Source organism: Serinus canaria, chromosome 2 (genome assembly GCF_022539315.1).
Source record: "Serinus canaria isolate serCan28SL12 chromosome 2, serCan2020, whole genome shotgun sequence".
Classification (NCBI taxonomy): domain Eukaryota; kingdom Metazoa; phylum Chordata; class Aves; order Passeriformes; family Fringillidae; genus Serinus; species Serinus canaria.
In genome coordinates this window covers 21,844,451-21,988,629 of record NC_066315.1, presented here as the reverse complement: position 1 = coordinate 21,988,629, position 144,179 = coordinate 21,844,451, and the positions used below count along the sequence as shown (strand labels likewise).

Here is a 144,179-nt window from a genome sequence, read left to right as displayed (position 1 = left end):
CAGCATGAATTTTAACTTTTATCCAATGCCTGATTTGTTTTAATGCTGAATGATTCATGATGCAGCATAATTTTGTGTCAGGAAAGCAGGACTCTTTTATTGCTGTGACTTGATAACTTAACCAGGATAAGCTAGGATAGTTTTAGTGTGTTTGTTGTTTTGGGTTTTTTCCCCTGCTGTTCTAAATGAAAATCTGATATCAATAATTTGAATATAGGAAGTATTTAATTTTAAATACTGAACATCAATGAATAATTTTTAAGCTAGTTATCCTTCTGCACTACAAGGTGCCCATGCAGTATTGTTTTGCTTTAGGATCATTGATATCTAAAGCTGTCTGTAAGCTGGAACAGAAAACAGATTGGCATACTTTTACATATAAAAAAACCAATCCATCTTTTATGCTGGTTTCACAGATTAGCACAGTTTAGTAATGTAGAGCAAAAACCATCTTTACAGGAAAAAAATATATTTCTCAATTGGTAGCTGTCATATCCTAAATCCATGGCTTTACAGTGATGCCAACCAGATCCTATAAACCAGTTTGGAATAAAATGTTTTCCATAGCCTTTTTTTCATTGCAGTACTTACTTAAACAGCAAAAGTGACTTAGCTCTACAGGCATCAGTCAACAGCTTTCCAGTTGCAGCATTTATATTCTCAGAATAAATTGTAGCCTGTAGTTTTAAAGTGACTTCATTGTTTCAAGGACCTCATCTTGCTGCACATGCACAAATATCTGTTTTGAAAACCTCTAGGTCAAGAGGTTAATTATGCAAGACAGCAATTTGTAAAAAATATTAGAGTATAATGCTACTTAATAGTTGGAAAAAATGCCTAAGCTTGCCAGTCTTTCCAGTCCAAGGGGCTAGATATGGCAGGGTGAGATTTGTCTTGTGTACACTAGCTGTCTCAACAAAGCCACACAGACTTCTTAAAATAGAGAGGGATAAATACCCTCACAAGGTGATTCCTTCTATTTGCATTTTTAGTGGAAACATAGACTTTAGGGAGCTAAAGCTGGATCAGAGTCATCTCATTAACAAGTAGATGACAGAACTGGAATTATGTAGTCACAACTTCAATTTACCTAAAAATTCACTCTCTCCCCCTCCTCTGTCTACAATAATACCTGTTTGTAATGGATATCCCTGTAAAATGGAATATATTCTTTTCTCATTAGAATCTAGACCAGTACAGACACTTCTTTCCTTCCCTAAACAGGAAAAGTCTGCAACATTTTATTACCTGCAGACAGGTTTGTATTCTGGATCATGTGAAGTATGAGGCAGAACAATTTTTGCTGAAGTAACTTTGTTGTTGGGCAGAGGTTCTTTTTGAAATTATAGAAAAAACCTGACAATGACTACATCCACACAGAGGTGAAGGCATGACCAGGAGAATACATTTTCTAGTCTATTGTTCAGAGAGCAAAGACATTAGAGGCCACCAGTGGTGAGTCAGGTTTTTCTAGGGACACTGAGTGCAACATGCTCACCAAAATGAACCCAAAGCCTTCCTCTCCCACTGACTGAGCTGCTACCTGCCCACCCTCCACATGCTTCTGCTGATGTGGACAACCTCTGAGGATGAAGATGATATCAGCACCTTTCCAAGGAAAACCCTTCCTATGCCTGTACATGCGATGGCATCACCAAGGCTGATTTACAGTGTCCTCCTGAGACATATTAAACAGCTCCCAAGATCAGCCAGCACAGTAAACATGAAGAGGGTAAATTACAGGCAGCATTCTTTCATTTCTCATTGATGACTGAGGAAGAGTTAATATGCAACCATTGCTTGAAGAGATAGATGAAAATTCAGGCAATATTTTCTCTAAGCATCTTGCATAAACAGGTCAATCTCCAAGTCAGTCTGAATTTAGAGCAAAGTAGCATCATTGCTTGCTTATTCACTCCAAGATGGACATTTTAATCTAGCATTCTAAATCCTTTCAGGATGCACGTATTCTATCTGTTGGTTCTAGGCCATCACCAAATAGTTGTTTTGCATCAACACAGGGTTTTTTGGTTTTTTTTCTGGAAATGGAAATTCTTTGCTCATCTGCAAAGGGATGAAGAAAAATAACAGACTCATTTCCTTTTGCAAAACATTGACAAATAATTTTTTTTTTCTCAGTTAATAAAACCTTTCCAGCTTCTTCTAGAATAAATTCTAGTATAAAAGTCTCTATGGATATTTGGTGCTTCTGCCCAGGGTGCTTCTGCATGCAGCAGTTAACCTAAAGATGAATAACCCCATTAAAAAAACCTTTAAAAATGCAGGCTTATTTCTGTACTATACTAGTTCTGATTTTATACAGAAATTATGTCTAGAGAATTGCATGACAAAAGCACAGAACACCATGGTCTTCACCATGGTGTGGTCAATTGCTATGTGTTGGAAGTTCTCAGGGGACATTGCTGGGGACAGAGACCATTGCTTCATGCTTGTCTTGAAGTTACCTGTTGTCTTGCTGGGATTGCTGTTGGCCAGATACCAATTCCTCTGGCAGGAGTAATTTGGGAATTGACCTACCAGTAAAAGAGATGTTAAGGGACTGTTGCTAAAGACTGTTTAAATACTAATAAAGAACACACACAAAAGCCTATCCATCTTCTGGCCTTTAAAATAAGCAATATGGGATAGACTTTGCTGATATATTTCTCTAAGTCCACTGCATTGACATTTTGCTTTTGGAAATTATCTTCAGATTCTATTAATGCACTTAAACTGAGGTTCAGGGTTCAATGGCTGGATGGCCACTGATCGGTCTGGATCAAACCTGGGGTGAGGAGTCTGCCAATGATTAACTGTATAAGCGATTAAGGCTCTTGTTTGTCCTTTGGTTTGCTGGTTCACCACCACCAATTTAGCCCAGGGAAACTGGGCAGAACCATGGCCTTTTGAAACCAGTCTTGAGAAGCCTTGCAGGCTTATGTTACACATGCAACACATGGAGTTTCACATCTAGTAGGACATGCAAGGTATATTAATGTTCTTTGTGAAGAGTCAAAGTCATTGACAAATACTACACTGGAACTAAACATTCTCATAGTCTGGACTGCTTTTGTCTCCTTGGAAACAGCTATATTCTTCCTCACTTATGATCTAAAGGCCAGACAGTTATCAGAGATGTTACTTACTTAGAGGAGAATTGAAACACATTTTAATAAGTCATCTCCTAAAGTGATACAACTATCATTCCATTTCTTCAGCACCAACTTCAAAACTACAGTGCAGGTGCACAGATGTGGACACAGCCACACATTGGACAAAAACCCCATCTATTTCACAAAGTCAGAACCTCTTTGATGATTCTCTAGTTCCTGCAGCTGGTTATCCACTGCTGATAACCTCAGAGAGGACTGTGAAGTTATCAGCAGTGTGTAGCAGAAGTAAATAGGAATGTCCAAGCTGTTCAAGGCCAGAAGTCTACACTGTTTTATACACTTCTCAAAGACAGACCACTCCGTCCTCACAACTTAGTCTGAAACACCTTCTGTGATTGCTGAGAAATTCCCAGAGCAAAAAAGCCCTCTTACAGCAGCTTTCCCTTCACTCAGTGTTTGCTAACACTCATTTGAATGCAAAGTGACTATTCAGTTCAACCGTGTTTACAACTCTTATGATTCTTTATTTATGAGCATTCATACAAACAGGTTTTTGTTCACACAAATGCTTGCTGAAGGGCTATTTTTCATATGAATACCTGCACTCAGAAAGAAACAAAAGGTGTTCTCTGAGAGCAAAAACAATTACTACCTGTTGCCATTTTCTTGTTCTTACATATTGTAAAAGCTGCCACCATGCATTTTAAAAAACAGTATCTGGAAATTAGATGGCCAGTCACATGGAAAACCAAAATGTCAGTGGATTCTGGCACTTCTGCTTTGGCTGAGTAATATCTCATGACCAGCTCTGTTGACTACAGTGGAACAATTCAAAATGAGGAATTACTCCACCAGGTTAAGCCACAGAACCTAGCCTAAACCAGAAAATAACTGTAGACTGCATGCAAACAGCAGCAACTCATGCTCTGTATAAAATACCTGAGGACAGGGATGTTTGGGGGTTTGGTCTGTTGTTTTGGTTTGTTTTATTCCCAGAATAATGATAATTCCTTCTCCTTTTCAAAGCATTTTCAATGAAGCAGCAAAGCTTTGTACATTCACAAAAAAATTTGTCTGCCATAAATAACATCACAAGCTCTGTTATCCTGCCTTTTTCTTCCCCAAGGGTCAACAATCCTTAAAACACCAATGTCACCTTCTGCCAACCTAAAGTTTGTTTAACAACATGCTTTCAGTTTCATTCAAAGGATGCAAGTGAGTAAATTATAGGTTTTGAGAAGTGACCTGTTGAAAAATCTCATTCTATGGTGAAAGAAATCCAGAGTCTGATGCTGTAAATGAGTAAGGCATCTGCAACCCCTTACTTCAGCATTTGCTCCCTACACAACATCCCCACTGTAAAGGCTACAGACTGCTTTTTCTTACAGATCAAATAGTTTGCATATAAAAAAGCTAGGGTTAAGGAAAAGTCAGTTTGCACTTTGGGAATATTTTTCACTTTATAACTTGGAGCCAAGTAAATCAAATTTTATTACCAATCTTGTTTTTCTGGTACTGGAGAAGATTATAAACTCCTTTTCTCAGTGCCTGCCTTCCTGTCCCTTAGCCTTCTGGTCCTCTTGCTGCCTCACTTTCCAGTCCTATTCACCTCCAGCTGCTCCTGCTTGCAGCCAGTGAGCAGACAGTGACTGCACATGAGGAGCTACACCTACTCATCCCTACAGCTCAAGAATCCATTCTGTCATTTCTTCCCACACAGATTTCCTGTTTTTCCTTTCTAGAGCCTTTCTCAGTGCTCAGTGGAGTGAGTCACTTCACAAGACACTTCCTGCCCTTCCTCCCAGTGCTCCCCACCCTGGAGGTCTCCTACACCCTGCCTGTGCCTTGGGGGTACCCAGGCTTGTCTGTACCTTACAATAGGATATGTCATGTGGAGACATACAGAAGATTATAAGATAATTCCAACACAGTCACAAAAGCATGGAAAACTAAGAGTTAGAGTTCTGCTGATTCCTCTAAAATTGTAAAATATAATCAGTTTTTAAAGCTATGCTTTATCACATTCCCCACATGGTCATAATTAAATGGATGGACATGCCTGTGTTTGATACAGAAGATAAAGTTTAATTATTGTTTTGTGCTAAGAAAAACATTGGGGGTGGGGGACAGACAATATGTGCAAGTATGGTAGTGAATTTCAACCTTCTAAAAGCATAATTCTAGCCCCCTGCAGTGTCCAGATAACATTTCTGAAGTTGTGGAGATATTAAAAGGGTGGCAGTTCATTATGAAGCCATTTATATTTTGTCAGACTGTTAACAAGATTTGTGTTATCTGTACTATGCAACAGGAAGGCTGATGCAGAATCCATATTAACTTCTTGCTATGCATGCCAAATTGTTGGTGCAATTGGCAAAGAGAGGAAAGGAATCAGAAGATTACATTAGTAACAGCCTACATGAGTTGAGAGCCAAGTTAGGCAACCCTCTTTGTGCTGTTGCTTGATTAAATTCATCCTACATCATTAACCCATCAAATATTCAAATTATCACATACTTCAATATTATACTAAATTCTTGGAGTTAACAGAAGTCAAGGTACATGTACTTCTGATTCTAAACATGAAATTGTATTTTTTTCACTGCATTTAGTACACTTTGATCTACATATATTTAATCAACAATTCCTTGCATGACAATGAAAAGATATTAAAAATTACAATCTACTAATACTACTGTCTATACCTACACATGCACTGGTTTATATAGTGCCATCTCAAGAATAACTGTTTTTGCCATTCTTCTCTTGCTCCTTTCTCTGCAATATAGCTTCTGAAAGACATCATTTGTCACCAACTTCCACTGTCTGCAGTCATTATTTGAAGTGTTAAGTGCATCACAGTGAGACCCTTCAGAAGGTGATAGTATATTAACAGGGAGGGAATATATTGATAGTCAGAGAAATTGAAACTTAAAGCTAAATAGAGCTGACAAGCCCTTGCTAAAATTATTTAACTCTTTTTGAAACAGGGATCTTGTGAAGCTGATATCCTGACACTGAGCACTATCACCATAAAGGCACTTAGAGAAAAGTTGTGTTTCTTATACATCTTTTACTTTCAAAGTGCCATCCTTTAGGATTTTAAAAGCCATACTAAATATGGCTTAGAATACTCAGCACTTCTCAAAATTTACCTCATAGAAGGTAAGTTAATGTTGTCTTAGATATCACTCATTCTAGCATTATCATAGCACAAGGTTTTTCTATTATCAGAGCTTCATACCTTCTTGATGTTCCTCACAGGCAGCTCCTCAATGCACTGACTGTTCCAGGTCCTTCTAGTAATAATCTGACTCCTCTCACTCCTCTTTCCTTACTCTTGTATATCACTAGTTCTCATTGATTACAGGTGTAGCCTGTCAAGATCAGGCCTGCCTCCAGTCTTCAGCAACTGGTCCAGCTGCAGCTCATTGGGGGACAAGATCACCCTCTACAAGTTAAAAACTTTGCATGCTAACTTTTCAATTTAATGGTACAAATTGAGTTAACCAAGAAAGAGAGGGAGGCACAGAACATAACATAGGTACAAATGAATTTTCCAGAATTAAATGTAACAATAATCAGTCAGATTATGCATGAGGGCTTCATTTACAATTCCCAAGAAAAAAAGTAAGGCGATATGATTAAAGGATGAAAGTTACTAACTTAGAGGTAAGTCTACATTTTTGAATGTGGAGGCCATCCATCCCCCCTAGACATTCTGTTCTAGACAAAGGAGACCACATTGAGCTAGAGCAAGCTACAGCTAGAGATTTTCACCTCCAGCAAGAGGTGTGATATCTCCAAAAGGACTGAAAGAAATGCCAGATCCACCCCACTCATGCCTATGCTGAGCAGATTTAATAGCTTGGAATTGATTCCAGATAGATTGTGTCATTAACATAAATGTGACTAGTAGCCAAGACAGGGGGACACAGGCACTATGGCACAGCTGCACACAGGCTGGAAGAACCTCTTGGAGGCAGCAACACTTTGTGGCAGGACAGGTGACAGTCATATGATATAATCTGAAGAAGAGCATCCTGAGCACACCAGTCCTTCTGTGCTCTTCAGGCTGTCAGTCATTGCCATCTACTGGTTTGTAGTTAGACAGCTTTTCCACAGAGACTCCAAGTTTTGGAAAATCAACTACTTTACTGCCAACTTGATCTCCAGTCTCATCAGACCCTTAGTGCTCCTGAGGATCTGATTTTTATACATTCAGCATGCACAGAATTGACCAAAGATCATCATTGCTCTTCCCTGTATCTGCCATGCCATTCCACTAGCTTAAGAGCCCCTTCTGAATTTCCACCAACTACTCCTAAGGAAGCATTTTTAATTTTTGGAGGTTTGCAACACACAGATCAACAACAAAAAACAAATTTGGGGTTTGCAACAAAAATAATCACTTAATTATAGTTGGGCTATTTGTTAATTCCCAGTTTCACACAGAAGGTTTTTTTAAAACATAGTATTGACACTCACTGTGATAAAGAGAATGGAGATATTAAAAAAAGTTTTCCTAGCATTTAAAAAGTATGTCATATATTCCAAAACCCAGCAATCAAACTCTCACATGTACATAAAGAAGGATTTGTCTAATAAATCCCCAACATCTTGCCTCAAAATCTAACTAGAAACAGCAATTAAGTAGCTGTCCACATCACCACTCAATATGACACTGCCACAGTGGCATTTGAAGATTTAGTAGAAACATGTACATTCTATAATTATTGTTGACTTTCTGAATACAGTCTTGATCAAAATCTTGATATGAATTATATATTGAAGGCAGTGAGTAGCCCAATGTCAAAGCTAAATGGAGATTCTGTTTTTAGGCTTTGGTCAAGTCTTCTTTTTACAACTCAGATTAGAGTTATAAATTCCTATAAATACTGAAAATGAACATACCATTGTATGCTTGACCCAGAGGTCCTTGTTCCTTTTAAAGATGTAAGTATGTTGCTTTTTCAGCAATCTGGATTGATGTAGTTGTATTGGAGTTTCCCAGAAATTTTCACATGCTGCAAAATACCTTTGGGAGGTTCTTTTCTTTCCCTGGCAAAGGGCTAGAGAAAGTTTCAAAGAAAAACGTTCTTCCTACCCATCTTTATGCATTCACACTCAAAAGTTTGGAACCTAATTAATTTTTTTTCTTCTGCTAGTCTTCATTTATATGAAGCTTAGATAACTTATTAAAAAATTCAGATCTGCTTGAGAAAATTGTAATTTAAATTTAAATCACTAAGAAGTTTTTAGTAATTTCTTTTTTCTGGTACAGCTGTAGGAATACAGCTTAGTCTTTCATACCAGTTAGTTATGTTCATATAAAGTATATATTAGGATATTGTTTTCATATGTGAGGGTAGAAAGTGCCTAAACCAATTATCTGTGGACGTCACTGGTTACCTGTGCTGGTAGAAGCCATACACAACCCAAATCTAACACTAGCATGCTGCTGAAACTCTCAACTTTCAGTAAAGACCAATTATTTTTATTATTGAGAGGCAAAAAATATAATAAAAAAGGGTTGAAACCCTCTAGAAGGATTGTGTTACTCAATACTTTCTGGCACAGCAACTATGGACTTTGAGTAAAATTATTACAGTAACTTTAAAAATATTGATCACATATCCACAACTTTCTCTAACATGTGCTAGGCTCAGAGGATAACCTAGCCAGGGTGAAGAATGAAAGTAGTTCCAGAAATTTCTCACTTCTCTTAAATGAGATTATTCCCTACCCAATATTAGTACATAAAAATATTTCCCCCATCCAGTAGCCTGCCCAACTTTAAACACTGCTTCTCAAGAAAAATAACTACCTTCATCTCAGCAATCTGCCAAAGAACTAGTTGCAATGTCCAAAAGTTGCACATAGAAGAGTTGGCTTGTCTAGGTGACATCTCCAGGTGTTTGTTGCTTTAAATGGTAAGTGGAAATGCAGCCATTGAGAATATCTGACTATTTACACACCAAAAGGCAAACTGGAAAGCAATCATGGAAAAGAAGAATGAAAAAGTAGGTATAAAAATGACAAAACAAAGTACTAGTAAGAGCTGTGGGAAGTTACTAAAGACTATCAACACCAGTGTTCTGTTAAACAGTTTCTAACCAATAACTCCTGCAAAGTAGGTGTCTTGATGCCCTGCTTAAAGCAGGATCAAAATTTTACTTGTGATTTTATATATACCTGTCTGTCCATCCATCCATCTATCTATCTATCTATCTATCTATCTATCTATCTATCTATCTATCTATCTATCTATCTATCTATCTATCTATCTATCATCTCCATGAATACAAAGCTGTCCAGGCTCCAAGCTGGGTTTGAGTAGGCCATGCCTAAGGTGGAAGCCAGATCACAGTATTACTCAGTAGCTTTAAGCCCAACTAAATAAAGTGCTTTTGGAAAAAGAGCTCAGGATGCAGGTCTGTTCCATAGAAGTCATGTAGAAATTGAATAAATCAGGAGATCTTTATCAACTTCAGTAGACACTTAGAATCAAGTTCATAAGACAAATTGCTGTATATTTCATAAGGTTTGCTGTTCTGTTTTGTTGTGTTTGTAGATTCTGTTCTGTGAAGGATATCATTGTCTAAGAAAACTTGATACAAACCCTAGATGCCTAAGTTTTTGACTGGGCATCCAGTACAACAGAAATTTTCCTCTTTAATTAAAGGAGGTTTCTCTTAGTTTGTAACTGGAAGGTAATTTTAAAAGCTCATGTTTTCAAAAAGGAAGAAAAGTGTAAATGGTAGTTATCAATGAATAATGGAGACTTGAGACTCAAATGCATTCTCCAAAATAAAAAGGACAAACTAATTATCCTGTGCATTTTCTTTAAATACTGCTGGTAGATTTCCTGTAGCTGAGTGTGTACAATAACATTTAAATTCCTCATTCCATATCCACATAAGCAGACTTTCCCATTTAAGAAATCCTGACTTGATTAGTGAGAATGGTGTGAATTTAATGGTGTGTTTTTCAAAAGCATTTTTCATGGTCACTATTCAAACCTACAGATTTTTCAGGACTGCTGACAACGGCCTGCAAAGAAAGTATTCCTAAGGATTTAGATTATATACACTACTTATAATGAAAAAATAGAGGAAGAAAGCTACCACAAATACCTGCCAGCCCATCTATTCACATGCCTTCAGCAGTCATTTATTACACGTTCCGTGCCTTATCAGGTGCCCATTTGTAAATGATACAGAATTCTGAATACAGTACTGTCTAGATCTTGTGTGTATATTTTATTGCTCCTTCATTAAAGAACAAGATGGATGGGAGTGAATCCATAGACTGTGCTCCTATCTACTCTTAGCATTTGTGTTTTGACAGATGAATGAGGTGTAAAGGTTGTGAAATGGAAGGAACACTCCTCAGTAATCCATTAACACGCAGGGATTATGCCTTCCCCAAGCAAGGGAAATGACAAGTGTGCACTTATTTTACTCACTGACAAGAAATAGAGCTGACAAACTGACATGGGCTATGTTCCCTCCTTCATGTTTTTCCTATTCCAAGACAAGTAGAGTGGACTGATATTTGGTATATTAACCAAAAATCAGGTTCAATTGCTTTAGGTACCCAAAGTGTATGTAATAATCGTGTTTATCTTCTTCAACAACCTGACATCTGTGATCATTCTTGATTACTGCAATACCAGCTTGAATGTCATTCACTGTGAAATGCACATTAACAAAATAATACTTTGTTGTTTAAAAAAATTAAGTAGAAAGTGCTGAGCATGTCAGTGTTAAATTTCCTCTGTTGTGAAAATCTAGAAAATTGACTCTGGTTTTACAACTTCTCTGCAAATGTGTAATTTAAAAATATAGTTGGGAAATCTTTGGATACAAATTGAAGTAGAAAATTATTTCATCACACTTTTGGCACTCTTACCGAGGCTATAGCTTGAGTATTTTCCAGTACAATTTTAACTGAGAGAAAAAATTGGAATATATATATCATAATCATGCCAGAAGTTTTGAAAACAAGGACAACGTGTGGTTGAGGGGCTAGGAAGGCAAATGCCTTCCATCTCTGGAAGTATAACTGAAGATTCAAAGTCTGCTGCTCAACCTCAAATGAGTAGTCTGTATTTGGAGGAGGAAGACAAGCTTTTGACAAACAAGTAGCTCTGGCAAGAGAGCTCTGGGTGGGGGGGGGAAAGGTGAAGCTAGGGGTAAATTTCCTTCATTTCTTTCACAGGTTTGATCAGGCAAATTCTGCCACCTGTAAAGAAACTCCACAATCATTTCCTAATAGACATAATAAATAGGTAGGGCTGATGAGGACTACTGGACTAGACATTTATAGACTCACCACACCCAGTGTGTCTTTGCTGGACAATTCCCAGCCACATGGGGTTGGTCTCCTTGGAGTGGGCTGACCTTTGACGTTGCTGAGTTGGCAGCTTCCTATTCTTAGGTTTTTTTCTTAGGATTTTATGCCTTTTCATGTCAACATTTTTCCTCTTGAATCTCTGAACTGATGCCTATCCCCACCTCAACAACCTCTCTTATCTCACATGGCTGCAGGCTACGTGCTTTCTCTCAGATCTCTCACAACCTAGCAGTCTGCTTAGGAGTATACACCAAGTTTATGCAGCTGTGCTGAATCAAATGGGCCTTGGTTCATAGGCAGCTCAATCCAAAGAGGAGAGTGACAATAGCCAGAGAACTCTAAGAATTTGTGCACATTTAATTTGGAATTCTTTGAGTATGAAGCAAGCAGAATATTAGGACATTAGAAAAAGTAAAAGAAAGAGGAAAAATATTCCCCGTGGATCTCGGCACAGGGGCTGTATTTTCAAGGATCTTTCCCTTGCTCTCTTATGCTTGGTTTCTTTCCCCAAGCTAAACCCACAGAGCAATGACATGAGAATGCGAAGAAATCACAGGAGTAGAAGGCCTGTCTAGCCCTGAAACTGAACTCTGCTATGTGACAATAACATCAGCTAATGGTCCAGTTACCACATGTTTCCCAGAGCATGTTTGACCAAACTAGACCAACACATCTCCCACATAGCCATATAGTGGAGCTGCGAGGACAAAGAAGGGCCCCTTTCTGCAGTTACCTTCCCTACCACCCCAGAATTACCATTGTTTTGTCTTTGGTGTTTACAAGATATGCACTGAGAAAAGGGTTTGGTCCTTTGAAGAATAGTACTCACTAGGTACCCTCAGATGCAAGATCTGATTCTCCCTTGCAGTGGGGCCACCACATCTCATGTTTTGAGTGACAGTTTCACTCTTTGGTGCTGGCACAGAGCCAAGAAAAGGCAAAGCAAGAATAAGATACAACATGCCCTGTTGATCCTCCCACTGTGGAGACATGCAGTCCTGGCACACTGACACTTACCAAAAAAAAAAGGGCTAAAAATTTATGCTAATTTACCCTCATTGCCAGGAGGCAGTAATCAGCAGACACATTCAGACTGCTGTGATAAACCCTTCTTATTTATTCAAAACACACACAGGATGTATGTGCTGCTGTGGTAGAGTCACAGCAGCAGCACTAGGTCACCAAGAAGTTCTCTGCCTTGAGGAAATTTGAGAGTTAAAGGATCCTTCTGGAGAGTGGATATGGCTTTTGGACCATGGATTATCCTCCTGCCACACTGGCACTTTACCATATTTGACCAGGAGCTGTTGAATTGCTTTATACTTTAATGCATAAGAAAATTTTATGCTCTTTCTTAAATTACCATTTACAGCATCATTATTTTAAAAGATAACTTTGTGCTAATAATGTCTTCCATAGAAGAAACTTAATAATAAATAAGGTCTCTTCTATTTTTCTCATGCACTAATTGTTTTTTTCATTTCTACATAATCAAAGTCCTCTCATTTATCCTCATTAGGACAGATTTTTAATTATAGTTGCATGCAAATACAGTTGCATGCACCCACCACATTATAAATTTCACCCTAGGAACTTAAACTCTTTCATTATTTATGTAAGCAAGCTTTTATTTAAGTTCTAGAAAACTAATTACATTTTTAATTATGAATATCAATATTTTGTTTTTCCATATGAATATAGTTGAATTTCATCCAGTTATAAAATCTTCAAGCTTCAATTAACACATGTATTTATTTCCAAAAATAAAGCTGGATGTGTTCCAGATTTTGCACAAGTTATAAAAGCTGACGTTCTGGACTAAGAAATTAGACTGCACTGCATTAATTATTTAGTTTACTGATTTGCATTTCACAAGTAAAAATAGGTTCTTTCACTTTCTTCTCTCTTACCAGCTGTAGGTGTTCTACTCAGATCTAGTGCCTCCCCTTACTAGTGAATAAAGTAAAATGAAAAACTCAGGAAGTATGGTAATGGAACAAAACTTTACTTAAGTACCTCATAATTTTACAGAGCAACAACAATATAAACAACATTGCCATTCTTGCTCTCCTTTTTCTCAAGGTTAAACTCATATGTCAGATTTCTTTGATTACTCAAAAAGGAGCATTACACATCAGCACCCAAATATAAAACAAAGGGCACTGGTCATGCTTCAGCTGGAGAACCTGTTGATAGAAGTTTGTTTTATATCTTACTGCTTTCCTTCTATGTTTACCTTTTAGAAATAACATGTAACTCTGAAACCACAGTGAAGTAAAACATTAAGAATAATAACCATGGAATCATGAGATGATGCAAGGAATTCCAGAATGTTCTTTTTTTCTCCAAAGTCCTTGTGACTGTGACTCACTCCCAGTCAGAACCAGACAAAAAAAGACAGCCTTCTGCCTAAGGTGAAGAGAGATACTTAATTGTCTCACTGCCAAAAAACGTACCTATACTTAAAAGGCAGATTCTTAAAATTCTGACTCAGTTGATTCACATCCCTGTTGCCTGTAATTGTGGAATGTTAGCCATGTTTTCACTACAGTTTCCTGACTGTCTTGAAACATGATCCTCATAGGACACAATGCCTTCAGTTGAAACAGCAGAATTAGGAGATAGGTATCAAAGTAGTGACTCATGAACTGGATTTTAAACACTCTGTCATGACATGAAGCTTCCCTCCATCACCTGTTCAGCCCACAGAACTGTATCCAAGCCTTCACTGAATATTTGAGACAGGCCTAAAGACAGCCTGAGAACCCCTCACTTCAAGCTCTGCTCTGCTGTGAGCCAAAATCATGTGGAACCCTACAACTGCTCTGGAAAGTTGGGATCTTTAATGCCCTTCAGAAGATATATACTTTGCTCTGCAAATTTTTTACTGACAAGAAAAATGTCTTTTCTGGGGGTGGAATATGTCATCCAGACTGATCTTCTTAGTTTTGTTCAAGATCTGCAATAGTACAAGACTCATAATTTTGTATTGAGCTATGCCTAGAGTTTAGCACATTTTAAACATCCTTTGAATTTTACTTTCTCTATATAGATTAACTCAGGTAAAAAAACTTAACATAAAGGCAACTTATGAGATATGGTATTAGATTGTGGTTCATTCAGTCTGTGCAGAAAAGTGAGGCAAGTCTAATTTATTATATGTTGATGAAGGAAAGAACCAGGGTAATGGCTTTCTTTAGAATTTTGAGTTCAGGAAAATGCAACAGTCATATTTAGAAAATCAGAGTTTGAGACCTAAAGATCTGCCAGTCTGATAGTATTTGCATTAATCTCTTCACTGACTTCTAATTTTTCTTGTTCCAAAAATATGTGCAGGTATAAAAATGTAAATGTGGAGATTCCTGACAAACACCATACTACAAAATGCCAATTAAAAAAGAAATTAAATTGTACATGAAGCAGAAGAAAATTCCTTGTGACATTATACTGGAGGGAATGATAAAAGAGCTATAATCACACTAGAAAGAGATGTAAGTTTTCTATTTTAAATGGGATGAGAATTAGACATTAAAACCTCAGAGATGGATGACACAAAACAGAAAATAAAATTAGGTGTACTCTAACATAACGTTGAACTCTGTTGTTGTAGTATGACTATAGTATTGCATACAAAAACTGAAGTGATCAAAATGTAAGTAAAGTATGATTTACATGATTTACTGATTCAGTCTGTGTCCTTGGACAATTTGTTTAAGAAGCAGTCTTCAAAAAGGTTGAACATGTAAATGTGAGCATGTTCTTCTGCTTGCACATGTAACACAGCATGGAGAGTAAATTTTCATAGGAAAATGGCCAGTCATTCCCCCAAGTTCAGTGAGAGTCCACTTGAATCAAAAGTGAGCAAAAACCCAGGATTTTTCATCCTACCTATTTGGCAGAAAAATCTAATCACACGGGCAGACTGTGGCAATGAATACATTTAGTCAGCTTTCATTTGAAATGTTTCCATTTTACGTGGACTGTCATGAATCCTCCCTGATTAGGTATTCCACAGTTCTTCCTTCTATTAAAAATAGCTGAGTATCTGATTATTCTTTTACCAGTTCTTCCTGTGATCCAAGTTTTTTCTATATATAGAGAGAAAGAAACCCATAGATAGCCAGAATAACACCTGTGTGCAGCAGAACTTGGTATCAAAATAGATTAGGCTGACGATATCATGCCTAAAGAAAGGAAAAAAATTGATGATATGTGAGGTATTTCCCTGTCTTTTAAAAGTCTAAATACAAAGTATTATATAGGTCTGCAGCTTCAGTTGTGGTAGATTATACTTTTTAAAAGGCCTTTAGACCCAATACAGGACTTTGAATGACAGAAACAACATAAATATTTTATTCTACAGGGGACAAGTAAAGCTGAATATATTCACACTATTGCAAAATTGCTGGAGCTAATAATACAGAAACGGTGGCAGCAAGATTTCTTTTCATCAGTTTGAAGCTAATGATGTCCATGAGTCACACCAGATGTACTGAGCCGTGTCAGTCCAGTAGTTATAAAGTTTTTACTGACTCAAATGATAACTGAGAAGGGTTGGTAACCCCCATGGTGTCATTACTTGAAAAGCATCCCTGTAAGAATTCGGAGTTCACCCTTAGAAACTCTCTAGGTTTGTATTACATATTTGCATATTTTATTTGCCATACTGTTAATCTTATGGCAAAATGCTGTAGTCTATTTTCTTTAACAAACTCTACCTCTGGGAGTAAGCTGGTGTTAACTCTAAGCCCATGAGCATCTTTCACTTCTGTGTCTACTGTCATGATACGATACAGTCCAGCAGAGCTAATTTGGGGCTGGACAGTGATAAGATATGTCAGCACCTACCAGAATGTGATTTGGAGCACTGGAGCTGTTCTGGGCCCAGTGGAATTCAGGCTCAAATGCTAATTCTGACATGGATATACGTGAACAGTCACTAATGCTGATATGGAGGTACGTGAATTGATTTTGACCACATATTTCATGTGTCAATACATTCTTCTATATCAGCTAATTATATTCTTTTTTTTTCTGTGATTAAAGCACTGAACTTAGAAACAGCAAATACAGATTAAGGTCCAGAGTGTGAAAGATGGCGTTTGAAAAAAATTAATTGAAAGGTGAAGGCAAAAGGTTCTTAAAGATCCATTGTTAAACTAGACCCAGGGGTAGTCATTAGGGAATCTTCCTCTTTGTCCAAATATTAATCAGTTATTAGGAAGGAAGTTTAGTGGCAGCAGAAGCAGAAAACATTAAAAAAAAGTAATGAGTTTACAAGTTTACATTTGATGTGAAGAGCAATAGGTTCCACTGCAGGCTTACGTTAATATATGACCGTGCACAGTTCCTCCCAGCCTCTGCTGCTGCAAGTGTGGTGGGCTTGGATTAATGAACAGAAAGTCATTTGTTGCAATCATTAATACAGTTGTGATATTTTGATGGGTTGATAGGTAGAATTTGCATCAAAGCTGGGAACATCTCAACCTTTTTACACAGATGCATAAAAATTTATGGCATTTTATATGTGGCACCATCTGCTTTTCATAGGTTTTGTCTTTTCTGGATGTTGTTGTTTTAATTTATTCTCCATGGGGAATTAATTTCTTTAATGTTGAGCTTGTTAATAATAAGAAAAAATATCACTATATATATAATACAAATGAATCATACAGCCAATTGTATAATACAGTTGAATGAGTGGATTTTGTTTCTATTGAGAAAGTAAATATAAATCTGAAGCAACCTGATTTTCAGAAGCACCAAACACCCAAATGCCACTGTCTAGTGAGGAAACTTTGGGCAGCTCCAAGGATCATTTTCTTCCTTGTAATAATCTGAGGGGAGATTATTGTCCTTATTGACATCATTCACCTTCTCTTTCAGCTCAGAGTACACTTCCAACCTCACAATCAATTTCTCTCTCATATTTCTGCCCACAGCAGCAGGCATTATTGCCTGATGGGAACATTGTAATCAAACTACACCAATGTCCTCCAAACCTTGAACCTGTGCCCAGGCTGTGAGTCTGGTGCCTCCACTAATTAACTATTCTAAATTTAGCTGTCAAGTTTAATTAGGAAATCCATTGTCTCCAAATATGTGACCTGATAAAAGGAGACATGAGAAATATCTAGGATCAGGACAGTGTGGAGCATCAGCTATGGGGTTTTCATAAGATTCAGCCTCATATCTGTGAAAATTAACCATGCCCAGTCCCAAGTGGGATAGGGTGCAACAGTGCCTTCCCACTTTTTCAGAGCTTAAATCCTGACTTCTGCCAAGTCCCTTTCTATTATCTCACCCTGTGAGTCTGCAGGAGGGAAAATTGAGAGGAAGGATGTGTGCAGTCATCTCTGACCTTTCTGTTAACCATCCTGAGAAGCTGGCTGCCCAAGGTGTGTGCTCACACTGGGATCTGAGAGAACCACTACACTCATTAAATCTAAACTAACCATAGTTAGTTTAGATTTAATGAGCATAGCATAGCATAGCACCATAGCTTGGGCAGCATGTGCTCCACAGCTGGATGCAAATGGTGCCTAAGATCCCAAGTCCCTGTGTTCTTTCCCACCCCAGCTGCGCCACCATCAGTTCTTGAGCAGCCAACAGCACGCTAAATCAGGCTGAGCTGTTATCAGATGCTGCTCCAGTTTCACTCTAGGACAATGTACCCTCACTGACTTCATTCAAAAGGATGGAAGCATCTTGGAAACACTGATCTTGGAAACAGAATTTTCAATATAAATATATTTATATTATATATATTTTCAATATAAATACAATTTAAAATGTAACACAATGAAATTTTGTACGTGGTTACTGCTGGGGAGATACAATGAAATTATGTCACAACACAACAGGTACACCCAAATGTACATGAGTATCAGGTAATTCTGCAGTGTCCTAAATAAAAAATGATTGATTGTGAAGATCACTGGGACATTTCTCAACTGATCAACTGGTCATTTATTTAAATGTGTGCTTTCTAGGTAGAATGATTAGATGTTTTCTATATAGTAGGCAGAAAAAAATCCTGCCAAATTCTGTTTCTCAACTGTGAAAAATAAATTTTCCATTAAGCTCTGCAATAATTAGGCTTATACTACTAGTTGACATATAATCCTAAATAAATTTATTTGGCAGTCAAAACAATGGAAGTCAGAGAGGACCTTAGGTCTATAAATAGTGAAAAAGTAATTGAACTAATAGGAAATTCATTTTAACTTAAGCATAAAATAGTATATGTAGAGGGATGTTAATTTGTTTTGATATGTCAATAGGCATTAGGGTAAAACATGATCTTTCCCCTTGCAGAGGTAGCTTTAAGTGAGAGCTCATTGCCAATGATCTCTAAAACACACGAGACAGATGAAAGCAGCTCACAGCCTAAGCACCCATTATGCTTGCAAACAAGCTTTGTTGAGACAACCTCTCTCTGAGCTCCATCCCAGCCTTTTCCTCTCCCTGCTTCCCTTTCCATTCATTTCTGTTGCTCCCAGTTAGCAAGGACTTCAGCAGCAGAAGCCAGTAATGTTTGAACACACTTTTCTGTCTCATAACATGCTCCTCTTGTCCTGCTCTTAGGGTAGCTTACAAATGTTTGAGACAAAGGAGCAGAAAGTAATTAATGTATTTACTAGTTCAGTGTGCAAGGTCAGCTGTCTGGTATGATCTTCCTCAAATTACTTTGCATGTACCATGTGGTTTGCTGGTAGTCAGTAGTTTTCATCACCTATTTCCCATCAATTGCTCAGAAATATGTCCTTACCTGGGGTAACTGCAAGGTCTTTTGAACTGACCCCTACACTCATATCTACTTGTATATAAAACAGAGAGGGTTTAGAATATTTTGCTAGTTGACACAACTTAGATTCAAGCTGTGTTTAATTCTGATAAATGCAATGGATTTTTTTCATGGATACTCATTTATCTTCATCAATACATTCACATAATGGATTCCCACTGAAATAATTCTTCCCAGTGTATTTACAAAGGCTCTTCTCTATTCTCTATCTCTTTATGATGCCTGTAGCAATTAGATTTTCTTTCTCAAGGGAAAATAAAAGTGTAGCTGATTTCCTTACACTTTTGCAGGGAATTTCCTTCCTTGCTTACCACCAAAGTCATTTCACTCAAGTACACCAGAAATACAGTTGTCATTCCTTGAGTTCAGAGGTGAAAAGAACAATTAAACTGCAATTGTATGCTCACCTTGTTGCTGAGAGTGAGTCTTCTTATCTGGGACAATGGCTATTAAGAAAACGGTTCCTAGTGTTCAGTCACTGGGAGTTTTGACTTGGTGACAATAAGAGTGAAAGGAAAAAATAATAAGACAGCAACTGATGTAACACCTTTGCAACTTCCCCCTCATCTAGAATTTACACAAGTGTTCCTGTAATTTATCTTCATTACTCTAACCTACTTACAACACACTTCATATATTTTGACTTTTCGTCTACATGACATTTTTTTAATGATCTGTTTTTCAAGTCTGCATTGAGGTTTAAGAGCTCAGTGTTAACTCAAAAATCTAAAGTGTGTACTGTCTACAAGGACAAGAGAAAGGCTATTACTGAAAGTTCTTATGTGTGTGCCCACATATAGGTATGACTTACTGCAGAAAGAGCTGCAACACAGGAGAAAAACAACCAAGCTAATATGGTATTTGTGGTGGGTTTTTGTTTTCACACAAGTATATGAACTGAATTTTTTTATTTAATTGAAGGGCACTTTAACAGCCAAAATGATATTTAACTTCTAGAATGAGAGTTGAGTGTGATACGTATTTTATTTTTAGTGTCTGCAGACCAAACATCAATCACTCTCTCCATGTTTGAAAGAAGATGAAAGAGCAAACAAGAGAGCAGAAGGATTCTGAGGCTAAAACCTCTCAGATGTTTGTGAATATACAAGTCTGTAAATATTGACAATTCTTGGCAATAAAAAACATTCCTATCAATTTAGCTCCTGGGAGCAGGGAAATTAAGCCAGATTTCACAAGCCTTTCAGCATTAATTGAATAATGAGATCAATCAGCAATTACACTAAATTATTAAGTGAGTCTTATACATACCACCACATTATCTCATATATTCCTCCTTGTAGGCAACCCTTGCTAGGGTAATCAAGCCCAAAGTACAAGCAGAGACAAAAATGACTATTCTTATCATGTAAGAAACCACAGAAATTGGATTTTGAGGGCAGGAAATTCATGAAACTCAAATGAGTTTCTTCCAGTAAAAGTTCATGATTTGCCTTACAAATCCTAGAGCTACTGGAGGAGTGAAAGCTTTGCTGTGGTCCCTGCATGACTGGCTGTAGTAGTCCAAATAATAGCAGCTTTACTCACTCAAAGTTCGTGTTGGCAAGACTGGTGCTTTTGTCTGGATATGTTTTATGGATACAGATTTAGAATTTGGATTTATGTGCAGCCCTGAGACAGGTATGTCTTTCAAAGGATGTTGGTTCCCCCCTCAGTTTCATGAGTGCTCTTCACAGAGATCAGTGGGAGGTGCAGGGCTGCTAGCACTGTGGGGCTCTCACTTTGGCTGGAGGCTTTCTGGTCTCTCCTTAAGGAAAATGCTCCAATCTGTCTTTTTTTCTTCCTATGAAGGACAATCAAGCAGAATTCTTTTCATACAGAAGTACCCCTCGCTCTCTGCCTGGCATGGACCAAGCTTCCCCTGTAGTCTTTCCTTTTCCTCAGGCAATGAGTTCTTGTGCTCTGTGCAGCTTTTATACTTTATGTTTCCTGGCAGTGGGGAAAGGAGAAAATGAGAAGAGAATATTTTGCTTGCTTGGACTCATGAATCCAGTTGGTAGCACACTGAGGGAGGGAAAAAGATCTTAACTCTATATATAAAGAAGGAAAAGCAGCTCAGGCAGATGGAAAGAGCACCAGCAAAATTATTGTTGTGATTTTGGACCACAACATCCTAATTCATGCTGATGTGGAACATTTTAAATAGTGAGGGAGATTTCAAAGATTAGAGAAGCATGAACATGTTATAGAGGAGCAAGAGGCCCTGGAGGGAAGCTGGGGTTAAATCATAACAAGGAATTTTTAGGCATACACAGCAGCAGATGCTCTACTAAGGTCTTGTCTAGGAAGGAGTTTGGCCACTGCTGTAGCTTGTAACCAATACAAATTCTCCTCTGCAAAGAGTGTTCTGTGCAGTTTGTTCTCTGGGTTGCACCAGGTTACTGTGAAATCAGAGCCAATTTCCAGCCTAGGAGAGAATCACATTTGTGCCAATTACAAAGTATATGCTTTTGTCCAAAAATCTTGCTAGAGGGGCAATCGTGACAAAGTGCTGAGAGCAGAATTAGCCTCCAAGAATAGAATTAATCAAATGGCTTAGTAAATAAATTTGCTGGACTGCTACCGTTGTAGACAATAGAGGAAGGGTTCTTTGAATTGGCATTAAAACACAGTAATTCTTTAAACTAGTCAAATTTAATTGCATATTGTACTTTATCATGAAAATAACTGTGTTTTCTTAATATGTACGTGGGGAGAGAGGAAGAAAATTACTTCAGAACTTTCAATAAAGCATAACAGATGAGAATCAATGACATCTTGGAAATTATTTCAGTGCATGCAGATAAGACTGGGAACTTAATGTGCTCTGTAACCATCAGCCAGAATAAGCCATTAGAAGTGCAAGCCATGTTACACACACCAGGAATCTGTAAGAAATCTACTGGCAGAAAAATATTCCCACTGAAGTTCTTGCTATTGATTTCCATGTTTCATTAAATGCATTAAAATTCTGCTGCCAGTAAGTGCTTCACTATTGCTGTAATATGCACTCCATAAATTGTGACAGAAAACCACAGATTTGGAGTAACTCCACATCTGCACTTGTGCAACACATTGCACCTGGCCCTGCACCTCATTTGCACAGAATGAAAGCTGGTAGCAGTGGAATAGCACAAAGCTTGCAGTAGCAGCATACTGAATACACACATTCAGTCTGCAGATGAAGCAGCCTGCAGCTCTGCTTTTTAATTTTTATCTCCAACATGTGATGGACACAAAGAATTTTTCATTTATATCTTCACTGAAGAGGAAAAATACTAGAATTATGACCTCTTTTGATTCAATTCACAAACAGTATTGATTTTCTAATGGAATCTGAAGTGAGCCTCTTGATTGACCTCAAGGGGGGACAAAAGTTGTCACAGTGCTGAAGAAGGAAGCAAAGAAAATTGTGACCTTACTCTGAAAGAGGTATTGATATATTGCAGCAGAGGTAAGAGCTCTGTGGTCTATTCAGATTTCTGAAGAAATTGCCATACTTTTATTGCCATCCTTTTTTTTGTTTGTTTACTTTATGGATCATCCTTCCTTACTTGGAACTAGTTATCTTGAAGAGGCAGCAGATCTCCAATTGCTAGGAGGCACTCTGCAGAATGAATTTCCCTACATTTTCTTAGCTGGATATGTAAGTATTCATGTTTTTTAGACAATATATAAGTTACCTTATGTGATAATGATCATAACAAGTAACATTTACGAATTTTTGTACATCACTAGAAAGGTCTCATGGAAAGAGGGAGTATTGTGAAAATACCGTCTTAGAATCATCTTTTCCACTTTTTAATTATTTGTAGATATTAAATCTGGCTTGAATAGAAATCTTCCCTCATTTTTCATAGTGATTCACAAGACAAGGAAGTTCTGGTATTCTTTCTGTTTCTATTTCCTGGAAAAAAATTCTGAATTCAAAAATACTACATCTACAAAACCAATTTCATTAAAAATAAAAATAAAGAAAGAAATACAAGACTTATCTGCCAAATAAAGTTAATTTTAAAATCAAAATAAATTTATTTATCCTCAAAACTTTAAAAAATCTGCTAATATATTGAGACCACTCAAAAACATACCACTCAAATATCCATCAGAAAATAATTTTATGAGAAACTAACTGGTCTAATGAGGTTTTCTCTGTGAAAATTTTTTCAATGGCAACATTGCATTATCACTGGTCAGTGCAGCATCTCTGAGGGAGCTGCAGACCTGGGACTGTGCATAGAAAGAGGAATTGCATGCACAAAGGAGCTGCACACTGAGCAGGCAGACAGTGTGTGTTGGAGTTAGCTTCTCAATAAAACTTTCAGGACTTTCATTTTAGGCAGCAGCAACCCATTTGAATCTAAGTACAAATTGCAAATAATCACAATGGCCTGTTCCCTCCCTGAAGGTCTCTTCCCTGCCCACAGAAGGTTTCAGGATGTGTCCTCCCAGGAGAACTGGTCTGGAAAGGCTCTGAGGAGCTGTATGTGCTGCATGTTTATTTGTGTAGTGCACATGTAGTTGTAATCACAGGCATCCATCAGCAGTGAGTTCCAGTGCTCTGATTTATAGAATTTGTGCTGAAAAGGGACACAATGAAATTACTGTATGACAAAGGAGAAAGTGTTAAGAGCAGGAACTATCTTTCCTAATTTTTATGATTTATAAGTTAGTCTAAGCTATTACTGCAACATTTACATCTTAGTCCAAGCTATTTATTTAGGCTCCCTCTACAGTCAATGAAGAGATGGAGACATCTCCACAGGATATTCATCCTCTCTCTTTTCCTCTCAAGTGGCTCAAGGTGGGATGATTTATGTGGATGTGTGCTGCATGAAGGAGTGCTGCAGGACCATGGCTAGCTCCCTATGGAAACACAGCAAAAGTCTCATACTAAGCAAATAAAACTATTTTCCCAGGCTTGTTATTTACTTACAGAACTGTGAATTTGTCCCTCTTCTGTGCAAGCAAAAAACCCTTGAGCAGCAATGTCTGAGTGTGCTACCTCCACCTACCTCAGTCTCTTTGCACACTAAAGGAACAAAGGAGCATAATTGTTCCTTTAGATCAGAATCTCTGATTCTGGCTACTGACCCATGTATTTTTTTTAATGTCTTGAACAGAACACCAACTCTTTTTTGTTTTTTCTGCTTACTTTCTGAGACAAAGCGAGGTTCTATGCATTTGATTGCCTCATGGAATAGTTCAAACTATGTTTTATTTAGTGGCAAAATCAGTCTAAGGCATTTTCATTTTCACCTAGTCTGGCTAACCATTCCTATTCTTGTGCAGATTCTTCTGCCTCCTTTCAATGATGATGCTGTTGTTTGTGCAGCATCAGAGAGAAAATACAGTTTTTTTCTATAATTCAATGACCATGGATACAGTCCAATGCTCAGGTGGTGGTACTGGCATAATGGAGTGGCTTTGGAGAATTATTCAGAAATCAGGGAACTAAAGGAGGAAATGTTTCCATTGGCTTTGCTGCTGGTGAAAGACTAAGGTTATTCTGTCTGTTGATATGCACCTAAAATCCTTATGACCCCTTACCTGCACAGTAGGTCTTTCTAGGTGAGAAGGGATCTTTATATTTAAGGTTCCCAGAGATGGTATGCCCAGTTGTAGAGTGCCTAGAGACACAGAGTACACACAGCCACCTAGAGAAAGTGATGAAGTATCTTTCTCCCACTAAAAATGAGGGATTTTTTTTTTTTTTCAAAATATAGCTTTAACACAGAGATTTGTTGTGGGCAAGTTTACTTTAACCAAATATATCTCATTTCATGCCATATCAGATATCATTCATCTTCATGCAACCAGCTGACATAAATACCACGATGTGTGATGGTTAACTTGACAGAAATACAATCAGAGGCTCACACTTGATCTGAATCCAGTCTGTCTTGCCAGAAGATCTGAGAGCACTAATAAACACAGGACTTCAGAACTGCTGTTTGACCTCAGAGTGCTTTCAGAGCAGTGAAAAATGAACTCCCAGTTGACTCTACAGAGAGCAAAAATTATCCAGCCTGTCCTGACCCCCTCCACCAGGCCAGCTGCAGCCAAATTCACTTCACTAGAAACCTCTGTATTAGCTAGCAGTAGACTCATTATTTTTCTGAATGATGAGGTGGATAGCAGCCATAACAAAAGCAAAAAAGAGCATGACTTTTATATAGTGAAAAATCTCTGCAAGGTTACAAGTTGTTGTTTTTTAACAGCTATAAACTCCTGTTATTTAACCTTTAAGGTTTCTGGTAATGCTTATCCTCCTGCAGCAAACCCTTAAACTAGTTCTCCCCAGCAAGCTGCAGGGACCATTTTTGGAAGCTGAGGTATTTTTTTAAAGGGGAGAAATATAGGTAGAGAGAGAACTTCCATCATAACACCCATCTGCACTTCTTTAGTGCCTGGTATCAAAAATTCCCATTAGACTGGCAGTGCACAATATATTCTGGCTGCTCTCCCTTTTGTCCTTGACATGCCTCTTATATGTTGTGGGCCAGAGGGACTGATGAAGAGATAGAGACATCAGTTTTATGCCAGCTGCAGATTTCTCCATCCTAGGTCAATCCTGTGCTGCACATTAAAGGCTACTTCAAGGTCCCTTTATGTTCCTCAGGAGGGTGGACTTCAGCACAGGCTTGAATCTGACCCTCAGAGACCACTGCATTATTTGAGTTCTGTGATTTGTGTCAGCTTTAATGGTTGTTGTTTGGCTAAAATCCTGCCTGCAGTTGGAAAGTTCAGTTTGAATTTTGCCTTCATCTCCCTGTTTGATCATGACTGTGTCTAAAGTCTAATTCAACAAATCTTATTTGCCCTCTTTATCTGACACTTGTTTAACTCCAGTGGTTTAACTCTGAAGCTTAGACCACAGTGTTCTAACTAAGGAGGGAAAGAAGATGATGAAAAGACTGTGGTAGATTGCATATGAGGCAATTATACAACAAATTTAATCTGAAACATTTTAAGTGTTGTTGCTGCAACTGGCAAAGTTGACTAACATTAGCAGGCAGCACTTAGGAGGATCTGTAGTTTTAATTGTAAATAGTGTGACACTTTATTAAAAATCACTCCATAGATCTTTTTTTTTGTCTTAATTAATGGTTAGCTCCTACCTCTCTTATCTGATAAGCTGTCTGCAATGCATACAAGGAAAATATAAAAGTCTTTTATCTGTCAGCAAAAAGAATGTGTATCCTTGTAGCACAGGATCCTTGTGTATCCTAGTGTAATCAAAAGGGTAAAGAAAATTTTCATGTAGTAGAGGAAATTCCAGTGTTTTCATGTTTTCAATTATGGTAAAATTTTTGCTTTTAACAATGACTGCAGTATATTGCATCAAGAATGCCTCTGCTGCTTCCTAAAGCAGCTGGACACACTTGATAAAGTACAAAATTTCAGACTGAAGAAGCTAATCCTGAAAAATTATTTTTGCACAGCATTTTTTCTAGTGTAAGATGCTTAACTATTTACTAGAGCGAGGCATTTCTGGAAGAAGTTCTAGGAGATAGACTGGTAAAAACAGTGATGTAGAGATTATGAAGGCCTTGAATATACTAAAAAAAAAAAAAAATAACCAAAACCAATGTAAGAACAGTCCTTGATCTTGATCTTGATCTTGATCCTGAGGGCTTGCATGTGGGAATAACAAGAAAGAAAGCTATCACTACCGTGCTTGCAGTAAATGTGAAAGGGCCCAAAAAAACCCTAAAGGGGTTGAAAATATAAAAGAGGGAAAACTGATTTCCCTGAAGAGAAATATAGAATATGCTGCATTTTCCCAGCCAAAATTTCAACATCCCTTCCTTCATTGTGCCTGCATACTTTCTAGGTACCATTTATTGCTGAGGTCACTTTACCCTATAAGAATTTTGAAATTTAGGTCATTTGGATAGTGAAGTATTCAAAATTTTCCACAAATCATATACTTTGTGCATCTGCATCTTTTTGTGTACACAGATGGCTCAAGGTGCAACCAGGCTGACTGGATATCTACCATTAAAGGGGAAAAAAGTTTTGTTTTTAAATGGAAAACAAAATTTTAATAAATTGAGGGTAAGATTCAAGCTTCCCTCAGAATGAGACCCCAAAACAAGATACCAGAAGACAAGAGAATTTAAAGGCCATCTCGGACACAACCAAGCCAGATCACCTGATTTTCTGTGCCTTTCATAATTTTTAAGTGAGTTTCTGTAAGAATGGTTAAAATTGTTAAAATCAATTAAATACAGAGGCAGAAGATGGATTGTTAGCCCCATCAGTTGTATTATCAGTATTCCATGTGCTGTTCTTGAAGACCTAATGGCCAGCTAGCAGCTCTTGTTTTGGTAAATTGTCCAGATGGTGATTTTTTTCTTATTTGGAGCATCCTCTCCTCTTACAACATCCTAGAAGATGCAGTCATGTGCTCATACTGAACAACCTTGAATGTCTGAAATACAAATAAGTATTTGTACTTCATCACTTCTACAGTCTGACCAAAGACACTGTTTACTTAAACATAAGGGCTGGAGAAAGAAATCCAACTCCAAAGAGCAAAAGAATGAAAGAACTTGTAACCTTCTCTAGCCATAAGTGATGAAGGGCTGTAAGAAAACAGCATTATCAAAGGTAAATGCTTAGGGAATAAAATACTTACAAAAAGTAAAGTTTGAGGAGTTTTGGCTTTAGAAGATTGGGAAGGGTAAGCCATCATGTCACGGGAGGGAGCAAAGGAATAGATAACAGCTGTTTGATTGCCAGTGCCACAGAACAACTTAAATATATATTATTCTTCTTGGTCAAGGAGCAGAAAAGCTTATGGGTAAGAAGTTAACCAAATTTTCTTGACCAAAGACAGAAAGTTAAAACTGGTTATATAGTTCTAAAAGCTTTTTCCCTCAAGACCCTCCCCCATAACACCACAAAAACCAACAAAACAGAATAAGAAAACTTCCCCACAAACTCATAACAATGACAAAAAGCAATTTTAGATTTTGTGATGCATACCTTTTTAAGTTGTTCTGTGGCATAATATAATTCAACATAATACAATATAAGTCTTTTTTACCTTATACTTCATACTGTCTATTACATATTATATGTGTTATATTTTATATATATTTAGATAACAAGAAACAATGAACAGCTGCTCCAGCTGCTCCTTCTTCACTCACACTTGTAATCTGTATTGTTGTGGATTCCCATCACAGCTACCTGATGAGTTTCATTGCTCAAAAAGAAATGTTCCAGACCTTTGATCTTCTTTCTCCCTGAACTTATTTTAGCACTACTAAGTTCTGCTTGAGGTGAAGATGACCAATTCTAGATCCCATTTCAAGATATATTTGAGATACAATGTGGATTAATGGTTTGAGAACCTTTTTCTGCTTTGTTTTCTATTTTATTCCCAGTAATTGCTACAATACACAGTAGGATTTTTTTATCCGGTATTGAGAATTCTACCAATGTTTGAAAATACCTATTATTATAATCACAAGCTCTCTTTCTTGCATGGAAATAGGTAGCTTAGGATACATTGTCTCTGACTGCTTTTCCGCTTCATATTTATTATATAGAATGTAAGCTGTAATCCTATTGCCTGCTTAGCACCATGACATTTTTCCTCAGCTCTTTGCAATCAGATTTCATTTTTATTACCCTGAATAATCTCGCATCACCATTAGTCTCCTTGTTCTCCATTCTTTTCCATTTCTGTGCACTCCAACAGACACTGCAAAGATCCCAGTGATCTATGGCTATCATCCATTGTGAAGCCCAAACACTCCTCCCTTCTCTTTGTTTCTTGCCTGGTAACCTGTTATTAATCTATAATATGACTCCCTTCTCTCCCACAGACAGCTTAATTTCTTTAAGAGCTCATGGTACCAACTGCCCCCAGATTTATCACAGAGTAAAGGAGGATGATACTTACCTACTTTATAAAATGCCTTCGCATCTACAGGTGCTAGAAATTAATATTAGCTAGAAAATCTGTATTTCCTTAGATAAAAGATATTATAAGAAATGGAACTGAAGGAGCAGGAATTTGAGAAATGCATGGTACCATGAGAAGAGGTCAGGCTGCTATACAAAAATCAAAGCTGTACCTATCTTAGCCTGAGGCTTTTTGAGTTTTAGCAGAGTTATTGCTAAACTAATTTCTCTCTGTGTAAAATGGGCTTCCAACTGTGATTGTGTCAGGGTTAAATAAATGTGGGTCTGGTAGCTTATCAAAAAGGTGCCAAAGAAAGATGAGTCTGCTAGGCTGTGAGTACAGGTCCTGACAGATTTGTGTATTAAGTCCCCAGAATCTTCAGTGGTTCAGTCATCTGAAATTTCACTGAGGGATTTGATGTCTGTTGCTTTTTATTTTGCTAGGAAGTAACCCTCTAACAGCCTGGAGATAGAACTGCCAAAAAAAAAAAAAAAAAAAAAAGAAAGAAAGAAATAACACATTTTCTCATGTAAATTTATCTCTACTTTATTTCAAAATAAATTTGAACATTTCTTCCTCAAAATTTTCCCATCTTTTTCTGTCTTTAATAAATGTTTGCACAGCTTTACCCAGAGTACCATGTTTAGCTATGTAGTGTATCACCTTAATACAAATTAAAAACGGGTTAAAATGTCACTATTAGAATTTTTGCATAACCCCATAATTAAGGTTTTGCCTTGACCAAAGTTAGGATCTATACCATCTGCTCTTCGTGTCAGCTGGTAGCATTCCACTGATTCTAAGAGGCCTCTTTTAAGACCTTAAAGAGCAGAAATACTTTTTATTATTTGCCTCTGAGATGTTACACAAATGACAGAGTGTGAGATGGAGTGACAATGTAAACAAAAGACAATCTTGACTGCAGTAGCTTGCAGGACTGAAATGAGATGTAAGTAACAATTGAGTGGTGTACGGGAGATCTGGGGTAATAAAATTTTGCAGTTATTTTAATTATCCTTTATTATATTAGCTATACTCAAGGAAATTTGTAAAATTGTGAACTCTATTTGGATAATGCCCTTGGTGAAGACAATCAAAATATGCCTTATGCAGGAGCAAAAGAGTTTTAATACCTTGTTTTGGAATCTAAACCATTCAAATCACTTTTGCAGCTTCTGAAGTTCATGTGGTTTGGTTCCTTCTGGTGTTATGCACAGCTAAGGGCGGGGACACCTCCTTGCTGTCACACAGGCAATCTGCAACCCCTCTCCAAAAACTCCTGTCTTCTGCTTTTGTGCCAGTGTTTCACCAAACAGGGGTTATAAATACAACTGGCCTGAATCATGTATCAGGTCAGAAATGAAACCTCTGAGTGCAAAGAAGTAAAAAACTCTAAACAACGTTTGAAACAACACTCAAAAGACCTTCGTGAGTAGAGTGGTTCCAAGTAAGATTGATGTTCAAAGACATGAGGTAACAGGGCTAACCCGTGTAGTTCCTGGCTGCTGTAATAAATCTCCCTCTGAAGCACATGGACAGTGGAGCCAAGCACAGAGGCAGGTGTTAACATCCCAGTCCAGCTCAGATGTTGTTTACATCCCCTTACAGTTCAGAAGAGATTTGTCATTAATACATAATGTCAACCTTTGCAAATTCTTAGAAGTATTGTCATATTTTCTGCTCCCGACTGCAATGGTTGTCATTCACAGTCACCATGCAGGTCTCCACAGATCTTTTCTTGGTCTGCATTGTTCAGGAATAGAGATCATAATAGTGATTTAAACAAGTTCTGGTTTCTTATTCTACTTATTTATTATATTTTACTTGGTTTATTTATAAATACAAATATTTATGGCTGTATAAAATGTGTCTAAAAGCTGAGGATGTTTTGCATCTTCTAAATTATTCTTTAAAAATACATTTTTTCAGGTTGAATCCTGACAAAGAGTATCTGGGGGGAAAAATAACAAGTGGTTGCATTTATTTGAATACCACCCAACTGCCCAGATTAGTTCATCTTGTCTGGAAGGAGATGTAATTAAGCACAGTGGATTGAATGTTAAATTCAATAAAATGCCTCTGTAAGTTAACAAAAAATCTTTTTTATCAAGGACAGGAGTCTCTAGATTCAAAATACATTCATTCCTCCCCATCAACTTGATCTACAAGAATCTGCTCTTCAATTATTGAAAAAGGCTGAAAACAGATAAGCTGGTTAATAAAAGCTGGGAAACCCTGTGAAATCCCATTATATGTTTTTCTAATCTATATAATAGATTCATCTGTGTGATAATGTTTTTTATCCTCAGCAATTTCTTGATATGTAACTAGTTTGAATGGAAAGCTATTTCTATGGATAAGTCACAGAAAAGGTCTGAGACAAGACCAGATCATTCATTAGATCTTCATATTTCTTCAATGAGAAAAAAGAAACTCCAATAACAGCTTTGCAAGTGGTTAGAATTCTGAGAAAGAAATTTGTGCATCCAGATTAGCATAAAGCATGGATCATGGAGGTCTCATTATGTGATTATGCAAAATGCATTAATTACACAATTACAAGCATCAACGGTGATGAAATATAATTAATTCTATGACTTGGTTTACCTTCTGAATGTAATGCCATCAGTTACTAGAGACCCATAATTGTGTTTCTTTTTTTGATTCACTGACATTTTAATATTATGGGAGAATTATGAATTAGTGTAACAATAGATTATTATTAGTGTAACAAGAAGATGGAACAAACTTAACTGAAGACAATATGATTTACACAGCTTCAAGCTTAACAGTTGGTGTATTTATCCAGTTATAAATGTTTTGCTCCATGATGAAGAGTTCTGTTTGGAATGAAACTTTAAAAAACAGTGACATATCTGGAAAAGACCCTTTAAGCATGTGCCTTAAAATGCTAAGCTGCACTGACCCAAAACTAAGCAGTGGAAGGTAATTTAGGGCTGCCAAAGACACAGTTTTACAGGCCCACTTGGGATGTAAGGGACAGGCATTGCTAGATGGAGATTTTGAGAATACAATCTAGTTTGTTTTACTTAAATGTCCGACACAGGAGTCCCTTCTAGAGACCCAAATATATCCTACCTGCTGCAAACAACAGTCTGGGGACAGACCAAGGGCTTTTTGAGGGAGTTTATCTCTTTCTGTTGATTACAGGAGGAGCCTTGATGTCTAACTCAAAGGCAGTGCGCTCTGTAGTGTCACCGACATGTTTTATGAAAAATCCTTTCCTTAGGATTTTTCCCCTCCTGAGAAACTGAGAGGCCTCAGGAACAAACTGTAAACAATTCTTATCTGCTGCTGTGGAATGCAACAGGGAGAATCTGTGATTGGCCTCATCAGGCTGTTTCCAATTGAGGGCCAATCACAGTTCACCTGTCCGGCCGGTCTCGGTCAGGGACAAACCTTTGTTATTCATTCCTTTTCGATTCTTAGCTTAGCCTTCTAGTGAAATCCTTTCCTCTATTCTTTTAGTATAGTTTTAATATATTATCTATCATATAATAATAAATCAAGCCTTCTGAAACATGGAGTCAACTTTCTCCTCTCTTCCCTCATCCTGAGACCCTTGTGGACAGTACCACACTGTAGAGGTATTTATTTAATAAAAATGAATCTTTCCTGTGTATGGGATGCATGTTTTCAGGAGCACTGAGTAGGTATGACAGCTTAGACAAGTAAAAAGGAGTGGCTTGTTCTCTTCACTATAATGTCTCTTATGTGTTTAGGATATAAGTCCCAAGCTGTGACACAGCAGCTTTGAAATAACCCTCTTGGTCAGTCCTGAGTGCTGGGACTAATTGCTATCTCTGCAGGACAACTGAGGCTTTCCAGAGCCACTTCCCAGCTTCTTGGGCCCAGTATACCGTGTGTGAAACCCTTCACCATCATCTCCATAAAAATCAGAGTGGTTGAACTTGGAAGAGACCTCGGGGCATCACCTGGTCCAATTCCCTCAGCTCAAGACGAGCCACTTAGAGCCATTTGCCCAGGACTGTATCCAGATGGCTCTTGAATATCTCCAAGGCTGGAGAGTCCACAACCTCCCTGAGTAACCTGTGCTAGTGCTCAGTCAGCCCACAGTGAAGAAATGTTTCTTGATGCTCACAGGGAACACTTCTGTTTCTGCTTGTCTCTGGTCCTGGCACTGGGACCTGAAATGAGCCTCTCTCTATCCTTCAGGTGTTTCCCAGAGTCTTCTCTTCTCCAGGCTAAACAGCTCCAGGTCTCAGCCTTTTCTCATAGGAGACATGCTCCAGTCCCTTCATTGTCTCTTTGCTGGACTCTCTCCTGCATGTCCACGTCTCCCTTGTCCTGAGCCCAGAGGAGGACACAAGAGCAATGCTGGCAATGCTTTGCCTAGTGCAGCCTGGGACACCACTCTCCTTCTGCTGCAAGGGCACATTGCTGCCTTGGCCTCAACTTGGCTTCCACCGAGCCCTCCTGCTGCTTCAATACCAACCTGCTTCCCAGCTTTGTGGCCCCCCAGCGCACGTTGTTACCTGGGTTTTTCCTCCCCAGGTACAGGACTTTGCTTGTGGAGGTCCCTCTGGACAGAAGCACAACCTTCTGGTGAGTTACCCATGCCTCCCACACAGTCTCTATCCTGTGTTTTACTTTTCACCAATACACAGATTTTCTGTCTGACGCTGAAAATTCTTCTGACTGACAAGGAGAACAAAGTAGGGTACTACCTTAACTATATCATTGCTCTTGAGCTCAGGCTTGCTCTAGGCAAATCAGGAAATTCTAATGAATTCTGCTAATCAACCCCTGGCCTTTGCATTTATAATGAAAGAGCTACTGCAAGATGCAGAGGAAACCTTCTCCTCCCCACTTTAAACAATCATATTTTGAGGTTAAAGTGTAACTTTTCCTTCTAACCATAACTGAATGTTTTCAGCAGAGGATCGGCAGTTTTTAAGAGAGCAGCTATTTATAAAATGCAGGGAAGTTCACTTGTGGGTCTAGCATACTTTGGATGAAAGCAGATGGAGAAAAGGTTGCCATAACCTAATCTTTCTGGTCCCTATTTTTTTACTTCAAATTTAATATCTGACAATCTTTTCATAGATATAAAAATAAGTTCTTTTCTAAGTACTCGGAGCACTTCAAATATTGATTACAGCACTAAATCTGAGGTGTTCTTTTATATCAAAAATGTGAACATCTCAGTCCAAAAATTAGTTTGATTTGCTTGTTCAGGATACAGGTATTGAAGACATTTATGAAATCAGATTGCTCCTTATGATTGATTATTTTTAAAAGGGAATATTCTTCTAAAAGAATACACCAGCTAGAACACAATTTGTGCAGAGGTGCTTGAAGTTCATCCCTATTTTTTGTTTGAAAATAATATATTTCATAAAAATAGCTTATAATTACATTCTTTTAACATTTTCCATTGGCCTTCTTTTTATACTGAAATCATTATTAAAAAAACAATAACACTCATAATAGACTAGTGTTAAAGCTATGCTAAGTGACTTTGAATATGTTGATTAACAGTGTTTATCTTTCTTGGTGATGAACTTCTGGAACTTCCTCTGAGGCCACTATTAATTTGAAGCTGGTGTCATTGAAAATTCATGGAAGGTCTCCTCCACACTGCTGACAACACCAAAATTATTGTAAATTACTGTGCATTAACCAAATCTATTCTCATTAACACCATCAATAAGAGATGTCTGTGCCATTTCTCAACAAAAAATTTTGTGGCAGTACATGTGACTTCACACCACCTTCTTTATTGCTCTAGAGAGATGGACAAATGCATGTTTTCCACTCAAACACACACTGAGTCACCTGGGGAAGTCTCCTCTTTGTGTCAAAATAATGGATGTATTTTCATGGAGAAGTTGTAGCTTATTAAATGTACTTGCTACAGAGATCAAAGGCTTTCAATTACTGAAAGACTGCTGTAAAACAACTTGCAGAGGCTCTGGAATAGTACTAGAGACTGCCCAACTCCACATCTCAGCTGCTAAATACTTCCCTAAGCATAACACAGCAGACCAGGCTATTTTCTGTGTTACCTTAGGGACTGGGATCCAGGAAAACAACAGGGGGGTTGGGTTTCACATATCTGTAACTTGTAGTTAAATCTTTTATAGCCAAAAAGATTGCTCTCCAAGTTGCTCTCTCTCTCTCTCTCTCTCTCTCTCTCTCTCTCTTTTGTACAGCCAAACATGAGAGGAGAGCAACTCCAATTAACAAAAACCAGAGGAGAGATAAGCTAAACATACTCCAAGTCATTATTGCACCACAGACATCACAAACAGCTTCACTGAGTACCTTACTAATATATTTCTAGAACACAGTGACATTTAAATAGTAACAGGAGAGTAACATTAGTGTTTGATAAACCTTAGAATTGTGTTGGTGCTGTATCACATAAAAATGTTTTCTATCTCAAATGAATTTCAGGATAAAAGGAGGATAAGGAGCCCGGTTTTCTGCCAAAAAGCCAAAGCCAGCCATCCTGCGGGGTGCCAGCCACTCTCCAGCTGTAGCTGGCCAGCAAGCATGGTAAGAAGCTGGCTATACATCTCTATCTCAGCTGTGCAGGTGCTTCTGGCTCACCTGCTCAAAGTGCCCAGAGAGCTGTCAGACACATGAAACCAGGGACTGCCAGGGCCCACCTGCCAAGCACTGCAGTCCCAGGGTGGGCTACGGCAGCTGGGGGCATTACATGAGGCCAAGAGGCACCAGGCAGAGACACCCACAGTGCTGGGTTGGACCTGCACTCTCAAGCTTCATCTGCCAGAAGCCTGGAGCCAGCATGGGGTTTGCAGCTGGGGGTGACAGGGATCTACCTCACCTGAAAAGGCATTTTCAGCAATACCTCACTCTTTTTACTCTTGCAAAACAAGCTATAGGAGTCAAGGGAGGAATGGGGCAGTAGAAGGAGCAGCCAGAGGACCTGCCAGTGTTTGGGGGGCAATCTAGCATGAAAATTTAAGATTTGTTTCTAGTATAGATGAGATTTGAAGCTCCTATCTATCATAAGAAAACCTCTAGATCTCTTATCTCTCACTGAACTTAAAAACACCATGTAAGAAAGAAAAGCAGCTCAGATCAGGTTAAAACCTGATTTTCTCAGAGAAGGCATGAACGCTGCAATTCTCCTGCCTGCTGTCCTCTGACCCAGAAAAACTGGTTAGCTTCACACAGCCCAGTCATAAACCCCTAGTTTGCCCAGTGGAAGAATGAAATGCTGTGTTCTGACATTGAATTGAAAGCCAGAAAAGCCAGTTGTATTTATTCACATAATAAAATGTTCTCTTCTTTAATAAAAACAGAGAAAAGAATCTCTGAGGAAGAAACAAGCATTTATAATATGATCATGTAATGTGATGTGTGTATGCAAATACAAAAATATGTATCTATATGTGTGTATATAAATATATAAATAAGTATATATCTATATACAAGCTAAACATTTCTCATGCAAACTCATATGTCTGTTTAAGAAGTAAATGAAAGTTCAGCTCTCCATTTGAAATAAGTGCTGTGAGCCAAGTTTGGTTCACATTTTCAAGATTTATAACAGTGTGATGCTTGCCAAAAATTCTTAATTAGATCAGAGGAGCAGCAAAACTGTCAGATGCAATAGCAGAGTACCACAAAGGAATAAAATATTCTGGGGTTAATTGGATAAGTTCATTCGGCCAGTTTTGCCAGGCTACTTTTCTACAGTGATCCACAGACAGATAATGAAGATAGGGTTTTTCTCAGCAGTAATAAAACTGATTCCTCAAGTACATTTCATTTACAAGAACTTGGAAATTGTTTATAACTAACATAAACCAACAATCATATCCCCTTTCCCACAGTACACATAAATTGTGAACCTTACATGAACTCAGTTGCTTAGAGAGTACTTTGGGTATCTCACTTGTATGAGAATTTCATGAGAAGTGCTGCTGGCTGAGTGTTGCAGTGAGGCTGAGATCCAGTGACATCTCTAGTTGCATAAACTGTTTGAGCTTTCATGTATTCAGAAGAAGGCTGCAGCACTTGGAAAGACAGAGTAAGAGATGATGGTATTAAACTCAAAAACAGCTGTATTTTTTGAACTGATTCCTCCATTCTTTTAAAGAGCTCACATAAAATGTGACATTTGGGATGTTTTACTTAACACAGTGTACTAACACAAGAATGCTTCTAAGAAAGTAAAACCCACTGTTTTTAATAGAGATTATATTTTTATGGTGAGAATTTTTGGTAATAATTCTAGTGTTCTTCAGTTGGTTGTCCACCTTATAAAGGATCCAGTGCTCTAGGGACAAATCTAGAGGGAGAGCAGGACATTTGATTCCCAGGGTATTTGACCACAGGGAAAAAATAAACCTCACAGCTTCATGATGCAGGAGGCAAAGGCCAGCCTGTGCATTATTTTAGAGGCCTTTCCAAACCAGAGCTGAGTGCCAAAAATGCAGCATGGCTATTCTGTAAATGAGTTACCTTTTGTTAAGCCCCAGCACAGCTGGTCAGGATGGTTCTGCTAATGTGATGCTTCACCAAATCAACCCCCAGTCACAGGAGAATGTTATTTCTTTACAGAAGAATGAGCACTGAGATATTCCCTTCTGAATGGAAAGAATAGAGGAGTCTTGCCGTTTTATCTAAGTTTTATCTGCTGATACAATGGCTCATACTCACAACCACCATTGGGAAGTTAACAAGTAATTTAAAGCATACTTTATGTAGTTCACCTACTAATGTGAGTATTTCATAAAAATAAGTTAGAGCCAAAAGGCATTTTGAATACCTCTGTTTGATTTCACCAGTTATTTGGGAAGGTTTTCTTCTGAAATAAAGAGCAGTGATCTTCCAGAGGTTCAAACAGACGCTCATCACTCAAAAATACTTTCCTGTCAATTAGGGAATAGCACAAAGGAGACCTGTGTTACATCTGGTTCTGCTAAATTCTACACAGTGAAAAGCAAACTTGGAGAAGTAGAGCTACGAGCAGCTGCCTCAGTGGGAGTCGACGTGCAGCTGGAGAGGAGCAGAAGGAATCCTCCTCACCATGATTCTGTGTTCAAAAGGAGCTCTGGATTTACCTGAACACCGTTGGCAGCACTCCAGCTGTGCACTGCTCCAGGGTATCCTTTATTTCTTTGTGGTGTGTCAGACACCCCCAAGGCCTCCTCTCCTCTGCAGACACAGCAGAGGACCTTGAATGGCCATGGTAGAAACCACATGTGGCTTTTCTACCTGTAGACGCTTTCAGCAGAGAGCTGCTTTTAGAAAGCATTTAATTAAGGTAAGCCAGCACTATCAGCAAAAATGGAAAATTAAATAACAAATGCATAAAAGCAATTCCTATATTACACACTAGTACTCGTGAACCTCCTGTTCTTCTGAAGAGGAGAAAAACTGCAAGGGGGTGGTCCCACAGAGAAGAAACAGAATAGGGCTTGTCCTTTTATTTGACACTGTGCCCATTACACCCTTTGGCCAGCCTTGATACTCTGACCTGCTATTGCAGACAGTGGCAATCCAGGGATTTTTGGATAATTTATTGTAAATCAGCATAATCTTTTCCTTATTGATTCAGGTATTGAGAAACAAAAAACAAAGGCAATCGCCTTTCACTCCCCTTACACAGGTTCATATTCAGTCCAACACCACTCCCCCCCTTTCCATATCTCTGCTGGTCTTATTTTCACCACACTTATCTCAGTCCTTCCCCGTCTCACTGATGAGGCAATGGGCAGCACAGGAAGTGGGTTCAGTGCATAATAGTTTCTTAAACCAGTCTCTGTTTCTCACCCTTTTCCTCTCCTTCTGCTCACTTGTTACTGCTCTCAGGTCCAGCGTGTGTCACCCATTGATCACAGCCCCTCAGTGGAGTCCTTGTCCCAGCATGGGCTTCCCACAGACTCAGTCTTCTCCTCCTTCCATGAATGCTCTGTAGCCATGACCCCAACAATGTCCCTTTCCTTTTGCCTCTTCTGCTTTGTCTCTCCAAAAGTGTCTCCTCACAGTCCCCCTCACACATCTCTGTTTTGTGTATCCTCATGTGTCTCCTCTCAGACCTCTTTCTTATGCCTTCTCCCATGTACTCTCACATGTGCCCTTTTACACCTGCTGTGCCTTTTCACAGGAGCCTTCTGGTGTCTCCTGCCCAAGTGACAAACTCCCTTTCCTAAGCACATCCACACAGAGCTGCCACAGGCTTCCTGCCTGCCCTTGGTGTTGGTGGGCACTGGGTTTCCTCACCATTTGAGAGACATCTGAAAACTTCTGCAACAGGGCCAAAGTAGTCCATGGCCCCCTCCCACACTCAGCACCCCACCAAGTACCAGGATCAGAAGAAAACCCAGGACAAGGGGAGGGGCATTCAGCATTCCAGAAAAGGGTGTGGGAAACATCCTGTGCATCAGCTGTCCTTTAAAGGAGGATTGCAAATGTAGCATTTAAATCACTTCTTTCTCACTCTCTCTCCCCCAGAAAGCAAAAAGGGCTATGTGACACACAAGTGTTCACATCTTTGGGCCTCTGAGCATAAACCACAATCAGTGCAGAATTCTGTTTCTCCTGACAAAGATATTTGTGCTTGATGGTATGAAGTCTCATAGCCCAGAAAGCCAGAAAGGGTGTTCAGACTGCTCAGCAGAGCTGCTGTGTCAGGCTGAGACTAAGCTCATGCTGTGCAAATTGCTGAAGCCAGCTTATACCCAAATCATGAGAACTGGAAGAGGAAAAAAGGCTGTTTTCTTAGGGTACCTCCACCAAAGCCTCTGACAGATCTGCTGCAAGAGACAGGAGCATTCCCTACTGTGTTTTGTGCACATGGTGAGGTTTTTGAAGCAGGGCTTCAGAGGTGCCCTTTGTGAGAAGTCACCAAAAGCTGCTCCTGTATTGAACAGAGCCTGGTCCAGCTGTCTCCAAAATAAACTCACTGCTGTCCAAACCGAAGTCCATCAGTGACACTGGTAGCACCTTGTCAATAGCATACTTAACAGAGGGGAAAATACATTGCACAACATCTGGAGAGGCAGGAACAAAAAAAAAAAGTAAGAGAAACACCTCTGCAGACACCAAGGTCACTGAAAAAAAAGAGGGGAGGAGGTGGAGGAGTGCTGCAGGCACTGGAGCAGATACTCCTCTGCAGCCTGTGGTGCAGACCATGGTGAGGCAGGATATGTCCCCTACAGCCCATGGAGGTCCACGAGGATGCAGACTGAAGAGTCCTGAAGGAAGCTGCAGCCTGTGGAGACCCCAGAAGTGGAGCAGGCTCTTGGCGGGAGCTGTGACCTCTGGAGAGAAGCCCACGCAGTATTTCTGGCAATATGTGTAGCCCATGAAGGACTTGGAGAACAGCTTTTGAAGAACTGCAAGCTCCACAGAGCCTCAGAAGTTCATGAAGAATTGCATACCATGGGTGGGACATCATGCAGGAATGGGGAAGAGGATGAGAAGGAAGGAGTGGTAGATATGGGATATGAACAAAACACATCCTCCATTCCCATCCTCCTGCAGGGCTCAGCAAGGAGGGAGATTGAGGAGCCAAGAGTGAAATTGAGCCTGGGAAGAAGGAGAGTGGGGAGAGGGCGGTTTCAGTTTTGTTCCTGTTTCTGACTTAGCCCTTTTTTTAACTGGCAATAAATTGAACTAATCTTCCCCAAGGTGAGTCTGTTTTGCCCATGATGATAATTGGTGAACAATCTCCCTTTCCTTATCTCAGCCACTGAGATTTCTTGTATTTTCCCCTGTCTTGCTGAGGAGGGAGAACAGCTTGAGGGGTACCTGTCAGCCAGCCAAGGCCAACCCACCACACCCACACAGCTGTTGCTGTAGATGACATTCCCACAAGAAGACAAAATTCTTAAAATTACTTGGCTGTGTTGCAAGCAGTTACCAGTCTCCAGTCACCTGCCATCTCATCCATGACCTTGTGCCTGAAATATGAACACATCTTCACAACTGCAATATGTAAAACAGGTGGAATACATGGAGTGAGGTGGAATTCAAGAGCAAACAGAAGAAGGTCATGCACCAAAAAGCAAGAACTTTGGGAATAAAGGAGAGGCTTATTCTACAGCAATAACAGAAGAGGTGAAAGACCTGCACCAGGCAGAGTTACAGTGAGCCCTCACTACAGAGGGGCCATGAAATGAAAACAGTGATCCCAAGAAGCATTAAGTGAGGTCTTTCTGCTGGGGGAGAGACTTATTACTGCCATTGCACAAGAACCAGATCAGACTCATCAGGAACAGGGAACACAGCCTTCACTGCCTGTACTCAAGGGAAATTGAATTCGTTGCAATACACACAGAGGAGGGCTGCTAGGATGACCAGGTGAATTGGCAGACCAGTTTGCAATAAAAGCCTGAATGGCCTCAGCAAAAGTGACATTTAAAACCAGGGAATTGATTTTTTTTCTGTATGTGTATGTGGGAGATATGGGTGATAAACAGGAGGGGATTTGGAAGGGATGGATGGATGGATGGATGGATGGATGGATGGATGGATGGATGGATGGATGGATGGATGGATGGATGGATGGATGAAGGAGAATAGTGGGAAGGAAAAAGACATTTAAAATACATGTTAGTGCTGGCAGAAAGAACAAAAAAATATGAAGTAGGAAGGTGAAGAAATTTTAAAAGCTTTTCTGTTTCAGAAATGATGAAGCAGCTTTTCAGTAGGAGGAAAAAGTGGAAGAAATATATGTTGGTTTAAGATGGTTCTTGGTAAATTTATGAATGGAATTACACATCTTATACAGAACTACAGAATTACCTTTTTGATGACTCCCAGCAGTGTCTTCAATCATCTGTACTGACCTGTTTTTATTGAATATAACCTATATATATCCAGACTAAATGATTTGTGATATGTTACTGAATTCCACAATATTACAGACTCCATTAGAATTCTTCAGTTTTAATTAAATTTTAAAAGCCCGACAAAAAGGTAGGGATTAAAAGGGTATAGAAATTCATATGAAAAAACATGGATAATCAGATATGCGAGACAGATTTAAAGAAATGGTCATGCAAAGGAGAAACTTAGGAGAAGTAAGTTAAGAGAAACAAAGAATGTACAAATACTTAACAGAACACTATAAAGAGAATAAGGATCAATTACTGTCATTAGTCAAAGAGGTTGATCAATAAATGCTAATAACTTGATTAAAATGCAGCAGTGAAAATTTATAACTAGGGGAACAGTAACATAATGAAACAACCTGCGAGTGAAGGTTACAGCATTTCCATCACCAAAGATATTCAAATCTATTTTAAGAATAATGAAATCCATCCACCAATGATTCAGGCTGAAGGACTGAGATGACCCAAGAGGCATCTCTTCTACCACAAATGATTCTATTCTTCTGTAAGCACACTTGCTTAGCACACTGCTTAGTAGAAGCTGCACTTCAATGAAATGTTTAATCTTATTTTTACAAAGAAACCATGTTATAATAAATATCAAGAGGAAAGATAGCTACCTGGTTTTTCCAATTAATGGGAAATTAATGGTATTTCATTTATCTATATTCTGGAATGTTCCTGTTAAATCTTTCAACTAAATCTACTCATGCCATAGCTCCTCCAAAAAGCAATTATTTTCAAAAGCAAATCCAGTCTTCTCTCATGTCTAGCTTTAGAACAACTTACTGCACACATCTATCTAAAATATTATACATGTGTTTAAAAAACAGCAAAAAATCCCACTGGTTTCATGTAAGTTTGCTTTTATATGTTCCATTATGTGTTTGCGTGTTAAGTGTGTTGAAATGGACCTTGCATGTAGGTTTTATTTATTGGAAATGACACAGCACACACTACTTCCAAAAACATAGGCAGTATTTCATCCCTAGCACCCCAAATTCTAATTAAGATTATTCACTCTTTTGCTCCCTCTTGTTACTCCTCTGTAACAATCATGGTTGCTCAATACCTGAGCATTGTGTCTCTGTGGACCATGCACAGGGAATTTGTGTAATTATTGGGGGAGATACTAGAACAGAATGTACTCACTGAAATATTCATCAAATGTCAGACTTTAGAACATTCAGAAATCACTGGAAGAATTAGGCTGCAGTTTTCCACCCATTTAACCAAAAATACACTAGTATCCATTAAAATAAAATCAGAAAATATAAGTAAATAATGTATTTTGTTTATTTTCTATGGACAGAAAGTTATGTAAAACTGACATCAAACTATTGCAGAAAAACCTTCTCAAGGGTTAGGGTTGATGTCCTAAAAAGGATATCAGATCTTTTAGTCCCAATCCTCTGTTAGGAAATTAGAAGAAAAATAATCCACTTCTAGGGAGAAGGAGGCTGGTTAAAAATAATCTTTTACTGAAAGAAAAAAAAAATGAGAAAGGAGTAGGAGGCTAAAAGCAGGTCCAGCTGAAGATCTATATTGTGGCTGTGTTATCAGTTATTTTGTGTAATTTTGTGTGCATGTCTCTCTGTTATTAATGGGATTTTTCTAGCACAGATAGAGCAGCACAGAGGGTGCAGTAAAGTTTCCTGCTAAAAGTATGATCTCTCTCCTTGCAACACAGCAAGTCCAACTGCCCTGCTCTCTGTAGGTCAGGGTAATACAAGTCAACATTTCCTTCCTGATTTTCCTAGCTGATCTTTATGTAAATCCTGCACTCAGAGTTTAACCAAGATTATTACAACCCAAGACTCATAATTTTGAAATATTGTTAATATACATATTTTGTCTGTAGAGGTATAGCCCTCCACAGATCACAGCTGCTAGAGGTAGCTGTTATACTTTTCATTATTTTCCTCATTACCATATCAGGAAAAAAGGAACCTTCACACTGTCCAGGACAAGTGAAGAGGAGACTTTACATGGATCAAGGAATATGGCAACAAGCGCCACAATGCTGAGTCATAAAACACTTTCCTTGGAGGAGCATGTTCTCACACATCAATCTTGAATGTGGCTCTTTGTGTCTGAAAAGTCATCCACTCTCAGCTGGCTGATTGTAATGTACCTGGGAAAGCATTTATGGTGTTAACAGGCTTTACACAACAGGTGAATGAGGCAGCTGCAGAAACAACAGGAGCACAGAAAAATAATCAGTACAAAACTCTTCACCTTTTTGGTTTCTTAGTAACACAAAAATACAGAAAGTGAAAAAGTGGCCTCTATGAGACTTGCAAAAGGGTTCTTCAGAGCTATCTGGAGTACTATCTACAAAATATCAAACTGCTGCAGAACTAAAAATTTTTAAAAGGGGTTCAATACAGTGGTACATATTATTCTTAAGTATTTGATTTCCTTAGCTTAATTTTGCCACTTTGCCTAGAAAATACCATCAGGAAATTATAAGCAGTATTAAAGAATTTAAGAGAAGATTGGATATTTTTCTTTTAGTAAAGGCTACTGTGTGCTGAATGTGTAAGTTGTATGTTAGTGCTTTATCAATCCTATATTGCAAAAAGAAGATTTACTATTGCAAAAAGAGGATTTACTGTTCTGCTTTCAAATCCTGGATATCTTGATGGCTTTTGAAATTCACAGAGTACGTTATGCCTATTTTGGTGTCAAGTGTGCAGCAGAAGAAATTTGTTCTTCTGTGTAAACAGACTGGCAGATTGCAACAAATTAGGAGTTTCAAAATAGTTATCTTTCATTATGCATGCAAACAGTTTTATAAATTATTTTAAAGATGCATTAGTATTTAGCAAAACTACTCTTAAGTACAACTTGAAATTGTACATTTAAGCTAATAATAGTTGAATTGCATACTGTAGGTATGGTCCATCTAAGGAAAAATGCACTGTGTACCTTATGTTCTCCCTCTGTGTGTCTTAATATAAGCTATGTTTGTTATTTGTGTATTCCTTTCTTCCATCCAAGAAGTGTTATCACACTTCTCCAGGGGAATTTTTGAAGCAGGTCTGTAATTTGATCTTCTGTCTCTCTCTTCTCAGGAGAAGGAGTAAGGTTTTCTCATCAGCATGTCCACTATAAGCACCGGCATCCGAACTCTTCTTAATCTGCTCTGGTTTTTCCAAACCACCAGAGAAAGGCCAGATTTTGGGAAGGCCAAATAAGGGGGGAGGCAGTAACCTTGCATCAGTTCCCACTTAAACCTGCCATGAGAAGGTGTGTATGCAGGTACTTGAGTGCATATGGATACACAGAGCTCTAAAACATGTAATGGAAAATGACAGAGAAAAAAGGACCCTGTGGTTTAGGACATAGATTTTTGATTTTGGACATTTCCTGTGAATCTGTGGGAAGTCCTTCTTCAGCACTTCATGTCAGAGGGGATGATTTTGGATCTGAGAGGACAGTGTAAGATGTGGAGAGAGCAGATTCTCCAGCCTGGGTGTCTCAGCACTGCACAAGTGAAGCTGCAGGATCCAGAGGAGGCCCTGAGATGTCAACAAGATCGATCAGGTTATCAGTAAAAATGGAAACAATCACATGAGATTATGTACATGTCTCACAGACAGTTCAGAGGAAATGATGGTGTGAGAGCAATGATATACCCTAGGAAGCAACAAAGAGGTCACAAAGGTGGTGTTACTGTTGGGTAATCTGCCTCAGGGCTGACATGCTTTTCAGTTGAACTGAACAGGAATGTCATGATTCTTATAATCTTCTCATCTCTTCTAAACTTCCTCCATTACCAACCAAAAACCTCAGTGATATTGTTTAAATATATCCCAGTTTTTTATCTCTTAAGGGTTATCAGCCTGGAAGTGATGTGTAGAAATAAGCCAAATCAACTTCCAACGCCTTAGGTCCTTATGGTGGTACAACCTTTTTCATATTTCAAAACTGCCACTATTAGGAAAAAAAAAATTATCACAAGCTACAAGACTCTGTATTGAGTGATGAGACATAAACAAATTTTTTTTATATTTTTCTGCCTATGCAGACAGCATAAGGGAAGTATACTGCTAACATAAAGATCTTCTTTGCAAATAAAAAAGTATTTTTAAAACTATTTTGAGTACTTGGCTTGAGATCCACATACTTGCTTACTTTTCAAGGAATTAAGTATGTGGGATCCCCTCTTGGACCAATCTGGGCCACACGTGTTTCAAATCTTTTCAACTAAAGAACAACAAAAGCCTCACTGATCTGTGGAAAAACAGCTATATAACTGGTGTTCATCTGACAAAACAAAAATATATAACAATGGCAGCATCCACATTAGTTACACTGAACTGGAAGAGGTCTGAGGCAAAACAGCCACTTCACTTTGCTCATGAGCTCAGCTGCTAAGAAAATGAGTTTTTTTTTCTTTAAAGACCTCTCCAGGAAAGGAACTGACAGGCTGCTGTTCCTTGGAATTAATGTAAAGAATAATAAGCTCTTTGGGGCAGAGTATTCTAAGAAGGATTTTATTCCTGATTTCCTATTAAAAAGACAGTGATAAACCTCCTCAGATACACAACACAGTTTAAACCTCTAGCAATAATGACAAACTATTACAAACAATGCATCTTCAGACCCTTCAATTTGATTTTAAAAAATTCCCCTGACCAAACAAAAAAAATTATATTGAGAAAATTAAAATAATTAAGCCTTTATTTAAAATACTTAAAATGCAAGTTAGAAGCAAGAATATTCTACCCTCTTGAGAGACATTTATAATCATTGTTTTCTTTATGAATGCAAATTTGTTTTATGCCTGAGCTAGTGATATGCTGGGATTAGTAAATAATAACATACAATGTTATGCCCTGAAATCTCCTGACCTAACATCATGGGGCAATGCTTTCCCTGATGGGTGCATCCAGACTTACTGTCTTCGTTTGAAAAGACAGGTGTCTGCTAAGGAAGGCAGGAGCCTTCCTTGAAATGGAAAATGTACACCTCTGAATTATTATAATTTTGAAATTAGGGAGCTCTTAGGCAAAGATATGGGAGTAGGAATAACAGTTCTTTATTAGGAAAATCAAAAATACAAATGCAATAGTACAAAAAAAGAAAACAAACCACTGACAGAGTCAGAATATGACCTGACACCCTGTGGATCAGGCGGTAGCCATCCAATTGAAATGGTGGCTGCAGTCCTTCTGGAGTAACAAGTGTGGTTATGTTGAAGCAGTGATCCTGTAGAAGGGTGTAGTTTTCCTCTGAAGGTCCAGTGGTGGTGTAGATGAGCCTCATCTTCCTCTGGAAATCCAGCGGAGAAGAAAGCTGCTCCTCTGGGAATCCACTGGAAAAAGGCTGCTGTGGTGTTCCAAATCTCAGATTATATCTAGGTAGGAATGCTTGGCTCCTCCCTCTGGGTGGAGCATGTCACAATGGGATGATGTAATTTTTATCAGTCATGGCCCTCAGACTCAAGTCTGATGACTCATGTCATCAGACACTCAATGGCCCATTAAGAGAAGATATCTCCTGGAGGGAGGATGGGAAAGAAAGAAAATTTCTTCTGGTGGAAGAAATAAAGAAAACTGCCCAATTAACAGAAGATAACAGCCCCACCTCTAACAGATGGCAATAGAATACACACCCTCATTTCCACCCTAAGACGCTTAAGCACTGGCCTAGCTACACCCTTATGACCTCCTTCCCAGGGAGTCAGCTTGGCAGGAGGAAAACACTGTGAGGAGAGCACTGCACAAGCAGCAGTGTCCTCTTCTGGCTCAGGTACAGCTTCCTCAGGCATCTCTCTGCTGCACCACTGCATGCAGAGAAACCATCAGCATGAGGCCAGACACTGGAAAGGAGTAAAAGCTGCTGGAATAGCCCCAGAAATAAGGAGTCAATCAGCACTGGGTAGCATGCCAGCAAGACCCAAGAGATGACTAACACATCTATTAGCAACTTGCAGGAGGGGAAGAAGAACTTTATTCTTTAATTGAAGAAAGCAATGAGGCAGCTTTGTAGATGAATACTTCTGACAAAATAGAAGGGGCAGAATGGGGAAAAGTACATATCTAAGGAGAGAGGTAGCAGGGGCTGCTGTGAAAAGACTCAGAAAAGCAGCAAAAAATGAACATTGTAGGAGAGAAACATGCAGTAAGATACAAACAGGGAACACGCACCAAGGAAGAGGCAAAGAAAATTATCTTTTCTACAGCATTTTGAAGAAAACAGGGCAGGATCAGGAGTCTTTGTCTCCTGTTTTTTCCCATTTGTCAGCTTGGGAGAGTCTGTTGCAATGAGAAAAATTCATAAGGAAAAAAGAATGTAAAGAAAAAATCAAAACAAAAGGAAAGGAATAGATCACTGGAGAAAGCACAGAAGTTAGAGTCTCTCTCTGTAAATGAGAGACTGCATCTGTAAGAAAGAGAGTGAGAGTGGCAGTAATAGAAGGAGTTAGCAGAGATGAACTGATAGAAAGAACAAGATAATATTCCACCTTTTAAATTGCATTTTTTGATAAATGAGCATGAACATAAACTAAGAACAAGGCAATAAAGGGAGTAACTAAAATTCTACCACAAAAATGAGTTCTTTTTCAGATCATTACTGCATATAATATGGTAGATCTCAAAATGTAATCTGTAGTGGAATATATTTATAAAATAACTTGCAGAAAGAAGTTTTACCTACCAAGAAAGTTAGTGGAGAAAAGGAATCTTTTACAACAGCTGTTTAAAGTACACAAAAGAAAATAGTACATCAATAGTCAATTTGATAAGGTGCTGACTGAGATAATACTCTCTTAAAAAATAAACTGAATAAGAATCTCTCAGCATCAGAAAAATCCAAGCCACTTTGCTGACAAGGTTAATAGGACAGAAATAAAGGTCTGCAATATAAAAAAAAAAGTACAAAAAATACAAAATCCCAAGAATAATAGTACATTGTGGACCCTGGCAAGCACATTTCTCCTTCTCCTGGCTTTGAGGGACACTTTAACTTCTCTTTCTCAGTACTGGAAAAATACAGATTCCTCTTTGAGGGAATTTTGCGGTGGAATCAGCAGCAGAGACACCATCTTTCTGAAGGCATTGCTGGAACTTTCAGCAAATAGAAGGAATAAGAGCAGGGCAGCTGCAGGAGGTGTCGGGTTTTAGCTGGCAGCCCTTCATCTAGCTTCTGTAGCAGACAGCTGTGTTATTCTTGCAAACCCTCCCTTTCCTTCAGCAGGATTAGGGGAGAAAAAAACAAAACAAAAGGAAAAAAACATCAATGGAATGTTATAAACCTCTTTCATTATTTCTTTTAAAAACCTAATTTACATCCAGCACATCTGTATATTCTGTGTTATTTTTTGCTCTCTCCTACACACAACACTTCTTATTTTCCATCACAAGGGCCCGCTACAGGGGCTGCCTACACTGGTCTAGTGTAAATAGTTGAGTTGCAGAGAGGAATAGTTATTGTGGTACATTCTTGCACATCTAATATGCATTCAGGACTGCAGCTGGCTCGTGACCTTATAGAATAGAGATGAACCCCTTTAGTTAGGTTTTACTGGGTCTCTAGCAGAGTTACAAAAAAACTTGACAGAGGAACAGCAAGACCTGTTGATACCACTGATAAAATGGGCAAGTGCTCTCTCTTCATCCACTTTATCAAAGCAGGCACTTCATAACACAACAGGAGTGTCAGAAGTTTTTTCTTCTAAGACACATAATGTTTCCCTGACCTAAGGGAAGAATAATCTAAGGGAAGAATATGATTCAGAAATAAGTTTAAAGTGATTTTGCCTTTCATGTCTCACAGGAAACCAAGAACATGATGACACTTTCAGTCTAATTATGAAACATTTCATTTTTTTCTTATGCAACTGTACAGAATCCTTAACAAGAATTCCCAGTAATATTTTCCCACTCATGTTCTGTGCCCTCAAATTAGGCATTTGTCCTTTTACTTTTCTAACTTTGTTCCTTTTCAGCTTGTTAAAAGAAAGGAATCTACTTGTTCTCCTAGATTTTAAATGACTAAAAGAAATATTATCTGCAGGGTAATTTTGATACATAACATGGTTTTACTTTGACCCTGCAGTCAATGCATTTACAATGCATACATTAAAGACTGACACTACACAGTGAAAGTTTTGGGAGTAAGGATTGTTGTCTAGTTATAGGGCTCTGTTGTCTAGTTGTAGGGCTCTTCACTGGGAACACTCAGTGGCACCAGGGAACACCTGCAGGAATCCACCCCACTGTGTCAAACAGCCTCATGACCCACCCAAGACAAGGATGATTGCAGGAGAGCTGAGCTGTCATTAGAGAAATCTTCTGCATGCATCAGTTCTACTTAAAGGGGTTATACCAACTGTAAATAACAACAGGAATGCATTCCCCCTGGGTACAGTTCCCCTTTTCAAATACAAGTTAAAAAAATATCCATAAGTGCTTAAAAAAATTCTGGACAGCTTTGAATTTAAGTTCCTTTGAGTTGTTGTCAAGGCCCCATTGAGAAGTGCTCTGGCTATCGGAGACCTCGCAGGAAATTCAGGAAGTGAGAACTGGGAGCTGTGTTCTCAGGGTGGGCTCCAGCAGCCCCAACCTCATGAGGAGAGAGGAAGGATGTTCATCCCCATACACATAGCTTCACCCGCTGAATCACCAGCCCTGCATCCAAAATTTCACAATTTACAGTAATACAAGTACTTCTGGATCCAGTTTATAGCAGCTGTTATTTTTTTAGTCAATTTCTAGCACCAAAAAAGCCTAAGCCACGGCCCAATCTAAAAGCAAGGATGAACTATAAAGCCTTTATTAAGCCTAAGTTTATTTTCAGTGTGTCAGAACTGATTTGCTACATGCTTTTCTAGGGCTATTGTATCAGTTATGGAAGGGTTACTGAAGGAATTCCCAAACATGGAATAAATTAAGTATATGACAGTGTAATTTGTCAGCCTACCTATTCACCTCACCCATCAGAATGTAACTGCAGCTTACATTCTGATGGGTGAGGTGAATTTGGAGCTAAATTCAATTCACTCATTTCACTGGCACAACTACCCACAGGTAATAAGATGCAGAGATAAAAAGAAATGTGACTGTTTTTTTAGCAACAGCCTCTAAAATTATTAAACACACACACGAATAAACTTGTGTTCATAGCAGCCTGTTCTGCATCAGAGTTACACTGGTTTCTTTGACCCAAGGACTTCTCTACCTACTCAGTACTGCAGCACACAAGCCCCACACGGTTGACATCAAGGGTTCAAAATGAGAGGTCACCTTGAAACTGTCACTTGTTGCATGCTTCATCTAACTTGGTTTTATCCAGAGCTCTATTCTTAGTCTTACCTTTCTTATTCGTAAATCAAGGTGTATGACCGAGGATCATCTTAAGCACTTGCCAGGGAAAAGCCCAGGAAGCCTTTACACATGCTCTCTCTCCAAAGCCATGCCACACAACTAAGGGATGGCTGCTCAAAGGGTTGCAGAATTTATTGTGGTTTGTGGGGGAAGAGAATTTGGATTTTGCTCAAAACTTATTAGGGGGATTGTGGAAATACACAAGACTTCCTATGGGATGTTTAGAGGAAGGACCAAAGGTGGGGAAAGGGAAGGATCTGGGCTAACAAGGTAGGAGCAGAAGTGGACAAAAAGCACTGCAGCAGTCAAACATGTAAACAGGCTGCTGGTTCATTCACCTGACTGCCTGAGCCCAAAGCTTGGTCACAGCAGTCTATCCTATTTCCTTGTTTAGTCTTATTTCTACATTCTGTGTGTGTGCACACCTTGCTCTTTGCCTACATGTGTTCCTTAATCCCAGTGATTTTTTGAGCCAGAGCAGTCAAAAAATCGGATGAGAAGTTACCACCCATCAGAGTAAATATGCCATACACGCTTTTCACTGCCCAGATTTACACATATGTACAAAAAACTGTGTATATCAAGCTAACCATTGGCTGGATAGACAAATTTAAGATTTCTTCATTATTTTTCAGCAGTTTTAGCCTACATAAATATATTGAGAACTTGAAAACACCAAAAAAAACTTAACCAACTTAAAACCAAAAATTTAATTTAGTAGCTGTATGTCACAATGTGTAAGTCCAGGACATCAGTTCTGCCAGGGACAGACAGATATCCAAAAGCATATGCAGCTATCCTCCAGCTGCCTGTCATCCAGTAAGTCCCAGGTTTATTTATTCTTATTAGTTGTTTGCCTAGATTTGTTATTGATGGATGCCATGCACTAGTCATTTGATAGAGCTGATAGCCTTGAAAATGTATGCACTGAGAGTTTCCAGAGCAGAGGAATAACTAAGTCCTAAGATAGAATATAAGTCCTAAGAGAAAAATACATAGGACTTCAGGAGCAGATTGAAAAAGTAAGAAAACCAAATAGGGTACAAACAATTTTAGAATTCTTGTGAGTCTTCTTTTTAACTTTCTATCAGAATTTGTTCCCACCCAGTGTCCCAAGGTACATATTTGTGAACAAGTTTAGACAGAAGACTACCAAGAAGTGTGGGTGAATGTAATGCATTTGTCAAAACAAGACAATTACTTCACAAGAACTATCTAGATACTTCAGCCTCGGGAGACCAGAAGCTTTAAAAAATACAGAGAAGGTTGCTAAATGTAAAACAAACCACTCAGCTCCACCTGAGATGTGTGTGGGTGCACATGCACATGCATGGGGGTGTTCCACAAAAGCTGGAATAATAACCCTTGGGCTTCTAAGTACTCTTTAATCAACAAAGCAAGGAGAATACAAATTTTCACTTTGTTTCGTGAAAATTATAACCACAAAAAGGGAAATTAATGTGTGACACCACAACCCCAGCAGCTGAAGCAAAGTTATACTGTTAATACTTTTCTAGCACAGAACTTTGAAACTGAAGTGCCTCTGAATCAGGATCATATTATTAAAACATGCCTTCATTAGATACCAGCTGAGAAAGCACAACACAGCTCCTGGTACCTGGCTGAAGTGACAGGTTCTTTCTTTAGTCCTTTTGAGTTATGTACTTGGCCTAATGCACCTGGACTTCAAGAGAGTCACCTTCCTAAGGAACATTCTGATTAATATTCCTTCTGCTTTGAAGCCAATGGAAATTTTGCAATTGCCTTTAGTGGAGCTAGGATTACATCTAACCAGGACTTAGCTAAAGCATGGGGTTTGTTAATGGATGGGATAAACATTTGAAAACTCTCTTCTTCATATGCCTTAGAAAACAGTACTTTGACTTTCAGGATGCTTGCATTGTCTTCATTGGCTGCTGTAGTGCCTATGCTGAAAACTGCAAGGGAAAAAGTTTTTATGCACAGAAATGAACAAAATTCTTCATTTGTCTTCTCCAAGTGTGAAAAAAAACCCCAGTATACAATGCAGTGAGATGTAACTAATATAAAATACTGTACTTGTGGAGGTGAAATTGCATTGATAGTTACTGCATTTCTGCTATTTTATCGTCATCATTTTGGACATGAAATTAGCAATTGCCTACCAAAACATACTGCAATCTTCAAGTAGTTGTAGAGCTTGCCATTAAAAGGTTATATTAGCCAAAGAACTAATTAATTTTTCACTAGAAATAAGGCTACACAACAGTATCTGGGACATTACCACAGGGTAACCTAGCAACCATTTTGTTATCCATCTACTGATATGCTTTGAAAAAATGGAAAATTCTGTATTACAGATTGAGCCAGTTTAAGAGCTGCCACAAATTTGATACTGTGTATGTAAATATGGGACAGAAAAACACAGTAGCTAATGAGGTAAGGCTTTATTAGAGGGACCTCTATGGGACTTTTCCCATATTTGTTTGTCTTCTGGCAACTGGTACTGTGTGAACATATTTTAGCTTTGCAAATTCTCCTACATAAGCACACATACTTGTTATCTACCTATCTCTTCTTCTGTTAGGCCTATAGGGCCAGAACCCTTTAATTATTTAATTTATTAACCCTTTAATAAACCTTTAATTATTCTATTATTTATATAAATACTTATAGACATGCATAATTCTATATTCTCAGTAAGGGGATAATGTCTTAAGTGTTATCTCTGTGCCCTGGTGTTCTTCAATGTTGAGTGAAAAGAAATTTGTGCCAAACTTTGTATTACACCAAAATCACCTTCTGCCTATAGCGAGTCATAAAATATAGCATTTTCCATGGTATTTCATGCAAATAGGGATTGTCAGAGCATGTGTTTGTACACAGCAAGTTTTCCAGCATGTAGACAGGGCCAATCACACCTGACAGAAAGAGGCAACACTGCCTCTGCAGTGGGCAGACAATGGTTTATAAGGAGATTAGATACTTGGGCAGGCACCATTTCAGTTCCTTCAATGCATGGTCACCACCAGATTTTTCTACTTTGCAAAGTCAAAGGTCTTAGCAGTCTAAAAACTGTCAGTAATGCTTTGGGAGTAATATTAACATCTGATCTATTGATTAACTATCAGATTTTAAGAACTAAATACCAAATCTATCACATTTCAATGGACATCTTACATTAATTTGATGAGATCCTCAAGGAGAAAGTGAGCAGGTAGTGCTTCACTTGTCAAAAATTCCATTTCTTCCCAGTGAAAGCAGTGCCAGCAATGTGGACCTGGTCTAAGAGCTGGATCTCAGATTAAATATCTTCTCAAGACCTTTTTAGCTTCTTATTTGGGAGAAAGAGCAGAAAACCTTTGATGGCTAACCTGCATTGCTGGATTTTCTGTAAGATATGATCCTCCTTCACTTGTATGCATTAGTATATACAGAAGTGAGCTGTACTGTTAGTATTTGGGTGGTTGTAAAAGTGTTTTCAAATGACTTTTACCTTTGAAATTTTTGATGTGAAGGTTGCAACGCACTCACATACAATTCACTGGGGAATGGAGGTCTGTAAAGAGAAATCTGGTATATTGACACATGACCAACTATTTGGTATAAGATCGAGAAATCCTATGTGTTAGCAGGCTGTTCCTTTATTAAACTGCGCTTGATAAACAGGCTGTTGATTTGAAGGTGATGTCTTTTAGTGCTCAGCATTAGCCAGAGTACCCTGACACAGATGTCCAGTGGGAAAAAATGATTTGAAACTTGAAGGTTTCCTGTAATATTCCAGTACGATCTAGAAGTCTGTAACTTATGTAAAAATATAATGAGTTGCTGAAGCAAAAACCTTTCACCTGCAAGCAGTCTGTTAAACACCTACACTTATCCTGTAGAGTATTAGAGGACCCCTGTAGCTGTTGATTGAGGAGGAAAATGTGTAGCAATTTTTCGACAGAAAGCTTTCAACATTTATAATTGTGAAATGTTGCTGTCCAAATCTGTAGCAATTTGGCTTTGCTCAGGCTGCCAAATGCTGCAAATATCTACCTGCCTGGAAAGCAAAGGGGCAGAACAACTTCATGGTCTCGATCCTCCTTATGTTGCCACTCAGCCTGCCTGCTACAATGTGACAGGAAGTTTTAAAGTATGATAAAGGCAAGTCCTGATTTAATTCAAAAAACTAAGATCCCTCTCAGTGCCATTCTTGAATTGACAAATGTGTCTTTCTGTCGTTCCTGAGATTGTTTCTGATGTAAAACTCTTGCTGAAGTCCCCCAATATAAGTGCTGACTGATTCGTTTTCATATGATTCCTCAGAAGAATGAGTAGGTCAGGCAGTGGAAAAGGCTGCTAGTTAAGGAGATAAATGGTTTTTGGATACTAAGCAAAAAACATCTATACAAATCTTTTACCTAATGCACTGTTTCTTGCTGTCAATAAAATGGTAAAACTCAGGGACTTCAAGAACTTTTCTCCTCTATCCCAATATTTACCTTTTTAATATAAAATTTAAATGCAACTTGCATTAACCTTGTAATTAAAAAAGTAAATTGAATTAAAACACATGAAAATGAGAGCACCCAGAGTGCAACGGAGACTTCCAGCAGATTAGCAAACGTGGTATTTCATACTCCTGAAAGAAAGCATTCACCTATCAAAAAGAACCAATAATTAGTCAAGATATAAGTCACTTTTCCCTAAGGACCATTCAAAAGAATTTGTATGAGCCACAGAAGTAGGAAAATTTAATGCTTTACCATCAAAAACTCTGGGATTCTTCAAGGGTAAACTTCCTTCCTTCCTTCCTTCCTTCCTCCTTCCTTCCTTCCTTCCTTCCTTCCTTCCTTCCTTCCTTCCTTCCTTCCTTCCTTCCTTCCTTCCTTCCTTCCTTCCTTCCTTCCTTCCTTCCTTCCTTCCTTCCTTCCTTCCTTCCTTCCTTCCTTCCTTCCTTCCTTCCTTCCTTCCTTCCTTCCTTCCTTCCTTCCTTCCTTCCTTCCTTCCTTCCTTCCTTCCTTCCTTCCTTCCTTCCTTTCCTTCCTTCCTTCCTTCCTTCCTTCCGTCCTTCCTCAGTTCAGATAAACTGAGCTGTTTTCATTGAAGTTTAATTTGGGGGATCCCATAGAGAAATAACAAAAATTCTGAAACATCAGTGGAACATAAACATCTGTGACAGGATTTACCAGCATATTTGGGAGTTATGTTCTTCATTCTGACCATCTCCATCCAACCAAGGTCACAGAAGCTTGCCCCATGAATGAACATGCTGAACTCTTCTCAGCCTCTCAAAAGATACTGCAACCATTCAAATGTGATGTCATTAATCAGGAAAAAAAAACTATTCAAAGCAATTAAAATCTGGGCTTTGCTTGGCAGATTATTCTAGTTAAAGAAATGAGATCTTTGCTCAAAATACGAGGTAAAATAATGATAAATATACAAATGACCCTGAACAAATATGCTACTAGTATGCACAAGCAATTGACAGCCAGTCTATATTTTATTTTGTTGCTGAAAAAAAACACGTATCATCTTTATCTCTCTTGCTGAAACAATACAGATTTCAAATAGACTTTTAGAAGCTAAATGCTTTCTTAGCAAAAATCAAATCTGGTTAGCAGAACAAATATTCATGTAACAACCTGTCACTGTGTTACTTTTTACTAATGAATTTTTTTAGTTATCTTTTCGACAGAAAAAAAATAAGAACCATAATTGGTAACCATGGTCTTGATAGTCCTTCAGCAACTTCTTACAGCAACACTGTACTACAAAATTATATCTCTAATGTAACATATATACTCCTAAGTACAATAATGGACATTAAAAGCATGTTCCACAATGTATCTGTTAAATCTATTATATAAACTGCCAAAATAAAGTACCACATGGGCTCACTTTCAGCTATTTGAAAAGCATTAAAAATTCATGTTATATGAACAGGAACATCCAATACTCAGCTTTTGTAAGTGAATATTTAAGATACACCATAAATTACAGTGCCAACCAGCAGTGCTTTAAAACACTCTGGATGTTAATAAAATCACTGTACTATAATGGACACACAAAATAAGTCACACCAGCCTACTGATGCTTGCTATTATATCTGTAAAACACAGGACTTCTGTGAGGCAATAGGTTCCAGTACCATAACATGAGTTATATAATAGATGAGTTATATGTTTTCACATGGAAGTGTGTTATGGTTTAACCCCTGCTGGCAGCTCAGCATCCCACAGCCCTTCTCTCACTCTCCCCACCTGCCCCACAGCAGGATGGGGGAGAGAAATCAGAAGAAAAAATGAGAGAAAGCCCATGGGTTGAGAAAAAGGTAGTTTAATGAAAGAGAAAAGGAAGAAAATAATAATAATAATAGTGATAAAAGAATTTGAGTATACAGAACAAGTGATGCACAAGGCAACTGCTCACCAGTCAGTGACTGATGCCCAGCCAGTTCCTGAGCAGAGGACTCTGGCCAGTCTGCCCCCAGTTTATTATTCAGCAGATGCCACAGGTGATGGAACAGCCCTTTGCTCTCTCACAGCTGTCCTGGCTGTGTCCCCCCACACCTTCTTGTGCCCCTCTAGCCTTCCCACTGGCAGGGCACAATAAGCTGAAAAGTTCTTAGCTTAGTATAAACTGAATAGCAGCAGGTAAAACATCAGCATGTCATCAACATTATTTTTATACTAAATCCAAACAGCACCATACCAGCTCTTAGGAAGAAAATTAACTCTACCCCAGCTGCAACTAGAACAAAGACTCAATTTATAACTTCTATATTTGATGATATAGCCACAGATGTTTTCTCTCCATCAATCATTATCCTATAAGCTTTTAATTAAAAATATTATAATCACTTGATGAAAGGAAAGCCCAGCACTTCTGCAACTATTTTTCTATCCTCAAAATCCCATTACTTTATTTGTATGAATGTCTCATGGAACTTCTTTTTTTTTTCCTCCTTCAAATCTGTGCTGACAGGACTTGCTGAACTAAATTGTTCAATAATGCATCAATCTGTTATTTTGTATTTATGGTGTAGCTCTTCCCTATTCCCCCCATAGCGCTGCGCTGAAGTTTGGAGCCAAGCATGAGTTACAAGCCTGCAAAGCACCATGTGTGCTAATTGTGCTTTATATATTATTAATATGCAATGCATCCTCATAGCAAGCTTCCAGAGCCCCAAGGCCTTCTGAGAGATTCAAAGAAAGAAGAGAGGAGATCCCACTCGTCCTCAGCATTTTCTGCCTCCTTTTGTCAACTTTTGGCTGATGCTCATTATCAGAGCAGTGGGGAGGCAGAGCCCGGCGTGGCCGTCACTCTCCATCTCGGTCACGCCGCCCTGCCTGTCGCAGCAATGTGCACACGGGCACTGCAGCTCTCTCTCACTTGAATCCTGGCAGACACTGTCAAGCTGTTTATGCTTTGCTGGCACAGATGCTTTCTACAGTGTTTTCTGCAGGAAGACCCTTTCCAGGAAAACCTTGTTAATCACCTGACAGAACCAATCTTCTTTTAATTTCAAGGCACTTGGACCTTTAGATGTAATTACATGTATAAATAGAATGACTCACCCAATTTTCTTGCTGTTTGTAACTTACATTTCATTATTTTCATTTAGCTGACAGAGAGCTGACAATTGTAGCCGTCCCTGGAGATGGTGTAGTGAATCCAATTTACAGACGTTCTTTGTAATTGTTTGGCAACAGACTGCCTGGCCATGCATTTAAGAGCAGGGGTGAACTTATATATATTAAGATGAACCCAGACCCAAGTACCACGTCTTATTTTATTTTTAATTAAAGCAGCAGAAATTTAAGAGAGTGTGACAATCTGTACAGGCATGAAAGCCCATCTGGACATATTTGACAGGGCTCCTGTCGCACTGATAACTTTTTTACAGCTTGGTGGTATCTGAAAAATTCAAAAACTATTTTCTGGGCTTATTAAGAGAAAATTGAAAAGGCCCAACCATGAAGCAGTCCCTGATTGCTGCCCAGCACTGCATCTTCTCTGCTGCTGCCCTGAATGCAAGCAAAAACACGTTACCTGCTCCCAGTGAGGGAGACAGAAGAACCACAAAGGTGTTTGTCTTCCTGGTAAATACACCCCTAACACTTAACATCTCCCCTTGCATCTCTTGAATTCATTACATTCCCTAAACATGTTGCTTCCTTTAAATTCATTATACAAATACAAAATTAGAAGCTTTGAAAGGAATAACATATTCCCATTAAGTAGCAGCTTCAGGATTGTGCTTTTCTGTGGCTGCATTGAAATTTCCCCAAGTGAATACTCCCAGCTCAGATGTACAGTCCAAAATCTCACATGGAGAGTCGTGTGCCTTTGGTACTCGGTAAGGCTCAGTCAACTGCATGGCAAAGACAGTATAGAAAATAGCATCAAAACTGCAGCTTTGGAGTTCTGAAAAGGCAAAACATAAAAGTACAAACAGCTGCTAATAGCTTAATATTATTCTCCCTCTGGAAAGTAAATACAGCCTATGGGGAATTTTCCAGTAGATCCAAAGGGCTCAAAGAAACTACAGAGGAAAGAAGTGAGAAAAAGAGGAAGAAGTTATGGGGACCTAAAAAACTGCAGAAATTACAGTCTCAAACCTCCAGTTTGTTTTGAAGTCAATCTGTTTCACTTCTATTAAGATGACCGGTGATCAGAAGACATTTAAGATTTTATTTCTTTATTGGACCTTTTCCTTCTGAGTACTATGATCTTTTTTAAGACGAGGTTATAAAAGTACTGACATCAAGCTCTAGAAAGTGAAAGAAAATCTTACTGAAGATAAAGAGATTCTTGCAAAGAAAATGTTATTTCCCTGTTGCAAATTTATGTAGACATTCCTATACTAGAATGAATGGCATTGTAAATGGCATAAAAAAGCAATAATACAGAAGACATAACATAATATAACGGGAATTGCTGTATTGATTATGTGTTCCCTGTTCCTTCGGTCCATTGGGTCCATTGCTTCTTAATTAGTATTGTCTGTGTCTACATTAATGAGATAGCCTGAAGCAGGAGTGCACTTCTGAATCAAATCTCCTGCCATTCCCAATTACCCCATTTTGTTTCAGATCTCAGGGTAACCTGAGAGCACACAAACTCCATTTCACTACATGGGCCTAAATGAAGAGCTGAACTTCACACACTTCCCTGATGTGCTCCAACCACTCACAGGTAATCAGCCTGCAGGACCAGAAGTGAGTCAGTCCCAGTGCATGTGACAGAGCTGCTGGGTCCTTGGCACCAGCTCTTACCCCTACAAAACATGTTGCACTGAACTGCCTGCTAAGGTGGATGTAGTTTTCTTTCATTCAGCCCACCACCTTGCTATATTTGCATGCTGATTAAAAATGTAACAAATCTAAAATATAAAAGTTTCTTAAGGCTTTTTTAAATTCTTCTTTGCCATTAAGCACCTTGTTAACCATGTAACCATGTTCTGGGAGTTTTCCTGACATGCTGGCAATAAACCTCCAGAGGAACACTTCCTGAAGCCACTCAGTATAATTCTTACAATGATAAAATAATCAAATAAAATTTTAAATGTGTCACTATCAGAAACCACCAAATTTTTGCTCTACTGCTTCACTGTTGTCCAGGTTTTGGCTGGGATAGAGTCATTTTCATTTCAGTAGCAGGAACAGTGCTGTCATTATCTCAACCCTCTGGCCCCATACTGTGGGCCAAAAAGGACTGTTGTGGTTTAAGCTCAGCTGGCAACTGGGCACCAAGAAACTGCTGATTCAACCTTCCACAGCACAGTGGAATGGGGAGGAGAATCAAAAGTAAAAATTGTACATTTTGATAAGAACAGGTTAATAATTTGGAAGAAGAAGAAGAAGAAAGAAGAAAGAAGAAGAAGAAGAAGAAGAAAGAAGAAGAAGGAGGAAGAAGAAGGAGGAAGAAGAAGGAGGAAGAAGAAGGAGAAAGAAGAAGGAGGAAGAAGAAGGAGAGACAGAAGCAGGAGGAAGAAGAAGAGAAGGAGGAGGAAGAAGACAGAAAAGAAGGAGGACAGAAGAAGGAGGAAGAAGAAGGACGAAGACGGAGGAAGAAGAGAGGAGAGACAGTAGGACCGGACAGAAGACAGAAGAAGCAGGAAAAGACGACGGACGAAGGACGACGGAGAAGGAGCAGCGAAGGAGAAGGAGAAGGAGACGGAGAAGACGACGACAACGACAACGACCTATACTGAAATTTGGAAACAAAAATGATTTTGCAGCTATATTCTCAACTAGAAAATACTTTGATTCTCCTAATATCCTAAAAAATCTCCTGGTTCATTTTCTTATTCTATTCTGCCATCACAGAGGCAGTAGTGTCCAACAGAACAACAAATTAGAGTAGTTACGATGTATATGTTTAATGAAATATTTTAAAATAAAGATAATGAGCATAGAGTTTTAGCATAAATTTGAGTATTGTACTTACCTTCTTTAATTCCCAAATGTCAACCTGTGTGCATACTTCTCTTGTTTTGTCCCTAAGTTCAAGTGATGCAACAAATGTTACTTACGAGAAACTGCAGTCTTCTTGTCCGGGCTGAAATAAATAAAATTTTTTTTGTTCATGGTTTTCAAATACCCTTCACAAGTCTGTGTCTAAGCACTAGGAATTAAAATTAATCTGGAAAAAAAAATTGTATTTTCCCCATTTAATGCACAAGAAATTCATAGTTAGATGCCATCAAACTTGGAACAACAGCCACAATTACAGGCTCACGGGCCAATACCTCAACAATAGCTGCTTGCTGTCTTTGCCATGGATGAGAATTAGAACAACAGCTGCTGACATCCAAGAGTAGAGAAAGCTTTCAGCTCTCTTCCAGAGGAGTAATCATTTCTTCCCTCACAGCCATTCCACCACACTGTCCTTTGCACAAATACTCAGTAGTTGCTGTCCTTCCTGGTTTGCTGTGTTAGCTGTAAATCATCATTCATGTTCCTCCTTATCAAATAATCTCAAATTATTTTTGAGAATTTTATTTATTTAAATTAACTTAGAAGCAGAAGATGCACAATTTAGACTTGTGTGTAAATCCAGCTAATCTGTACAAGCTTGGAGGAGATATGGATAATGAGAAGAAACTTATTCTTAATTATGTCACCATCCCTTTTGAGTTTTATCTCTCGCAGCTTTAACATGAGTCTGCCTGTACCCAGCCAGCCTGCTCTGCATCTGAATAGATAGGTGATTCAGCAGCATTTCAGCTAGAGGTCCATCAATTTATTCATACAGCAGAGAGACTATTCACCCTGGCTGAAAAATGATGCAAAATGTGCCACATGTGTCTTCAGAAAGGGAAAGAGGGAGATTGGGAAACTACAGGCCAATCATATGGTCTGGGGCTTGGAGTCAGACCAGAACTTGAAAAAAATGGCAGAACATGCAGTAAAACACTTTCTAAAATTCTGTCTTTATGGATCTAAAATAGCAACATCCAGAAAAGAAAGGGACTAAAAAGAGACTGAAGGGAAAAAAATCCTGAAAACAAATAACATGGCAGAATGAAGCTACAGAAAAAGTAAGCTAAGGGGCATTTAATGCTAGAAAAATGAAGTATGTGTTAGGGAAAAGAAAGATACAGAAAATAAAGAAAACAAAAGAGGAAAACTTTTTAAATAGGAAAAACAGAGGGCATAACCTCAATATGCTTCGCTTAAGTCACCCCTGGCACCCAAGGCTGCACTTGACTCATCTTTATTCTGTAAAACATGTTTGCCAAAGTCCGTCATGAAGTCTGGAACTGAGAGAATCTGTTGTGAACTCTCTGTGTCTTTGCATATTTTTAAATTATTCAAAATATCACAGAAAAGAAACTGATAAAGTAACACTTTTCTGTTTCTCATTCCAATGCAGTGAGAATTTATAACATCACTTAGAAAAATATGTTTATTTTTTCCATATTTTCATTCCTTTATGTAGTATTTTTTTTAAATTGTGCATTACAATCACAATAGATCACTACCACACTGTGAGATACCTGAAGACTAAGAAAACTAAATTATGCTTTAATCAAAAGATGATAAAATAAAGCATTTTATAACAGATTTCAAACCTTTAAATTCCAGTTCAGTAAAAACTATTGTTTTCATATCATGTAGGAAAACCAGCCTCCATCACTGCAGTGCTTCATTTGCATCACACATGACATGGTCACCATTATTATCATTACTAAAATAACACTTCTTGCATGTTACACATGTAACCACAAGCATACCATAAGTCCTCATTAACAGTGCTGTATTCCTAACCTGAACATGTTACTTGGAGATGGATGAGAGCTATTCCCAGCCACAGGAAGCCCAAGGTACCAGCTGAAAGGCTGATAAAGCTATATGCAAAATTCTGTACTGCAGCCACCTTGTGTGTGCAGTAAAGCCCCCAGCTGTGCAATGCTGTGCACTGCTTGGGAGTTGATGCTGCTTGGTACAACCTATATCCATGTATGGCTGGGTAACTACCAAAAAGGGAGAAGGGAAGAGAGAAAAAAAAATAATCAAAGGTCAGCTTGGTGGACTTCCATTCGTTCTGTGTGTAAGATAACCTGGTGGCCTCACCAGAGAACAGAGATTAAAGTAGGGGATTCAAATAATCCAGAAAGTGTCTTCAAATTCTTAGTCTCCACTTAACCTAAGACACTAACTGCATTTATACTGCAAAAGGAAAACAAAAGAAAACAAAAATATTTACGTTTGTTTTTTAATAATAAACTATTATTTTTAGGAATGTGGCCAAAAGATGACATTGGTGTACAAGGCTGTGCTGACACCAGCTTACCTTGCCTGACACATCTCCTTTTTTGTTTCCACCTCTCCACAGCACCTCTGTCCCTTTGCTCTGGGTGTTATGGAAAGCCAAAACAACTACTGAAATTGGGTTTTTTACTTTTCTCTAGTTATTAATGGAGCTCTCTGTCTAAACAAAACCTCATTTCTCAAAACTTACTGAAACCTAATCTGGAAATCTCTCCTGTTCAGTAAAAAAGCACCGCAGCACTAGTTAAAGCAATAGCTATGGGAGCTGTGGGAACACAGGTGGCAACATGAATATTGAGGAACTGTTTTTCCAAATAGGAATGGCTGTTCAGAGACCAGAGGAACACACCAGCCCATCAGCCCATGAGACTCCTTGCTGCCTCCTTTCTTCTTGTTTGATAAGAGGAGAGTAACAGATTTTACCAGAGATCAGAGGAAATTGTCTGATCCCAGTGGGCTTTGGGGACCTGAGAGGTCTTGCTGAGGGACCTACCACTAGTTAAAAGCAAACAGCTCATCACACAGCAGGAAGGGATCTGAAAAGATGGAAATGAGGCACATAAATGGGAAGGAGGGATTTGGATGACAGAAAAGTGGTAAAAGAAAGAATAAAAAAAAAAGAAGGGAGAGGGAGGGAAAAGAAAAAAATACAGACTGAGGAACAAAACAACCACAAACCCCACCTGTGCAGGAAAACATCATAAACTTCCTGGGGCTGCAGTCTCCTTTTAAAATTCCCCAAGGATCAGCACATACTTGGAGCTGACAGTAAGATGCAGAGCACCCCCTGACATTTATGGGAAGGGTTCTCAGCTGAGGAGCAGCACTTTTTCTCACGGATACATCAGAATCATTAATTTGCTGGCTCGAATACTTTAGCACATTAAGGCCAGATCCTCCTCTCTCCCTCTGCTCACTGAGATGTTTTTTTCCTGCATCTTATGTTCAGGTGAGTGGTTTTCCACTGCTGACATGTAATATTGTTCAAGGCAAAGAGGCTGTGTGACCAGAGCTCTTTATCAGCAAAACAGTAAACACATTTGTAGCGTTACTAAATTTTGTTTGGCTGCCTGAAATGAAAACTAGACTGAGTGATAACAGGCTGGAATACCCTGAGACTCAAGCAAATCAAAGACTACTTTAATGGGGACCATGAAAAGTCTTTTGAAAAAATTCAAAGAGTAAAAAAACTACAGAGCAAAAAACTACAGAGTGACAAAAAAGAAAAATGCTATCTTGAGGGAGTGAGTTAGTGCCTTTTTCCGAACAAAGAATACTAGCACAAAAAGACACCTAGACCTTCTGATACAAAAACCAAAAAACTAACAAAAAACCCCAAAAAACAAAATAAAAAAAAAGAAAAGGAAGAGTAGACTAATAAATATCCCTGACCACAACTCTCCTCAGTCCCACCAGTTCTTACAGAATTTTTCTAAGTCTTATCAGCTGCTGAGAGACCATCTGGAAGAGCTCTAGTGAAGGTTCTATAAACATTGCCTCCATAGAATAGGCTCTTGAATGTGGCTATAGCTTTCTACCTGTGGGCTCAATGGAAGAACACATCCAGAAAGCAAAATTCCTTCTTGGGTAATGAGTTCCACACGAGACAGATTCTGCCACTGAATTACAAACTATCTACAGGAGTTTTCATGAGAGCTTCTAGAAAAGCTGGGTGCATATGTACATACCCTTTCCTAAAGGCAACACTCCAAGATAAGAGGACTAACTGGCAGTACTTCTGACCATGAGACAGTGCTGCACGTTGGTCTCTTCCTTTTGGTGGCATGGCTACACCCACAAACATCCATCTTTGCTGTAAGCTCCCTCATGAGAGCCTCTTCTCTGGATACTTTTACAAAAACAGCACCTGAGGTTTGCTCCTTGCTGCACTGAGTACCTCCCTTACAGAGCCCTGCAGACCCATGAATGGCAGCTTTGCACTGTGCCACATCCCCTTTTGCTGGGGACCAGAAACACGTCATCCACCCTCACCACCCATCACCACTGCCTGCTCAGCTCCCTCCCAAAGCCTCTTCTGGTTCTGCTCATGACTGGACCACAGCAGCTCTCTATGGATTGCAGGCCTTCTGCTGCTTCAGGTGCTGAGGTGAATATGTGGTTTCTAATTCTGAATAAAGTCACCTTGGATCCAGAAATGGGTACTACGTGTGGTCCTCCACCACATGGAAATTTGCCCAGGGCAGCACTGAGCAGCACCAAATGTCCTGGTGCTTCCTGTGGGTAGTGCCCACTACCAAGACCTTACTGCAATCCATCTGTCATTCCTTATGTCTGATGTGTCTCTGGTCACAGCACAGGCATTAGGAGATGCAAAGATCAGAATTTCCCAGAGCAGGACACTACATGTCCATGCCATGGCTGCAGTTGCAGGGTAGTGCCTGCCACCTCCTTGTCCCAAGGCTGCTGTCCCTGCACAGGACACGTCACTGCCTCCATGGGAGAAGGCAGCTCCTCACCAAGTGAGGAAGATTTAATGAATCTGCATGAGCCAGTGATGACTGATGGAGGTTTCCCATTATTAGCAAGGAAAGGCAAGTGCTGCTTGGAGTATTTTGACATGTTAGAGATGAGTCATAGGAATTCCTTATTTTGCATTATCAAGAGTCCATTCCATATAGAGAAAACAACTAATATAAGAACAGCTATTTTCAGCTTTCAAGCTGCCATCTGCTGAGTTCTTGTCACCATGCAGAGAAGCTGGTAAGCATCTAACAACCGTGTGTTACAAGAAGGTAAAGCTGAAGAGCATGAATTTGCTTGTGCGACAAAGCTGGCACAAAGACTCAAGTACCAACCCCCACCTGGTTGTTCACATTACACTTCTCTCCTCTAAAATCTTAAAGTGGTCAAATAAGAAGTTCAATCCTTCAAACAGAACCCGATCCAGCCAGGCTTGATATCAACAGGACTACTACTGTGAGCAATACATTGTGAAGTAAATGAAACTGCTCACAGAAAGTGGGTGTCCACAGCTTCTCTTTGGGAGTAGATGAAAGGCTAAAGCAAATTATATTTTCTTTTCAATGGGAAAGAGAAACTGTTGGATGATTCTCCAACTTCAGCATTGTTAGCTGTTGTTAAATTAATAAAACATCCAGTACGTGAGCAAATTATCAAATGGCTTAAGTACAATTATAGTGCATTTCAAATATCAGTTCTAGTTATATTTTCCTTTGACAAAGTAATTACACTTCAAGAAACCACAATCAGAACAATTTTTCACTGCCAAAGCTGAGAACAGAAGGTGAAAAAGGTGCATTTAGATGATTTTACAAATTACTAACTTAACTTTTATATAATAAAAAACCCCTAATAGTAGAACAGCTTAAAAATAGACCAGAGAACTCACATTTTAATCCTATTTCAAGTTGTTCAATGATTTGTAATTTAATGAGCCTTAATACAAAGCTTGGGTTTATTTTCTTTCTCTCCATCAACTTGCTATTGAATGTTATTTGGCTGCTATAGAGACAATATATATTTGTAGTAAAAAATTCACACAGGAGCAAAATTAGGCATAGCCATTTCCTGTCCCACCCCAGATCCACAAGATGCTCTGAATATCTGTTTGAGAAGATTGTAAGATATCCTTGTAAGGACTGAGAAGATATTTACTTTGTGATGACATTGGGTTCAGGGCTGTTGAGCATAAAATACTGGGACAAGAGACAGGAGGAGAAGGAATACATTAAAAACCCAGTCACAGAATCCAGAAAGAGCAGAAGAAAATTGATACTTACACCAAAGAGCAGAGCTCTCACACTGATTATTGGTAGGGCACTGCTGGAACAAATCTTTTACAAGTTCCACCAAAACTCTTTAAGTGATAAGGAGAGGCAAGCAAGATTACCACAGGTCTTAAAGGCATAAGCAAACCTACTATGGGGTATTTGAGGAAATTTTGGGAATGTGATAAACTTATTATGAAATATTTAAGGGAAGGGGAAACACCACATCAGTGTAGATAGAATAGAACAAATAATGGGAAAAAGGAGAACAGAGGATAGCAGATAAATGCCACCAAGTCCTGTGCCTGACCACTGCAGTCTGTCATTGTAACCCTCCATTCTTCAACATTTCCCGGAGTGAGGGTGCTCTCCAGTCCAAGCAAATCTGTCAGAAGTCTGAGAGCTGACTAAGGGAGGGACCATGGGTCTGAGCCAGCTGTTGGGCAGCCCCAGGGTGTGAGATGTGGGGAACACCATAGGGCTGGACCTGCTACCAGAGAGATCCATTTGTGCCTGTGTGTGGCTGTGACTGTGTCTGTCTGTGTGTCTGACTGTGTCTGTGTTTGTATGACATCTGCTAGCGTGGCTGGATCCCAAGCTAACAACAAGAAAGGAACAATTGTATTTCTCATGTTTCTCTCAGGTGGCCACCACAGCCCAGAAAATGATGCTGTGCCCCGAAACCTCCTGGACTCAGCTTTCCTCCATCAATGTTCCCTCTGTGATCCCACTGCTTTCCCATGCACACACACACACCTCTCTGGATGTGCTGGTATAGTCAGAATCACTCTGGATGTGCTGGGTATAATCAGAATCACTCTGTCAAGGCAGCACTGAAAGAGAAAACATCTGCTCCACCCTTGTCATGTGGACCTGATGTTCTTCCAAAATGAGGCAGCAACAGATGAACAGAAAAACTCCCAAATTTCCTCCAGGCTGATTTTGATGAATTGTTCCTTCTGGACTGACAGCAGAGGGATAACATGACTAGAGCAAGGTATTCTGGTCTTCAATGCAGTTTTCTCTTTTCCTGTTCACTAGATGAAGCATGACAGGGGTTTCTGATAGCACACAGAAGGTTACAGACTTACTGAGGCCTGTAGGGTCTTCTGTGAGAGAAGGCTGTCTCTCCAGGTGATCTGGATGAAATATCAGTTTAAGCCCTACATCAGTCTCAAAATACAATCAATAAGGTCTGAAAAAGTTTCACGTAGCATTTCACATGCTGCCTCAGCTACTTAGATCCCCATGGTGCCCTTGAGAAAACCACACACCCAATAGCTCACAGAAAATCTTGTTGGAGATGTGGGTTAATTGTGGGTTTATCTGCACAGCCAGACTAGTAGCAGATTGAGAAAGAGAAGATAATTAGCAAATTTGGGATGTTAGCAATATGTATTTTCAGACAAAAATATTTGCTTTGAGGCTCTGACTTACAGTTTTGGCCCCATTTCTGTTCCATTCTTCCTTTCAGATGCTAGAGACTGTCCAAGTTCTCACTGGTGGCTGTTTTATGCCCCCTTCTTTTCCTCCCATAATTAACATATGTTACATGCTTTTGGAGTCAGCTAATTTGGTTCAAAGTTTTCCTTTTTTCCCCCGTATTCAGCTAATGATCACCAGAGCCATTAAATTTGTGATTTTTGGTTGTTTTCGATACCACCCACCCTTGACTGCAAGCTTCAGGGCCACTGCAAGCTCTTAGAAGCCTTTTGCATGCATCCAAACAGCCCATACTGTGTTTGTTAAGGACAAAATTATTCTTTCTGCAGTATTGCCTTCCACAATTTTTTGAGGTGAATCTTTTTCCCATTCTGTTTCATTGTTACACATCTCTTTGGTATCCTCCCACAGTAATGCCAGAGGCTGGGTCAGTGTCATGTACACAAAGTGGTTTTGGGATTTGGGATGTGGGAAGCTGTGACAGCTGCCCAGCTGAGCCCCAGGAATGCAACACCAATGGACACAAAGGACCTGAGAGTGACAATCTGCCCATCACATAGAAGTTTTTGGGGTGCAACTGTATTGCTGTTGTACATCTGGAGAAAAGGTCCTGTCCTGTAACAGCACCATGGAGAGCAGTAATGACACCTGAGACCAGGCAGGATGACTGGACCACTAGGCTGTTTTGACTCACTCCTTACTGGATTTAAATTCTACTTCTCATGTGAATACAGAAGCGTACTAATGTATTCCACCCATCCAGTGTCTGGTTGTAATTCATAATCAGGTTCTGAACATGAACAATAGCCAAAAAGAGTTTCCTAAAGTTTCTTAAAGGCCTTTTAGTCATAGTGATTGTGACTAGAACATAGAAGAAACCAAATTCGGGCACATTGTTATTCAGAGCCAAGCAAAAAGCATTAGTGTAGTCCTAAAAGTCATTGGCCTGATTTATGGCCTGAATTACTATATTCCTCCAGGGTTTCAGTCATGACATGCTTGCCACATGCTGTCTGTTTAACACAGTTCTTTGTCTTTCTCAGAATTTTTCTGTAAAAGTCTGCATTTGTGCGAAAGAAAGCTAAGTGAAGATTACAAAGGCCAGGGCCATGCTAGGCCCAGCATACAAACCATTCAGCCAACATGCTTTTTTTGTTGTCTCCATTGGATGTCTGTGTCTTCTGCTTTCCTCCCTCACTCACAAAACCTCTTTGTTTTACCCTGGAATATCAGGACACCTCACAAGAATGCACATGAGCACAGGCTTGAGCCTGGGGTTTGCAGCAGCAGGGCTTTGGTGTTGATTATGAGCCATTCTGATGTTTTCCACTGATTATCATGCATGTTTCTCTCCTACTCAACATCTAAAATGATTCCTCATGTTTCTGTTGTCCTCTCTCCTAATACAAGAGAAAAGGGAATTTCCTAATTGTGAAAGGCAGATGAGGAACACTCTCTCCAGGCAAAGCATGAATAGCCTGTAGCCAACTTATTTCACAATATTCCTCCATGTCAACATCTGTCCTAGATCCCCAAATGATTATGCACTCATACTGATGAAGAAAATACCCAGAGGTATCATAATGCCAAGAGCTTTGGTGGGATATGTCTCCTCATTCTTCCTTCAAGGTGCAAAACTGCTTCTCACTCAAGGAGACAAAAAAGAAACTTTCTGTATACTCAGAATATTAAATAACTGGAAACTTTCTATTTCTGTAACACATCTGGTACCTCCTCTTACTGGAGGCAAAGTACTGAGCTGGAGAGATAAGTGTTTGAATAACAAGGTTATTGTTTATTAATGTCATAAAAAATGACCAGCAGTGAGCAAGATGGAACAGTATTTGACAGCAGATCACTCAGTTCTTTTATTATTGCATGCCAGCTGCTATGGCAGTCAGGAATAAGATATACAATTGCAATGCCAGTAATTTTTGTCACCTTTTTTCCCTCTTTTCTATTGTTTCTTGCTAAGTCCCATTAGTAATCAACAATTCAACAGTCTTACAGTCTTACAGTCTTACCTTACTCAGAGCAAGAACCAATTTTAAACTTGATTTACCTGCTCCTTCTCAAACCATCTACCAGAAGCAGAAATTTTACTGCTTTAAAAATACATTAATACGAAGCTGGGGGCAAGAGTTAATGACAGTCATTTCTACCTTTCTCTAAGTACTGACTGAAAATGCAAGGATTCAGAGAAATTCTTGCTTCTAACATCTAACAGTAGGCATCCTTCCTTGCACTGTGAGGAGCGAGGTGAGCTTCCTTTCTTTTCCAGGTAGACATGCTTTAAAGGACTTAATATTGCAAAGGAGTCATAGGGTGAAATAACAATACTACCATGCTTTCCTTTACTATTTCACCCCAGGTTGCCAGCACACCTAATATGCAGCTGCATTATCACAAAATCAATCAAAAAGTACAGAGGATATTGAGGCCCTTTAGCCATTACAATGTATGAATCAATGCCAGGGGGACTCAGTGTGTGCCCAGTTTCAGCATTTCCCTTGTGAAAAGCCCCAGATGTTAATTCTTGACTGCTTCTGAAACCTTGAGCATAAATATTCCTTTTTTAATAAATGGTTATGTTCTTAATCACGACTCATTAGGGATATTATTATTCTATTTTATTTATTTACTTATTGACAGGTTTAAGTTACAGACATAACGAAAGCTATTCTGTGAATGACAACATATGAAAATGAAGAGATGTATTCTATTTTAAATGGCTTTTTCTCTTTAGGGATTTGTAAAAAAATAAAGAAAAAAAAACCCAAAAACCCCCATGTTTATCCTGTTTTTAATATCAGACTGAAAGTTCCAAATCTGCAGGTTTCTTTCCTGATGAAACAGTGAAGCTCACAAAACTGGACAGCAACTACCCCTACACTGTGTATTTTAACATTATAAATTTAAGTATTTAAATGAACTATCATGTAAGTTTAAGCCTTTGCATCCATAGAAATTTTATCTACTCTGCACAGTGTCCATGCTAAATGTTCATTACTAAATAGTGTTGAAGAAGTGAGGGAGGGTGATAAATCACCACCACAACAAGGAAAACAGCCCCTCCATCTGGAGGCACCAGCTTTCCAAGCCTTCTGCAAAAGGATTGTGCAGTCCAGTGTCCCCAGAGCACTTTGACATTCATATCCTCTGAAACTGTGACTCACTTAAGGCAGGTTGACAGCTGCAGCAGACATCACCGTGGCAGGCAGCCACTGACACTGTCAGAGAATATAGGGACATTCTAGACACCAAGAGTGTTTCAGGTCTAAATCCCACCTTCCTCATCTTGCATTGTGAAGTTCAAGGATACCCAATAAATGAGTCCTATCTTATGTTGTTTCCCCCCCAAAAGACTAATTCCAATAAAGTTAACAGCAGGATTAATAAAAATCACATGTGCTTCTTTTCACATCTTGCTGTACAAGATACCTGCCATCACTAAAAAGTCTGACCAAAATGGAATCTCTCTTGCTTCTGCAGAGGCTGTACAGCTGAGCAGAACAGCTGTGCTGCATGGATACACAGCAAACATCTGGCACCCCAGAGCCCACCAGACTTTCTGTCCAGCTGCAGGCTGACCTCCCACAATGTGGCATTGTGGTTCCTGACCCATCCAACCCATCGTGCAGATGAGCTGCACTGAAGCTTGCTGCTTTAAACTGCTGTACAGGAGGCAGCTCCACCAACACAAGCAGCCTGGGAAGAGCTGCAGTCTGTACTGAATAAGACAAAGGTACTTTTCATGGCTTCACTACCTTTGTTCTGCCTCTGCTCCTCTTATTTCCTCAAGCTTGTGAGTGTGGGCACAGCTCATGTCTACGATTTGTAGGCTGAGAGAGGAATTTCCCAATAGCTCAAATCCTGCAGCTGACAAACCTGCTCTATAAATAAGAGAAGTGGCAGTTTTTTCATCATGAGCTTAAATTAGGTTTGAGCACTCTGAAAAACCTCCTGTGAACCTGCAATACTGATAGGAAGTGCACACATTTACTCCTTGTCTAACCTATCCCAAATTAACCTCCTCCTGCCCATCTAATTTTCCATCTGGAGGAAATTTTGGCACATTCTGATTCAGACACAAAAAAAGGCTGTGGTACTTCTGCCAAAATTTCATCTGTGGTTTGAATGTTTAGCTAATTGTGGAGGTATCCATGCCCCCTTGCTGATGTGTGTGCTGCCAGCATGTGCCCCACACTACCCTCACACAACTCCAATCCCACCCCTTCCACCTGCTGGTCCAATGGAAGTGAACCATCACACTCTCAGAAAGCCTCAACCAACTTGGGCTTCATATAATAACAAAATAATAATAATAATAATAATAATAATAATAATAATAATAATAATAATAATAATAATAATAATAATAATAATAATAATAATAATAATAATATATATATAATATGTGTGTTGTTGTGTGTTGTGTGGTTGTGTGTTGGTGTTGGTTGTGCATTATAATTATCATTATAATTATCATTATTATTATTATAAACAACAACAACATTTTCTCTCATGCCAGGCAGGTCGGTTCTGTCGTGTTCACCACTGATGTAAAAGTGCAAGATGCAAATCCCTACTCCACCTTGCAAGAAATGCCAGTATAAACACAGACTTACAGCAAGAATATCCTGATTGTTAAATTACATTTTCATTTCTTCTGTTGGAATTTCTCCCCTCTTTTATTTTTAAACAATTATCCAATATATTTTGGAGCAGAATTTTATTGTCTGATGTATGCACTTCTGACATTGTCTTGTCGTAGGTCTTGGCTAACAAACACCTACAAAGCACTGTCTGCAGAAGATGTGCCACCACAAACAAAGATTTACAGTACATTAAAATATATTTGATTGCTCTAATGGAAACTGTCAGAGACCACCTGATTCTTTAATAAAGAAAAAGGAAAAAAAAAAGATTTTTCTTCTATTGATAAATCTCTGAGTGTATACAGCCTAAATTTTTTTCCCTTTTTTAGACTGAGGTTTACTCTCAAGTAGAGGGCTCAGTTACTGTTAATACAGCAATCAATGAAAGCATCACCACATCTTTTTCTCCCTCCTTCTGGCTCTATGATTTTAAGAGAAAGCAACTTACTAAGCTTCTCCTGTCTTTACCCTAAGGTGAATCCTCTAAATACATCAGAAATTTAGAAAATTTCCTGTGTATTCTTCCATATTCTATTGAGAGTTTTTTTGTATTCAAAAAAGATATTTTAATTTTTTTCTTATCTCCTATTTAGATCCTTTTCCAGTGAACACACCCTGAAATGAAAGGAAGGATTTTGTATATTCTTAAACTAATAATGGGCCTTTTATTTCCTGATAGTGTTAAAAATTGCATCTGCTTGAGCTTATTTACTGGTAAATTTAGTTCATATATTTCTTCATGCAGGTTAAGTCACCTCAGCAAACACAAATTTTACCTCTTCACCCTCTACTGTCTGTGGATTTTCTTTTAGAAGTAATATCTCAAGCTGCTGGCTCCTTATCCTTATCCAGCTTGAAATTAATAAATATCACATTTCCTTTCATGCTGGCAGGTCTCTAAACTTTTGCTGCAATATTGACAATGGTTCTTATGATACATTTTATGAGGCAATATTGTTGCTACTATCCTCTGAGCAGAGAGTGCATGAAAACCCTTCCAAAGCAAATCAACACAATTTAGTTCTCACATGTCGCTGCCTGGGGTTGAGTGGTTTGATAGATGTGCTGAATATTTGCAGTCTCAACCTCAGAACTGAGTCTGCCATCCTGTCCTGGGTCTGCTTCATGATTTTGTTTCTCTGTCACACTTGCAGCCCTAAAAGAGTCTTCAGCCTTCACATGGTTCAAACTGTGATGAGTTCTTCACTTTTCTGAGCAACTTTTCTGACAATTATGTTTATTCAGACACGGAGTTTGGGTGAAAATAGGCTAATTTTAACATTTATTAGTTGATTCATAGGCAGATGTTTGCAGAAAATTTTTTTCTCGTGATCCACACACAGACATACTCATGCAGTTATTAATGAAAGCATAGTAAATCTCCATCTTTGAAGCTATTTGAAAGTCAGTTGTACAGATCCACCAGCAGCCTGATCCAACCTTAAGCAGGAACTTGGACTAGATAGCCTCCAGAGATCCCTTCCAACTTAATTATTCCAAGAATACATAGCATTAGCATCTTATCCTCATAATATTGATTTTATTATTGTAATTTGCTCTCTCTTGGGAAGTCTGGCTGCAGAATGAACTATTAATCTGGTGCTTATGAAATCATTAGACAACAGGGATTGCCTCACTTTCATAGCATAAGCATAGATTCTGTAAGCTTACCAGCAGTTTTTACAACTGCAGTTTGTAAATACCTTATTCTTCTTTTTTCCTGCCTAGGGAAGGGCTGCTACACTGTTGGGGGGATCAGTGCACTGAACATATGGTCCCTAACCCCTACATATTGTTTGCAATCATTGCTCTTTAGGTGGCAAATCACTTAATAAAATCCAAATGTATAAAGCAAAGTGCATGTGCCAGCAAGGAATGTTTTCTCTCGAGGCCTGTGTGTTTCTCTGGCCACCCCTGGTGCAGGAGCTCAAAATCCACACACTCCTGTGCCCCCAGAGCCCTGCTGAGCCAAACCAACCATCACCTTTCCCTCAGCAGTGCTCTTCTCCCATCCCCTTCTCGCTGAGACTTTCAGACCCTGCTTGCCAGTGTTTTGGGATGCTGATGACTTTCCTAGCAGAAGGCTTTTTCAAAAGGGAAGGAAGTCTGAGGACTTTTCTGAGTGACCCAGACCAAGAGTCAGCTGGTGACAATAGACCCACGCACTGCTCACTCATGGATGGAAAAGACCACAGTAAAGTCTAATCAAAAAACAATTGCCAAATTGTTTTGGCACCCACAGCAGCTTCTGTCAGATACCAACACAGCACACACCACTCACCACAATTCTAGTCCTTCTGCAGCAAGATGTAATGCTCCTCCACACAAGGAATCCAGGGTTCTCTGTTTCTGCTGTAGACAGACAGATGAGCTTGCTACTGCTTTGGGCTCGGAGCAGGCAGAACTGGCTGAGCAGTATGAGAGAGAGACAGACTGCAGCCATCCTTCCTGCTCTCCCCTGTCACCCAAACACACAATAGGTTAGTCAATATCATTTCCTGGGGTGATCAGTTTGATCTTATCAATAGATTTCAAATATTGGAAATACCATTCTTTTAACTGTCCAGCTTTGGAAAGGGCAAGGAAGAATTAGTCAAGGAAGAATGAATGCAGCAGAAAAAAAAGCAGAAGGAAGGAAGCACAAGGGAAGTCACACAGCTTCAGAAAAAGCAGCACTGCTTTGTAGACATTCCAGGGAAAAGATAATGACAGTGTGACCAATATATTTGAGAAGAGTCTATATACAACCAGGAAATCACCTATGTGAAATATAAAACAAAGCCTGAAAAAGCAAAGTCATCAAAGTAGAGTAAATTCTTCATAATGTGTCAGTCCTAAGGCTTGGTAGGTAGAAATCTACTGAAAATGATTTAAAATAAAGAGCTTACTTTGAGCTATGGATGAAGTCAGGAAGGTAGAACACAAAGTGCTAAAACTGCTCAGGATGGACCATTTCCTACTGACAACTGGCACAAAGGGATATAGAATTATTTAAATGAGGATCAAAATTTAATCCATGAGGCTCACTATTCTGTATCTTTACAGTTTTATATCATATCATTCATAAATTTTATATTGTATTTGAAGACCTTTATTCAATTTCTTACCATTTACTGAAGCTCACTGTACAGTAAATAAACTTTCTAATTGGAGAAATAAAATCAATCTATTTCTTATGTTTTACTTAGGTGAGCATTTAATAGATGCTATGATTAGCAAAAAGAAAATAGCTGAAACAAGTAGTCATGTAAAGCTTAACTGAAACACTCTGTTCAGACTATCTGGTAAATGAGTAGCCAGAAATAACAGCTGTAGATGAAAAAAATCATGATTTTTTGAGAAGGATCTGTAAACAAATACAGGGCTAAATCTGCAGTGACCCAATCAACTCCACAACCTTGGTACATCCCACAGTTCTAGAAAGAACACTGTACAGTATTTCTAGGTGACAACCTAGAAATACAACCAAACCATTTTATTTCCTGTGATCTACAATGGTGAAGTGGTGCACAATAATAGGTTACTGCAGGATTTATCACAAGCACATGATTTCAGCTTTATAAGGAATCAAATCTTACATCAGATATTGCAGGGCTATGATGCTGTAAAACTTCTGCAGAGCTGGAGCACATGCTCAGTATGCAATACCTGGAGTTATGAATGAAACTTTTAAATGGCACATCAGCTTCTTCCCTTGCCATTCCCAGTGCTGCACGCACAGTCAGATTTTAACTGATATATTTTAGAAAGGACTGGGCAAGTCAGTATTTTATGGTAAGGGGAGTGGATGAGTTCCTTGGTTGCATGGCATATGCCAGCTGAAAAAGCCATTTTGTGCTGCATTAACCTTTGATCTCTAATTGGTTTGGGTTTTTTTCCTAAGACCTTTGCATTTTGCAGCAGTGTACAGTTGCCAAATTGTTTAAATGGGTGGCTACTTATTTTGTGGCCAATTAGTGATAAGAAGCATTTCAGAGTGCATGATAGTTGAGTTAAACTGTAAAGTTAGTCAATCCACCTACTGAAAATGTAAGTCAGCTGAAGGTATTGCTAACTCTTCTTTTTCTCCCTGTTTCAGGTTCCTTTGCATTCTACTCTCACCACATGGTTTCTGCTTTACTTTCCTTCCTAAGTATAAGGAAAGGGAAGGGAGGGAGGGAGTAACACAAGAAGAATTGCAGAAACATGTTGTGGAAATTCCTAAGGGATTACTTCAATCACAAATAATTTCTTCAATCATTTCTAATCAAGCAACAAGAACTCACATTGTGATAATTCTCTGCACATTTTTTGATAGCCATCCATCCTCAACTGATGTTAGTCTACAGATCAATTCTATTTTAGGAAAGAACTTTGTAACCTCTTATTTCTCCTTGTCAAACAGTGTGAAATATGCCAATTCCTGTAGATTAATTTTTCCAATAAATGTAAAACCAATGATGTCACTGCAGGAAACTCCAGCTTTTCTGAGAAGCAAAGGTCCAGCTTGGTCCATCAATATGTTCCGTGTTCTAACACAAAACTTTTACTTCAATACAAAATTCGGGAGAGCCTCAGGTTTCTCCTCACCAGCTTTTACTAGTTTTCCATGCAAATGATGTTTTACATTTTGCAGGTATCCAATCTTTGGCACACACTATTTGAAGTCTTTTACTATCCTGCCATCCATTGGCTTGCTGACATAGAGAATCCTGTAATTAATGGGACGGGACAGAATTTTAAAAATATGAAAACTGTAAGATTTACTATCCTGCAACAAAGATGCAGTTTTGTCCCAACTAATTAACACTGACACTGAGTGTGCTGCACAGTAGCTAATTGCAAGTTGGTTTGTTTGTGTTAATTGCTCTGTTAGCATTATTTATCTGTCCTGAATTAATTTAGGCAAGATGAGTTTTTGTTCTTTTGATTTCAATGAAGACTGTATTAAATATAGCTCCTTTCATTTCCTTTGCCACTTTTCCTTGATGTTGCAAAAAGACCAATTTGAAAAGAGAGAACACAGTAAATTTTGGCTCAGTGGGAGATGCATTCACAGTTGGAACTCTTCTTTTTATATTTCTCATAAATGCACAAGTATGCTGCCTTCTGAATTTTCCTAATGACAGAAATTTAAAGTCCTAGACAACAATTAACACTACAGGGGCAAGAGTAGTGCAATTCTATTACCACAGGAAAAAAAATCAAAACTAGTTTTAAAGCTGTACATTTTTCAGCTTCGCCTAATTTCAGTTTTTAGCACATTTGCTTATCATTCATCAAAAAACCCCTCAGAGTTCTCAAGTTATTACTGAGTATATCAGATCATTTTTTTAATTTAGTATGAATAATAAATAATGAGACTGGTGATTTTATTTGTGAACGTGGTATTGATATGAGCAGCATGTTGGCAGAGGACACTGAACCCCAGGCAGGTTAAATAATTTACTCAAACCCCCCCACATGGAAAAAATGACAAAAAGGGGTGCGGGTGACATTACCAGGCTGTTCTGCAGAACTGCAGTCAGCTTGCAAGAAGACTGTGAGGATTAGAGAAATCTGCACAGACAGAATGCTAACAGACTTCACAATTCTCATCAGCTGCAGTAAATTTTCTGATATTTCATGGAGCTGGTGTTGTCCAGTTAACGCCTTGACCTCCAGTGGGGCAAAATTAAAATAAGACATAAAAGCCATACCCAAATTAACAAGCCCCTATTCTGTTCAGGCATTTCTAACTGAAGGGCAGGAAGAGAGAGCACTAAGGTGATGATTATGGTGCAGGCTTGTTTGAAAGATCAGTAAGGAGGATGCTGTCCAGATGGAGTGAAATAGCTGCCTTAGTGATTTAGTGAGTGAATTAGTGAAGAAAAATATCATGTGCCCCTTTTGTTTCTCTTTTTTTGAAGGAAAATAAGGAATGTGAGATGAAAATATCACGAAGAAAATAAGTTTACATTTGCCATAATAAAGACTTTCATAATAAATATGGATGAGGATATAGGACTTTTTAAGGAATTAAGGAGATGGTGGATGCACTCAAAGCCCATTCTCCACTCAATTTCCCCTTGATTTAAACATTGCTACAAGAATCACTAATGCACTGAGGAGATAACAGATGTCCCTCAACTAAAGAAAATTACAGGGCGATCATCACAAAAAAACAGCCTCAGCACAGAGAGATATCATAATTTTCAGGCTCTAGCAATCTGCAGACTCTGCTCTAAAGAACTATAGCTGGAGTCAGACCTAATTTACACTGGTGGAAATCCATGTTGAAGCAAATAATTTATTTTAACTAATTATTGTGAATGGGGGTTGGTATCCATTCTGGAGCCTGTAATTTTTCCTCATACCTGAAGAAAGGTAGTCTAGTGGTATTAGACTAGACTCTTATTATATCACTAAGACTAGGACCTTATAATTCTCCAAGAGACTGAATAATGAAGAAATTTTTCTACTAACAGAAATTCCCAGAGTCAAGCCTGGAGTGTGATCGGCAGATGGGCAGCCAGCCCCACCTCCACCCTGTGTCTGGTGCAAAAAGATTCTCCTCTGGAAGCTGTACAAATCCACGCATCCATAAGACAGAAATAGTTGCAAACCCATCTTATTAAATATGAAAGTTTTCAAGTCATGTGAGGCTTTAAGAAAAACCAAGATTTTTAAAATATAAATCAGGGAAAAATACATACAGCAGTGTTTTTAAGGCATCAGTTTGCAGCTATTTTAGAAAGCTAAACCAACATGCATATTCCCAGAAATGTAAAGGAAATCCTATTATATTCCCTTATAAATAAGGGAGAAAGAAACAACAATTACATTCCTCCTCCACACACTTTTCTGCCCTTCCTAATATTAGTGCTGAATCTGCTTAGAGTACCATGCAGGCCAATATATTACTATTGACAACGTGCTACAGTTTGACTCCCCAAACAAGAAAATCACTACTTCAATCTATGTTATTCTTAGTAGGAAATACTGTGTTGTTTGGGGTTTTTTTGGCTGCATTTGTAACTTTTTACATTCCCAGCAGCAGCAGAACAGTATGACTAGCTGTATTAGCTAAAGAGTATGAATGATTTGCCATTTCTTAGGTGCTATTACAAAACCTGAATTTTGACATCCTTAACTGAGCTTTGCCCAGGCTCAGGGACCTACAGTGCTTTCAAATTGCAACAAACTCTTTACATACATACAGAAACCTTCATAGGGGGCACTATAGAAATCTCTACCACAATTGCAGCTCAGCCGAGCAGCTGCTTTTCATAACTCGCACCACATGGTGGTTGTAAGCACCAAACACTGAACAATACATCCAGTGAAGCTGCACAGGAAGGTTAGGGATGGAAAAATATAAGCTGAAGTTTGAGCAATGCCTGAAGTTAAGGTCTTGTATCAGTTCCCATTTTGTATCAGGCTTATAATTTTGAGTCAGAGGTTTTCTGACCCAGACACCTGTCTTAAGTTAAAATTTCAGATGAAAGGCTTTTTCTGTTCCCAGAACAAGTGTATTACCAGTGGGGTGAGTGCAATTGGCTGCAAGTGGCCTGAGAAATCACCTTCCCAACAGGTTCCCGTTACACTGCAGCAACCAAAGCTTGCACCATCAACTACTACTGAGTAACAGGCGTGATTAGGCATGATAGGGCACAGATCTGACCACAAGAGTATTCCCAACAGTCCCATGAGCAAAATATATAACACTTGGGCCATACATTATTCTCATCTGTTCTGTCATTAGGATCTGAATGAAGATTTTGAAAGTCAGCGTGTCAGGGGCTACTGAGGTGTAGGAAATGACATTGTTCCTGTGAGAACTCAAAGGTCAACCAAAACTACAAGGCTTCAAAGCAAACTTTATTTGACATAAAATTATGAAGGCCCTGGGTAAAGAATGCAGACAGTCTCAGGAGGGATTCATCTGGGGAAGGAAGCACCAAGGACTCAGGGTGTTAAGACCTGCTCTCTGTGATCCCTGAGACACCTTCCATGCACTTCAGAGAAGAGGTAATCAACACCTCACAGCACAGAGAAATCCATTTGGGAATAGGGAAGAACAGGGAAAGTAGCTGGGAAAAGAAAATAAAAGGTATTAGAGTGGAGGAAATAGCTGGGTTTTGAGAGGGAGCAAACAAAAGAGAGAAGGTCTGGAAGATGGGTGGAGGCCAGGTGGGATGGCAGCAAATAGGCTGGAGTGGTGATGAGGACCAGGACAGGATCCTGCAGCAGGGAGGAGGGAGCAGAGCAGGACATGCAGCACAGAATGCTCCTCTGAAACGCCAAACACTTGTTCTGAATTTCCTTCTTATCATTCCTCTTCTGTACTATTTTTCTCAGCCAGGCTGGGAAAAACAGAAAGCGTGTCATACCACACCATATGGGCCTATCCTGAGGGCCAGTCATCTGAAATCCATCACACAAGTGTGAGCTGAGTGAGCCACTGGGAGCTGCATCACATGATTGTGCCTTGTGAGGGTCTGCCATCACCGAGGCACTCAGAATATTAATGGGTTTTACAATGGCTAGAAGACAAATGAGGATGCATTCATGTTGGCAGACTGTAGGAATAAGTCCACACATATTTTATGACTGAATTTCTGTGTATTCAGTTTGGTGGGGGTCTTTGGTTTTGTTAGTGATTTGGTTGGACATTGAAAACCCAATTCTAGAAAGCTAAGAGACATTCCATAGTTATCTGTACATGGAATGAACAAAGGCTGCCCTTGGAGAAAGGAGTATGTGGTTCAAGGCAGTAACATGCAGCATAAATCCAAAGCAGCTGAATTTATTTTGCAAAGAAAACCTTCAATCTAGAATTTCAAAACCTTCCCAAATTTGACTTGCACTTTAGTGTTTGCTTACTGGGGATTGTAGTGAAGGCATTATGCAAACTATGGTGCACAAGACACAGGGATCATCTCATCACCTCTCTTACAAAGCAGCCCAAGATTTTTCACTACTGCAGAAGAAGGAAGTTATGAATTCATTCTCAGAGTCAGTGGATCACAATTTTAAGCATTTCTGGGAATTGCTTCTCTTCTTCAAAGTCATCTTATGGTGTAAGGAGCAGTGGCTCCTGAGATGCAGGAACTGAGTGGTCTGCAAAACCAGGCACATCATCTCCAGCCTCTCAGATCTGGTTTTAAAAGTGCCAATCTAAATGCTGGAGCAGATGTAGAGTAGCTTCTGCAAAACATGACAGGACCCAAAGAGGCTGTCTAGTGTCACAGGAGACTGCACAGCAGAAAGTTATTTTTGGAACTATTCCTTCTTCTGCAGTATATAATTACTTTTCATTTCTTCAGCTGCTTCCATAAGCAATTTCTCACTAGCACGGGGTTTGCTCTGTCAAGTATTATACTTCTTCTACCTATCTCAGTCCTGTTTTTGTTGGTTTTCAGAGCAGAGAACCACAGGGGATCTCCTGAGCTAGTGCAAATTCTTCTTATTATGGAACTCATTTCAGTGATGGTTCAAATGTGAAAACTACTCAAGATTTAGCATTTGGGGCATTCTTTGACAGCTACAAACTGATGAGCTCAAAGAAAGCACCATCCAGAAAAATAACACAATATACATTTAAAAAAATGCCAAAACACAAAACCACTGATTTTTTAAAATCTTTATAATTACCATTTGGACTTCTTCCATACCCACAAGCAAAATTTAGGAATGCAGTCAAATACATGTGCACAGCTCCCACTGAAGTTTGTAAGGAGTTTCATACACCTAGTCAAGTGTAAATAATTTTCTGGGAGCCTCTTAATGTTTATTTGCATACATGCCAGAATCTACACAACCAGCATGCACATCTTATTTCTCTTCAAGTGCAATTTGAAGTAGAGAATGAAAATGGTGTCAGAAGTTACCAGATACAGCCTTATTTTACATTCTTGAACACAAAGACTACTGCTACAAAAACTGAATAATGAACTGATGCTTTCATAAATTATGAGATTATTGCCTCTTAGCACTTGAAAAATGAATGAATAAGTAATATATGACAATGTGTCTATGCTACATTTCCAGTTATTTTCTTTTGGCTCTTTAAATCCATATTCAATATTAGCATCAGGACCACTCCAGGCATGCTAGGAATCAGTATCATACAATAGTGGTCCTGACAGTTGGTCTTTGGAATATGTCCTTACCATGGCAATAGTTTAATGATTGCTCAATATATAAAAAAATCTTGCACATTTTATAGTATCATCATGCCATCTAGAGGTGGCATATCACTGAGGCTCCCACTCATCCTTGTGTCCTGAACAAAGCATAATAGTGAGAGGAATAGAGGGATGGAGGCCTTTAAATACAGCCTTTCACTAGGATGCTCCAGCAGATTTGGATGCAATTAGGCCCTGGGTTTCAGCACTGTTAGTAAAGGACAGGAAATGCTGTTGCATGAGACTCACTAGGAAAAAAACTTGAGTATTCAAAAACCCATTATTTATCCACAAAAGAAAAATAAGCAATGGACAATCTGTTGCTTTTCTACCCAGCTCCACTAGAAACTGTGCTCCATCTGGGACTCTATATTCACCACCTATGAAGTCCTACAGAGGAATAAACACTGTAAGGATCAATGCTGTTCAAAGCAGTAAGATGAGTCAAGTCCATTTCAAAAGGAAATTTTAAAACTAACAGCCGGACTTGCATTCGCCACATGCTCCCCATCTGTCTTGACCCCTTGATTCCCAAATACTTCTCCTACTTCCCTGAAATAACAGAGCTCTGAACAGGAATCAAGTACTTCTCACAGATAATTCAGGGTGGAACCAGACCAGAAATTCTCTGGTCCACCTTCCTGCTCAAGGAAGGATAAAGATGAGACCAAAAGAACTTTCTTAGAATATTGTCTAATAAGATCTTGAAATCCTGCAAGGGCAGAGATAGCACAACTTTTATTGTTCAACTCTTCCATAACTCCTCTGTCCCCATGAAGAACAAGGTCCTCACTGCACCCAGTCTCCATCACAGCTGTTCAATTTACACCGTCCTCAGCCCTCCCCAGCACACATCCCCATGATGTGTTTACAGAACTTCCTTTCTGGTCTGGAGGAGTTTGGTCCCTCCTGAAGTGGTCTTGTCTCCCAGATGAACTGAACTAGTGCCAGTCCTTCAATTTCTCCCTACAGGACAAGTAGAGTTCATGTGTACAAAGCCTCTCCTTAATTAAGAGAGCAAAACTAACAAAGATATGAGAGAACTACTGACGAGAAGGCTGCTGCTGGAAACTGGCAAGAGGTGGTTATGTTTAGTAATGATTCTCAACTTTTACCTTTAGGTGATTCTTGTCCTGCTTTTAAGGATACAAGAAGAGTAAATTAAATAAGGGCATTGCATAGCAAAATTACTGAGGAAAACAGAAATATCTTTTCCCTGTAGCAAAAATCTATTGCTTGGTTTACTTTGTGCCTCCTGTTAGAAAACCTATGGCTGAATTTGCTTTACTGTCTGCTGTTATATTCCTACATCTAAAAGAACAGAACAAGCAAATGTCAGCATTGAAAAATAATATGAAAAATAAAATCTCAGCTCAGTGCCCTTGCAAAACAGCATCAAAGGCATTCTGGAAACAGTCCTAATCACTAGAAATGCATGTCAAAAGTCGTAATTAGTATTGTAATTATCCTACAGCCTTGGCATCTGTCTTATATAAGCATTTAAGCCCCAAGAAAAGAGGTCAGCGTGACTTCAGTTGACACAAATGCATGAGATGGGAAGAACCAACGAAAGCTCAGAAAAATTTTCAGGCTAACCATTTCTGCTTTTACTTGGACAGTGCTACATGGGACACTGATGTTTTTACCAAGCTCCCAACAGCATCTGCGTGCATTATCTAACAATTCCTCCAATGTAAAATTCATAAGATCTTTTGGAAGCAGGAGTTAGTCCATTGCCAGTCATGTCTCTAAACAAAAACCAGTCATTTCCACTGTGTTTTGTGCTGCATTCAGAGTTCTTGGAGCACTCAGCACTCATCTCCTCTCTCCTGGGAGCCAGAGTGGTTGCAAGGCCACCACAGGCCACGCCTGAGAGGACCTCTGCCCATGCCATAGGGGACATCCTGACCAACATGCAGTGGCAGCTGGAAATGGGACTGCTGTCTGCAGGTGTGGCTCAACCTCTTTGAGACACGTTTGTCTCTCCCAGCAGAGAATTGTGTCAGTGGAAATCCATGACTGCAGCATCATGGCTTGCAGCCCAGAGGAGTGGGGGGGGAAGGACATTGATTTGGGTTCACCTGAAGGTGCCTTTCCTCAGCCTGGGATTGCCACAGTCTCAGAAGGTGGGGTAGACTTTGCCTTGGCATCCATGCCCCAGTTTGGATTTCCTCCATGGGCACAGGCACTTGTGGTGCTGAGCCAGCCCCCAGTTAACTTTGGCTCGTGAGGATAATTGAAAATCTCCCTTTTGCTGTTTTCCTTCCCTAAAGAGAAAGAACAAGATAAAAGATAAAAACAGCACCAAATCTGATGACACAACAGATCTTCCTTTTTCCAGTCTCTGAAACTTCCAGTCCCTCATAACTGCACAACCAGATGTCTTCCAGAAATAGTAGCAAAACCAATTTTATCTGAACTCATAAAAATAAATATTTTATTCTTATTAATAAATATTTCTAAAAATTCTGGAAATCTGCTGTAAAATATTTTAGGTTGAGGCTATATACTTTAAAAAGTCCAGTCTTTTATCCCTTTATACTTTTTTTCAGGTTAATTAATTTGCTTCCTTTAGAGATGATTAGGTGTCTAGCTCCTAGTGTGGAGGTGGAATTTTCTGAAAACTAGGCACAAGACTGCTCAGTTTGCCTTGTTTCCTGAAAATCAGCTGCTTTTTTTGAGGAACACTGAGAAGTCACATGTCCTGAGACCTCAAAATTGCCAGTAAAATTTGATGTGGCTTTGTTATACTGATATTATTTATATTAATATTTATACATGAAACAGATTCTTCATATGCATATGAAACCTGATATATTTATTATAAAAATGATAAATTTATTAGAATGGGAATGTAGACTTCCCAAGACAATTCATGGCCCTTTTACTTCCATAACAAGGGAAGCTCATTTAATTTCAGCTTTTACAGGATAGGCAGTTACAGTGGTTGGTTTCCTATTCTATGAGCTAATGCTAAGCTTCTCAGCAAGTGCCTGCCTTGTGAGTTAATCTTGTGCTCATTATCTGCACCAGCAAAAATACACCCTTGTGACTGAAAGAAATGGCACCTTACCAGAAAACAGAAAAGAAAAGCAGCTGCCCACTGTGATGAGAGAAAACAACCTGAGCATGACTTTCCTGGAGGATCTCTTCAAATTGATACATAATGACAACCATCATAAAAACAAAGATAATGTCATAAAAGACTAATAGCGAGAGGGTGCAGTAATATTTGAAGCAATAAAACTGGTTTTCTGACAAAAGCCTAAATAAAGAAAGTGCTAACACAATCAGGGAAAGAATAAGTGGGACTGGTTTTCCTTCTAAGCAATCCCACGCTTTTTTTCCCATAATGATGAGCAATCAGTTGAAGGGAAAAAAACAATTACCCTTGCCCTTATGTGGTGCAGCAAAGGATTTATAAAGAATTATTTGCATTCACAAAACAAGCATGCTAGTGAGAAACCCAGACTGCTTCCATATGCACCACCAAACTCTCTTTCCAGCCAACGTGCGAGTCTTTTATTCTTTGTGATTCATCTTCCTGTGCATGTCATTCACATTAACCATCACCAATGACAGCTGTAAGCACAGAGGTCCAATGGAAAAACAGCCCAGAAACTCCCAGGCTTGTGACCTCTGCTCCCTGCTGCCTCTCCTGACCTGAGCTGACCTTGCACAGGAGGGCCCTGCTGCACAGTACTGATAGCAGGCAAGTTCCTCTGTGTCTCACCAAGCCAAAAGGAAGGTCATCAGCAAGGCCATTGGTACCTATGAATTTTGCTGAGCAGGCTGCACTGAAGCTCTGCCCTGCAGCACCGGCAGCCCCCTAGTGCAGGCAGCCCCAAGGGGTGTCCACCTGTCCCCGCCTGCCCTGCCGCGCGTCCGAGCACCACGCCCACAGAGCTCACCTGCCTTGGAGCTGAACTGAGACACTCATCACAACGTCATCCGTGGAGACGTCAGCATTTCTTTGACTCTTTCCTCATCCCCTGCATACCACACTCCTCATCCTCAGCCTTATCACAGGCTTCATCCTCCAGCAAAGGGAGAGCTGATAGCGTGTGTGAAGTTAACCGCTGGCAGCCCTCTCACCAGTACTCAGGCAGGAATCAATATAAATACAGTCTTTGGCTTCTGCATTTATTGCTGATATGGCAGAATGTTAAAGTCCAACTTCTATTCCTGGAGAGGTCTGTTTAAGCTTATCTTTGTACTGTCTGTTGCTATATATACAAGAAATACAATTATCAGTGCAAGCAGTGTAGTCCCTGGAAACTTCTTGTGCTAACTATGGCATTTTGCTCAGAACTCACCTTTACTCCTCTCTCCTGTCTCATCTACACTGTAATCCTTTCATTGTTGTCTGCAGAATGCTGTCCATAAGAGTTATATCCATACAAATAGCAAAACCTCCTTGCAGAGAGTTATATGAGTGAAAGAGTAACACCAGGAAACTGAAACTAGGGCAAATGTGCCCATATTCATGCCAGGAGCAGCTAAACTCATTAGCTATTCCCCCTGTAATGTCAGGTCTACCACTCTGTAAAACTGACCCATGGCTGAGACCCAGAAGGAGAGAAAAGCTTTGGGATATGAGTGTCAAATAAGAGATCTGAGTATTTGCATACAAAGTCAAAAGACAGAATTTTCAGAAAGATACTCCTTATTTCTACAATTGTTTGGTTTTTCCAGATACTTTCATTTTGTCTGTTCTGCCTTGGAAACCTGCCCATACCCATTCCCTGCAAAGAGAGGAGGCTGCCTCTAGTTAATCAAGCTCTTCCACAACCAGCACACCAAGGGCTTCAGGTGTGTCCTCTCTTCCTTGCAGTCACCAGCTAGTTACCTCTCTATAACTGTTCTCTCCTGGATTTCCCTTTCACACTGACCACATTGTTGTGACTTCTTCCTCTTTTGGTCTTTGAGCATAATTCTGAACACCTATCAGGAGTGCATTAACATCTGAGGTTTTTTATTTTCTCCACAATGGCTTACAGCTTTTCCCTTAAAAGTCCTGCATCTCTTCAAGAACAATTTTTACCTTTTTCCCCCACTCAAATGCAAGTGAAGGAATTGGAGGAAACTGTTCATATCTGTGAGCTTAAGACCAGAATTAAAATCTTTTTAGGAATTTTACATATTTCAATCACAATTTTGCACCTTGGTGCCAATGTTCCTCCCAGTCTTACAGTAAAAAGTACAGGAGGATAAGCATTTCAAAGAGAGTGCATCTATTTGTTTTCTGCACAGGAACCTGGAGAATAGAGATGGGATACCAAGATTCAGAGCAAGGGATGGCCATCACTAAGAACTGTGCACTATTTCCTGCTAGGAAAACTAATGAAGGTGATAGCTACACATTATACTGACAGAAAATTTGTCTTGGCCACTGTGAAGGTCTTCCAAGATGCATGATCTGTGATGTTTCTGGCTCACATGCTATTCGTGGAGAGTGAAGGACTTCAGAAAAACAGAGTTTCACTGCCCCATGAATGAAGAAGGGGCATTTGTCTGCAGGGAGAAACCCTGCAGGACTGACACTGCACTGACCACATCCACACTGCTGCACCATGCTCCTCCTGGCTGGGCCAGACAGGCACCAGCTCAGGCCCTACAGCACCACAGGAACCTTTTTGGCACCAGCAGCCTCATCCAGATCCTCTTTGGGGTTCCTGGTTTTTAAGGGCTAATTTTTCAATTTTTATCCAGTGCAAACATCGTGCGAAGAACTACTGCACAGTCAGAAAAGAGGCAGTTCTTAACATGGAAGGATGAAAATCCTACATTTTAGTGGGCTAGACTGATGAAAGAGATATCACATGAGTAGGTGAATTGGCTGGTTTTTCCTTTGATATCACATAAATAATATTAACAAGTAGATTCTTCGTTCATTTCAAAGACATCTTTTATTTCAGATTTACTACAGTGTCAGTATGGAGACAAATTTTGTTGTGATGTTCTCCAGAACAAGGTTGAATAATTGAATTGTCAGGCAAGCAACTAGTTGAGATCTTTAAAAAATATTTATAGCTGTCAAACACAGAAGCATTGTAGAGTTTTCAGTACTCATTTGTTCCCTCTTTAAGGCTTTCAGATCCTTCAAATTGAGTCAGACATAATTATTTTAAAGGATGTTTCTAATATGTTATTAAATTATCTCTACAGAAATTGAACATTCATCAGTCCAGGCAAGGTTGTCAGCTTTTAGAACCACAGTTATTTATGTATTATGCATTGATATCAATCACCGCAGAGGTATCCACATTTTTCTTCTCAAAAGAAAACAGGTACACACATGCCCTTTATTATTCTCTTCTCTTTTGATGCTTCTTCTCACATACAGGAACTGCTACTTCTGTATCCTAACAACTGTTAACTGTTTAAGTATTAGAAATCACTCTGGGCTGCCTAGGCTAGAAATAGGAGCCAAATTTCCCTTGTGTTAGAAAATAAGATACAGTAGCAGCTTCCTTAAATAGAGAATTGCAAACACAAACCCAAAGCCAGGCGGAGATGGAGACTGAGAAGTTTACAAAGGGATTTGGCAAAGGACTGCTGAATGCAACAGCGCACAGCAGGACACAGATGCAGGAGATGATCTCCAACTGTACAGCCATTATACGGATCGTTCAATATCCTGTGCAATCTCCTTCGGGCTACCTGCAACTCGAGGCTGTGCCTGCCCTGCGCACGGCTGCTCTGTGCAGAAAGGGCGCTGGTGCGGACGTGCCTCCCTGCGAGCCGGCGTGGGCAGGGATCAAAGGCAGCGGGGCCGGCGGGGCAGCCGCGGCTCTGCCGTGCCCGGGCGCGCATCCAGCGCCGCCCGCGTCCCCGGCGCTCTCGGCCCTGGGGCCAGCCCTGCCGGCCCTCCGCAAACAGCCTGAATTGGTGACAGCGGCGCTGATAATCAATAAGGACAGCTCGAGGAACATCCAGTTATAACGGCACAATAAGCAGAAATCAAATCTTTCGTATTAGGTCAATTAAGCTGTAGGCAATGAGAGTCTCTTAAGCCAGCTGAGTGGCATTTTAAATAGATTACCGAGGCTTTTTAAAGTCTTTATTTGATGTGGGCTTTATCTTCTGACCTGGCATAGTCTCAAATCTTTGCACTGCCAGACCTGCTTCTATCAACAGCGCTACCTCACCCAGGGGTGAACAGAAAGCTCAGTAGCAGCGTCGAGTACAGCAGGCTGTGGGACCAGGCAAACAGGAGAATGAGCACCAGCCTTGGAGTGAAGAGTTCCAGGAGGGATGATGGGATGGCACGAACAAAGAAGAAATCATCCACAATTTAAAGATGGGTGAACAATTGGCCCACCTCCTAAAATAAATAGCCTGATGTTTTCTTCTAATTGAATTAGTCATTGGGCTTTCTATTGCATTCTTTAATGCCAAATCTCTTGTTACACCTAAACACATAAGACAATAAAATATTTTCTATATTGATCACTTTTTTTTTTCCTAGAAGAGCAAGTTTTATTTCTCATGAGTAGATAAGAGATGTGGTTTCACCCCTAGACAGTGAAACTAGATTATCAGCATAATCCCTCTTCATGCTTTTTTTCTACTTCAGTTGTGTAATTGTTTCCATAAATATCTGTGAGACTAGGGATCCAAGAGAGCTCAACAATGGCTACAATCGATTTCAGTTGTTCACACAGCTGTATGACTTAAGAATATATCCTTTATCCTTATTTGGATTGCTAACAGACTCCCAGCAAAATCCAGCAGGGCTTTATCCGCTGCTGTGAAACTGACTCTTGATTAATATTAACCTGTCAGTTTAAAGCTGGGATAATACAATTACCTAAAGCTAGATCCTACAGCCCTACTTACACACATGAACAGAAAAAAGAAATCCAGGAAACTTTGAGTTACCCACAGGGAAAAAAAAAATCCACCTGGTGTGATTAGTGGATACATAAATTAGTGTTTCCAAATTATACAGCTGAAGTCAACAGGAACTTTTATGGGAGCCTCTAGACAACCTGCATCCTTGGCCAAAATTTAAAAACCAGTACTCATCCAGCACTTTATTAAATCCATGTAGATCCATGTAATTAAAATTAAAGACAATTCTTACACTGTAGTTTTTAGAATATTAAAAGACACAGAGGAAGGAGAAAAGAAATTTTGACTGTGAGATTACCAATTAATGTAATTGAACAATACCAAGGTATACCAAATTTTTAAGTACTAGTGACACTATCACAAAGTCATCCAAACTAACAGGAACAATTAAAAAATTGGGAGCCATAAGGTTTAGCTTTCTATTTGTCATGGAAAATGGCAATTAGTTTTTCACTTAAACTGTTTCTTTACACTGAAGTGTACATTGTGTTGGATTGCATATCTCACAAGGCCCCTTTCTAAGAAAATTAGATATTGCCACCTGTCATGCCAGTGAGAACCATTAGGCTCTCAGAGCAATACAAGGCCAGAGAGAAAGTATCTTGCTAAGTTATACTTAAAAAACAGTGACTAAGCACCTCCTATACTAAATGGTATAAATGATGCAAAGAAAAGGTGGCTATTAGGAACACTTTTCTTCAACCATGAAATAGCTATAAAATACTTATGTATATTATATTTAGCTGTTGGCTTGGTTGAGGTCAAGTGTTTTCACACCTGGAGAATTGGCACAAGTGGCTCTTAGTTTAGATTGGTTCCATTGCTCTGAGCTTGTCTGCTTTTTTTTCCTGGGAAAAGAACAAGCTCTCACAACAGCATGTTACACTACTTAGACCATAATAAGCTTCTACATCCCCTTCTTTCAACTGTCTTTTCAGTCTATTCACATGATTTTCAAAGCACTTCAACCTGTTTTGCCAAGTGATGCAGCACTGATGACTCCTTTTCAAAGAGTTTTCCAGCAATGTTTGATAGCAGAGTTTTCTACAACATGAAATTACATATTAGAAGCACAAAACCTCTGTAAGTGAAGAAAATTCTGCTGTGTGATGCATTTTTTTTCTGTTTTTACAGAAAATATCTCTTCTGACAATGCTTGGTTTTCCTACTGTAAATCTACAGTAGTGTTACTCACACTTCTGCAAACTCTCTCAGAATGTTTTTCATTGGGTCTGCCAGGACCATGGACCAATTTCATGGACTTTCCACATGGCCTCCTTTGTATTTATATTTGCATTTATGTTATGCTTTCTTTTGAAGACATTGTTGTGGGTACTTCAGTGGCACTGCCATCTCACACACCCACAGTTCCACTGCTGGGCTGTATTTCCATATTTGCTCTCTACCTGTTCACAGCAGAACAAGCTTCTGAGAGTGAGACAATCTGACAGGCATTCTCCCTGTTTGCAGTGTAATCTCTATGTGTAGTCCCACTCCAGCTCAGTGTGTTTTTATCACCAATGTGATAAGATTTTTAGGTAGATTATGAAGATTCTTATTCTGTGATCACTAGCTACATATAGCTAAATCATAAAATCATAAAATTATAAAATAGACTTCAGACACCACCATTATAATAAAATCACCAACATTGCACTTTGGTGCACCAATTGCAATTATTCAGATACACACTTCTCAGTTTATAATGGATCATTGCAAAATTAATTATTTAATAATACATAAAAAGATGGGGTTTTTCATCTTCAGTTCAATCACTGTCACTTAAAAGGAATTTCTCTACCATGTCCTACATCTGAGCACACATCAAATGAATATTTTTTTTGATGATCAATGTTAACAACTTTCTGTGATGAGCACACATTCAACAATCATCTCCCTGCTGAACTTTTGCTCCTGTAACTGGATAATTTCTGCTTAGGTTATTTAAATTTCCACTGTTGTTTTCCCCAATTACTGCTAAAATTGGCAGAAAAAAAATCTTTAGGATAAAAGATCTTTCAACATTATTTTTAGTGGTATTTGTGAAACAAGTCCACATAAAACAATTTTATATCAACATGAAATTTGTGGGCATCAGTTAAGTGTACACCTGATCATAGGACTAAAATGGAAGAATAAATCTGATTTTTCTGAAAGCTATCATAAATTTAATTTCAAAAAATCACAGATTTGTCTGTATAGCATAGAATTTACACTCTACCAGACAAAACCAGTAATTTTTTTTGTGGCAACCAGAATGTTACAAGTTAAGTGACCACATGACTTGTAAAGTATTGGAGTACCAAGCCCTTCGTGGTTTTTTAAAGAAACATTTAATTTTAAATAATCATTTAATTCCTTTTTCTCTGGTAATTTTAAAGCCTTGGATTTTATTAAAAAGGCTTATTTTATATGAGAGACAGATGTAGAAATCTACGTGGGAACTGCATATTCTTCTATTTAAACCAAAAAAAATATTGAATATATGCAGTTCTGGCAATTCAAGATGGAATTCAAATTAAGAAGCCTTTTAAATTTAACCTCTCTTCTTGATGTCAGAAGATTACATTAACCATCAAGGTAGAAGCAATTGAACATTTAATTATTTTTTTTTCTGTCTTAGAGAGGCTTTGAGAATTATTTCCAATGTCAAACAGAAATAAATCCTGTAAACTGGCCATAAAAAATTAACAGGAGTCTCTGCAATATTGAGCTGGGACAGTTATTTTCCTTACTGGCAGATGCTTTATGATTCCTGTCATTTATTACACCAGAGTTTTACTGCGAGGTGCTATTGCATGCTGCAGAAAAGGCCACAATATGTATCTGGAGAGAAGAAATCCACATGAGGATTCCCTGGGAGTGCTCTTAGCTCACAGCTCTGCAGCAAAGAGCAGGGTTTTCACTCCCATGAGGAAAATTTGGAAGTCTTCCCCCCATGCAACACACATGCTGACAACCAGGAGATGCACAAAGTACATCCATGTAACACCTCTGCCTCCATCTGCCTGCCCCTGCTCTCACCCAAACTCTGAAAAGGAAACTGAATTTAAGACAGAATAAACCCTGGGAAGAAACAGGATTTTTCAGATATAGTTTAAAAAAGCACCACAAATAGACTTAATTCTGCTTCCTTTTGTGTTTGGTTCAAGCAACGCTGCTGGACAGGAGCCAGGGAAAAGTCAGTTTTGACAGAAAAGAATTGTTTGTGGTCCACCAGAAAGTGTTCCTTCTTCCCCACCTGGAACTTGACCTTCTACCTCCAAGGGCAGGCATGGAACCAGCCTCAGCCAAACTGGAAAACAAAGCTCCAGCCTGGAAGGAGTGCTGTCCCATAAAGCAGGTGGTTAATAATCCCCCTTTTGCCCTCATTTCCATGACACCTGCAGTCACTTCCATCATGCTTCAGTCAGACCAGGCTCCTCAGTCGAGAGGAGCAGATTGCAGATTTCAGTAGGACTTAGGCAAGAAAATGAAGCAACTTTGAAGGAAGAACTTTTTATTTTCTTTCCCCATAGCAGATTTTACACTGAAAGGGGCTTGATTGCCTTAAAGCAGTTTGCTTTATATTGAGGAAAGACAGCTCTCAGTTCTCAGAGAACACAAACTAACCTGGAAAATCAGAACCCATCTCCTCCAGGGTCTTCTCTTTGGGTCTCACCTGGTAAGGCTGATGAGCCCCATGGCCAAGACTTCTTTGCCTTCTTCCACAGGGCAGAGCAGCACAGCCTGAAAAGTAGGTCATTGCCATTGTGAGTAGGAGCCCAAAAACTTTGTGCTACATCACCAAAGCCTGGGAGCTGGGACACATCAGGATGACTTTATATTATTCTGGGTTGCCTTTTCCTTCATTTTACCTAGGTGAGTGGTATCCAAAATTATTTACCTGCCAGGTGAATATTACCTAATTTAAGTTTTAACTTAGCTTTGTAGGTGTGTGTGTTTTAATGCCTATTTTTATGAGACTTTTGCTATTTCTGTATGGAGTAGCAGAGGAGCTGCTTTGAGTAGAGGCAGCTATGGTCTGAAATAAAACTGGGGTAGAGGATTATAGAAGTAACGGATTATAGGAGGGGTTCTCAAAGTCTGGAGATGGGATGAAACCAGACCCTCCTGGGCTATAAAGAAATTACTACTGATCAATTACTGGTCATTAAGCCCTTGGGAGGCCGGTAAAACTGGCTTTAGAGATAACAAAGGGAACAAAGAACAAATATTTAATGCAGGTAATTAAAACTTACTATATATAGTATATTTAGATACAAAGAGGAGTTGCAGACCAATGAGGAAAGAGTAACATGCAGTACGTGCTAAGAACCATATAAAAGCAGCCCCACACTGATCCTAGAGTGACATGGAAGAAATCCTCAGCAGCATCATACATCTCCCAGTGAAGAACCCAGGACATTAAGAACTCACCAGAACCCTTTCCCTTGCTTCTTGAGGACCAACAGAAGGGTGAGCATAATTCTGCAGAAAGGGGTGGAGATGGGGAAATTGGTGGGTACCAGCATCAATTGTACCATGACCAGGAGTGAGCTTAAAAAATAGGAAAATTTGAAGTACTGGTTTTTACAAAATGGGACTAATAAGAATGCTTTGATTAGACTGCTAATACCTTAATACTTGTATTTAAATGAAAGATTTCATTTTTCTGCCCATATAAAATTCAGGGTGTGGGGGATTTTCTTGTGTATTTGGTACCTATACTGCTTAGCTGTAATTGTGGATGCAACACAAAAAATAGATTAAGTAAGTTGTTCTCCTCCAGATCATAAGGTCTACATGATGCCAAAAAATACCAAGTATGTGAAACAGAAGTTAAAGTACAAGTTATTACTAAAGGAGACAAAGCTTTCAGAGAGACAGTTCAATTGTGCCTATTGCTTGGAAGAATAAATAAAGCCTCGGTTTAGAGAAGGTGAACACTTTTTATTCTGACAACTCTGCTTTCCCATTAGTAGCTTCCCACGGCATTACCATCAGATTGCTGACAGATATGTGGGTTTTTAAGTATTAATTTCTAGAGGGGGTGGCTCTGTCCCTTAGGCCATAATTTTTGTCACAATAGAAGCAGCTTTTCACATTGCTAAAATTAGTCTTTCAGTTGACTTTGCCAGCAGAAATATGACAAATGCTTCTGAAAATTCTTATTAAGCAAATTTCATGGAGATATTTATTCTAACTTACTGACATTCTTTAAAAAAATTAAAAACACAGACTACTTGTCTGAGGTATATGCACACATTTAAATAACTTCTTACAGAAATAAAGGGATGTAGATGAGAGTGGTCAAGATGAAAATAGCTTTACTGCAATACATGCTGGTGTTTCCTGTCCCATTATTAGCATCAAATACAATCTACCTGAACCTTCTGACCGTCGATGTTTTAATTTTTCTAAATAACAAAGTGGGCTGGGGGAGTGGAGGACAGAAATTTTCCTCTTGTTCATGTACAGTCTATCATATACAGGGCTGCTGTCAGCATTTTTTCTCTCCATATTTACCTGTCTGTGAAATGTTTCTTGTGAAACCTGAAAGTCTGCATCTTACTTGTTCTGGGAGACCTCTCATTCCTACTTATTGAGTTAGGTGTAAGCACTACCTTCACAGAAAGTAACCTTAATGTGGCTGGGGCACTGTCTGACAAAGAAACCAGGGAGATCACTGCTAGCAATAAGAGTACTTTAAAGGGAGTTGAAAGGATGGGAAATGGAGAAAAGGAGCAGAGAGAGAATGGTCAGTGCTATGGGGTCAGTGAGAGGAAACTGTGAAGGGAAGAGACTCTGAGCATCAAACATTTGTTGTGTCATGATCAAAAGCAAGACATTTTGGAAGAATTATGTCATTTAATAACTGTTCACTATCATTTCTGAAGAGCTCAAACTCATCCTTTCCAGTGAAATTCATCTTACTCAGTGAAACCAGCACCTCGTTTTGTTTAAACAACTTCTTCTCTCTTCTGCTTGGTGGCCAAGCAGTAATGTCAAAAGTCCTCAAATCCCCAAATAAAACTACTGAGGAGTCTGAGGGACCTGATAGCACTACAGACACTCAAGTCCTCTATGTCATTGTCAGGCTGGCACCAGAAATAGGTTACTCTCTTAAGTAGCCTATTCATCTTCATGTCCCCTCCTTATTGCTTTCTTTCATAATGCAGTACAACTTCTTTTTCTCTGATTAATTATAATGCCATAAATGTATCACTGGAAAAGAAGTTCTACCCTTCTAAAGGAAGCATAGCTATAAAAATATCAAAATTATTTCTCCTTGACTTAGTGTTTACCTTTCTTTCTGTCTGTGTCATTTGGTTATTGCTTATATAGTAATGAGGTCCCCATTTTTAAAAAGAGATTAAAAGAAAAAGGAGGGAAACAAAAATAGATTCTGTATGTCTAAATAGCCTAGAAGAAAAATGCTGTTTTTCAAGCTCTTCCTGTGCTGGATGATACAAAGGAATATATATATTAAGAAGTCTGTCTGGAAAATTTATTTTTACAAAGTGTCAGGAAGGATTAAAGCAGCCCACAAATCCCATGCACATGTAGTCAGACTTGGTCAGATGGGGGACTTAGACCTGCAGAGCTCTGAGGAAGACATTTAAACTAATCTGGTAGTGTTTACTGGAGCAAGCCAAGAGCATGGACATGAAAGGTAGTATGGCTAAACTGACATGGAGTAATTTGTTCTGCTCCTGTGACTCAATCATATATTTGAGCATTTTGGCAGCAGGGGTGATTTTGTCAGCTATGGAACTCAGTAAAAAGTCTGGCTATGCCAGTAGTGTGTCTTGCTGCTGGACTGAGCTGCTCAAAATGGATTTGGGGCTTTTGTATTCTCTTTGAGTCCATAAAATTGACCAGTTGATCTTCCTACATTTCTATGCTGCTTCATTAGGGGTTATATTTCTCTTTGCAGCTTATTTTTTAATTAGCTGTACAGTAGTTATAGAGGCATTACATAAATAGGATACAATGATCTGCTATGGTGATGGCAGAAGTTCTACAGCCTATTTTCTCTCTCACAAGCAGTTCTAAATTTCAGAATATTGTTGCATCCCAAATGTGGGAAAACCATAAAATTTTAAGGGGGGGAGTGGTTAAGGGGAATTTTAAAAATAGTTTCAGTTGAAAAATCTATGAAGTTTTTCAGGTATATAAATATCCAATGAGATATTTGTCTTTTCAGAATGCATCAAACACCCCTTGCTAACCTCCTCTAAATATGACAGGTCAGCTTCATGATGCAATTTCAGATAGAAGTATGAAGCAGGAAGAATCCTCACCCCTGACCTATGGATATTTGTAAATTCTTTTAGGAATCCCTAAATGTACTGGAAGTACTTATTGGACATGCATGGCTCTTAGACCATAAAGATCTTTTCAACACAGCCTAGGCAGATTTCAGCTCAAAGGCATTACGGTCTATAAATAAATATTTCTTCAATTCACCTTTTCTTCCTAACCTCATTTTAAAATAGTATTGGACATTACCACACAGACTAAAATACAGCACCCATTCCCACGAGCTTCCAGCTATGGTGTTTCCAGTTGTTGAGGACACTCTACAGAACCAAAACACTTCCAGTATGACACCATTACTTTTGTGTAGTGTTCATGCCTCCCCACAGCCTAAGGAAAAATACACCTTTCCAAATCCAGAATGGATCAGTCAGATCATAATCTAGGCTTTGCTTTGGGCCATTGACTGAAATATTCCAGTGTGCTCCACTTTATGCTTTTCTTTAACTGTACCCAAATGTTCTTCCCAGAATACTTGTAACAAGTATTTTGCCTTCCATCTCACATAAAATCACAGTATGTCTTATCTGTGAAACAGCAAGAAGTTAAAATCCTGCATATTTCTCTACATCAGACTGCATCTATCTTAGGGGATATTTTGGCCTCCTGGTAGGCACTGTCATCAGCAGATTATGTTCCCAGAAACTAAGTGAACAATAGTGTCACAGTCTTTGGTGTTTTTCAAGGAAAGACTGTTTAGAAATGAAGCAGCAAGCTTGAATGCAGCAGGAATCCAGAGCAGCCTTCACAGATGCATGCACAACAGCTATCTCTGGTCACAGCATAACTTTATCTGCTCAAACAGCAAGGAATGCTGATACTGAATGGCTATTATCATCTCAGAAATGAAAGTGTCACTCTGTGAATAGGTGATAAACACCAGCTGAACAAAATTACCTTTATTTAGCATAAAAAAACTGTGATGTTTTAGCTGCATGTGTCTTTGGTGCCTTTAATCCCCACTCAAAATCAAATGGCAGGTAGCCAAAACCCAGAAAATAACACTAAGAATGTAAAAGCTTAGAGTTACATTTTCCCATCTCCTACTGATGGTATTATAAGAGGTCCCTCCAGGATCTTTACTGATCTTCACTGATCTTCACATGTGTGTTGAAAACTAATGAGACACAATAAAAACCTGAGACTTCTCACACATATTTGAGTGTAGTTCCTTTGAAAATAGTAACTTTACAGGTAGCATTCTAAGCTAGGATTTGGCTTCAGCCAAGATGAGAACAAGTGGAAAAATGCTTTAGCCATTATTGACTTTCAGCCTCCCATGTGTCAGTCTCACTTCTGATAGAAAAAAATTATATCCCTTCTCATGTCCTTCAGTTCTCAAACACCTTCTTAGAAGATGATCAAAACCAAGCATGGACAGGCTGGATGAGGTTAGTGATTTATATAGAAAGAAGTTAGAATTTACTATCTCCTCCAAAAACTCATCTATTCCCTAAATTTGAATATCTGGTCACACAACAACTCATCTCCGTATGTTTGGTTTTTGCTCGTGTTTTCACCTACTGAGTACCTTAAAAAATTCTGTTTATCTTGGTCTGCAACTTGAAGTGACCTGTGTTGCTCACCTACTTGCATACCCAGTGCTTCTCCCATAGGCTTCATGGAAAAAGCATTGTACAAGAGAGAAATCTTAAGCTGTCAAGAATTCTGGAGCTTGTGTTCAGAAATGGTCTGGATATTCCCACCCTGTCGAAATTGGCAGCAAACACTTACAGTCAACAGCTTCAGTTTGAGCACAAGGAAGCAAGTGAACCATCACATGAAACAGAGTCAAACAAAGTTCAAGAAAGAAAGTTTGTTGACTTTATTTGAAAGGGAAATAGGATCCAATTTGTCTCCTAACCACCTTTTTTTTTAATCAAACTTCACTGAAATTGCTCTGAACTGTTTCCAATCAGACAATGCCATTGTATGGGAAACCCATGAGTTTAAAAGTGACACCTGTGTCTGTGATTTTGTGAAGGTTTCCTGTTTCTGAGAAAGCTGATGTCAAGGCAGCTACCCCTAAACACTGAGGAATCAGTACTTCACTCTCAAGAAACTGAGCTTTGTGCAGCTTAAATGCCACGATAGGGACAGAGAATACAAGACAAAGCTTATGTTTAAACCATACTACTGTGTATCCTGTTTTCAGGGAGAAATCAATTTACTCTGGCACGTCTGAGATTTGGGTTAACTGGTGTGCTTGGTGGTATTTTGCCACTTCTAATGCACAAACCCTCAAAGACATGCTGACTTCCATCCTGAATACCTGTGTCATCTTGGGCCTCAGAATAAACCCCAGCAAAGTGATGTTCCTCTCTCTGTGAAAGCTGCACATAGCAAAGACAGGCTTTGCAAAGCTATAGCCTGAATTTTTTTCACATGCTAAAACTTTAATGTATATTCCCAAGGCTGTACCTTCCCTGCCAAGGAAAACATAAAACCAAGCATATTTCAAACAGGGATAGAACAGAGGGATACAAATGTTTATCAGAAGCCTTGAGGCTGCATTTATCAGTAAATTTTCAGCATCCTTTGAGGTGCACCTTGGTGTCCCTGTGGACATGCTGGCTCCCCTAGGGCACCAGGACTGCTTCTCTCTCAGGGGCACCATCCTAGCTGAGTGTCCTGGGTGAGTTTGCTGTCTGATGGAGATTTCTTAGCACAAAGTGACAGGCTTTGTGCCTCTTTATCCCTTCTGGGTTTTTTTAGAAGGTTGTCATCTCTTCTTGCACTGTAACTATGAGCCTGGGGAAACAACCTCCTACAAACAACATGCAGCTTTGCAACACCATTGCTCTTTTTTCCTTTTCCTTAAAAAAAAAATGAGCACACATAACTGATGATAGGAAACAACAAATTTTAAAAAATTAAAAAAAAAAATTAAAAAACAAAAAGGAAGGTTGAAGTGTGAGAGAGGGACACAGAGCAGAGCACACCCCTCCCACGTCCCTGGCCTTCTCCTTGTGCATTTGAATCTTGAAATTGTTGGAACATATGCTTTGGAAGATCTTCCACAGTAGTGCTTTCAAGTTCACCACTCCCATGTTTTTAGGCTAAATTCAATCTTGCATTCAATGATATGAGCTATTTTCTGAAGCATCTTAGCCTCAGTAACTATTGTTGCAATTGGAGTGATGAGCAAATATCTCTCTGGACTTGGTTCCATTGTGAAATGCTCTAGAAATCCAGCTTGCAATTTTAAGAATATATTGAAGCTGCAAGTCACACTCCATAACTGAAAAATAATGAAAAATGGCCATTGGCCAGGCTTTGTTTCATAATTCCTTATGATTTATAATCAGTTTCAGATGGCACTGGCCTTCAGTAAATAAAAATGTATGGGTTTGTTTATTTCCATGACTAAAATTAAATCTTTTTTTTTTCCCCTATGAGTATACCAAAGTTTCGTTAAATCATAAACTACTGCAGCCTCTCTTTTTTTTTTTTTTTCCATTTTCCACACTGTTTAAAATGACCTCATCAGCATTTGCCCTGAAATCTTCCATGGAAAATTTACTTTAAACTCTGAAAAATCTAATTAATTCCTCCTGTTTCTCATTTTCTTCAATAATTACACGTGAGATGATCATGACAGTGCTCTCAAGAAGTTATGGAAGGTATGTATTTCTCTTTATAATTCAGCACCCAAATACTTTTGGAGAACACAAGTTGCTGAATATTTTCTGGTGATTTACTTTGGTTTTTGCCAACTTTTTTCAAGTATGTTATTATTTGTGTTACATGGTATTTACATTGTTGTTTGTCCATCTTCAGCCCAGAAGCACAGTTTCTTTCCATGTCTACTCTGAGGCAGAGTATTTTTTCATCAAGTCTAAATGTCATCTATATAAATCTTACTAACCTGAAAGGTTGGTAAAATTCATCACAATTTTCCCCAGGTGCTAAATGCAGCCTAAATACACATCTGAGAAAAGAGTGCAGCTCACAAATGTTTCAAACATTTTTTAAAAGCTCTCTTTTATTTTTTGCTAATATGAACAGCCACCAAAATCTGTCACAGACCTCTTTTGTTTCTTCAGGCCCATCAATGCATGAACAAGGAGTTTCATTCATCCTTCCTACAATTACAAGAATTATTTTGTCTGTTCTTCCAGTTGTTCCAGAGCAATGAGCATACTCAGCTGCTCTTTAAAGCATTGTTTTACAATATGAGGGGATCACACAGGTGTGTGATATGTTGGACAACTCAATGCTTTTCTGGTTTTTTTTTAGGATTCACAAGGTATTTATCCAGTGGAAAATAGAATCAAAGTATTTTCAGATTTTTTTGGCCATGTTATTACAGGAACTCAATGCTTAGATCAACTTGATGCACTGAATTGCATTGCACTTGCCCTTTTTCCCATCTATTATGAATTCATAAATTAATTTCTCATATAACTTCTGTGGTCTTAGCCTTGAGGTTTTAAACTCTGCAAGTCAACTATTTTCCTCTCCATTCATTTTAATATAATTGTAAAACATGATTCTTGGCAACACCTTCATATAAGGGTCACCTGAAAATGAATACTGCAGGGGTTACCCCCAGACACATCCAGGGCCTGGATGGGACATTCTGAGCCAGGTCACACACTTTGCACATGCCAGGTGCACCCTGTTGAATTTTCCAAGCTCTTTCTAAGTGGTATCACCTTTTGCAGTTCCTGGATCTCTTCATGTAGTTCAGGCATAAAACTGGCTTATGCTTTTTATCACAGTGTACAAATGACACAGGCTATTCCTGTTCTAAATCTCAAACATGACCTGATCTTTTTTCTAGAACTCAAACTCTCAATTATACTTTCTTCAGCCCTAGTGCAGTCACAGATTGTTCTGAATGAAGCTTCTTACAGTCCTTTCTTTCTGGTTTTAGAAATTGCCTCTGTGTTTTCTATATTCTATGACTCTTTCTTCTTAGCGTGTTTTTCTAATTAGTTTCCAATAAATCTCCCAAAGTCAAGATTGTGTAACAATATTTTTCTTTTATTATCTTCCTCTTTAATATCAGAAATTGCTTGCAAGTCTAGAGTGCTGTATTATTTAAATCTCCCTTCAAGTAATTTTTCAAACTTACAAAATTTCAGTGCTAGTGGGACTTTCTTAGCCCCTTGCTCTTATTTGGATTTTGATCAAGTTCAATGATGCTCAAGTCATCTGTTTTGAATTATGTCCCATTTCAAACAGATATGTAACATCACAAAATTTACACTTATACAGCAGCTTATCCCTCAAAGACTCAATTCTCAACACTTATCCATCACAGACTCTGGCACCTCAGCATAGCTGCACTTACCAAGAATATCCAGAGAATTTCAGAGATCAGCTACTTTCAACCACCCCACGCCAAATTCCTTTCATCCCAATGTGGCAATCTTACAGTCCTTACCCACAGGTGGAATGGCACAGAAGAGCCAAGACACAGAAAAGCAGCTTTCCTTCCCGGCAAATATTTGTTGTTGTGCTTCTACAACATTTCTGGCTTACGCAATGCTGGTTATTCTCACAAGAGTTGGGAAAGGCAGCCAAACCTTAGCTCTGGCAATTAGCCAAGGGGAAAGCCAGTGCCAGCATGATAAAAGCAACCACAGCTTCACCTCAGCTGTAAATACAAGGGCTGGGACTTTCCCCAAGACTTTGACGGGAAGTTCTTTCATCCTGCGCAGGCAGAAAGGGCTTGCAACATCCCCTCACATATTCCTGCCCTGTACTCACCCTGGCTTCCTCTAAATAAATACCAGCTGGGCTGGCAGGGTTTCTGTGTCTGCTCCAGGCAGAAGAACCTCTCTGCAGCTCCTGAGGTTTCCCTTGGTCCACATACAGCACCTCACCAGCTAGGAAAGCACTGGCTTGCTTAGGGGGAGTGCATCAGGTTGAGTGCGCAGGTGAGTTTTACACAGATGACACAGGTTTCTCTCATCCCTGCAGGTGAGAATGGGGAGCAAAATGGCTAAACTGCCAACCTCAGAAGTTTAGGGGGGCTTGAAGTTAAATTTTTAAGTCTCTTGATGAAATTTTAGCCCAGCTTTTCTCTCTGCCAGACAAAAAGACCACAAAGCCTCCTGGGTTTTTATTATGTTATACATAATCTATTTGTAACTAAGACCTGATGGAAGGAAGCACTGAGAAATAAGAAAGGAATTTTATCTGTAAAGTCAGGACAAACCAGAACTTCAAAATTGTCAGTTAATATTCAGAGAGCTTACATAGCAGATAACAGACTTATTTAATCTTCCAGAGGTGTTTGTTATAGGTACAGTGAAGAAAGCTTCTGCAAATAAGGATTGGTCAGTGAGGTTTAAATAATGAAGCTAGCAAGTGGATTTTCTTTCCTAGGCCAGAGCCAAGATATTGGTTTGAATTTTAGCAGCAAGGTCAGGGTGTTGTTTTACCCTGAATTATAAGTTATCACTAATAAAAGTTGGAACTAATGATTATTTTTACTTCTGGATTCATATGTGGATTTCAAGTTTTCTCTTTCCATTCAAGCAGCATACCAATTTTATTCCTGTTTAATATTTTATAAGCAAGGGGCTTCAATGCTGCAGAAAGAAATGGATTTTTCTTAAATATTGTCTTATACCAGCTCCACATTATTAATTCAGAGAACATTTGCAGCTGTCAGAACTGTTCTTCAGCTTTGATATAGGAAAATTTCATATCCTCTCTAAATCTGTAACACAAACTGTCATTCAGACTGTAGGCCAATTTTTTCAAGTCTGTTAAGACTTCATAAAATGATGCAATTAGTGGAAGATGAAAGTTCTTTTTTAGATGTGGCCTTTCTGAAGCTCCTAGATTTGTTAATAGCAATGATTTAGCATGAAGTAGCACTATAACTATATACCAAAATATTTCAATAGTTATTGAGAAATCAAGCATCACTGTTTTCTTCCTCCCTATTGGACTTTTCCCATAAAAATATATTAGGCGCTTTTCATATTTGTACATTTTTAGGCAGATGGTATGGTTTTTAATTACTTCTCCTAGTTACAAGCAGAAATGATAATCAGATGAAGCTCTACTTTGTGCTGAGAAATTATGAACAAAGTGTGTAGCCTACACTAGTAGTTGGTTTCAGAGCAGGAGCTCACTTGGGAATTAATCTGCTGCTCTCCACCATGGATCTGTTTTTTGGGGTCTCACCCTGCAGGGCAGCTGGGGACACGCAGTCTTGGCTGCTCATGGGTGAAACAAAACAATCTCACAGCTAATTGCAGTTAAGCTCACAGGGCCAGACCAGAGTTACCCTAAAGTAAAAACACAATCAGCGTGGGTGTTGGGTGCTCCCTATAAACCCAGACTCTCAAAAATACAGACAGCAAATAACACTTTCAGGCAGAGTAATTAAAATCTACATATTTTATGGTGTCTTTCACTGCTCCCTACTCTATTTCTTATTTAAACTTCTTTATTTGGTAACTTCAAGATTTTAGCCAATATTTCTTTGTTTCTCATCTTGGTTGCTGAACTAGCAGAGTGGAACTGAAAGATTTTCAATATCTTATTTTCTGTGGGACTTTTTAGAGGCATTGACATTTTGACTTTATTTCTATTCTATTCAGATTTTCATGTATATTGACTTTGGCATTCAAAAGCCAGGTTTTGGGAAGAAAATGTAGAGACAGGTATTAAAATGTAACATTTAAATGCTTATTGCATTTCAGTTGTGGGGAGCTTTTTGTCCCTGTATGCGCTAAAACAAAATACTGGGGATTTTTTTCCTCTTTTGACATCACTGTTTGGAACCAGATACTGTATTCTTTTTAAAAATTTTTCCAACATGCACTCCCCTTCTTGAGAGCACTGTCAATAAAATACTCATTTAATTCACTTACCAGATGTTTGTTGGCAAATGTCCTGGTGAGCCCTTCATGGGCTCCCAGCTGCTTTGTCCTCCCAGCTGAGGAGGTCTGGGCAGGGTGCTGGGACTGTGCTGGGTGGCAGCTCAGGTGAGCACTGGTTATACTGGTGCTTCTTGGAGACAGGGCATAGCTGCCAGCAAAAGCATTCATTAGAAGGGTGACAGAGTTTCCTCCCAACTTCCTAGTGACAGCTGACTACAGCCCTGGATGCACCACTGCAAAGGTGTGACTTTCACACACCTTTTATAGACTTTCAGCTATTGTTTTTCCTTTACTAAACTGTTGAGTGCTGTCCCTGCTGGTGGGGTTAACAGAGAAATGCCCTAACTTTGGTGGTGGCACTATGTTGGGGACAGGCTCAGGTTGCCTGGCTTGGGACTGCTCTTCCAATGCTCAGCTGGGCTGCCTTGTTTGTTGCACTGGCAGAGCCTGGCTCAGCAGCAGAGATCAGCCTGGATTAGCAGCAGGGCTAGGTCCAACCTCCCACTGGGACATGCAGTTCCCATGACTGTCTTTGGAAAACATGAGGTTAAGATTATATCAGGAGTGAGGACAGGTTATTAGCTAGGGATAATTTCCCTACATGAGTTTTTCCCAAGTGGAGCAGCCTCGCCAGGACAAATAAAAATGTACAGAAAAACCACCTTCATTAACAGCATGATATCCCTAAAATTTCGAATATTAATAAATTTGATTTGAATTCTGAAACATGAACTGCTCCAGAGTTCATATAACTTGGCACTTCAAAGGTGCTCAGTTATATTAATCTGCTACAAACTGCTTGATCAATGGTGAAAAGGCTCAGCATTCCAATTCAGACAAGTTACAGCACCTGAGGACTGGGATCAAAGTGTTTTACTGCTGCCTACCACCTTTAATGTGTCAACTATGTGAGCAAGTTTCTGGAGGCCTCTAGATAAACAAGCCTTAAGAGCTAAGAAATTAAGTGGAGAAGTTGATTGCCAAAGAGCAAAACACTTTCTGGCATCATTAAAGCAGAAGATAGTTTGACAAATGATTTCTCTGGGGTGGTCCCATGCTATGATGACTGTGAGAGCAGGAAATATGTAAAAAGGCATGAGTACTCACAAAAAGTGGATAATTATGCAATAATCATAATAGCATAAAATGGTAATTTAATAAAGACAATGAGTTTATTCAGAAAACTGAGTTCCTTATTTTGTATGGCATTTCCTTGCTGGATATCAAGAGAGGGTCACCCTGCAGGAGGGAATTATTCTGTCCAATTAGGCAATTACAGAAGCAGCATGACACTGTTTCCTACCTCCTGGCACCCTCTTCTTTGCTCTTCAGCTAAGTTTAGTAAAAAGCTTTTCATTTGTCTCTGTTCCCAATATCCTTTTTTTCCTTCACTCCTTTTTTTGCTTATTGCACGGTCTTGACATGCAGAACCAAGAGTGACTTCTGCCTCAACCCCACATATCTCACAGGGGTAGGAAATGGGGGCAGGTCTCAGACCCGACTGAGACCCAGGAGCAAGCAGAAGACAGAAATCAGGGTGAATTCTCTCAGTAGGCCAGGGCTCCTGAGTAAGAGGGCACAGGCAGCAGGGATTTGTATGAGATGTTCTCTAAGGGTTCCTGTCCCCCATGCAGTGGCACAGGACAACTCTGGCTGCCCTGTAAGCAACATGGTAGCAGTGCTGTGCTCCAAAGGCAGTGCCCCAAGGCAGCCCTCTGGCAGAGAGATGTCATTTGTACCAACATCTGGGATGGGAGAGGAGCTAATGACTCACTGGTGTGCCCACCCACCCCTGCTCACCAGGCAGGAATCACCAGCAGCAGCTCACGCGTTTGCAAAACCTGGGCTGAACTCAAAGGATGCTTTGGTTTTTTTTACTAATCCTGTTGTTGGGTTGTTTTTTGTTTTTTTTTCTATTTTAAGAGCATGTTTCTAAATTCAGGCTTCTCAGCAATTAATTTTCAAAGCCTGTAACTTAAGGTTATTGCTTAAAGAATTTGGAAATCAGCCACTCAAAAAGAAGGTGAACTTCTTCCATCTTGACAAGTATTTAAAAGATTGTCTGAAAAGAATTTTTCCATGTTGAAAAATGCAACAGCATATTATAATATCTATCTCACTCTTTTTTTTTTTCCTTTTGTTTTTGGGGTATTTTGGGTTGGTGTGTTTTGGAGGTTTTTTGAGAAATAATTTCTTCTGAAAATATCAAGGTTCGTTTTGTCCTGGAGGCAGGCATGTCTCTGCAGATGCCACTCAGTTTCAGTGAAATGAGAGAGGAAAATGTTCAAGTCCACATAAAATAAAGAAAGAAAACCAAAAGGGGCAAGTAAATACAATTAGTACACTTCACACCAAGTGAGTAAGGGAACTGATAAAGTTATCCACTGTCTTGGATTGTCCAATCATATGTCTTTAAGCTTAGATTTATGAACTTTCTGTAAAATCTGCTTGGCCCCATTCCCAAAATGTTGCCAATCCACATTTATTTGTTTTGGAAAGAAAATTTCATTTCTTAAATCTTTCATCATATCCTCACTTCTCAGATTTCTAAGAGTTCAGGATTTCTCAGATTTCTAGGATAGCCAAGAACATTGTTGCTGCAATACTGCAGCCACCTTGCCCTTTCTTTTGTGAAAGGTGGAACAATAGGGCTTTATTTCCCCACTTCTGCAACTTGGTCCAATAGCAAGAGAACTGCAAATCAAGAATTCATTTGTGTAAGTGGAAAGAGAGTCAGGCTTTTCATGCTCTCCTAGAGCTCATATTAAATATGTGGCATGAACACATTTTAGTGTTCGGAAGGTCTGGTTTTGGTAGGTTGCTGGTTTAATTTCAGCTAATTCCAGTCTCACTGCAAGGCACTGATGGCTGTCAGTAAAAGCCTCCCAAATAACATCCCCTCCTCATTCTCCATTACTGTCAAGAGGCCACAATGATGTTGGGTCAAAACTGCTCCACTCTCTTCCTTCTCTTTTGGTGGTACAGACATGCATTTGGGTGTGTGTACTTCACAAATTTTTAGGGTGTCCACTACTTTAGCTTTAGCTAAAGTAGTCACTTTGTCAGTCACTTCCTGACTTCTGTAGGAAGTGAGAAATCCTCTCACTCATGCAGAGATACATGAGTGTCTCACATTTATGTGTGTTCCTCAATAATTTTTTTACTGATGATTTCAAACAAATACAGAAGGACAGAGTGCTTGCTTCTTCTCATGTTGCATGATAGAGGGCAGCTGAAGACCCCACAGAAGAGTCCTGAAAAATGAAAGACTACAATGTGACTATATACATTTGAAATACCTAAAATCCACTAAAGAAATGTTTTAGGAGTCATCTCCTGTGATTAGAAACAGTTTCAATCAGCGCCTGTAATCAGCCAAGAAACACAAACCCCTAGGAAGTCAGGCTTCATTATTTCTAGTGTTATTTCTCTGTGAGACACAGCTACTTGTTACTGTCTCCAAATGGCAGATAAAAGATGCTCAAGAAAGTCGCTTCACAGCGAGGGAATGCCTCGGCAGGAATCCAAGAGGTGCCTCTCCATGCCTGGTGGATCTTCAAGCACGGATTTTAAGGCTTCAGAACATCTCCTGGGCCAGCTGGGATAACCCCAGTGTCCCTGCACTGTAGGCAGGTGTCTCTCTCTCTCCCTCACACTTGCTCACCTTCACGTGTTTTAAGAAATATTTTCATTCTTCTTGCAGTTGAATAGGCTGGATGAAAGCTTAATACCTACAAGCCTCAAAATATAACAACAGCCCTGAAGAGACTGAGGACATTACTCGAGTTATGGCTGTGTATTACGTGTTTATGGGAGCAGCTGGAGGTGGGGAGATTTCCAGCCCTCTCAGTATTTTGCTATGATTTAGACAACATTAAGCACATCTATTCAGGACTATATTTCTTCTGTTTGAAGAGCCTCCAGGCAGTTTTAGTGTACTCCTGATAAAAATTGAAGATGTGGGAAATGCAGTGTCCTCCATAGGAGGATATATTGTCTCAAAAAATTATTTTTTATCAGCTTTGTCAAAACTTGGACCCCAGGATTTTCTGCTGAGAAGAACAGCAGATATTCATTTGCTTGAAAGGAAATTCATGCATAATTTGTTGTAATAGGTTTGCTAGAGCTATTCTGCTGTTTTCTTGCTATGTTTAAGTACTGGATTAATCATGGAACAGTAGTTTAGCCACATGCCTTTTAGTTTTAGGTGTATCAAGAAACAAAAAATGCAATTTGTATTTTACGGCAAATTTGGTTCCACAGATGTCATCTTGTAAGAAACATTTTTTGTTACAGAATATCTACTTTCTCTCTGTGTGGAAATAATAAAATTAAATTTTAAGTAAACGGGATTGCCTCAGAGTAGTGTACCTGTCTTTCTGAGGACAATTTCTAAATCTCATTTCACCAGTTTTCCACATTACAACAGGATTACTGTATATTAAACATGTGTGAAATACTTCATAAAGTATTCCAAAAATGCAGTACTACTTATACAAGAAATAAAGTAATAATTTCTCTCTTTTTGTACTATATTTAATTGGCTACTATATATAATTTTACTGTATTAGGGTGTTTTTATCTAATATGCACCTTTTGATCATAAATTACAAGACAAAGCAGGAGTTTTATTTAAAAAAAGCCCTGCAGTTGGGGATGACTTCTGCTTGCCAGTACTTGCAATAAACAAGTCAGAAAATAATGAGAATTACCTCTTTTTGAGAGAGAAAGTTTAACTTTGAAGAACTTGACAGTATGGGAAACTAAGAATTATCAGAGAACAAAGTACAAATCCAAATAAACATATGTACCCATTTACTTATTTGTTTCAAGTTCACCATGCTCACCCACAGGTGCATAGAATTTAAAGGAAACAATGAGAAACAGAGGCCTGATATTAAAAATTTAAAAATAATCCTGGCCATCTCCATTGCCTCTGGCACCTTTGCTCATAGGCAGTGTTCTTTATTGCCACGAGCATAAGAGCATGCCATTGGGATGGTGTCAAAGCACCGTGGCTACCAGGAGTGCTCAACCACGATTGAGAAGGATGTATGTTTATCAGCTAGGGAGGGATTAGGGGTACACAGAGGCATTGGGGGAGCAAACCTGACTGAACCTGCTTGGTCTGTTCAAAGAGGCATGAGGAAGGTCTGCAGGACATGAGACAAGGGTTTATTTTCACCATTTCAAAATTAAATGACAGCTCAAGATTAGCTCACAGTAGCCCAGCAAAATTGAAATGAATATCAGGTCCAACAGAGTTCAGGACTTACTCTCTGTAGTGGTGGTGGGAACCTCTTCTTAAAATATTTTGAAAGAGAATGCTCTGAACCTCTGTTATTGAAATGAGTTGTCACAGGCTCAGCCCTGCCTCAGTGGTTCAAACCATGTAAGCAAGTTCCTAAATCCCTGTAAGGAACTGCATGCTTGCAGGTGTTTCCTGACTAGAGAGATATAGAACTTTGACTGAAAAAAAGCCTCTAGCAGAGGCTTGAGGACTTATCTATGTGGATGCTGTGTGAGAAAGCTCAGCTGATCTTTGCTGTAATGAAAACAAGAGATACAGAAGCCAAAAAAGAAAAAAGCCAACAAAAATAGCTAACAAAAACCAAACCAGAAACAGCTAAATCCTCCAAGTCAAAAGAGCAATGTGGCTATGGTGTGATGTAAGAAGCCATGTTGGAAGCTTAAAATGAGGGCACAATCTGAACCCAAACTGCCTGTCCCAGATGCCCCAGGTTCACCACTGTACAAGCAGAGTTAAACACTGCAGGTTGGTGAACCCGAGCGAAGAATTAACTTCTCCAAGGAGCAAGGTACTATTAGAGTTCATCTGTGCAATGGACCCAATTTAATAAGCTCCTATCTGTCAATTCAAGTGTCTCTCCACCATTATAGAATAATAACCCTTTTGAAATATGGAAAAACAAGGTTTTCCAGGACAGGTGAACTTAGAAAACAGATTTCATATCCAAATTCTACTAGAAAGAATTACTGGAATATGCACTGAATACTGATGTCATGACTTCTGTATAACCATTTATGAATTCACACATATGAATCTACAGTCAGCATGCTATATAATGAGCAAGCTGTATTAAGTCAGAACTTTTATTTGCCTCCAGAATACTGTACTAGAGCAATGGCAAGCTGCTCCTGAAAGGCCATTCCCATCCCTAACACTCTCTATTATTTGCACAGAGTAACAGAATCCTTGCTGTTATTTACATGGAAATAGCAGTAAAAATAATTAGTTTACATAAAAAGAAGGCCTTTGACCCATCATTTTTACTGTTAAAATCCCATAATATTTGCTATGTGTATAATCCTTATGTCCACCTTTGGGATTAAGATTCTTACAATGAGCTTTAAAAAAAAAAAAAGAAAAAAGAGAAACATAAATGGACCAGTGTTGTAACTCCTGGCAATAGTTCCTACAGTAGACAACACCATGACCTACCATAACCTACTTATAAACCTTTCTTTTACATGGCAACAGGTCAAATTTCTTTGGCCTTTTCTCATCTCATAGTCCTGGTATCCTGCTTTCTCTTCTAAAATTTTGCCCTGAATCAAGAGATAAAAGACTATAATCCAAATAAAAGATTGTGGACAAACAGGGGAAAATACAGAGGTTCTGTCACAGTTTGGAGCCACCACAGGCAACCAAGAAACATCAAGGGGTCAAAAATGGATTTGTTCCCCAAGCAGAATAGCAAGCAGAGTACACAAGATCCTGAAGGCGGGAAGGTGATGTTACATGGGAAGCAAAATTTGAGAAGAAAATTAGGTCAGGTGATTGGCAGCAGCTTAAAGAAACTCTGTTGAAAGCAGAGACACAAAGATTGTAATGCAGAGCAAATCTGCCATGAGAGAGTCATGTGGCTGGAGTGTCAGTTCTTCAAAACTTCAAATAACACACATAAACCAAAATCTGTGGAGAAGTACAGAATTGTGCCAATATGTTGATATGATTTGAAGAGTCACAGCACACAAAGAAATATAATTAATAAGGTACATATAGAATAACAAAAAGTTTCTTGTAAAAACATAAACTGTTAAAGAAAAATCAAGGAGAGAATTGATCCACCACTCAGTTGAAGGGAACTATTGACTAGTGACTCCGAGAAAGCCAACTCTGTAATGGCTATTTTGCTTTTGTTCACTGGAAGGGTCAACCCTGACAGAAGGGTTTACATCAGTAGCAAAGAGCTGGAAATACTTGCTAAATGACAGAAGAATGAGATTAGGCCATGCCTATGTGAGTTAAATGACCTGAGATCAGCAAGGCTGATGGAATTCATCTGACACCATTTAGGTGATAACTGAAGCATTTCCACAGTTGTAAATACTGTCTTTAAGAATTGTGTGGAAGAGGTAAAGTTTTGAAAGACTGGAAAGGTAATAACACCTATTTTTAAATGTAAGACAAAAGAGGAGATGCAGAATTATGACCCTTTTAAATAATCCATTGAAATACAATTCTCAAACAAATAGAGGAAGCAAACAGAAAATAAGAAAGAAACAGATGATAGACACATGGATTAATCAAGAATAAGACATTCCAAACCAAACCCATTATTTCTTACAAAAGGATAACAGGCCTCATGAATCACAGAAGTGATACAACTTGACACAAGCAAATTTTTTAGTATGGTAAATGTTAGAAAAAATGGCAAAAGCAAACTAAAAAAAAATGCAGTGTAGATTAAACTAATACAAGGTAGGGTTCTGTGGAACTAGCAAAAGAAACATTTTTCAGTCTTTCCATTAACCACTGTCAAAATAGAAGACTGCATTTACTGCAAATATACAGGGGGTTTCTCCTGCCAAAACTCCTCTTCCTTTCATTAAATGGCATCGATGACAGAATAGACATTCTACTTATTAAACCTGACAATCTGACAAAGTTGAAAAGGGCTGCAAGCAAGTTAGAGGACAGCCTGGAAATCAGAATAATCTTGACAAACTGAAGCTACAGTTTTAAAAAATATGGTACTATTCAATAGGAGCAAGTGCACAATACAGCTCTGAAAACAGTACAGAAATCAAGGATGAAGCAAGTGGCATGGGAGAAGTACAATTAAAGGACTGGGTGTAAGAGGATACATTTGCATTGGTATTTCAGTTCTGCTCAGATGTAGAAGCAGATTATCACTTTCAAACTTTGCTTTACACTACAGGGTTATTTGGAAACTAGATTCCTTCCCACAAAAGGTGAGCCAGAAGAGGTGTTTTAGGTGGACCCAAATGCCTTCAGCTGCTTGTGGGCATGCAGGCTGCAGTGTTAAAGTCAGTCCAAGGTGGAAATCTGGCATGTGCATGGTGTGCAAATCACGAGCTCAGCACCAGGTGCTCACTCCACATCTTGGTCCCTGTTGCCACACACCCCTTGTTAAAGCACTCATCAGCTTAATGCATCACAAGCTGACTGACTACTGAATCAGCTGTGCTGTGAATGAGACAAATGTGACAGCAGGATTACATAGGGACTGTGAGGCAACTAAAGCAATCCTTTTCTGTCTGGTGAGATCTCTGTGAGAGTACTGCAGTCAGCACCACACTTTTAATTAGCAGTTGGAGCAGATAGCCTAGAAACATCAGAAGAAAGCCATAAGAGAGATCACCACTCTCCAAAACACAAGCTACAGGAAAGATGTGGGACTGTTATATTTCTAGAAGAAAAGGGTGAAATAGTAACAGCTTTCATATCCAACAAAGGTTGTTGCAAAGAGAAGGGGGATAAACTGACACCTTTGAAAGCTGTGTCTACTGTTGGGGAGGCAATACAGATTGCTCATACAAAAATTTGCCTAATAAAGTGGCTGAGAAAGCAGTAAGCAAGGAGCTTCATCATCCACAACACAGGAAGGTTTCACAAACAGGTGAGAAAAGCATCCGTCAGACTTGGTTTAAACACAGTTTGTTCTGCTGTAGAAAGGGCCACTTAAGACCTCAACCAGAGCAATTTTTTTTTCCTTTTTTAAATTTAAATAGTAAAATTACTATTTCCTGCTCCTTTCATCTTGTCTTTCTAACTTTTGAATTATTCCAATGATCTTCCATTTGCATTTCATTTTACATCTTTCTGATATTTCCATTATCCATCCCATCTCCACTTTTCCACTTTTGGCATTGTACTTCATCTGTGGTATTGCTTCTACTAGGATAGCCCTCCTTTTTCCCATGTGCAAAGCAATCTGCCTGTCTTAATTCAATTTCCTACAAGTATTTGCATACAACTTGCTTAACTAAACATTGTACCTTCCCCTTCCGCATTGTTATGCATCTTAGTGTTTGTGCAATAGGGAAAAATGACAATGTTGAGGGGGGCTTTTTTTTTTCAGCATCTCCTTTTATCTGTACTGACCAAGAAAACTCAGAGATTGTCACCATTTTCCTTAAAATAGGATAACTCAGTGTAGAAGAATACAGCAACAATGCAGAGGAGAAAGGATGCAGCTAATCATTGCAGAAGTTTGCAGAGATTATCTTTCAAATAACAAAAGGCATTACTAGGCTCTAATGGGGAGCCTAGTTATGGGGATGGTTATAAGGAAAAATATTATGCATGCATACAAATCTCTGTGGCTTTTTCTCAGATTATATACAGCTACATATGTAAAATAACAGATAATGATTATTGCATGTTTCTTTGCTGGTATTTCTGCTTTCCTCTGGTGCTTTGAAAGCACCCAGCACAACCCATGGGCATGGAGCAGAGCTCCACTACCACTGGCTGCTGAGTGACAGCCCAGAGTCAGCCTCTGGGCTGAGCTCCCAGTTACCAAAAAACCTTGTGTCCCTTGTGATAAATTTCTGCTTCCCATCTGTCATGCTGATACAGCACAATAAAACACCTCGTTCTACAGAAAATTACTGTCTTCTCAGATTCCAGCTACTGATGGCATGAATCTGGGAGTCCAATTTCCTTCTTTTGACTTTAGAACCACACAGCTGCCGTGAGAGGCTGCATTTTCTTCAAACACAGGCAGCAGTGCCAGGATGTGCCTATACACTCTCTATATGCTCATATCATAGTGCCTGAACTAACCTCCAGACAGTCACTGCCAAGCCTACAACTTGCTTTTGGTTCAGTTACAGCCAGTTGACACAAAGACTTGTCAAAGCAAGAAATAGAGGGGTTCTATGGAGAACATTAACTTAATTACTATACTTTTTAGAAGGCATGAAGAAGACCTGGAATTTAAAAGTAAACTTGCTTTGTCTTACATGTGATTTTCAGAAATAACAGATGCACTATCAGTTTTACAATATAATTCATTTGTTATAAATTTCATCGGTGAATATTTTATTTCTAATATATAATTTGTGCTTTCATGACAGCTATGGGCATCTTTATTATCTCTTACAAAGAAAAGGTGAATTCTGCTCAATTTGTTCAAGCAAATTGTCTCTCTTGTTAAAAATGGTATTCAGTTATATTAGACCAAAAGTACTAAAGAAAACCTTAGCTCTCTTCAGCTTTCTATGCCTTTTACACTCCCTTTACATCTTAGATAGCACTTCAGGAAACCATATTTTGGGAAAAAAGATAAATTTCTTCCATTATTTTTTCTTTTCATCTCCCTCTGTTTTTCTTCTCTGGCCAAACAAGTTCAGTGTTCACTAGTAAATGAGGTGTTCAGTGTAAGTGAACAATGGAAGTACTTTATAGACTTATTTCTTGCTGGTGGATCCATTTCTATATTAAATATGGTTATAAGCCCAAACAAAACATAACTCCACTAATCTACCAAATATAATATTTGATATCATCCGTCTCAGTTTTGGTTTTTCCATCCTTAGATCAGAGAGAAGAATGAATTGCACAGTTCACTCAGCAAAAACTTGAGGATTTCTTGGGGACAAATACAGATGCTTTCAACTGGATGATTGTGTGTTACAAATAAGTTTTATTTTTTATTTTAGATAGGAGACTACTTTGTTAAAAACTAAAATTAAGGAAAGACAGTTGAGTCTTATTAGGTACTGAGTTGGACCATTTATTAATATTACATAAACAACCCTTCTCTTCTTTTTGAAATACAGACTATCCCCAGAAAGGAATTTCATAGCTTTAGTCACAATAGAGCCTTGTGGGACACTAATAAAGCCCTCAGAAAGTGATTTTCAAATATGTCAAAGGACCTTGCAACTTTCAGCATGTGTCAGAGCACACAAATATGCAAGACACATTCAGATGGGTCCCTTTGAGGATCTATTTTCATGCTCAGTGCACTACTTGTCAAAGTACATGGAGTCCAGCTGCAGGGAGCCAGGGTTAATCTCCTGCTGCACTGCAAAGCCTCCCATGGGACGTGTCTGAGCCACACAGATCCTCCAGCACACGGGTGCTCAGCCCTTCTCTGCCTGAATCCTCACCTTCCCTGATGACCAGAAGCAACTGCCTTGGCACCTCTCTAAACCAGGACTCCCACAGCTCAGTGCAAGAGTGCAGCTGAGCAGGCACTGAGGCCAGCTGAGGGCTACATAGCTACATATAGAAGTAGTCCAAGAAAAAAGTCTTCACATTTGATTTTCAGTATAAGAATTTATGTGTCTATCTTGCTAGTAAAGCTTGCACCCTGCAGCATAGGCCACAGCTGTTTGCATCCTTGACTCACAGCTCTTATCCCTATGTCATGGCAGGTAGGGGGAAGCTGAGGCTAGATTTTTTTTCATTCACCAAACAAATGCAAGTTTTAGGTCAAACAATTTAAAATCATGTCAGATTTTTGAAAAGCAAAAACTGTTCTGACCAGAGGAAAATACAAAAGAAAGTGAAGGACATCATCTCGGTGTTTTAAAAGGCAGTATAAATAAATTGCAGCATTCTGAATGGTGCTTCACAGAAGAATGTAAGCAAAGGGTCATAAACAACAGGAGCAAAGAAGTTGTTTTGGTTCTAGCAAAGCATTTAATGAATTTCTTTTTTTTTTTTACAGTTTCACTCACAAATTGTAAAACCTATGGTCCCACAGCTCTAATTAGGACAGTTAGCTATGAGGCAGTTTAAGAATTGCACTGGGGCTCCTGCAAATTAAATTGCTGCTCTAAGTGTCAAATTGATGGATGGTCCAAGAGATGGGTCAGACAGGTCTGTCTGATGCACAGACCCTGAGACCAGGGTCTCCTGTTGGATGTCTGAGGTGTTCTGCTCCGAGTCCACCTTTTATTAAGGGAGAACAGTGTGTGGACCTATTGCAAGATCTATGGAACAGACCTTTTTGATTCTGTATTTGTATCATGGGTCTCACTCTGCAAGTACAGAGTGAACACACTGCCACTGCATGGATAATACATTAAAGACTTTGAAGTTTCCAGGTACAGTGATAAAGGAAGAGAGATAAAACCTCAAAGAGAATTTTACTATGAGTAATATATAAATATCAAAAATCTATTTTCAGCATGAAATATTCAAGTCCACTGTCCAAATGCTTCATGGAATATTCTTCAGGAAATTGAAGAACAATAATAAAACAAACTGGCACTGACTATTTGCATTAAGGAAACACTGAGAACAACAGATGGGTTTATAGCTACCTTTTATAATAACCCTTCATAAAGTATTTTGAAAAAGACCTTCCAGGTTCTAATCTGATTAAAAAACAGACTCTCCTCAATGCTTTTCTATAGCCTAAATTAGCAACAATTACTCTGAAAAATATGCTACCCTTTCTCTCTCTGATCCTGTGTCTTTTCCTCCTATTTTCTCTTTGAGAGAGGAAAACTAAAACAGTTCAGCTGGACATTAAAATCCATAAAATGGAAAAGAGAGTGCTGTGGGACATGGAGGACTGAATATTCAGAATGTTTTTTTTAAAACTGTACATAAATCTTCTGAGAGTGTGTATTGAGAGTGTGCAGGAATTATATTAAAGAATAAGAAGAGGTTAAGGTATCTATTTTGTACACCCAGACTGAATACAAACTTTTTATTTCCAAGAGATTGACGTTTAGCTTACTTTGTTCCAATTACTTGTTTTTTTAACAGATGAATAAAAATCCTTCCAACACGATGGCTTTGGCTCCTAACACTTCTAACAAAAGAGAGACAGTGTGCATATTTGGAACTGGAGATTTTGGTCGAGCTCTGGGGCATAAGATGATTCAGGCTGGCTACCCAGTGGTGTATGGAAGCCGAAGCACCCAGATATCCAACCTGATTCCCAAGGATGCAGAGGTGCTGGGCCACGCAGAGGCAGCACAGAAAGCTGCCATCATCATTCTAGCAATCCAGAGGCAGCATTACAACTTTCTCACGCCACTAGCAGAGGTTCTCCGTGGAAAAGTCTTGGTGGACATAAGCAACAACTTGAAATTAAACCAGTACGCTGAGTCGAACGCGGAGCACCTGGCGCAGCTGCTGCCTGGCAGTAAGGTTGTGAAAGCCTTTAACACCGTGTCAGCCTGGGCCTTGCAGTCGGGCACGCTGGACGCAAGCCGGCAGGTAAGGCTGAGCAACGGGGACCGTCTCTGTCACACTAATACATCACATGGCTTCTTCTCAGCTACACAAAACACACCTGGGACAGCGGAATTAGGCAGAGTTGAGATGGTGTTTTCACTATCATCTCTCATTTCAAACTAAATGCGAGCTAAAATTCACTTTGGGTTTTTCATATGGCATGACAGTGACTATAAATACCTCGCCTCTGAAATCAGAGAGGTGTTTAGAGACACTAGAGAAGTAAGAGAAGAAAGACAGCAGAGCTAAAAGAGACAACAAATCAGGAGTGTTACATCAATTGGTCATCAGAGTTCTGAAGTTAAACAGAAATGAGATAGGAGGAATTTTCACAGCAAGAATAAAATGAAGAAAGCAAAATAAGGGAGGCAAGGGATGTGATAGGGCAATGAGTATTGGCAAAAGAAGTATGCTAAAAGGTGAATAAATTACTACAGCTTTTTAAATCATTGCCACCTAAGTTTAACACAACATCAGTGTATGCAAACTGTTTTAATCACCTCCTCAACCACAGGCCAGCAGGCACAGAGCTGGCCATAGGAAGCAGATAAGTAATTTTTTAAGGCCCTGTTTTCTGTCACTTCAAAGGACAGTGATCTTGTACAACACATGAAATCATCCACCTACTCAAAGCATTGCTAACTTTGCTCTCTGCTGTCAGATAAATGGTTTTGGCTAGAGACCTAAGGGATTCCAAGCCAAGGTTCTATAAACCCGCACCATCTCAACAAAAGCAGAAATTGCCCCCTTTCTCCCTGTTCCAAAAGGACTATATTGTCTTACACACTCACAGAAAAGATGATTTCTTCACTATTTTACTAGACCTGGAAAGAACTAATATTTACCTTTGTGACAGGCAAATCGTGTTTTAAAGATCTCTGTCCTCACTTCCCTGGAGTATTTATGGGCCACTATAGCAGCAACTGAAAATTTTGCTCTTAGTCAAGGTTACTGAAAATTTTGCTTCAATTTAGCCCTATAAAATCTTATGCTTACAAACTACTTGCAGACCTTCACAAAAATATGTCTTCTACTCAAAGACATATACTAAGCCTGTTATACACTGTTCTTTCCAGATATAAATTTTTCCATTTGAAACAGTCTTCTTCCCTAAAGAATCATATTCAAAGTTCCTTGACTTGTTTGCCAAAAGTACCCATAGGGTACTTTTTTGCCTATATTAATTAGGGTCAGCAGTAAGCTAAGTAAGCAAAGAAGCAGCCAAGGAAGCTTGTGCTTACTGTCCATATCCAGGCAGGATGGCAGTAGAGAAAGTCACCAAAATCTGTAAAAAAGTAAACTTCTGTTTGTTTTTGTCTGCAGGTATTTGTCTGTGGAGATGATGTGGAAGCTAAACAAATGGTCATGAATATTGTTCGTGCACTGGGTCTCACTCCACTAGACAAGGGATCCCTCTTGGCTGCTCAAGAAATAGAAAATTACCCTCTGCAACTCTTTCCAATGTGGAGGTTTCCCATCTTTTTGTCCCTTGGCCTAACTGCATTCTTCTTCTTCTACTGTGTGGCTCTTGATATAATTTACACTTACATTTATGAAAAGAAAAACTTTTCATTTTTTATTGCAATTACCATTCCAAATCGGGTCTGCCCTGTAATGGCACTCATCCTTCTCGCCTTGGTGTATCTGCCTGGTATATTTGCTGCAATTATTCAGTTATACAGAGGTACCAAGTACCGCCGTTTCCCAGACTGGCTGGACAAATGGATGCTGTGTAGGAAACAGCTTGGACTAATAGCCTTGGCATTTGCTTCCCTGCATGTTGTGCTCACTCTGGTTAGTCCAAGGCGTGCCTTCACAAAGTGGAAAACCGGCAAAGGAATCATCTCCCAGGTAAGTTTTGTTCCCTGCTCTAAGTCTTCCTTTCTTCTGGCCCTGTTTAAATACTACCGTCTACCTGGAGCTTCAGAAATCCATGCGGACAGTCCAATGTTCTTTAAAACAGAGTAATATTCCTAGCTTTTGTTTCTTCCAGACATTGATATATCTACATTTTGTTGATATTATGTTGAGCTGAGGGGATTTCTGGCCTCAGTCTTCCTCCTAGATAGTTGACATATTAATAAAATAATCAGGGAAAATGTAAACACTATTTCTTCATATACCTTTAGGACTATAATATATTATGACTTTCTGATCTCACTTAACAAAGGATCACATATCTCTCTTCAACAGGTTTACAGAGCAGTAAAATATGTACCTCAGATACAGTTACATGGAATCTACATGTAATATAATTCTTCTGCTTTTTGAGCAGGCATTCAAAGTAAATCTCTGATAATCAGAGAGTTAATGTTTATTCATCTCCTACTTACTTGTAAGGAAACTTTTTCTCCTTATTGGTGCTAAAACTACTAGCACTAAAATACACCTGGTCTTCTTTTCTTCAGGTACTGAACAATAAAACAGAACCACTCGACCACACTAATGCCTGGCTTAGTGACTCTTATTTGGCTTTGGGAATTTTAGGATTTTTTTTATTTGTTCTTCTGGGAATAACTTCCTTGCCTTCAATCAGCAACAATGTCAACTGGCGAGAATTTCGATTTGTTCAGGTAAGAAGACCATCTCAAAAAAACTTCTTCTAAAAACACCTCCTTCCCTTGTCAACAGTGGCCAGGGGCAGGTTTACTAAAGACTTATGGCTTTCCTCCATTATTATCTCCAAATGTGCATTATCCACCATCACACAGTGAAAAAAACATCTTTATGGCTGTACAGCTGTAAAAACTCACAACTGCTCTGATGGCTGCTTATGGTACAGCTGGGATTACTACATTAACAAGAGAAAGATGGGAAGATGTGAGCTCCTAAATGAAAAACAGAAAGCTGAATTTTATATCAAGTTCCACAATTGTACTAAGTGACAAAATAATTTAGCCATTTTATTGGGTTAATTTTTTTTGTTCACAAAATAATTCACTTAAAATAGATCTGAAAATTACTTTATAACTCAAATCTTCTCAATGCCAAGCATCTAAAGAGAATCTGCAATTTCTGCAGACTGTAAAAAATGCTGTGACTGTAAACAGGCTGCCCTTGGTAACACTATAATCTCAGATCTCCACTCGGAGGAGGTTTGGTGCAAGCTGCCGTGCCTCTGCAGGAGCTGGGCTGGAGGGAAGGGGAGGCAAGAGAAGGGGAAATTACTAACAATGAATGTTTTATCAAGGCAAAAAACTTGCACAGTATGATACTTCTGGAAGGATTAGCACTAGAGCATAAAAAAAAATCTTTAATCTCTCCACTGAATGTCAGTGTTTTCTCTGCTTTTTCACAAATATGACAGGCACTAGCAGTATGTGTGAGCTAGGAAAAATTGTAAGGGTTATTGATGAAGAAAAAACGAAACTAATTAATCTATATCCATTTCAATTCATTTTTTAAAAAATTAATAAGAGCCTTTATGCTATATAAAACAGTTTCATTTCACCAGTCCCCAAGTTGGCACATGCCACAAATCTTACTGTGTCCTTAAATCTGCATATTTTCTGGTTTAATTTACTGTTTTAACCTCTATTTCTTTGCTTCATTTTTTTTTTTTTCCTCTTTCTCCTTTAGTCCAAACTGGGATATCTGGCGCTGATTTTGTGCACTGCACACACGCTGGTTTATGGTGGAAAATGGTTCCTGAGCCCATCAGCATATAAGTGGTATCTTCCAAACATCTATATCCTCTCCCTCATTGTTCCATGTGCTGTACTGGTTGTCAAATTTGTGCTGATATTTCCTTGTATAGACAAACCTCTCACACAAATTCGGCAGGGCTGGGAGAGAAATCCCAAATACTCAAAACAGACAAATTACATTATCAACAAGTCTGCTGTATAATTAGACTACATTGTATTATTAAAAAAATATTATGAGGGCATATCAAAATCAAGTCTTAAGCCTATTCTATCTGGAAAGGGAGACAAAAAGTGAAAACTTGGCCAGGCTCTGTATAAAACAAAGTCACCCCAATGACAAGTTTTAAATATAAATGAGGCCACTGAGTTTCTGCACCCCAGGCATGCTTTCACACAGGTGCAGACCCTCTCTTTCACTTTGTTTATTTCCCCTTGCCTATTTACCCTCCATTCTAAGAAGGGTGCATGAGAAGTAGGTGCTGTTCCATGTCCCTCTTCTGTTTTCCTGAACTCCTCCAGAGCCAAGCAGAACCACAGAAACCTTTTGTGTTAGACAGTGTTCGCTCTTCTTTCTTATCCTGCCCATCAGGACTCAGCTCTACGTGCACCTACACATATCCACAGAGCCATGAGCACTCCTGCATGAGTTTCCACACATTTCCCTGCTTCTAATCCCAGAAGCCACCAGCACCAAGTGAACAGGTGCACGACAGACGCTAGCTAAGGAACAGAGCTTCACCTCCTAGCATTGTTTATCTTCCATTAATATCTGATCCAAGGAGAGAGCTATATTGATGCCTTAGAGATAGTTGAGTAAGATTTGTTTGGTTTATGTACAGGAACCCTGATGTTCAAAGTGTGTGGGTCAAGAACTGCTGAATCTTTGCTTGTACTGCTCTACCAGAAATTCAGGGGCAAGGAGAAGGAGTAGATATCAAAATGGCAGAGATGTGAGAAGTGCTTACAAGCCTCAGCTTTCCAAGTATAGGCAAAAAATGATCTGTGATTTTTTTTTTTTTTTTTGTAAGCAGGGAGTTGTAAGAAAAGAAACTGAAGGAAAATGCTTTTATTTGAGAGGTTATATATCATAGTCATATCTCAGGAAGATAATCCTGTTGATTTTTCAAATAATAAATAATTGGATGTGATATTACAGATATTCTATGAAAATACATGTTTTAAAGACAATAAAGATTTTTGGTTTTACACCGTTGATCTCTGTTATCATTTTGGGAACCTGTTCTGCTAAGATGCAGCTCCTGGTATGCTCAGTTGCACAGAGGTGTTGGGAAGCCTTGGAACAAATAATAAAGGGGGATCCTGTCTTTAGCCAGCTGCCTGGACTTGTCTTCCCCCATCTTTGTTTGCTGTTTGGGTGTTCACATAAGCAGATCTTTGCTTAGTCATCCAAGTAGGCTGAGGATATTGGGGAAAAACAGGTTCCAGCTGGTATGATGACCTCCTGTTGAATTGCAAACAGAAGATCCAACAGTCTCCTTTGGACCGAAGAATAAAGAAAAGAAAAAAATGTGCTGGTTTTATAGAAAGAAAATTGCTTACTATTTTTTTACCTCTCTGCTGTTCTCCCTGTCCATACAAAGAACATTCACCTACATGAAAGTATAAGCATGCTACCTAGCATAGCTAGCTGTGCTTTCAAACTAGTATTATTGAGCAGCTTAAAAAAAAATAAATAAAATAAAATATTTTTTTAAAACCCCCCCAAAAAATAAACAACCATCTGAACAATATTTCTGAAAACATTTCTCAACAATGGAATCCTTTTAAATTCTGGGCAATATACCCTCACTTCATGTCATCCTCTGTCCCAGAATCTGTTCTTAATACCCAAAAGAATGGTAATCTGGCCTATCAGCAATTGATGGAGCCAGATTTCTCAGAAACAATTCTGGCACCAAGTACTCTTACTAACCAGCACTGGTGCATATGTTATACTTGTCCTAAACTCATATGCATATGTTGATGCAGGTCTTTACAGAAGTTTCTCCTGACCTGTGCCATGATGGAGTAGTACTACACTTCCTTCAATGATTTTCCACAGAATCATTTATTGCAGAAGGGATCAGGTATAGGCTCAACAGGCCCAAGTGACAACACTGCTGTGAGGATGCCCGTAGATTTGCCATTTTCGTGGTAGATTCTAGTCCAGTGACAGATACTCCAGATTTATGTTATTACCAGTAGCAACAGTTCCAAAGCACTGACACATACTGGGGTTTGATATTACTTTATAGAGGATTTCTTCTCAGGGTTTCTGCCTCTCTCCCAGTACAGATTTAAAACCTGCCCTTCCTCGCTCACAGCCGAGCCTGTAGGTTGGAGTTTAAACTCCAGCAGCCATGGCAAGTTCCCATTGAAAAGCCACGCTTTATAAAATACAAACAGTGCAAGTGCTCTGCATCTTTTCCTCCAGGAGAACAGGTTCCTTTGTGTTTTCTGAGGGCCTTGTGTTAAAAGAGGCCACACCAAGTCTCCTTTACCCCCACCAGGAACTAGCACAAAGTTACCATGGCCAGACTGAATGCTGTTTTGTTCACTCACTCACATCTAATCCATAGTCTCAAACACCCACAGGACTGTCCTTCTGCAGGCAAGACAAAAGAACTTCTTTGGGGATGGATATCACGTTGTTTTGTCAAAGGAAAACAGACCAAGATGTACTGGAAATTCAAAGCAGCTGGGTACGATTTGGAATTTGCTGTTTACTCAAAGGATCAAGTGCCAATATCAGCTGTGTACAAACCGAGGAGGCAATAAATGCTGTTTGCTTGCAAGGAGGGTGTAGAGAAGCTCTCAGGAGCAGATCCAGAGCCCTTGCATCTGAACTCGCAGCAGGTGCTTTGTTGACTTCAGTAGGTAATAGGTCAGACCTTCATCACTCACATCTGAGTGAGGGATTTCATGTCCTCTTCACATCCAGTGGTACTTGGGCAGCTGAGGAGGATTTGATTTACAAATTTACTTCCTGAACATGGTAGAGAAAACAAATTCAGTAATCATACGGTAGTGAAAGTATTCAGAGGTAGTATTTTGAAAACAATAGCCAGTGCCAGGAAACTTGCTGGTAGCTTGTATGCATTACTCATGGCTGATTCTATTCTTTTTTTCCTTTTATGTACTGACAAAGCCTGGTGAAAAAGGAGATCAGAAGAATCATGAAAGGAATTTTGGAAAGGGTGTTTTCCAAATGGTTCCCAGAAGCCAAGAAAAGCTTTTATGTGTATATACATAAACAACACCTACATATATACATAATGCCATTCTAAGAACTCCTGCAGGTATAAAGCATTCATTCTTAAATCTACTTCTAAATCAGAGTCAACACTTAGAAAATACAAATTGCAGCATTTTAAATGAATGTTCACATGGATATTGTCACAGTAACAACTAAGTTTGGGATTCATTATATAAGAAAGTTGTATTCTGATGCACTACAGCGTAGTGGGATAGACAGCATAGTGTGGGTAGACCTCTACATCCTTCATGATAGGATTAATTTCACTCTTTCCCTTTTTGGTCTACCTAGGAAAATCTATTTTAACCGAAAAATAAACTTCTTACTGGAAGGAAAGTATTTTAATTAATTAGATTTCTTTGAAACTTAAGAATTGGATTTCAGACACACACTGTCCTCAGGGGATGCAGCTGACACCACAGATACTGCTGGATCCTGAACCATGGAGATCTGAGCAATTCCCTTCAGTTCCAGCACACTGTGCACTGAAGTCCTGTGATCTTCAACTTATTTTTGCTCTGCAGCACAGCCTTCTGTCAGGCTTCTCTGCTTTATCTAACAGTCACCTCCCACTCCAAGACATGACACTTTGTGACCCACTCTAAAAAAGCCCCTTTATTCCTGTATGTCAGGCTTTTGCAGCTTCACTCTTAACTCCTACCAGACACAAGATTTTGCAAGAGCATCTTTTGTTTCAAATGCTGTTGAGCATGTTGGATTCAGTGGCCCAAATCAAGAACTAGTGAATATTGTGAACACTCACAGTAGCTATGTAACCCATGTTTGCCTGTTCGTCCTTATTATGACTAGCATATTTAATAAGCATTCAGTGTACCAATAATAGCCTAAATATGGTCTCTCTCCACACAATTTGGAAGCTTTTCTCTCATACAGAGACTATTTTTTTTCCATCTGCATTATACAGATTTTTGTTGTGGATCTCCATTTGTATCACTAACTCCTGAGTAACATTAATGATTTTCTCCCTTGAGGAAGCTGACATTCCTGAAGATATAGTTTTCATCTATCACCATGGAAAACGACACATCTCTTATTCTTGCCCATTGCCTTAACATTCTTGACTCTGGGTACCCAAACTGACATAAATACTAGCTCTGACAAGACTAGACCCCTACACATTCCTTTCTTATAAGCAACCCCTGTGCTACAAGAAAAATGCACTACAGAATCTTTACAGGACATGCACAGACCTCAGAGAACGGCATGAAACTTAGCTAACTTAGCTAGCTCATCTCCAAATGCTGCAAGCCAGAACTGATAAATCTTGTTCATATGTCTTCATAAACAGCCTCTATTCCTGTCTTTTTTTTTGTTTCCACATCCAGATTTGCTTATTATTTGAGATACAATCTCTGTGCTTCTCTTCACATGTGCTCAGATCTAAACTAGGAATAGCTTAACTGCAGTCAGTAGACTCAAGATAGTAGCAACAGCAGTTCTAACAGTGCAGAGGCCTTTTCTAGTTTCCCAGCTATCCATTAAATTCTTGCTCCAGTTTTATGGAAGATGGGAAAATGTAGTCTTTATAAACCTCTCTTTTAGAGCCTTCAGAAAATAGATAGATGGAAATTGAAAAGAAAAACAGTTATTGTAATGTGCTAACCATTACAGAAAACAACACAGTTCAGTGGTTGAACACCATCAGACCAAACTAGAATATCCCAAAAAAACCCATGTTTGGGGCATATTATCTATGACAGATAATATGTGACTGTGTTGGCATCAAAGGGGGGAGGTATTTTTAAAGAAACATACTGTAGAAAAGTATGTCATTAGAATGAATGAGAGAGAGGGAAGGAAAGAAGGAGGAGGAAGAAAAAAAGCTGGTTTTCTTCTCTCCTACTGGCTTTGTGGCAGAAAAATCACACATTTTTGATTGCAATTACAAATCAAATTACCTATTATTTCAGTACTTTGTAAATAATTAAATGAAGAATTTGATCCTGGCTGCCCTGGAATTCAAACTACCCTTTAGGATCCCACCATAGCCTTCTTCCCCAGTCCAAACAGGTACAAATATGCATCTTTTCTTATCCTTTACAACAACCATTTGGAAGGTAGCTGACACTCCACATCACACCACTCATGGCTGAGCAGCAGCAGTAGCAAACCCAGCTGTACATCAAGCACAAGGCTTGCATGTCTTAGTATTAAATGTAGTTGGAAGAACTCTTTCCTTGGGGTAAAAAAACCAGAAAAGATGTCATAGCCCAACTGTAAAGGCTGAGGACAGATTGCTTAATGGACTGCTCTGTTTCAATGCAAGACACTGCCATCTTCCTTTTGTAGTTAAAGAAGCAAAATCAAACACAGAATCTCACTGAAGAAAGAGTAAATCATTCACACAGCATGAAAACTGGAACTAAAAGAAATCCTACAGTACTTGGTGAAGAAGACAAGTGAGAGCTGGGCAGGGTGAGCAGGACCTGAAGAAGTCACTGGAAGGGCAGTCCTTTCCCCACCCCACTTGTCTAGTGAGGAACCAGAGCTCTGGGAGCAGTGGAACAGGACAGATGCAGTGTTGCAGTCATTTAGACCAGCCCAGACAATCAGAGGCAATGGGTACAGAAGTAATTGCAGGGAATTATGTCAAATGCATACAGGATTATAACTTGTTTGTTTTTCTAGTAGCTTCTGTTTTCCATTCCCATAAGTAAAAACTGGAAACCAAATCCCATCTTTAATTGGATTGGTCTAAAGGTTAAACCTCAAGTCACACTTCAGAAGCTCCAGTCTGTTCTCACTGGCAAGCCTGCCAAGCATTGTTGAGATAAATAAACCCAAGAACTTAGGATACCAAATCTTGCCTGAGGGATGCCTTCTGTCCAGTTACAGAAGTCTGGGAAGGATAAAAGCCTAACTTGGAACAATATCAAATACCCAAGTATCACTGAATACTACTGAATAACTTCTAGCAACTCTTCTTCAAATAACCATGTTTCCAGGCACAGCTGTCTTCCCTGTCTTTTACAAAGAAGCTGACACTTAGATTCACACTTAGTGTCTTCACAGACATATCCCAAGTTTCTTTAATGATCTCTGTGTCAGTGACTCATACAACATCATGCAGGAAGTCAGAGGCAAGGAGAGGAATGGATTTCCTGAAGCTAAGGATAGTTCTCTAATTATGAGGAGCTTTACAGATTAGAAAGCCAGAAGGCAACCTTGTGATTAGCTATTCTCTCTTCCTGCAGAACACATGCTGTAGACACTGCCTAAATTAATTCCTTTTTGAATTATCAGGAGTTGTCATATTTTTTGGTTCACAGACCTGCTACAAATTTTCCAACAGTAATACAGATTGCTGTCAAGTTTAAGCTTCCTGACAACATGTAGTTTTATCCTAGCTACCATTTGTTATTGCTGGCAGGTAATCCATTAAAACAGGCTGCATTAAAGAGATTCTGAAGGAACTGCTGAACTTGATTTAAATGTTAGAGAGCTCACCACAACTTCTGGCAAATTATTTTGACAGCTGATTACCTTCACTTCAATACATAGCCTGGATTTTTTTTTAACTGTAGTATTCAGTAAACATAATTTATGATTTCCAAGATTTATCTGAGTGTCCAGAATGGTGGTTATATATAGACCAAATATATTACTCCAGAGAAGAAGCCCAGATGTAAGAAGAAAAGTGTGATTTATATATATATATATATGGAGATATATATATATATATATATATATATATATATATGGATATATGGAGAAATATAAATTCTAGTGCTCCTACTGTATATGTGGAAATTCAAACACACACTCACTGAAACTTCATGGTGATGAAAGTGAAAGATTCAATGAATTTCCAATGTTTTTTTAACCTAGTAAAGTAAAAAATTAAAATATTAACCGTCAATGTGGATAATCTCAAACTTAATTTCACAAAAAAATCCCAGATTCTAATAAATATTTGTTAATAATATTGTGAAAACAAGGATATTACCTGCAGGTTTACAGTTTTTGTAGCCTACTCTGTTAAATTCACATGTAGAACAACTACCACATAAGTAGGTTCCTAGGGAGGGTCTCAGGAATTAGGTGCAGACCCACCATTACACATAACAAGTCTCAACAGACACAAAATCACTGCTGAAGAAATGTGCACACTATAGTACCCTGGAAATCCACAATGAGGACAGAAACAGATGGAAGTGATTCAATGGATGGTGCATTTTCAGCCAAACCTCATTGAACCCAGCTCTCTAGAAGGTGATTGTAGAGGAACAAAGACTTGCCACATATCCAGCCTAAGGAGATGTAGCCTGGAAAGCACCAGCTGAAAACCATTCACAGAGGGCCTACTAGAAAGGGTTATGAACCTTCTTCAAAAATGCTAAGGGGGTAGGAAGAAGAGGGCAGGAGAAAGATCTGTCATGGTTTTGTGATTTTCAGATGCACAGAGAACTCCACTGTTGCAGAGAGCAGTGGCTGCATACTGTTTCACACTGTGAAAGGGACAATGAAGTCTCTGGAACAATCTCCATTAACACCAAAAATGTTGGAGTAAGAATGCTGTTGCAAGAAATGTGGAAAAATTTCTTACATCCACAGATTACAGTAATTTAATTTATTTATTAAAAAAAAAAAAGAGTTGAATGCAATAAAAAGTACTCAGGTCACTATTCTACGGATGAAATGTCATAATCCAGTAACTGGAAAAGTGACAAAAAGCAGTTTGTCTCTTCTATGAGATAGCAGAAAAAACCATAATCTATACAAATATATGCAACCCTGGGATTGTTTAACAGAGCACCAGGTGTGAGAGAAGCATACAGAGAGCATCACATAAGCTTTAGATAAAACCACAAGTGTGCTTAGGCAGCTTTGGTTAGGTTTAAAGGTGAAATTCTACTTAAATCTCTCTACCCAGAGGCTGAGAGTGAAGAAACTTGTTCATTTCTTTCCAAGTTTAGGTATTTGACATCTGGCATTGTTGCACTTATTTTCAAAGAACACACATAATGAAATATATGGCTCAATTACAACTTCTCTTTCTAAAGAAAAGAACATAAAGACTAATAAGCTGTAAATGCTCGGGTTAGGAGAAGTATTAGAACCATTTCAGAGATAAAACACCAACATCAAATAACATTATCCCAACATGAGAACAAGACAACAAAAAAGCTTAGAGTTAAAACTATACAAATGAGATTAAAAACTTTCTGGATTTGCCTTGAAGACAAAACCAGTGGAAAAAAATCTTTATTGGTCAGGTGACTATTTTCTAGTATGGGTAGATTTATTCTTGCAAACACCAGGTCAAGCACAGATGCTTTAGTCAAGTTTAAATCACCCAGTTTAGCATAGGGATACCAGCATGAGATTAAATTTAATTGTCTATGTAATGCAGAAGGTTATATATACTGCATTGCAAAATCCTTGTTTATTCTTCTAAACAGGGGAAGGTGTGTGTGAGTGCTACCACCTGCACCTACCTTTTGTTTATTTTTCCAAGATTTTCTGAGAACAGACAATTGAAAAACCAATCATGTTTCATTTTCTCTTTTTTTCTCCACAGTTTTGAGAGAAAAAAATAAGTGCAGACTTTCTTAAGTAGGCCACTCAAGCTCAGAGTATGTGTAAATAAAGAGCCATGGATTTTCCCCTTAGCTATCTGGAGAGAAATTTCAGTGATCAGCCCAACCATTGTTTTGTCAGAGATGTGCCAGGAAAAACAGTAAAAATAAATTAAGCAGAAAATACAATAGCAACAATTTCCTAAGTAGGGTTGTTAAGTTTTTAGAAAACACATAGTAATAAAATAGACTAATTCCATTGTATCAGTTACACACAGCAGAAGGAGCAAGCTAAGAAAGGAGCACACTGCTGGAACTAGGTGCAGTGCTAACGTACTCTGGGAATGTGCCATAAATCCCAAACTTGGATTTAATAAAGGCTTAAATAAGACTACTCCTGCTGAATATTCATGCTGCAACTAGTTAAATTATAGAAGTACTACCTAAAGATTTTACAAATTAAATAAATGCAAAGACTCACAGGAAAAAAAACCCCACCAGCCTTGTCTACCAGGAGGTAAAGAGGTACTGTTCAAAGGCAGACAGAACTAGAAGCATCTGACCACTCCTCAGCTCTAACTACTGCAGCAGAATAAAATCAAGCACCTCTCTTTGGTGCAAAATACTTATACCTAATGTATTTCTACAGTGAAGACAACTTTTAAAATCAGATCTTTCAGCCAGGATAATGACACCCTTAACATGCCTCCACATTATGTTCCAGAGAGGAAAGGGCAATATTTGCAGATAAATTTTTTCTGACTGGTTTTATTAACAGAGTCCATGAGGGAAACAAAATAAAGCACTTAATCCATACTTATTTTCCATTATTCTCTTCTTTCACTCACAAACCTCCAGAGCAAGCAGACTTATTTACTGCTTAGATAAAACAACCCTGGCCACTTCAACAAGCATGAAGATAGATACCTGTAGGTAAGGCCACTTCAACAAGCATGAAGATAGAAACCAGCTAGGTTTTCAGGAGAGACCTTCACAAGTCTGATTCCTGTGCAAAATAGGACGCTGCAAGTATAATTTACTGTGCCCCCTACCAGTGAGTAACTGGGGACCCTCAAGTCCAGGATAATGGTGGTCATGAGCTATCATAAAACCATTTTACAAGTCAAAACAACTGTGGCTCTGCCCTGAGCATATATGTAGCTTTTCCAGACCAGGTCTTTTAGGGCTTTTTTCACAGTTTTCAATGTTTTTTTAGCCTCCATGCCAAAACATGATGAGAACAGTAGTTCTGACCAAAGTGCGTATTTGAAATACGTATGGAAGCCTGCAAATGCTTTGAAGTGTTAGATGTAGAGGTATTGTGCTTAAGCTAAACTATTGGAAAGACATTATTAGATATTAGCCAGTACAAAAGGTGATGAAAACTGTCTCACAAATGAACAAAGACACAAAACCTGTGGATGAAAGCAGAAAGGAAGAGGATGGGAACATCCTCAGAGTTATATAAAAGCCCTAATGCAGAAGAGTGTGGGGATGACTGTGCTTAAATTGACTGGGTTGCCACATTTGAGAGCAACTCCAAAATTCAGAGCCTTGTTTTCATGTTTACTGCCAACCAACTGTTCTAACTTTTGTTTAAATAAATTTCAAATGAAATCAGAAAGCTTTTCTGTTAACTTGCAGAGTGCTCTTAGACAATTCAAGGCAAATTCACTCCTGGCTGTAACAGGTTAAGCAGGCACAACAAAAATGGAAACCACCAAGTGATTATTAACATCTGCAAAGATTCCAGGAACAGGTCAATTACATAAAAATAAGTATCAACTGGAAAGCCCTAAACATTTTGGAGCACAGAGTACAACAACTGAAAGCCTGCCTGGCCTATTTACCCTCTTATTTTTCCATAAGCATCATTTTAAAAACATTTGTGGATGTTCTTATTTAGAGGTGATGTAGAACCTTTCATTTTCCTAATGAAAATTCTACTCATTTCAGTGAAAGAATAAGGAATAATCAGCTGTAATATACATATTAACAAGATATGAAAGAATCTAGATGCAAAAGGACTGAGCAAAAAAGAAGCATCAATATGACAACGACAAAAAATCCTGTACCAGACATCCTGCAAACATGAAATAAGAACAAACTACATCATCAGCTCTTAATAGCCATGGTAACATGTTCTAAATCAAATATTATTACATTTTGATACATTATTATGCATAACTGGCTAATGATTTCTGACTTGACTTCACCAATTATGACCTCATTTGTACATCATGCTCACTCTTTCTAGGTGGACAAGATTGTTATGCTCAACAAAGAGAGAAGAAATGTTCTCTGTGACACACTTCAAATAAAATATGGTAAACTGGAATACTTTCAGTGGCAGATTTGTGGCTAATTTTAGAAATTAAACTTCCCAACCAATCTAGTTATTTAGAACTGTCACACTCAACCATTTAAATATTATCCATAATCTTCAGGATGGATTACCAAACCATGAACATGTGTTACATTTTTTCCAATAGAAAAAGCTATATATAAACTCCTAAACCACTGTTAGACAAATTTAAAAGACTTTTGGCACAAATAATTTCTTTAGGCTTGGGAATACTATGGCTCCTATTAGAGATGAGTGCTGGGACCCAAGGAGCTGCTTCCACAGCTGGTACCAGAGGCCTGTCTAGGTCTAGGTGTTTCTGTCTTTGGTAGAACTTATATTTGGATATTGTAAAAAAACAAGTATAGGTTAGACAGCCAAGCAAGAGCTGATGTGCCTGAATTAGAAGTAGCAGTGTGACATCTAGTGGGCTCTTTTTGGGACAGCAATAGGCTTATTGCTTTTTAGCAAGTCATAAATCTCACAGATCATAGAACATTCTGAGTTAAAAGGGACCCACAAAGGACCATCAATTCCAACTCTTAAATGAATGGCCTGTACAGGGATCGAATTCATGACCCTGGCATTATTAGCACCATGCTCTACCCACTGAGATAATAGGTTTCAATAAATTGAACAAAAGGAGCAAAGAAGCTAATACAAGGAACAAAGAAAACAGCCACAGACTATACAAGCAAGGAAATAATATTTACAAAAGCCAGAGGTGAAGGACGAAGTCTTGTGTTCACTGGTATTGCTTTCAGCGTGCACTCAAGTATGACTGACAAGAATTGAAAATACATCTCATATTGGCCACTTGGGGATATGTGTTGCAATATTTGAAGCATTTTCAATACACACCCCATACTGCAACAGAAGCATTAACCAAAACAAGCACCGAGAGGAGACATCATGATTAGGAAAGTAACTTTTCTCCACAGAGTGCAACACACCTTTCACTTCCAGTATGCTGAAATTTGGGATTCCCCCAAATGCTGAAAACTCCATTGCATCACGGTTGGTAGTGGGGCACTTAAAAACAAGTGAAGAAAAACCAAAATCTTATTTTCCTGGAGTTGTTTATTTCTATGTCCCTTCTACTACATGAGACACATGCAAACCAGCCCAAGACATTTCCCCAGTAATTTGGCCAGTCTCATTGATTATGGAAATCACAGATCAGCAAATGGAAATGAATTCTGGTAGCACTGCACTGGTGTCAACTCAGTTCCAGCACTAGACTATGGAGAGAATAAACGCTATCTGCCTAGACTCTCAACAAATTTTGGAGCTAAGAATGAGAGCCCTAATGGATATCAGGCACCTAATGGGTGACAATCATAGAATTCAGACACCTGAAGCATCATTTCTGTGCTCTGTATGTATGCTGTTTTTGTGCCCAGAAGTTACTGTCCCTGAACCACCACTAAGCACCTCCGAGCTAATTTCTCACCTATCACCACTGGTGGTGCTGCAGAGCATAATGCCTAAATCATCAGGAATATCCCTTTCATAGCTGGAGACCCATGGCACTGCTTCAGAAGAATAAGGCTTCACAGCAATTCCTTTCTATCTGCAACTGGGAGTTTTACAAGCCTTTCCTTACCATCCAGCTGGTACAGCAGAATCCTAGCCTTTCAGAAGGTAAAGTAGAATAATAAATATTCTGATTTATATGAAACCATATATGCTGACATGTAGGATTGCAAAAACTGTTGTACAGAAAGAATCAGATTGCTGAACTTGTTCTGTGCTGTTCTGTGCTTCAATCCTTTATACACAGTTCATTTTCATATCCTGGCTTCTGTCCAGCAAAAACAGAGACCTGAATTCTGACCCCATGCTATTCATGGGGTAAGGAAAAGAGCTTGCATGACTTGCTTTTGTTGTCATCAATCTGTTTTAAATTATTCAAGCTCTTGGCACTGAAGGTTTTGAAACAAGGTATGTGGATGGTAAAGGAATAAAGATCAGTTGAAAAGTGATATGCAAAGTAAGCAGCATTGCAAATGTCTTTTTCAAGTCATAGGCACCTATCACTGTTATCATCAGATATCTTTATATTGTAATTATATCTTTAGTTAAAAACCATCTTGGGAGCCATCTGACTGCAACATACCAGATCTAAGAAATTAATGTCATTACTGAAAAAGTGCATTTCAGCTTTTGTTCTGTAAAGAACTCATGCCTGGGGAATGCACAAACTGCTGTAATTATAATTAAATGGATGTGGTAGATTGTGTTATTGTACAGCATTGAATAAAAGCTGAGTGTTAGCCTCAAAAAATCTCAATATCAAAACCTCACTAGCTGTACCATCCACAATTAAGGTTATCTTGTTTTAGGCCTTACGTGATACTCTTGCTGATGCCCAGGGAGTGATGAATAATTTCCACAACTCTGAACACAGATGAAACAAAGGAGGGAATGAGTATGGAGTGAAGGAGTTGGTCACCTCTGAACCACCTGTTAAAGAAGTTGCAGCTGGGAGGGAAAAGTCTGGAAGACAGATAAAGCAGAAAAACTGAGGTAGCTCAAACTGAATGACTAAAATCTATAGAAAATTTTGTTCTCCATATTCTCTGTATCTATAAAGCAACAGAAATGCCTTCCCCTTGCCCCCTTATCCTTTCAAGTACATTATATGATGAATCCAGCATAAAACTTGGTTATTAAAGGAAATCCTGTACAAAATACTTGGCTGCAGAACTGAGCATAAGTAATATGCAGTAAATAAAAAAATGAAAGGATGGCATCAAAGACAAAAAAGTAGCAGAACACAGAAGCACCATTCCTTTGGGCACCAAGTCAGGCATTATATTAGAGATATCTCATCTGTACTATGAGTATTTTTCCACTGTTTAAAATTATACCTCATTTCAAGAATTGCCATTAAAAGGGTGAGGAGATTATTTCTTGGCCTTCCTTAAGTATTATACTTTACTACTCTGAAATTTTTATCACCTCAGCTGTGCTAAGTAAACACCTCAAGAAAATTGAACTTCAGACTTTAATCCCCTTTCTCCTCCCTAGCTTTATTGTAGTTTTCAGGAAAGCATGACACCTCAGCACACCAGCACCAAGCTCCCTGCCACTACACCAGATGGGAATGTAACTGGCAGCATGGTCCAGCTCCAGGCTCTCAGTTCAGAGTGACCAAATTCCCACATCATGTGTGAGCTCATGTCAGGGTTAAATGTACCGAGACTTAGAATGAACAGAAGAAGAGCAGATGGGCAAACAGAAAGTCTGTGACTTGTCATGGGTTTATGCCTTGGTTCACTGTGAGGAAGCATGGCACACATAATGAATGTGACTTGTGACCAGAGTTTAAGGCAGTTACACTATTACTGTAGCTCCATTTTGAAGTCTTTCTTAAAATCCTACTACAAAGAATCCAGAAAAAGCTATGGAATGAAAACTGTGCACATAATTTTCCCTTTTGAAAGAAATTATTTTACCTAGGTCTTTTCTTAGAAAAATACAGTGAACTATCTCAAAAAAAAAAAAAATTAAGGCAATAGTACTAGCATCCGGTGTTGACTTCAACTTTCCCACTAGAGGGATCACACACTCTTTGAGATCTGCAAAACCAGAAACTATTTATTCCACACAGATTTCTTACTGGTGTGTTTGTAATATGATGAACTTATGGAAACTTTAAAGGTTACCAAAGCTCAGTCACCCTTCAGAAGGCAGATTATTAAACTCATTAATCTCCTCAAACAGCCTTCCTTTGCAGACTTCATTTCCCTCAGATAAGGAATAAGCAAATGCACCAGTGCAAACACAAATGCCTACCCAACAATCCATTTAGAAATACATCCCTTGGTTACACATGTCTCCTAGCTCTTTTGCTCATGTATAAGATTATATAAATAATGCAAATGCTAACTACTGAGTGCAGTGCATTTGGGCCCCTCACTATGAGAAGAACACTGAGGTGGTGGGGCAAGATCAGAAAAGGGCAACAGAGTTGATGAAGGGTCTGGAACACTAGTCTGATGAAGAGCAGCAGAGGGACCAGGGGTGATTAGCCTGGAGAAAAGGAGGCTGAAAGGGAAGAGTATAACTCTCTACAACTGCCTGAAAATAGGTTGTAGCGAGGTGGTGGTCAGCCTCTACTTGCAAGGAACAAAAGAGGAAATGGACACAAGTTGTGCCAGGGGAGATTTTTGGATATTTGGAGAAATGTCTTTATTGAGAGCATTGCTGAGCTTTGGAACAGGCTGCCCAAGGAAGTGGCTGAATTCACTTTAATTCACCAGGTCTTTTAATTCACTTTAATTCACCAGGTCTTTTAATTCACCATCCCTGGGGGAATTAAAAGACCTGTAGATGTGGTACTGAGGGACATGGTTTAGTGGTGGGCTTAGTGGTGGGTTTAGTGCTGGATTAACAGGTGATCTCAATGTTCTAAGAGATCTTTTCCAGCCTAAACTCTATTATTTGCTGAGCGCCACGAGTGTAGTAGAAATAATGAAAATGGAGGATGTCCAGATATTTACGCTGAGTTAAAGTACAGAAAAACCCTAGCCAAAATCATGAAACACATCTTTCTTTTCTATACAGCTACAGCTGTACAGTTTAGTGTCTTTATCTACCAGTTAGTATAAATCATATCTGTTTTTTTCTCACCAAAGCAATCAAAAATTCATTTCTATTAAGTTATTGGCAATACAAATACACCATCTGACATTTTGTTTATCAATGTATAACTCCTCAAATCTTATCACTTACATTCTTTACCACTTATTTTCAATCTTTCCAGCCTTTAATATTTTTATCCCTGTTCCTAGGCCCTATTTTAATTAGGAGGGCTTTTTGTTAGGACATTAATATACTTACTCTAAAAAAGTGCAGCACAGAGCCTGCAATAACCTGCACCGCATGTGATTAAGTCTGGTCAAAACAACTATTCGACCACTTCACAGCTTGATATCAACACACTTAGTTAAATACTCTTGTGAGATAGGTATTTCTTAAGCCAAGAAACTGTACTGGGTCACTACTTTGTTTCTCAGCTTTGTTTCACTACTTTGTTTTCATAGCTTCATATATGCTATTCTGTGTGAGGAAGGTATTAAATAATTATATGTCTCATTTGGCAACTCTATTGGTTACTAAATTACACAGAATGCCAGTTTTGTTTTCATGCCATTGGCAATTGTTAGCAGTTATAGGGTACAATTAGTGCTGAAATAATAAAATATATTCCACATAGATAATGTCTGAAAGTTCTGTTTACTGGATGACTTAGAAGCTGAGAAGGGTGACTCACTTTAAATGGAAAGTTTACTATAAATTAGCATACTTTAATTAATTAAGGTCCTACTCAAACTTATAACGTTCTTCAGAAATTATGTCAAAAACCAGAAAAATAAAATGTTAAGCTTCTAGTTTTCTGACAACGGGCCATTTGCCCTGCAAAGTCTCTATTAGGAGATTTGTTTCAGTCATAAAGACTCCAGCAACTGATTTCTCATCCTCTCGTGTCTGAATTAAATAGCTCTCACTGGGAGAGGGAGGGAGGTCTATGTTTTGCAAAGTCGTAAGACCAGCTCAGACCAAGCCGTGGCCGTTTCGGCTGATTCTGCTCCCTGGGATATTGGGTAGTGAGCGGGAGAAAACCAAGGGCTGCCCCGGGCAGCGCCGCCAGCCGGGAGGAGGCTGCTGGATCAAATGCTGGCTGCATTACCTCCCAGATAATAATCCCCAAACCCGGAGCGGCCCCGACTGAACACAAAAGGGCTACCTCGCTCCAGTGGGACACAAGCATTCCCCCAGCTCCTACTCCAGAATTTGGACCTACAGACTCAAAAGAAATTATGCAGCCTGTTCTCAGTCTTTGGGAGCAGGGACAGGTGGTCCAATTCTGAAGAAAAAGCAATGGTACCAACAGAGAACACGTAAGGATGCGTTTTGGGATGCACGCTACAGATGCACGAACGGCTGAGTCTTTGAGCCTTGCGGTCTTTTGGTAAACCACGAGTCGGTTGTTCTGAAATAATCTGGTACCAACTCAATCGATTCACCAGTGAACACGTCGGGAGCTCTCCTGTCGCCTTAGTGGGTCACAGCCGCCACAGAACACCGTTTTCCCGGGAGCGGCAGTCCCGGGATGCGCCAGGGACCGGCTCCACCTCCGCTGCCCGCGGCCGCTGGCTCCGGGGCGCAGCCTCCTCCTCCTCCTCCTGGCAGGAGCCGCCGGCGACCTGAGCCCGCAAGCCTTGGCCGGCAGCCCCGCGCCCTCAGCGCTCCCCGCCCGCCCTCGGCACTGACTGAGCCACGTCCCGCCCCGCCCGGCCCTGCTGCGCCAGGAAAGGCCGCCGCGGGGCCACGGGCCTGTACCACAGCGCTGGAGGGGGAACTTGGAGGGGAGGAGATCGGACGGGGCGGTTCCTCACCTCCCGACGGCAACACCCGGCACCGCCCGCTGCCCTGGTGACGGAGGTCGCCGCTTGCCCCGCCCGGGCGGTGGCGGGACGCGAGCTCCGGGAAGGGCCGGGGCTGGAAGTCGCCGCCCTCCCTCCGTATCCGGGTGGTTGCTGCCAGGCGCAGCCGGACCGCCAGAGCCGGTGCCAGGCGAAGATGGCGTATCCCGGACAGCCGGCACCCGGCGGGTTCTACCAGGGCGGGGTGAGCGGGGCCGGGGCCCGCGGGGGATGTGGCCGGCGGCCCGGGGGAGCGGACGGAGCCGGGTCAGGCGGGGTCTGCCCGGTCTCCGGCCGCCGCTCCGGCCGGGAGGGGCCGCAGGCGCCAGCTCGGGGCTGCGCCGGCGGGAGAAGGGAGGGAGGGAGGAGGCGCCTCCCCCGCAGCTGCTGCCGGGGAGAAAGTCGGTGCTGAGGGTGTCGTTCCATGATTTTCACTTAGGAATCAGTTTTATGTAAGAGTTTTCACAATTAATGCATATTCTTCCATGTATTTGCCCTAGACATCCGTTTTGCTCAACTTTTCTGAAGTGGAAAAAAAAATTGCAGTGCCTTAGTATTTCTTCGGCACGCCGTTTTCTGCTAAGGGTAGAAGAAAACGAAACCTTGGTGAGATAGACCAGACTGTATCTAGATCAGTCGAGTGATCCTGTGCAAGGTTCTGCACTGATCTGTTTATAACTGAAATCGAGAGTTTGGTTTGGGAGATTTTTTCATGAGGAGTTTCGTTTTTGGTTGGTTTATTTTTATTTTTTTTAAGGCATGGTGTGTATATAAAAATGTAAGTTGATAAGTGCAGATCCTTAACTGAATCATTGATTTAAAATTAATTTTCTTTTTTGTTTCCAAAGTATGGAGGAGCTCCAGGAGGACCAGCATTCCCTGGACAAGCTCAGGACCCTTTGTATGGTTATTTTGCTGCAGTAGGAGGGCAGGTAAACTTACATAATGTTATTTACTTATTGGATTTTTTTTTCTTCCTGGGGAATACTCTCTGCCTTTGGAAGGAGAAATGCCTAGTATTTGCAGTGAGAAAAACTAATGTTTCTAGTTAAAAAAGCCCAAATCCATAATTGTTTTACTTAGCCTGTTTGCTGTGTATAGCTGTATTGGTCTGTGTCATAGCTCTTTACATACAGGAACTATACAATTTAAATAATGCTGTTAGTTTCTGTATTGTATGTGTAAGTACACACATATATGCACAAACACAGGCATGTGTGCCTCTATTTCCTATATTCCTGGGTATTTACAGGGAATATATAGATGTGTGAAGTTTTATAGCTTAATTGTGACTCAGCTCTGGGTTGGTGAATGCTGCCAGGTTTAGGAGAAAGAAAAGAGAAACAGTGGGAAGCCTGGGCTGTGGAGATGGCCTGGCTAAGAGCAGGAAATGCTATCAGGAAAGAGGTCATTAGATGATCTTAATAGACTCACAAATGGAAAAGCAGTCATGGGTTGTGCCAACATCTGGGTTTACTGGTAACATAGAGTGATTACTCTTTTAGAGGAAAGGCTTTCACAACTTTTTTTGTCCTTCCCCATCATTCTGCACTGCATTTTAAATTTCTTTCCTGTAACTTTTTGGCATATATTGTTTTTGTGTGTTCATGCATGTTGCTAGAAGTAAGTGCTCTTTGAACTGTATTACAGAGTTTAGGAGCAATTAGGTTTATTGAGCTGAAGTTTCCATGTTTGTTTGCTATATTGTAGCTATTTATATCTATTTTAGCTATATTGCACACCTGTAGGGTGTGTGAAAATCTAAAAATCTGCTCCTGGGTCTGCTATCTTCAGGTAGATGCAACCACAACATGAAAATTTAAATTCAGCAATATTAGCTGATGTTCAGATTCCCACCATCACTTGGATTTGTTCTCTGTGTTACTCTTGAATTAATAATGCATCTTGCAGTCTGTATCTTACTTCTTCTAACTGCTTATGAAAATATTTAGACCATGTGTTTTTTAGTAAAGGAGAACACTGGAATGACCTCTGTGTAGCGAGGCCTTTCTGAGAAGGTGGAGCCCAGAGCTGAGTTCTGCTGAATGTGCTGACAGTTTTTCTGCCAGCTGAGATGTGTCTGCGTGCAGGTGCCTCCTGGATGTGTGCCAGGAGTCAGCAGTGGCACCAGTAACTGATGCTGGACAAATGAATAAGCTCCTATTGGAAAGAGAAAGGGAGGTAGCAGCAAACAGGATACAGCACTGTGGAGAGAAGGTGGCAGGAGCTGGATCTCAGCAAAATACAGACCATGACCAGCTTTCTCAAGTGAGGCATGGAGACTGGAAGCTGGATACTACCCATACCCAATGGGTTGATGGATATGATCAAGT

At 39.2% G+C, this 144,179-nt stretch overlaps 2 protein-coding genes and 1 long non-coding RNA gene across 6 annotated transcripts in view; 2 read left to right on the top strand and 1 right to left on the bottom strand.

Moving 5' to 3' along the window:
* Positions 1–47,088: 47,088 nt before the first annotated feature.
* On the bottom strand, positions 47,089–104,764 carry LOC127059301 (uncharacterized). The gene is made up of 3 exons (XR_007776975.1): positions 104,694–104,764; positions 95,612–95,728; positions 47,089–49,257 (listed from the first exon to the last, which is right to left on the bottom strand). It is a non-coding gene; the product is annotated as an uncharacterized LOC127059301 (long non-coding RNA).
* On the top strand, positions 96,345–125,478 carry STEAP4 (STEAP4 metalloreductase). Of its 2 annotated transcripts, none has more exons than XM_018909391.3 (5): positions 96,345–96,457; positions 120,152–120,607; positions 121,949–122,476; positions 123,034–123,198; positions 124,205–125,478. In XM_018909391.3, the coding sequence occupies exons 2-5, from the start codon at positions 120,152–120,154 to the stop codon at positions 124,472–124,474; spliced, it is 1,419 nt and encodes a 472-aa protein (XP_018764936.3). In that variant the 5' UTR covers positions 96,345–96,457; the 3' UTR covers positions 124,475–125,478. The 2 variants fall into 2 exon arrangements, with proteins under 2 accessions (XP_018764936.3, XP_009084178.3); XM_009085930.4 differs by lacking the exon at positions 96,345–96,457 and adding an exon at positions 105,063–105,189.
* A 16,381-nt stretch (positions 125,479–141,859) lies between these two features.
* SRI (sorcin) overlaps positions 141,860–144,179 on the top strand; it is an 8,200-nt gene continuing 5,880 nt past the window's right edge. Inside the window, exons 1-2 of one of the 3 annotated variants that reach the window (XM_030232564.2) lie at positions 141,860–142,051; positions 142,695–142,778. In XM_030232564.2, the coding sequence (XP_030088424.2) occupies positions 142,004–142,051; positions 142,695–142,778 (132 nt within the window). In that variant the 5' untranslated portion in view covers positions 141,860–142,003. Of the gene's footprint in view, positions 142,052–142,168; positions 142,299–142,694; positions 142,779–144,179 lie in introns of those variants that run through there. The other 2 variants (XM_050970574.1, XM_050970573.1) reach the window with 2 other exon arrangements.

Bases quoted from the DNA above. Each gene is read 5' to 3' on its own strand.
- STEAP4 (XM_018909391.3), top strand. From the start codon at position 120,152: ATGAATAAAAATCCTTCCAACACGATGGCTTTGGCTCCTAACACTTCT. The intron at 120,608-121,948 runs GTAAGGCTGAGC...TTTTGTCTGCAG, and splicing joins CGCTGGACGCAAGCCGGCAG to GTATTTGTCTGTGGAGATGA. The intron at 122,477-123,033 runs GTAAGTTTTGTT...TCTTTTCTTCAG, and splicing joins GCAAAGGAATCATCTCCCAG to GTACTGAACAATAAAACAGA.